This window comes from Clarias gariepinus, chromosome 3 (genome assembly GCF_024256425.1).
Source record: "Clarias gariepinus isolate MV-2021 ecotype Netherlands chromosome 3, CGAR_prim_01v2, whole genome shotgun sequence".
In the NCBI taxonomy this organism is placed as follows: Eukaryota; Metazoa; Chordata; class Actinopteri; order Siluriformes; family Clariidae; genus Clarias; species Clarias gariepinus.
In genome coordinates, this window is record NC_071102.1 from 43,775,965 (window position 1) to 43,890,000 (window position 114,036).

General features: G+C 40.1%; 2 protein-coding genes and 1 long non-coding RNA gene across 5 annotated transcripts in view; 1 reads left to right on the forward strand and 2 right to left on the reverse strand.

Annotated features, from left to right (window-relative positions):
• Positions 1–13,617: 13,617 nt before the first annotated feature.
• LOC128518721 (adhesion G-protein coupled receptor G7-like) lies at positions 13,618–76,517 on the forward strand. The gene is made up of 17 exons (XM_053491961.1): positions 13,618–14,885; positions 58,476–58,666; positions 58,986–59,333; positions 60,484–60,588; positions 61,312–61,415; positions 61,660–61,815; positions 62,789–62,874; positions 64,257–64,384; positions 66,538–66,690; positions 66,792–66,958; positions 67,068–67,217; positions 67,462–67,574; positions 69,992–70,317; positions 70,444–70,525; positions 72,365–72,523; positions 72,652–72,811; positions 76,323–76,517. Exons 1-17 carry the CDS (start codon positions 13,618–13,620, stop codon positions 76,515–76,517), a joined length of 3,891 nt encoding a protein of 1,296 aa, XP_053347936.1.
• A 146-nt stretch (positions 76,518–76,663) lies between these two features.
• On the reverse strand, positions 76,664–94,768 carry sun2 (Sad1 and UNC84 domain containing 2). 2 transcript variants are annotated; one of them, XM_053492585.1, is made up of 18 exons: positions 94,609–94,768; positions 87,736–87,853; positions 87,542–87,645; positions 87,247–87,447; positions 86,855–86,968; positions 86,624–86,717; positions 86,470–86,531; positions 86,265–86,374; positions 86,061–86,174; positions 85,830–85,883; positions 85,203–85,246; positions 84,953–85,103; positions 84,635–84,859; positions 84,347–84,431; positions 80,256–80,371; positions 79,977–80,144; positions 79,748–79,840; positions 76,664–79,661 (listed from the first exon to the last, which is right to left on the reverse strand). In XM_053492585.1, exons 1-18 carry the CDS (start codon positions 94,637–94,639, stop codon positions 79,536–79,538), a joined length of 2,010 nt encoding a protein of 669 aa, XP_053348560.1. In that variant the 5' UTR covers positions 94,640–94,768; the 3' UTR covers positions 76,664–79,535. The 2 variants fall into 2 exon arrangements, with proteins under 2 accessions (XP_053348560.1, XP_053348559.1); XM_053492584.1 differs by having other exon boundaries at positions 86,828–86,968.
• Positions 94,769–109,961: 15,193 nt separating this feature from the next.
• LOC128519384 (uncharacterized) overlaps positions 109,962–114,036 on the reverse strand; it is a 5,632-nt gene continuing 1,557 nt past the window's right edge. The window contains exons 1-4 of one of the 2 annotated variants that reach the window (XR_008357848.1): positions 113,329–113,417; positions 112,940–113,115; positions 112,569–112,666; positions 109,962–111,065 (exon numbers count right to left, since the gene is read on the reverse strand). This is a non-coding gene — a long non-coding RNA (uncharacterized LOC128519384). Of the gene's footprint in view, positions 111,066–112,568; positions 112,667–112,939; positions 113,116–113,328; positions 113,418–114,036 lie in introns of those variants that run through there. The other variant, XR_008357846.1, reaches the window with a different exon arrangement.

Genomic DNA, 114,036 nt, shown 5'->3' on the forward strand with positions numbered 1-114,036 from the left:
TATACAGTCTAAGAAACTTACTATGAATTTTAAAGCACGAATTTGGGCATCTCATTACATCCTTATGAAAATAATGTGAAGCACATATACACACAGTCATCATGAAAGATCTACTGTAAAACAAAAAAAAAAATCATGTTTGCTTTACTAATTACAGTATACACAATTCATTGTTGTAGTTGGTCCGGCTTTTAGATAAAGTCCTTCCATGCGCCATCTGGCGGATATTCAGTGAAGCACAAAACATTTATTTAAATTCCCAAATGTTGCTCGTGGCCAGTCGCGGCACGCCGCACGCTAAATTGCAGCATCTCGGGGGAAAAACATGCGCAGTCTTAATGGCGACATCTGTATTTGCTCCTAAGAGACACAGAAGCAATAAACAAAAAATTATTAATAAAAACACTCCTCAGAAGGGGGATAGGAAGAAATGGAACAGAGACTGACAGGACAAAGCAGGCCGGCTGCAGCTCAGAAAATCGTCTAAAACCCACACAAATTCACATACAATAAAATGCCATGCATTCACTTCAAGAAAGGATTGTGTTGGTACACCTGCACTCCGTGAAGTACACACCCAAACGCATGCAGCCAGCCTCCCCTGTCCTGCACCATGCCTGGCTCCTGATCAAAACACTAAAGAAAGAAAGAGAAAAGAACACAACATGCACACACACACACACACACACACACACACACACACAGTAATCACACAAAATCTACACAATCTACACTGAACAATAATCACATCGAAGATAAACAGACAATCACAAACTCAGTAGTATATAGAGCAAGGCACCAAGTCGTCTGCCAGTCCTATATACGACCAAGACCGGTGCCTAAACGCACCAAATTAACATACAGTAACCAAAAAGAGACAACAACAACACAAACACTCGCGCTGTCACAACATAATACACAAAGCAAACATGCAAAACAATTAATCAGTAAAAGACAATTTCATTCACACAAAACAAAAGCTAAACAGAAAAGCAAATTAAGAATAATAAAAAAAAAAGAATCAATCCGCATGCACACCGTAGCTACAGCACAACGGCCTACAAAGCAGCCGAGTCGCAAGCAAGCAGTCTTCCTACTCATAAGCAAAACAGCAATGACGTCGCCGCTAGCATTATCAACTAGGAATAAGGCGAGGAAATAATATTCCACCTTACTCCTTACATGAGGAAAATAAACACATTAACCTCAATCTACTGACCACATGGAAAGAAAAGACACAAAACATATACTTACTCGGGTTAAACAATCGCCCGCGTGAAGCTGCATGAGTACTCACCGCTGATGCCGCAGCTCAATCTACCGGCCAGCATTCTCATCCTGCAAGCGCCGCTGACACTATAACAATACACTAAATATGCTTACTGCCAAAGTGATAACAAAATTTATTGTAAATACCGGCATACCTAAAACCACGCTTCACCATGAATAATCCACACGTCCATGCCGCCATCTCCACTAAAATTAAACTGTAAATAGTATCGATTAGCATTTAGCATACCTAGTTATTAAGGTAAGACTACCTTAATAACTAGGAACCAGAAACGAAAAGGAACACGCCAGGTTGAAAAGGACCCAGACACCACAAACAGGTCACCACTGGTCAAAATTAGGGTCCTTAAATAGACTGGTTCCCTTTGTTAATCTAATAACAACACCCCCAACAAATCACAAATCAAAACAAACACTTACCCTGCCACATTCTACCCCCTTTTCTACCGATTTTTTTAATAGGCGTCCCGACGATGACTGAATGACCCATACCCTTAGACTACTCCGTATCCATGTCCCATGGCCTAAATAAAACAGAAACCTTATTTGAGACTGGCCTTGGTGTTATAGCAGTCCTCATGCCTTCAGCTGCAGCACGTGGTAACCGATGCAGATTGAATGATGGCCCGCGGTAGTCCGCCCTGTTCCCCACAGAGAAGTACACTAACCACTTAACTGACTCCCTGACAAGTGCACAGGCCCCGATAATACACTTACTACAGAGTTAGGAGCCTTAAGGCCCCCAATGACAGTGGTGCCCTCATTAGCATATACAGACCTAATTGGTGACCTAATAATATCCCGGGAAACCTGTACCTGGGGGACTTGTACTGGAGGAATTTCTGGCACCACCAAAAACATCAGTTTCTTCCCCTAAACCTTCTGCTGTCGGCACCTTGTTCTGTTAAGGGGTACCCCCAGTGGTGTATCATGGACATAAGCATCGTGTTGTGCCTTACGGCAGACTGCCGCAGCTTCCAGTCGTCCCCATCCCCCTCAGATGCTACCCAAAGCCAAGCCTGGTGCTCCCTCATCCAGCCAGATGGTAAGGAGTGGTACGTGATTTGTCCACCTTAGACAGTGCACAAAGCTGCTGTACCAAGAAGGACTCAAAATTTTAGCCCTGATCAGAATGGATTCAACAGGGGACACCAAACTTATAGAACCCCCCCCCCACACACACACACACACCAAAACCTGGGCCACTGTGTCTGCCCGTTGGTCTCGTGTAGGTATCGCCAAGGTATATTTTGTAAAAACATTCGTTATTACCAGCACGTTTTCCAATCCTGACCTGGTGGGTTTAACACAGTAAAATCAAGAGTCAATATTTCATTCGGCCTCGAGGCCAACAAATGGCCCATAAAGCTTTTGGAAAGATGTTGTGTATCTTTTGAAGCCTGACACCTCTCACATTTTCGACACCATTGTACCACATCGGCTGTCAGGCCGAGCCAAAAACAACGCTGTCGCATCAACTCAGTGGTGCGTTCCACCCCCTGGTGCACGTGCTCCTGATGTAACAATGTCAGTACCTCATTATGCAATAGTGCTGGTAACACCACTTGCAACACCTCTTCTCCCTCATCTGAACGAAACACTCGGCGGTACAATACCCCGTCCTGCTCACACAGCTGACCCCATTGTCGCAAAAGGGTCACCACAGCCTTGGGTAACTGTCGATGTTCCTCTAAATTAGGTGGGTCTCCCCACCTCCAAAACCGTAACACTTCACCTATAACAGTGTCCTCATCCTGTAATGACCTCATATCCACAGCCAAACCAGGCAGCACAGTGACTGCTGCTTGACAACCCATCCCCATTTCACCAGCCTGCTGTACCACAGTGGGAAGCACTGTACCAGGTAGTACCTCCGCCAACTTACCCTGACTGGTAGGACCCTGTCGCGAAAGAGCATCCGCATTTCGGTTGCTCCTCCCAGAACTATACCTTAGTTTAAAATCAAAAGAGGCCAACTGCGCTGCCCACCGCTGCTCTGTGGCCCCGAGCTTGAGACTCGTGGCTGAGGGGGTTATTATCAGTAAAGATGACACACCTCTGTCCCAGCAAATATTCTCTAAACTTCTCAGTCATGACCCACTTAAGTGCCAAAAATTCCGCTTAATTTAAGGCAGCAGATGCCAAATGTCCGGCAGGCAGCCCTGTTTCATAAAGGAGGTTCAAAAAGCAGTTTCCCCAGCAAAATGCCCAGAACAGGTAGCAGTCACCACTTTCATAGTGCCGCCTGGAATGCGACAGCCATTATGACCCCGCAATCGCACCTTTCCATTATGGCTTTCCTGAGGGGTCGCATTTACCTCATGACAATGTTGTAATGCTTGGACCACCAACTGAGAGGCCCCTGACACAGATAGTGGTTCAAAAAGGGCAACACCGACTTAAAACATTCATCCCCAAAATCCCAGGGACTCGAGCACCATTGCTCTTAGGAGGATCTCTAACAACCAATACGCCACACCCTGGAATTACCTGGCCGCAAAGCTCAACGTCCAACTCAACATAACCAACGTACGGAATTAACGACCCATTGGCCGCCTGAAGCTGCAACCAATGACATGCCCTGAGACGATCCTGGCCCAATGGTACAAATAGTTCCACAAAACAACTTTCCGTAATCGTAGATACCATAGAACCAGTATCGAACAGGGCACCTGTACACCTTCCATACAAACAACAAGGTGCGGAGATGATGCCATTAAATGTGGCAAGGAAGCTAACGTCATTGAGTCATGATCTTTCCCTACCGAATGGTGACTCAGCAGCTGTCTGTCCAAGCATTCGTCGAAGAAGGTGACTCACGAGCTAGGGATCGGGAATGAACACGTTCCCCATCACATTCACGGGCAAAGTGACCTGGTTTTTGACATCGGTGCAAAGTAACACTTCAGCACAGGAGGGCCGGCGAGCCCGCTGAAGAAACCGCATATCTGCAACACTCCGAGTAAGTCGATCCAACTGCTGCTGCTGCAATTTCAACATCTCCCGCAACTCCCTCAGCTCTCGCTCCCCACTGGGACGGTGTCTAATCTCCTCCTGGGCTTCACCTTCCAAGTGGTCAAAGAGGAAAAATGCCTTATTAGCTTTAGACAAACAACAAACCTGCATACATGCTTCAGCCTCTTCCGTCCACTCCTCAATGCCCATGCCCGATTTGCCACTGAATTTTGGACACTGCCGATCTTTAGGCACAAAAACAAACCGTTCCGGTACAACTAAATCAACCTCCGCTGGCTGGGACAGTATTGAAACCGGAAAATGCTTATGACGCAAACGGTCATTGTCCGTCCTCAACTGGGCCACTAGTTCTCGCAACTCCTGCATCTCATCCTCCATACTTGCCAATGAAGTCTAAACGCACACTGCTGTTTTGCTTATGAAAAAGACAAGAAAAAAAACAAAAAAACAAACAAAATCACTACGAATATATATACCCATGCCTCAAAAAGAAATTCCTTGCCTTACCAGGTGGATCCTGCCGACTACACCAAAATGTGGCAACCGTAATATCCCCAGTGGCGGGAATTTGCAAAATTAACTTAGTCCGACTACGCCACCCTGGTGGGCGCCAGGGGAATACTCCCAATAAAGACACACAGGTAAGCTCTACCTATCAAAGGCAAGAATAAAGATCAACTGAGACGTGGGTAGAAATACAACAGGGATGTTTTTATTTATTTAAAAAAAAAAAAGAAAAAACTATTCGCTCCCAAGAGACACAGAAGCAATAAACAAAAATTCATTAATAAAAACACTCCTCAGGAGAGGGAAAGGGAAAAGGGAACAGAGACTGACAGGACAATGCAGGGCAGCTGCAGCTTAGAAAATCGTCTAAAACCCACCCAAATTTACATCAAATTAAATGCCATCAAAATAAAAAAGGATTGTGTTGGTACACTTGCAATTGGTGAAGCACACACCCCAAATGCATGCAGCCAGCCTCCCCTGTCCTGCACCGTTAATTTTACAAGTAAAATAAACACATTAACCTAAATCTATTGACCACATGAAAAGAAAAGACACAAAACATATACTTACTTGGATTAAACAATCGCCTGCGTGAAGCTGGATGATTACTCACCGCCAATGCCGCAGCTCAATCTACTGGCCGGCATTCTCATCTTGCTAGTGCCACTGACACTGTAATGATATACGAAATATGCTTACTGCCGAAGTGATAACGAAATTTATTGTAAATACCGGCATACCTAAAAGCGTGCTCTGCCACGAATAATCCACATGTCCATGAAGCCACCTCCACTAGAATTAAACTGTTAATAGTATCGATTAGCATTAAGCTATTCACCTAGCTACACAGTCAACAGAGTCCAAGCCTACCTTAATAACAAGGAACCAGGAACGAAAAGGGACACGCCAGGTTGAAGAGGACCCAGACACCAAAAACACGTCACCACAGCCCAAAAACAGATTTTCTTTCCTGTCTCTGATTTTGTCCTAGTCAATACATGCTCTTTTGTAGTGTGGACGTTCTTGATTTTGACGTCTTAGGCGGCAACTTAAGCACAAAACTCAGAAATCTCTCATAATGTTCTTTTATTTTAACATCAGCAGGTACCAAACAAGATTTCAGCAGATTTACTTTCCAGTTGAATTAGAGCAGGGTCACTTAATATGAGGACAAAAGTAACAGACAATTGGCTTCTAACCCAACAGAAACGTTTGCCTTCCAAAAAAAAAAGAAAAAAAGAAAAAAACAATCTCCCCCGTTTGACTCAACAATGTAAGCTATATAGTTGAGGCCCCTCCTCTCCAATTCAAATAGGCCAATAACAGCCAATCTTACTTTTGATTGACAACTCAATTATACATAAATTTTCACTCAATAATTTACATGATCTTCATCATCATTATACAAACATTACATTATGCATTTTTTTTACCAAATTCCCTTTTCAGAAAGATAATACAGAGAAATTCAAAAGACAAACTTTTTAAATACATTTTTTAAATTCTCAGAGACTAGACTCCACCCCTCACATAAATGATATATATAGAGCTTCCTGTTTGCGGGCCAGCCCCCCTATTTGACAGGAAAAGGTAAGACAAAGAAAACCATAAATATCAAACAAAAATACTATTTTAACTAACAATGCCTTTTACCAACACTTTACAGGAACAAAAGAAAAACAGTCACACTACGAATGTATAACATTTCTCCCTACTACCCCTTCTGGACATTGTTAGTCATTTAAATGAGATGAGTAATTTTGAGATGTAAAGATAAGATTGATGATCCATTTGCAGAGTGAATTCCCTTCCAAGCAGATAGTATCTTAGAGTGTCCAAAGCCATTTAATTGCCAAACCTTCTTTTTCCAACGTTGAATATCGTCTCTCTTTTAAACAGTTTCCTGCTTAGAAACAACACTGGTTGCTCATTCCCCAACTCTCCTTGGGCCAATACTGCTCCCAGTCCAACTGTACAAGAAATCATGGCCAAGATGGCGCCGGTGAAATTGGCTGCCGTCATGACTGCTCCGACCACCTTTTCTTTGTTTTTTTTTTAAGTTAGTTTTCAGCATTTTTAAATCGGCAAAATCATCACCATTGAGTACATTAGGTATGATAGAGACACTCTTGTTTCTATTGGTATACAATGTACTCACAATTCAACGTTTTTAACTCCTGGTCCAAGTTGGCCAAGTGAGATCCTGAGGGAGAACAAAGGACATGATGCAAAGCGGCGGCCCCGAGGGAAACGAGCCGGCGTCAGGAACAGGCTGAGAGCTTGTGCACACCTCTGCCTAGCATCCTGCTCGCCAACGTCCAGTCACTGGAGAACAAGCTTGATGACCTCAGGGCCAGGATAAAGTTCCAGAGAGACATTCAGTACTGCAATCTTCTCTGCTACACCGAGACATGGCTGAACCCAGTGGTGGCGGACCACGCCATCCAGCCGGCCGAGTTCTTCTTAGTTCACCGCATGGACAGGACGCGGGACTCAGGGAAGTCAAGGGAAGGCGGCGTGTGTTTAATGGTGACCAGCAGCTGGTGCAACAGCGCAAGCGTTGTTCCTCACACACGCTCCTGCACACCAAATCTGGAACTACTGTCCATCATGTGTCGTCCTTTTTATCTACCTAGGGAGTTTACATCAGTCATAATAAGTGCCGTTTATATTCCACCACAAGCGGACACGGACACTGCCTTATGGAGCTGCATGAGGCTCTCACACAACACCAGACACCGCATGGGGACGCTGCGCTTATTGTGGCGGGGGACTTTAATAGTGCCAACCTCAAACGCGCAGTGCCGAACTTTCATCAACATATCACCTGCCCTACCAGGGGCGAAAGGACACTGGACCACTGCTATACAACGGTCAAGGACGGCTACAAGGTACAATCTTGCCCTCCGTTAGGTAAATTCGACCACGCCGCCATCTTCCTCATGCCAAAATACAAACAAAGGCTGAAACAGGAAGTTCCGGTTCAGATGGAGGTCGCGCGCTGGACAGACCAATTGGTGGCCGCGTTACAGGACGCACTTTATGACACAGACTGGGACATGTTCAGGAACAGCTCCGATGACGTCAGCGTGTTTACGGAAGCAGTTGTGGGATTCATCGGGAAACTAGCGGATGATACTGTGGAGAAAAAGACTATTAGAACGTTTCCCAACCAGAAGCCGTGGGTTAATAAAACCATCCTCGACGCTCTGAGATCTCGCACCGCTGCCTACAACACAGGACTCGCGACGGGGGACATGGACCCGTACAAGGCTGGAAGGCGGGAAAAGAGGCGAAGCAGTGCAACGGGGAAAAACTAGAGTCACAACTCCAACAAAATGACTCTAGGAGCCTGTGGCAGGGACTAAAGACAATTACGAACTATAAAACACCAACATCCGGTATGACAAACGCGGACGTGACTCTGGCAGACGAGCTGAACACTTTCTATGCTCGCTTCGAGGCTGCAGCTAAAGACGTTAGCGATGCTAATGTTAGCGGCGCTAATGGCTGCAGACAGGAAGACACTGCCAGCACCGGAAACGCGCTCATCATTACCGAGCACGACGTGAGGAGAGCCTTCAAGAGAGTGAACACCAGGAAAGCAGCAGGACCAGATGGCATCTCAGGCCGTATTCTCAGAGCCTGCGCAGACCAGCTAGCACCTGTGTTCACTGAGATATTCAACCTCTTTATCTCAGTCGGTGATCCCCACATGCTTCAAAGAGTCCATCATTGTTCCTGTCCCGAAGAAACCCCACCCTGCTTCTCTTAATGACTATTGCCCTGTAGCCCTCACCTCAGTAGTGATGAAGTGCTTTGAACGCCTGGTCAGAGACTTCATCATTTCTTTACTACCCGACACACTGGACCCTCTACAGTTTGCTTACCGTCCAAATCTTTCCACAGACGATGCCATCTCTCATCTCCTCCACACATCACTTACTCACTTGGACACTAGAAGGGGGAATTATGTTAAAATGCTTTTCATCGACTACAGCTCTGCATGTCCTAACTGGAAGACCACAGGCAGTAAGGGTGGGCGGACATGTCTCAGCCTTCATCACTCTCAGCATTGGAGCCCCCCAGGGGTGTGTTCTGAGCCCCTGCTGTATTCTTTGTACACATATGACTACACAACTTCTGATATATTGAACTTTCACCTGCACAACACACTTGATGTTATTTCTATCTGTTATCACCCAGATGAGGATGGGTTCCCTGTTGAGTCTGGTTCCTCTCAAGGTTTCTTCCTATTGCCATCTCAGGGAGTTTTTCCTTGCCACTGTCGCCGTCACCCTTGGCTTGCTCATCAGAGACATTTCATTCATCATTCATTCATTTAATTATTATCTAGACACATTTTTCTCACACATACACACTTCCAAATATTTTCTTTTCTTTTCTTTCTTAAAAAAAAAAAAAAAAAAAAAAAATCTTAAATTTTTTTTCTTGTGAAGCTGCTTTGGGACAATGACCATTGTTAAAAGCGCTATATAAATAAAATTGAATTGAATTGAATTGAATATGACTGTGTGGCCACTACCAGCTCCACCACCATTATTAAGTTTGCTGACGACACCGTCGTGGTGGGCTTGATCTCTGATAACAACGAGACGGTCTACCTGAAGGAGATTAGGAATCTAGAGAACTGGTGCCAGAGGAACAACCTCCTTCTAAACGTCAGTAAGACAAAGGAGTTGATAGTGGACTTCAGCACTAAGCACGAGAGGAACTACCAGACCCCCTTCATCAACAAGAGCCCAGTGGAGAGAGTGGACAGCTTCAAATACGTCGGTGTTCACATCACGCAGGACCTGTCATCAACACCGTGGTGAAAAAGGCCAGACAGCCTCTCTACCACCTCAGACGCTTGAGAGACTTCCGACTGCCCTCCAAGGTGCTCAGGAACTTTTACTCCTGCACCATAGAGAGCATCCTGATGGGAAACATCTCAACCTGGTTTGGGAACAGCACCATGCAGGACAGACGAGCTCTACAGAGGGTTGTGCGATCAGCTGAGCGCACCATCCGCACCGAGCTCCCTGACTTGCACTTAATCTACAGCAGGCGGTGCTGGACCAAGGCCAGGAAGATCGTGAAGGACCTCAGCCATCCCAACAATGGACTGTTCTCTCTGTTGAGGTCAGGAAAGCGATTCCGCTCCCTGAAGGCCAACACAGAGAGACTGAGGAGGAGCTTTTTCCCGCAGGCAATACGGTCTTCTCAATCACACCACCACACAGTATTGACCCACACATATGGTTTTTACACACACACTGGACATTCTGGACATTCGTTTACACTAGTGGCCACTGCACAACTACACTTGGTCATCAAATCACTCCATTACAAGTCACTTTAAATAAATCACTTTAAGCATATTTGCACTGCATAAGTCACTTTAAATATGTGGATTGCACAACCCTGGACATTACCATTCTTTTATTACCATTTATTCTAACTCCATTCCACACAAAAATTACATAAATATGTACCTACTCGTACAGCTGCTCTTATTGTTCTATATTTCTTCATATATTCCTTATTCTTCATATATTTCCTTATATATAGTTCTTCATATATTTTCTATATTGTGTATTTATGTTGTACAGTTATTTTATTTTTAACTTTAATTTTTATATTTTATTTTACTTTTTCCTAGTTAAATTAACCCTTTATTTTAATTTTCATATTTATTTCCTATTCCTATTCATAGTCTTTTATTTTTAGGTCACGAGCAGTTGTCTAAGCATTTCACTGCATATCGTACTGTGTATGCAAATAAAATTTTAATTTGAAATCCACCTGTACAAGAAATCTGTTAGAGAAATCAGGGGTTTGAAGAATTGGTTTTTGACACAACAACTGCTTCAGGGCTTCAAAAGCATCTTGACATTTCCTTGTCCAGTGAAATTTAGAGGGACTCTTTTTGGTCAACTCTGTTAATGGGAAGGCCAGAGATGAAAAGTGGGGAATAAATCGATGGTACCAGCCGAATAACCCAAAAATGATCTTACTTGCCTTTTTGTTTGTGGCTGTAGGATATTTTGAATGGCTTTAAGCTTTTCCACTTGGGGTTTGACTTTGCTACGACACAGAAGATACCCCAAATACTTCACTTCCACCTGTGCCCATGAACATTTCGAGGAATTAATAGTGAGCCCAGCTTTTTAAAGTTTCTTCAGTATGTCAGAAAGATGTTTGAGGTGTTCTTGCCATGACTGACTATACATGATCACATCATCCAAATATGCTGCAGCATATTGATCACATCCAGACAATATCCCATCCATCAGTCTTTAAAAGGTTGCTGGGGCTCCATGTAACCCAAAAGGCATTACAGTATACTGGTATAACCCATTAGGGGTCCGGAAAGCAGTGTAGGGTCTGCAAGATGGTTCAAGTGGTACTTGCCAGTATCCCTTGCATAAGTCAAGTTTGGTCATGTAATGTGCTTTACCGAGTCTTTCAATGAGTTCATCTATACGTGGCATTGGATAAGAAGCAAGACAGACACTGCACTGGGCTGGTTCCTCTACTTTTAACTTCTGAAAGTCTGTGCAAAACCTCACTTTCCCATCCTTCTTAGGTACCAGGAGAATAGGACTTGACCATTCAGACTGAGAGGGCTCTACGATACCCATCTCCAACATCATCCTCACCTTGGTCTTCAACTTCTCAACCATCTTTTCAGACACTCTAAGTTTTCTGTCGGATTGGGGTAAAATCTTTCAAGATGATGTTATGGGTGAGAACTTGTGTCAGCCCTGGTTTTTCTTGAAACAGTGATGAGAAGGATTGACGTACCTTCATTACTGTAGCTGTTGTTGTTGCTGATCACTTAAGTGAGTATAGTCACCAGGAATGTCCTCTAAATGTCGTACTGGTTCCATTTCCTCGTCTTCTGTTTCCTCCACGACAGCCTGGACCATCATCACCATGCGATTCTCGTTCTTGACAGATTCTCGATCTTTAAACTCCCTCAACAAGTTAACATGTAAGATCTGCGTGGGATGTTTTCTTTTTGGACACAAAATCTCATAAGTTACAGAGCCCAACTTTCGCTTGACCAGATAGGGCCCTTGCCATTTGGCCAACAACTTGCAAGTGCCTGAAGATAAAAGTACCAGTACTTTTTGCCTGGGTTGCAATTCTCTTTCTCTAGCATGTTTGTCGTACCATACCTTCTGCTTCTTTTGAGCCTCCTGCAGATTTTCTTAAGCCATGCTCCAGAAGTTCTCCAATTTATCCCTCATCTGCAGGTGTATGAAGTAACACTGCACTGGGCTGGTTCCTCTACTGTCCATCCCTTTTTGAACATGTCCAGGGGACCTCAAAACATGCCTACCATACAATAACTCAAAAGGAGAAAAAACAGTTGAACATTGAGGTACTTCTCGATATGCAAACAAAAGAAAAGGAATCCACTTATCCCAATCTTACCAGTTTTATCGACAAATTTCTTAAGCATGTTTTTTAAAGTACCATTAAAACGTTCAACTAAACCATCTGTTTAAAGGGTGGAAAGGAGTGGTCCTAATACCGCTTATTCCCAGTTGCTTATAAAGCAATTTAATCAATTTGGCCACACATCTCAAGATGGCGCCGAGTATGGCTGCCTCGTCGCGAGCTCCCTCAAGCAATAGTGGTTTTTGGTATCTAATTCTATTTTTATTTTATTTTATTACTAGTAACACGTTATGTCTTTTTGTTTACGACCGCCAAACATTACTGGATATAAGAGCAGGACTTTCTTACCGTTTTCCGGAGTTCAAGTTTTGGAACACAGATCCTTGATTCACAAATCCCCCATTCATCTCGTCCGAGACGCCTTTGTCCTGGATCCCTGGAACCTGCAAACGCCGGCGTAGAGGTAGAAGATCTGGCGTTTTGGTTCGACTGAGACGGCGCAGTAACAGACCACCGCTCCCCAGCTTATTACTAGCAAACGTACAGTCTCTGGAGAACAAGCTTTGTGAACTTCGGGCACGAATCTCCTTCCAGCGGGAGACGCGGGACTGCTGCGTGATCTGCCTTACAGAAACCTGGTTGTCGGACAAGATACCGGACTCCGCGATTCAGCTACCAGGATTCTCCGTGCACCGCGCAGACAGGTCGCAGGAGCTAACTGGGAAAAGCAAAGGTGGCGGCGTGTGCTTCATGATCAACAACTCCTGGTGTGATTATGCAAACGTGCACCCGATAAAGTCTTTTTGCTCACCGGACCTGGAGTTTCTGATGCTTATGTGCCGTCCATTCTGGCTACCGAGGGAATTTTCAGCAGTCATTATTACGGCTGTTTATATTCCCCCACAAGCCGACACTGACCGTGCACACGGGGAACTGTACAGCGCGATCAGCAGTCAGGAAACCGCGCACCCAGAGGCAGTGTTTATTACGACTGGAGACTTTAACAAAGCCAACTTAAGGAAAGTTTTACCAAAACTCCATCAACACATTCAGTTCAACACACGAGGAGAGCGGCTGCTCGACCACTGTTACACTTCCTTCCGGAATGCGTACAAAGCCCTTCCCCGCGCCCCTTTCGGCCAATCAGATCATCGCTCTATTCTGCTTCTGCCTGCCTATAGGCAGAAGCTGAAACAGGAAGCTCCAACCCTAAGGGCGGTGCACTGTTGGTCGGACCAATCAGATTCGATGTTACAGGACTGTTTTGATCACGTGGACTGGGAAATGTTTCGAATGGCTGCAGACAGCATTGATGAATACGCAGACTCAGTCTGTGGATTTATCAGGAAATGTGTAGATGACGTTGTTCCATCCAAAACAGTAAAAATTTATCCAAACCAGAAACCATGGATAAACAGTGATGTTCGCATGGCACTGGCAGCACGGAACTCTGCCTTTGCCTCTGCTAACATATTGGAATATAAACACGCCACCTATCAACTTCGGAAGACTATTAAGTCTGCGAAACGTGAGTACAGGGACAAAGTGGAACAACAATTTGATGATCCTAGAAGAATGTGGCAGGGACTGAATACAATTACGGACTTCAGAGAGAAAACCAGCACACCGCAGACCACGGCCTCTATGTGTGAGGATCTAAACGTATTTTACGCTAGATTCGACACAGGAAACAACACGAGACTGCCCAGCGAACGCATCATGGATGACGTAAGTGCGCACACAGTGTCTGAAGAGGATGTAAGGAAGTGCTTCAGACAGGTAAACGCACGCAAAGCCGCTGGTCCTGACGGAATCCCCTGCCGTGTTCTTAAATCATGCGCGGCTCAGCTGGCTGGAGTGTTCATGAACATCTTCAACCTCTCCCTCTCTCTGTCTGTAGTCCCAGCCTGCTTCAAAATGGCCACCATCGTCCCTGTACCCAAATCCTCCACCATCACATCCCTGAACGACTGGCGACCAGTAGCCCTGACCCCCATCGTGAGCAAATGCTTGGAAAGGCTGGTCAGGAACTTCATCTGCTCTGCGCTGCCGGACTCACTGGACCCTCTACAATTTGCATACCGCCACAACAGGTCCACTGATGACGCCATAGCCCTGACTCTACATACTACCCTCACCCACCTGGAGAAAAAAGATATGTATGTGAGAATGCTGCTAGTAGATTATAGCTCTGCATTCAACACCATCATTCCCTCAAAGCTGGACAGGAAACTACAAGATCTAGGATTGAGCAGCTCTCTCTGCAGCTGGGTTCTCAACTTCCTGTCCGACAGACGCCAGATGGTCAGACTGGGCAGTATCACCTCATCCCCTGTCACAATGAACACGGGTGCTTCACAAGGGTGTGTACTGAGTCCTCTACTGTACTCACTCTACACATACGACTGCACGGCCACTAGCAGCTCCAACATCGTTGTGAAGTTTGCAGACGACACAACAGTGGTAGGTCTTATCACCAACGGTGATGAGACGGCATACAGGGATGAGGTCAGTGCCCTGACACATTGGTGCCAGGAGAATCATCTCTCCCTCAATGTCGGAAAGACCAAAGAGTTGATAGTGGACTTCCGAAGGTGTAGGGGTGCACATTCCCCCATCATCATCAACGGCGCTGCTGTGGAGAAAGTGAGCAGCTTCCGCTTCCTGGGTGTCCAAATAGCAGAGGATCTCACATGGTCAGTTCATACTGACAAAACAGTGAAGAAGGCGCAGCAGCGACTCTTCTTTCTCAGGAGACTAAAAAGATTTGGCATGAGCCCCCGCATACTTAGGTCCTTCTACCGCTGTGCCATCGAGAGCATCCTCGCTGGATCCATCACGACCTGGTACGGCAACAGCACCGCCTACAACCGCAAAGCTCTGCAGAGAGTGGTGCGGTGTTCCGAAAGGATAATTGGAGGTGAGCTTCCCTCCCTCCAGGACATCTACAGGAAGCGGTGCCTGAGGAAAGCGAGGAGGATCATCAAAGACTCCAGTCACCCCAGTAACCACCTATTTAAACTGCTCCCGTCAGGCAGGAGGTATGGAAGCATCCGGTCCCGAACCAGCAGGCTGAGGGACAGCTTCTATCATCAGGCCATCAGACTACTGAACACTGACCAATAGGTCTCCACTTGTCACTTTCACAATGTCACTTTACAGTCACCAAGCCACTTTATGCACTCCACACTGCACATAATTGCCTTTTTGCACAATAATCATTGCGATCATTCCTTATACATTATACACAAGTAAACACTCCCACAATCGTGTGTGTATGGGTATATACATGTATGCATATGTGTGTATGTGCATATGTAGATATATGTATACATATGTATGTGTATATATATACATAGACGTGTATATGTGTGTATATTCTGTATGTGTAGATGTGTATACTTATGCTCACTTTTTTTTTTTTTTTTTTTTTAATAACACTTGCACTATATTTTACTTCTGTATTATCCATATGTATATTTATTCTTATAATTGTACACCACTATTGCTTGTGTAGCTTGCACATAAGAATTTCACTCACGTGTACGGTACCAGTGTACCAGTACGTGATGTGACAATAAAAGCGACTTGACTTGACTTGACTTGACTTGAAATTGGTTCCCTGATCAGTGATAATTTCAGAAGGAACACCCACCCTTGAAATTAGATTTATCAAACACTTCACAATGTTTTTAACCTGAACAGATCGCAAAGGGTACACTTCAGGATATCTAGTTGCGTAATCACAGATTACCAACGCAAACTGATTACCTGAGCTACTCTTCACTAAAGGTCTTATTATGTCTATTCCTATGCGATCAAATGGGGTACCAATAATCATTAGGGGTTTAAGGTAACTTCTGTCGACTTTGTGAACTGGAGCTACCATCTGGCATTGAGAACAGGTCCTACAATATTCTTGTACATCCTGATACAATTTAGGCCAATAAAAGCGTTGACTGATTCGGTCATCTGTTTTCTGCTGACCTAAGTGTCCTGACCATGGGATAATATGACCTAAATGCAAGACTATTTAACGGAGTTCACCAGGTACAACCGATCTGGGATTCCCAGTATCTACTAAATACAGAAGATTGTCTTTAATAATGTACATATCCCCAGATAGTTTTGATACACCTACAATTTTCCCATCAATTTCACAAACTTTTTGAAACATTGGCTGCCTTGATGTCATCGTAGTTGCCAGCTCTTAGCTCATCCATCCCAGCGTACGCCTCCAAGGCCTTTCCCGTCAGTAAGGTAACAACTCGAGCAGCCCACTCATCCACTGGCCAGCCCCACGTTCTTGAAATCCTCTTAAAGCAAACAAAAAAAACTCTCCCTCTACTGCACCTGACTGTTTACCTGCATACCTCCAACTGGATGGACTGAAGGGTCTGTTTGGGCAGGGTACGCAAATAGTGCAGGAGGTGTAGAAGATGGATGCAAAAAAGTTCTTGGTGAGGGTAAAAGGTGGTGGGTATGCTGACTTGCCTGGTCCTCCAATTCCTCTTCACTTCTGGGCTTTGGAAAAATAGAAGCCTTCAAGTGATGCAATTCTTTAAAAAGGATTTTCCCTTTTCTCTGTTGCTGCTGCATAAACTGTCTCATTTCATCAAAAAAATCTTGCTCCAACCCCACACATCCTCCTTTTCCATGAGGGGTACTAACCTTCACCGTGCATCACATCTTTGATTTCCGATTTAAATTTATTGTCTTTACCAGCTTCAGCCACGCCGAATGATTATTCATTTTGGCAAGCTCAGGGTGCCTACCTTGCTTCTGATGGTTTATGGAATTGTGCTGATAGTCGTTTGTGCCTGCCGTCTCATTGTCTTTCATTCCTCGGGGTTAAGGAAGATATGAAAAAACTCTTTTGCATAGCCAACATGCTTGGAAAAACCTAGGGTTTTGGTAAACACGAAAGTCTTTCATTACCTACTACCCCATTTGCAGAATGGCAAATTGATTTTACGCATATGCCTGCATGTGGACCATTCTGATTTTGGTCGACAAGTTTTCTAGGTGGGTGAAAGCTTTCCCAGGTGCTCGAGAGAATGCAAAGGTCAGTCTTAGCGAAAGAAATAATACTTCGTGCCTCGAACGAAATAATACTTTATGGCGTGCCTCATGCTATTGACTCAGATAAAGGAACACCTTTACATCACAGGTAACACTGAATTTGTGTAAATATCTTTTACTGTCCTGGCATGTTCACATTCCTTATCATTTAGTCATCAGGTATAGTAGAAAGAACATATAGGACACTAAAAGAAAAATTGACTAAAGCAATGCAAACCATGGGGAGTAAAAACTGGGTTGATCACAGTTACATGCTGTTCTAGCTGAAATGAGAATGACACCAAGAAAAGACGTGCACGTCACCACATGAAATTATACTTGGCAGACCCTTTCCCGTGCCATGGAGGAAAGGCAAACCTGTGACGGGAATAACTGATTTTGATGTACATATTGCTGAATATTCTGCTGCTCTAATAGATACTCTAACTAAACATTATAAACAAATTGCTGATGTGACTCTTATATCCTCAACAAAACTCACACATCCTTTTAATGTGGGAGATATTGTTCTGGTAAAATCTTTGACCCCCAGAAAACTGGGAGACTGTAAATCACTTGTATTGCTATCCTAACTGATCTTTTTCCACAGTGGATTTATGATATTAGGCTGAAGAGATGTCCTGTTGGTGTGAAATCGAAAGATGATTAAATGTTTGTGTATTATTATCTTTCTTTCTCTGTGATTTTTTGTTTTGTTTCCTAGACTAAAGATGTGCTGCAGAGATGACCAACTCGTGACGTGACACAGAGGGAGTGACATGACACACAGGAAGTGACGTGACACAGAGGGAGTGAGGTGATACAGAGGAAGTGACGTGACACAGAGGGAACATCTGGGATTGCCACAGGACGACTTCACTTCTGCTATTAGTGTACCATTCCTGATGGTGTCTTAGCGCCGTGTGAAGTGGGACAAGTGCAGATTGGGCGTGCCCGCACTCTGATCACTGTAGCGTCAAGAAAGGCAATAGTTATTTATGAGTCCGACATTGTAAATGATATTTTTCACACACATGAGTTTTTACCCAACCTGTTATATTTCTGTGTATTCTTTTTGGTCACATTCTTCACTGTGTGCAAAATCTTTTGTATAAGTATGTTTCAGGTTATGTTCCTGCCTTGCGTCCGATGACCTATTATCCGCCGGCAACTTCTGGAAAGCTATGAGTTTTATTCAACAATGTTTCTTATGAATAAAAGGGGAGAAATGTAGGGAATATTTAATTTCTTGTTTGTCTATCTATTCTGTGCATAAGAACAGTCTTTTACCTCGACACGCTGCACTATCAAGAAACACATTCCCTGGCCAGGCGGGACAAGCAGAATACGGGCTGAGCACTGAGTAGACAAAAAGGAGTCTACCAAAATTCAGGAAATCCTTACATTTTCTGTCTCAGGTCCATGGCCCTAAGTAGGAAATTTTGAGGTGTCTCTTTGCTATTCTGAACCTCAGAAGTAAGTTGTTTGTACAGTTCTGTTGCACCTCTCTCCTGGTAGTGAGATCAGAGAATTCTATGGAAAGCAGGCTGTGTTAGGGATTCTTTTCCTTCTAGAGAGCTATGTAACTGCATGCCTAGGGTGATGGCACGGATCACTGCATCAACAATCTCTGAATCTGGATAACCCTTGCTTAGTCCCTTTCAATTTGTCTAGCCAGGCTGGAGAAGGTTAGCCTATCCTTCTGTCCCGGCTCGCCTATCTGGCCTGCTATCTTGAAATCTTTTCGCCACACTGAGTTATCGGGTGCTGCTGTGGTCATATTTTTTGTGGAACCGCCCAAACTTTTAGGGGAATTTAAGCTTTTGCTCATCAGCTCAAGTGGTGCATTCTCCTTTTTCTATAACGACACCCATAGTGCCCCTAGCTCTTTTCGAAGAGTTTCCTGTTCATCAGTTTGAGTCATAACCTCACATGCACTCAGATCTTTGGCCATTTGAATTTGGCCTAGGTCCTCTAGGTCGGCCATTTCTTCACATTTAAGATGTCTAATGACATGCGAAATTAACTGACTACGTGTTTTACCAGTCACATATTCCTTTATTGGTCCTGAAATCTGTGGCATATTGCATGCTTGAATCAGTTGTTCTAGAGTCAACGTGTACAATGTTCCTGTAATCTCCAATCTCAACTTCTCTACTTTAGAGTCCATTATATCAAATGTTGGGCAAAAGCAGACAAATTGGGGTTTTACCTTACTCAACTGAGTGTTGCTGATCCCTAGTGGTAACTGTGTTTACCTCGAGAAACAGGCTACCAGAATTCATCTAAAGATGACTTTGACTACCTTGACAAACTCCTTTCTCTGATGCCTGGGTAATTTGAAGGGGTGGTCAACAAGAGGATTCCAGTTACAACTTATGAATGATCCTCTAGCTAAGCTTCCCAGTGGTGCCTCCAAAATGTTGTTCCATTAAATAAGCACAAATAGTGAGGGGAGAAAGATAGAAAAATGACTAGGATGCTGCTCTCACCGTCAGGGAAAGTAGCACGGGCTCCCCCTACAGTAAATATATATATAACTAAATATATATAACTGCCACATTCTATCTGTCACAATTGCATGCAATTGAAATGTCAGGTATTCCTACGTTTGAGTGCTACAAAGACTCTTGGGCCAAGATGGACTCAATCAGGGTTCCCTGATTGAGTCTGGTTCCTCTCAAGGTTTCTTCCTATTGCCATCTCAGGGAGTTTTTCCTTGCCACCGTCATCGTCACCCTTGGCTTGCTCATCAGAGACATTTCATTCATCATTCATTAATCTAATTATTATCTAGACACATTTTTCTCACACATACACATTTCCAAATATTTTCTTTTCTTTTCTAAAGAAAAAAAAAAAAAAATTCTTAAATTTTTTGAGAAGCTGCTTTAAGACAATGACCATTGTTAAAAGCGCTATATAAATAAAATTGAATTGAATTTAAAAGATGGACAAAATGGCTGACATCATTTAAACTTTACGCAGATGGAAAAGGGCTTAATTGAAGAAGGTTTCGCTGCGTCAGTTGGTCAATGACACAAGGCGCTTCTTTTGCATAGCGCCGGACCTGATGTCCAAGATGTATTCTTTACGCTGCCAAATACAGGCAATGCTGATGATTATTTTACAGCCGTTGCAGCCTTGAATGCATTTTTCGTACCGCGAGTGAATGCTGCATATGCACGGCATCCGTTTATAAACTTTTCCGAAACTCCGGTAAGACACTTAAACAGTTTGCAACACATCTTAGGCCATGTCCACACGTAGCCGGGTAGTTAACAGAGATTTTTATCTGCGGTTTTAGCCCTTTGTCTACACAAATGCAGTTTTGGATGTTGAAAATGGTGCTTTTGGAAAACTTTTGTCATGTTGTCATGTTGTGTGCTGATGATGTCATTGTATGTGTGCCATACAGACAGACTCCTTCGTCTATCTATCGTGGACAGTATATCGGATAGTGAGGCTCAACCGAAACACCATCGGATTTGACTGTTAAGGTCCGTATTGCGCTAATCATTCAGCCACAAGTGTGTTGCGGCTGTCAGTGATGTTGTGCTCTCGCATCTAGCCATGTCTTTCACTGTTTGCAAAGCTCCTTTACCTGCTTTGCTTAGAGTTTTAACACTGGGCTTATTATTTGACTGCGTTATTGTTATGGCACTCAGTTACTTGTTATCTCAACTATGAAGCCTGAAATCACACCCTCGCCTCGACGCATCTACATACAGGCTCTCCAAGGAACTTGGGATTACTAGACGGCCACGCTACGTTCATTGCTCCGGTCGCCACTACCTCTCATTGCGCTGTGTGACATCCTCGTCTATTCCTTCTATTTGGTCTAACCGTTTGGACATACGTTATTCTATGCTGCCGGCCAACCACCGTGGTATCAATCGTACTGCCTTAATTACTGTATCTCCATCTCCATCTGCTCTACAGACACGCAATGATTGTGCGCTTAATCCTGCATTAGCGCTGTTCAACTATTGGTCACTTACTAACAAGGCTTCTGTGCTTTCCGCGCTGTTAACTGATAGAGACCTGGATTTTTTGCTGCTTACTGAAACATGGCAAATACCAAATGACTATTTCCACCTAAATCTTCTCACCCCCTCTGGATACAGCTACCTGACCAAACCCCGTCTGACATCGAGGGGCGGCGGTCTGGCTGCCATCTATCGTAGTAACATTCCTGTTAAAACCATTGACTTTCATGCAACTTCAACCTTTGAATACCTGGTTCTCAAAATCTCTGGTACATTTCCTATGATTGCAGTTCTCTTGTATTGTCCACCCAAATCAATGTCAAATTTCTTCACTGAACTACATGAACTATTAACCCTTACTTGTGCGATGTCTTCTTCTATAATCTTACTTGGTGATTTCAATATACATGTTAACAAAGATTGTGCAGACTCCCGTGAACTCATGTCAGTTTTTGAATGTTTTAATCTCGTACAGCACATTAATTTTCCTACACATCTAAAAAATCACACACTGGATTTAATTTGTACAACTGGTTTACGTAATGTTTCTGTGTATGGATCTCAGATTGAACTTTCTGATCACTCTCATTGAACTCAGTTGTGAAATGCCTCTCCCCTGCCTCAGAGTAAAATCAACCATTACTTTTCGTAAAATTACTTTTGTTGATCATTCACTGTTTACTGATTCTGTACAGACAAATTTTTCAGATATAACTGAACACAGCTCTGCTCTTGATATTCTTGCTAAATATAATAACGCTCTTCCTACCGCCCTTAATATTCACGCCCCACTCAAATGCAGAATCGTACCTTCTACGCATACATCACCCTGGTTTACCCCCTCACTTCGCGAATTAAAAACCATTGGTCGTCGCCTGGAACGCCATTATAGGAAAACTAGCTTGATCGTGCATCTTATTGCATACAAGGATCATATTCAGCTATATAAATTGGCTTTAAATAACGCACGCTCCAGCTATTATTCTACTCTTATCACAAATGCATCTTCCTGTCCTAAAACACTGTTTTCGTTAGTTAACAAACTCACTAGCCGTTCTGTCCCTGTTATGACCAACTCTGTAGATCTCTGTGAGTCATTCTTAAATTACTTCCAAAAAAAAAAAAAAAATTCGTATATATTTTTTCTTTTCAACAGTGTACTCCCCTATCCAATCAAATGACTTCCCTACAGACTTTGCAACTGGTATTTTTACTGAGTTCGATCCTCCAACTCCTGCTTTTATTTCTGAGTTACTCAGTAAAGTCAATCCTGCCCCTACGTCCCTGCTTAAACACTCGGCACCTGTTATTTCACGGCCTATGTTATTTCACGGCCTATGTCATCTTATAATCTTTATGAATGTTTCCAATCCGGTTTTCGCCTTCAGCACAGTACAGAGACAGCACTTCTTAAGGTTGTCAATGACCTTCTTATGGCCTCTGATGCTGGCTCTGTTAGCATTTTGATTCTGTTAGATCTTTCTTCTGCATTTGATACTATTTCTCACAGTATTCTCATTTCACGACTCCCTGCTCTTGGTATTTCTGGAACTGCCTTATCCTGGTTCGCTTCTTATCTGTCTGACCGTCAACACTATATTACTATCCACCAGTCTAAATCCTCTACCGCTCCTGTTTCTCATGGTGTTCCGCAGGGTTCTGTTCTTGGCCTACTACTGTTTATCATCTACATGCTTCCTCTAGGTAAAATAATCCGCCGTCATGGTTTCAATTTCCACTGTTATGCAGATGACACTCAACTTTATATCAGTTTTCGACACTACCATCCCTTTCCCACTAACTCTGTTTCTGCTTGTGTTGATAACATATATGCCTGGATGACCAGTAACCTTCTCAAGCTCAAGACTGATAAAAACAGATTTTTTACTTGTTGGTTCACCGAAAAACGTTGTTTCTCTCTGTACTGATACTGTTAAAATTTCCGGGACCTTGGTTAGACCTTCCACCACTGTAAAAAAAAATCTGGGTATAATTTTTGACTCCCATCTTTCCTTTCTACCTCACATTTCTTCACTTACTAAATCTGCCTTCTATCACCTCCGTAATATAGCTCGTCTACGTCCCTTTTTAGACATTAAGGATGCTGAGACACTGGTTCACGCTTTCATTATTTCTCGACTTGACTACTGTAATTCTCTTTTTTATGGTCTACCAAATACAACATTAAATAAGCTCCAATACATTCAGAACTCTGCTGCTAGGGTCCTCACTTATTCAAAGAAATCCTCACACATCACTCCCATCCTATACAAACTACATTGGCTACCTGTTCGCTCCCGCATTCAATACAAGATTCTCCTTATCACCTTCAAAGCACTCCATGGTCTTGCCCCCCCCCATATTTCGGATCTTATTCATACTTACTCCCCTGTTCGCACACTCCGATCTGCAGATGATGGTCTACTGTTAATTTCTCGCCATAGACTAGCATCATTTGGAGGACGAGCATTTAGTATTTTTGCCCCTACACTCTGGAATTCTATTCCCGAACACATCCGTGATCTTTCTTCACTACAGGATTTCAAAACCCACCCTAAAACATATCTTTTCTCTTCCTCTTTTCCCAGTCCTTGAATATGTGTTTAGATCAATCCTACCGGTTTTCATGTTTATCTGTATTTTGTTTTGTTGTCCTTCAGATGTCTTTTTCTATGTGTAAACATTTTTGTTATTGTAAAGCGGCCTTGAGTCTCCTGAAAGGTGCTATATAAAATTAACTTATTATTATTATTATTATTATTAAAACTAAACTAGCTCACTAAGAGGCTAGCGGAGACAAGACAGTTTGACCTGACAACATAAATTAACAACATAAATTAACAAAAACTAACTAGCTAACTTAGAGAGGAAGACTATCCATGTTTTTTTTACAGACAACATAAAGTCCATGTACAAATGTGCAAACAAGAAAAACAACGTGTGACAAAGGACATAACATAACATAATACTCTGTCGTGTTGAGGTGATAAGTTGAGGTACTGGAGAAACAGTAAACATTCCTTAACGTAGCAGCAAGAATTAAGAAGTTAGTGCAAAAATTAATCCAGTAATGAATATTGTGCAAAAAAGCATTTACAGGTTGGTGTGTACAATAGTTTGGTATTGTAGATCAGTATGTTTGCGCTTGTGTTGATTAGTCAATCCAGTCTCAATGTTTTGAGGAGTTTAACTGAGTGATAATGTTTGTGTGTGTGTGTGTGTGTGTGTATCAGTTTAGTCCCTTTTTGTTGAAGAGACGGATGGCTTGTGGAAAAAATCTGTTGCACAGTCTGGATGTGTGTGCTCGAATGCTTTAATACCTTTTTCCAGATGGCAGGAGTGTGTGTGACAGGGGTGCGTCCGATTCAATTCAATTCAATTCAATTTTATTTGTATAGCACTTTTAGCAATTTTCATTGCCGCAAAGCAGCTTTACACAGTCAAAAGAATTATTTAAGTTAGTATGAAATGTGAATTTGTATGGATCAAAATGGTCAGTTTGTCCCTGGTGAGCAAGCCGAGGGCGACAGTGGCAAGGAAAAACTCCCTGAGATGGTAATAGAAAGAAACCTTGAGAGGAACCAGACTTAACAGGGAACCCATCCTCATTTGGGTGAAACAGAAAGCAGTAAATGGTCTGCATTTATACAGTGTGTAGGTTGGGAGGCAGTTCAGCTATAATAGGTAGTAGGTAATAATATAAAAGGCCAGAACCATTTTCTAGGCCCGATCAGCCACAATGCTGCTGGCTTTGCAGATGCAGCGTTTGGTGTAGATATAAAGGTGTCTGTGGTGTCTTCAATAAAGAGGAAAGAGACACCGATGATTTTCTCTCTACTGTCCTTTGTAGGGTCTTGCAGTCCGATATGGCACAATTCCCAAACCAGACAGTGATGCAGCCACTCAGGATGCTCTCGATAGTTCCTCTATAGAAGATGGTCAGGATCGGTGGTGAGGGCCTTCCTCAGTCTTCTCACAAAGAAGAGACGCTGTTGGGCTTTCTTATGCAGGGAGCTGGTGTTGAGGGACCAGGTGAGGTCCTTCTCCAGGTGGACACACAGGAATTTGGTGCTTTCAACGATCTCCACAGAGGAGCCGTTGATGCCTAGCGGAGAATGGTCGCTTCGTGTCCTCCTAAAGTCAACAACCATCTCCTTTGTCTTATCAACATTCAAAGACAGGTTGTTGTCTTTACACCAGTTCGTTAGCCTCTGCATTTCCTCTCTGTACGCTGATTTGTCAGTACTTGATGATACAGATGGAGCCACGCCAAATAGCCGCGACCATGTGAATGGCGTGCGAATGGCGTACGGCTGCCCTATGCACGCCGTAGTCCCCCCTTCTTTTTCTTCGAGAAAGGCGTGTCAAGATTTCACGGTAAACACGCCCATTCAAGCCCCATTTATGCATTTACCTGGTTCCACCACTAGATGGCGCTTCGTTCTCAAGGACACGTTAACACAAGCCAGCAATTTAGCTGCGCTGAGTTGCAATCACGTGATTTTAACAACCCGCTCCCACCCCCGCCGACGCTGACACTACCAAACTGCACTACAGAGATGAAGATGGCGGCTTAATGGACTATTCGCGGTAAGTGGTGTTTTAATTTATAAAATTTGTTTGGATTTAGTTTACAGTTTATTTCCCAGTTTAGTTTTTTATTGGCCATTTTGAAAATCACTGGCAGCACCAGCAGCGTGCGATGTAACTTTAGATAACTTAATGATCTGTTTACCAAGTCTGGAGTTAACATTACAGCTTACTGTCAGTGTCACAAACTCACAATGTCACTCCTCTTTAACTAAAAAAGACACTAAAGCTTCGAAAATACTATTAATGTCCCTATTACAAAAGCTGCACTACCCGAGGAAGAGTGTTTGTGCTTTATAAAAATGCCTTCAGAATCTGACCACGTGTTGTCTGGATAAATTCAGCATTTATTTATTCTTTGGGTAAGAGTTAATCTGCAGGTTATTTCTGTGAATATAATGTGATGCAGTTCATGAAGGACACAAGCTGAGGATAGATGTACAGGAGCTCGCGAGCTAAACGCTCATAACCAGGTTTATATTTTTCTCATTTTGTCCGTGACTTTGCGCGGTAGCGCAAGCGCTTAGTTACCGAGCTGAATAAAAACTCTGAGGTGTTTATCAGTTAAGGAGGGGGGGTGGTGTGTTGAGGAGGTGTGGGGGGCTTCAGTACTTGGGAAGTTATAGTTTGGCTTCAGAGATGAACTAATGTATACGAGTGTTATATCGCTTAACTTATTTGTATGAAAAGCGCATTAAGTAAATTCTCGGTTAATTTAATGCAGATGATAATACAGACAGTCAGTGGTTAACGTTAACAAAGTTTACTGGTTAAAGTTATCCCAGTTTATTTACATTCCAGAATTCCCCAAAACAGTATTTTACACACTCTGTGGTGTAGGTTTACTAATATATTTTATATTTATTACAACTAGATGTTCTGTAAAGTTTATTTATCTTTGTCTTCACTAAATTCTCCTGTTGTCTTTAATCAGAGCTCCGCTGTCGAGGATTGGGGGGTCAGACGGATGACGGTTGGTCTTTTGGAGATACTGGAGGAGACTGAACAAGCTGTTGAGGGAGCTGTAGGAGGAATGATGTCACAGTGCAACAGCTTTAGAATGATGTTTAGTCAGGTCTACTGTATATTTTGAACACAGAATTGCAAAACATCTGATACTTTAGGGGGGAAACAAAGAATTAAACGGTTCCATCTTTAATATATTTTTTAAATGATATTTTAATATAAAAGATCCAGATAGGGACTGATATGCAGCTGGTGTTATCCGGGTATTTTAATGACCTTTAAGCAAAAATTAAACATGTATTCAACTGTTTTATACAAATTACTGTTTTGCCTTTGACTAGTTTTGGAAGAATAAATTTTATTTTTAAAGTCATGTGTGCGTGTTTTTAATTGTTGGGGGATTGTTTGGGTATTTAAAAATACATTAACTTGAACCAAGAACTTTAATGTTCTTGGTTCAAGGGCCAGGGGTAGCTCAGTGGTTAAGGCATTGGACTACAGTTCGGAAGATCCCAGGTTCAAACCCCACAACCACCAACTTGCCACTGTTGGGCCCTTGACAAGGCCCTTAACCCTCAACTGCTCAGATGTGTAATGAGATAAAAATGTAAGTCGCTCTGGATAAGAGCGTTTGCCAAATGCCTAAATGTAAATGTAAATGTAATGTGCAAAAAATGGGAACCGACGTTATTTTAAATAGCCAAAGAGTTGGGCTAATAATAATGATAATAATAATAATTATTATTATTATTACTGGTTATAGAAACAAATTAAAACAACAGTTAAACACTTTATGTATCTGTGCTAGTTTGTGTTTGTGATTATGTGACCCATAATCATTTTTTCTCAGTATAAAATTTTTTGGGGGGTTTTAAGAATTCCATCAAAAGAGCAAAGACAAACTTAGAAGGAGTGGAAGGTAAGAAACCTCAGTGGAGAATACTGACTATGACATGGTGCTAATTGCTCTGTGTGTGTGTGTGTGTTTTTTGGCGGCGGGAGGGGTTCTTTAGACTTACTTGTCTGTGCGCAAATGTTTGTGTTAAACAAACAAAGAAATGCAGGAGCGCGCGCACACACACCTCTCATCCACAAACGCTTTAACAGTTTTCTTGTAAATCGTTGATTAAACCTATGAACACAGCTGTTCAGCATCAGTCCTAAACACAAGCGCAGGGTCTGTTTTGTCCTTAATTTAAAGACCAATATGTTAATAATTTACACAATGATAACATGTTGTTTATGTTTAATGTTTTTTTTCGGGAAAAGGTAATAAGCAATATTTAAAATAAAACAAGCCAGGAAGTAAGTGTTTCATACATTAAAGTGCTTTGTATAACCAAGTGCCCCAACAAACATAGCAACAGTGTAGAGAGTGTGTGCGCTGTGGGGGATTGGAAGGTAAACGAAAATAATCATTTACAAGACAAAAGACGTTCAGAGGTGTGTTATGCCCTAAAACGCCCCCCCTGCCACGGATTGCCCCCATTACACAATCGCTATCTTCAAAGAAAAGCTGCCGCCCCTTTTCATTTAAACGCGTTAGAGAGTGTTTTTCTTTCCCTCCGCTCGGTTTTGTGAACACAGTTGCGTTCAGTAACACAATGGAACCAATTACCTAAACAGCAGCAACAACAACCATTATGATCACACTTTGTTGAATTTATATTGCTTAAATATTTCGCAGCTCGTGTTTATTTACTTCCTTTTCGCATCTCACGTATAATGCACTCTAAAATCGACACTATCAAACTTGGAAATGATATAACATTCAATCAAAAATCACGTTATTAAAAGTAACGAATTTGTCACTACTCTTCTCTTATGCAGCACGGCTAAAAAGATAATAAAAGTTACACCAAAGTGCTGCAGGTTTGGTGTCTGTAAGCTTTTCCTAATCAGAGTTAGACAGGGGGCATTTTGTGGCTGCTCCAGTTACACTGTACTTAGATATTGCACAGAGGGGAGTTCACTTCTGTTCTCTTTATCCTAGCTTAATTTCATCTCAAGAAATAATAGCAAGTTTTGGAAAGTCTGAGTTCATCTTCCCAGCCAGTGTTGTGTATGGACAGGGTAGCGTCATGGCAGGATTGGTGTAATTTTTATTTTCTTTTTAGCCTTGCTGCGTAAAAGAAGAGTAGTGACAAATTCGTTACTTTCATTATTAGACATGGTCTATTTTGTCCGCATGTGAAATACATCGATACGTTAATAATTTACACCATGATAACATTACTGCAGAAGGATCTAGAGACGTGACTTTGAGACGTTCACAGTATATTCGAACCGTAGACAGTGTTTATTTTGCAGAACATTACAAAACAGCCATGTCCAATAAAACAGTGCATCTTTAATAAGCCACATTGGTTTCGAGTTAGAAGTAAAATTAACGAAAGACTGAAAAGCCCCGTAAACTTGACCCTGAAAATAATAGTTGATTGTTTTATGTATATATATATTTTTTTATATATATTTTTTAAATGTTCAAATGAACATTTCAGAGTATATACAGTAATTTGTCGTGTCATCTGTTTACAGCGTTGGCTGATTTTGTGATTGAGACCCATGGGTTACATTTAAATAATTTTTTATTTGTAGTAGTAAGCCAGGCTTTAGTAACCTTGGATTAATCACAATATAAGCCCTCTCTCTCGCACGCGCTCTCTCGCACGCACTTTCTCTCACTCTCTCTCACACACACACGTACACACACAAACAAATAACACATGAAATCGTGTAAAACCAGATGAAACTATGGCAAAAATATACAAGCAGTGAAAAATACAGTAGTATCCTGTAGGTGATCCCTGTCCTGATAACAGGCACTGACCCTCTGGAACTGTTTAGTTCTGTTAGTATTGTTTCCAAGTGTGAATGTTTATGGGGATTTAATCTGTCTCTGCTGCCGCATCTATTCACCGTAGTGATAAGTGATTAATGTCCCATCAGATCTTTGATGGGCGGCGTTATGCTGGTTAAATGACTAAAGACATACTGATCCGTATGGACAGATATTTGTTCCAGATATTATGCGCCATTAATCGATTTGTCATGCCAATTTTTGACTATCAGCGAAAAAAAAACATCAGCGAAAACATCAAAAAATATAACGAAAACAAACTCAAGCAGAACTTAAATTTTAAGCTTTACTTTGCAGCAAAATATTATCTACCAGTGTATTAAACAGAAATAGATAAAATACACCGTAATGTAAAATACTGTACATAGCCCGCATTTGTATTCCGTACCTACAACGAGCGGTATAGATAAATTACAAATTTTACAGTGTCTTTAAGTATTATTAAGGATGTCGTGAAAAATATTGCAATAAGTAGTTTTATTATTTAATAAATTAAAAGTAGCATAAGCATCATGTGTTGTGTATTGAGTGATTTAAATCTGTTTTATTAATCGTCTTTTCCCTCTTTTTTACCACATCATCTATTTATGAAACTATGTTGACGTAAGTTATGTTATATATATATTAAAAATAGTAACCGGCTGCTTGGACACTGCAGTTAACTGAAGCAGACAATGCTCCATCTGGCGGGATTATACAGCATTGCAACCATGCTTTTAGAAAGGGCATGGGGGCGTTTATGGGGCGGGGCATCGTTAACTACATCATCGCGGGGGATCATATTCCGTGCACGGATCGATCATGGTCCTGTCATGGTCCTGTCATGGACCTATCATGCTCCAGGCGGCTGTTTGACGTGGCTCCCACTGTATGATTCGAACTGTGTGTCACTACATAGTCATGAGTCAGCAGTGTGAACAGCAGGGGACTGAGCACACAGCCTTGTGGGGCCCCATTCCATAATGAGGTGGTACTGAAGGTGCAGTTCCCGATCCGTACTGAGTGAGGCCTAAGTTCAACGGGACGGTAGTCATTGAGACAGGCAACAGAATACTTTTTCGGCGCAAGGACGATGGTGGTGGCCTTGAAGTATGTGGGAATGACGGCGCTGCTCAGAGAGATGTTGAAGATGTCGGTGAAACCATCTGCCAGCTGTTCTGCACATTCTCTGAGCACTGTGTTGTCTGGTCCAGCAGCTTTACGTGGATTGACTCTGCGTAGAGTTTTCCTCACATCAGTTGTAGTGAGCATCTGGTTGTTCGGAGGAGGGGGGGTCTTCCTCGCCGTCACGTCATTCTGCCTGTCAAACCAAGCATAGAAGTTGTTTAGCGCATCTGGAAGGTTTTTACCTGCTTTAGAACCGGTTTTGAACGCATGGCGAGTGGTCTGTATGCTGGAATTAGCATAACAGAGATGTGGTCTGAGTAGCCGAGGTGGGGGCAGGGCTCTGCCAATATGCGCCGGGGATGTTTGTGTAAACAAGATCCAGCGTGTTTTCACCTCTCATTGCAAATTTCACATATTGATAAAATCTAGGAAGCACTGACTTGAGATTTGCATAGTTGAAATCTCTAGTAACAATAAACAGTCTATCCGGGTGTGTATTTTGCAGTTCACTGATCCTTGCATACAGTCCACAGAGCGCCTCCTTAGCATTAGCGCTAAATACACTAATGTACCTAATGTGTGGTAAATTCCTGTGGTAAGGGTCTGCATCCAATAGTCACAAACTCCACCAGCAATGAGCTATAACTGGAAACTAGCACAGAGTTCTTGTACCATTTCGTGTTGATGTAAACTCACAAGCCACCGCCGCGAGTCTTACCGCACAGAGCTGCATTTCTGTCGGCGCAAACGAGACTATTGTCCTGATAACAGGCGCTGACCCTCTGGAACTGTTTAGTTCTGTTAGTATTGTTTTCAAGTGTGAATGTTTATGGGGATTTAATCTGTCTCTGCTGCCGCATCTATTCACCGTAGTAATAAGTGATTAATGTCCCATCAGATCTTTGATGGGCGGCGTTATGCTGGTTAAATGACTAAAGACATACTGATCTGTATGGACAGATATTTGTTCCAGATATTATGCGCCATTAATCGATTTGTCATGCCAATTTTTGACTATCAGCGAAAAAAAAACATCAGCGAAAACATCAAAAAATATAACGAAAACAAACTCAAGCAGAACTTAAATTTTAAGCTTTACTTTGCAGTAAAATATTATCTACCAGTGTATTAAACAGAAATAGATAAAATACACCGTAATGTAAAATACTGTACATAGCCCGCATTTGTATTCCGTACCTACAACGAGCGGTATAGATAAATTACAAATTTTACAGTGTCTTTAAGTATTATTAAGGATGTCGTGAAAAATATTGCAATAAGTAGTTTTATTATTTAATAAATTAAAAGTAGCATAAGCATCATGTGTTGTGTATTGAGTGATTTAAATCTGTTTTATTAATCGTCTTTTCCCTCTTTTTTACCACATCATCTATTTATGAAACTATGTTGACGTAAGTTATGTTATATATATATTAAAAATAGTAACTGGCTGCTTGGACACTGCAGTTAACTGAAGCAGTCAATGCTCCATCTGGCGGAATTATACAGCATTGCAACCATGCTTTTAGAAAGCGCATGGGGGCGTTTATGGGGCGGGGCATCGTTAACTACATCATCGCGGGGGATCATATTCCGTGCACGGATCGATCATGGTCCTGTCACGGTCCTGTCATGGACCTATCATGCTCCAGGCGGCTGTTTGACGTGGCTCCCACTGTATGATTCGAACTGTGTGTCACTACATAGTCATGAGTCAGCAGTGTGAACAGCAGGGGACTGAGCACACAGCCTTGTGGGGCCCCATTCCATAGTGAGGTGGTACTGAAGGTGCAGTTCCCGATCCGTACTGACTGAGGCCTAAGTTCAACGGGACGGTAGTCATTGAGACAGGCAACAGAATACTTTTGCGGCGCAAGGACGATGGTGGTGGCCTTGAAGTATGTGGGAATGACGGCGCTGCTCAGAGAGATGTTAAAGATGTCGGTGAAACCATCTGCCAGCTGTTCTGCACATTCTCTGAGCACTGTGTTGTCTGGTCCAGCAGCTTTACGTGGATTGACTCTGCGTAGAGTTTTCCTCACATCAGTTGTAGTGAGCATCTGGTTGTTCGGAGGAGGGGGGGTCTTCCTCGCCGTCACGTCATTCTGCCTGTCAAACCAAGCATAGAAGTTGTTTAGCGCATCTGGAAGGTTTTTACCTGCTTTAGAACCGGTTTTGAACGCATGGCGAGTGGTCTGTATGCTGGAATTAGCATAACAGAGATGTGGTCTGAGTAGCCGAGGTGGGGGCAGGGCTCTGCCAATATGCGCCGGGGATGTTTGTGTAAACAAGATCCAGCGTGTTTTCACCTCTCATTGCAAATTTCACATATTGATAAAATCTAGGAAGCACTGACTTGAGATTTGCATAGTTGAAATCTCTAGTAACAATAAACAGTCTATCCGGGTGTGTATTTTGCAGTTCACTGATCCTTGCATACAGTCCACAGAGCGCCTCCTTAGCATTAGCGCTAAATACACTAATGTACCTAATGTGTGGTAAATTCCTGTGGTAAGGGTCTGCATCCAATAGTCACAAACTCCACCAGCAATGAGCTATAACTGGAAACTAGCACAGAGTTCTTGTACCATTTCGTGTTGATGTAAACTCACAAGCCACCGCCGCGAGTCTTACCGCACAGAGCTGCATTTCTGTCGGCGCAAACGAGACTAGCCCGTCTAGCCTAATGGCGGCGTCTGGTACTCTGTCGCTGAGCCATGTCTCTGTGAAAACAAAGAGACAGCAGTCTCTAACCTCACGCTGTGTAGCCTGCTGGAGTCAGATGTAGGCCCGGTTATTTTTCAGGGTGCAGACGTTGGATAAGATGATGGGGTTTCTTTTTAGCCTAGCACAGACTCCTGCCCGTTCGCCGCGCCTCCATTTTCTCGCGCACCCCTTCCGATTTCCCCTTCTTCGGCATCAGGCAACGCCGAGGCTTTGAGGCCTGGTTCACGCAGCAAGCCGAGGTCGCGTCGTTGTTCCCACAGCTCATCGTGGATGTCGTTGACCAGGTTATTTAGATACAAAAGTGTCTGGCGGTGGTATGTATGGACACCAGTTGCGCCGATGTCCATACATGGTGTAAAATAAATGCACTACACGCAAAAATTAGGCACCATTTTGGCTCTGGAGCTGACGCTGCGTGCTACTGCCACGCTGCCATCTTGGATTCCCCAAAAACGGCAAACGTAGATGTTACGTTTGTACATACGATATGTGTAAAACGCGTTGACAGAATTGTTTTAAAAAACGAAGTAGAAAAAAATTCTTTTTAAAAAATACCTGGCTACATGGGGACATGGCCTTAGAGAGGCAGCGAGAGACAGTGCATTTGCAGATGACATGAATAATCAAATTCGGGTTGCCATAGTAGGCAAATGCTTAACAACATATGTTCGCCGAAAACCTATGGAGGAAGAACTTAATTTCACACTTGATAACGCATTGGAGGTTGTTGCTTTCTGTGAATGGATAGAGAAACAAGTGCCTGCATCTTCAGTGAGTGATCAAAGCCTGACACAAAGTCTGTGAATTAAGTCTGGAAAAAAGAAGGAAAGCATATTAAAGTAAAATGTAAAATAAAACAAATGCATGGCTCCCCTTTGCCTAAAGAAGGAAAGCAAATTAAACATGTATTTAAATAAAAAGACTGTTCTGGATAAGACGGCAAACTCTAACATTATTCAAATCACAACCACAGATTTGACTGTTACATTGCATGTGTAAAGATTATCACTATTATCTCACTTCCACATTTCGATTCAAACAATGCCGATACTAGCTACATCCTTGTAGTCACACAATGTTACTGTTATATAGGTGTAGGACTTCTAGCTGGGACCCAGAACAGCACTTCAGAGTGATGGAGCTTTGTGTGTTAATTCTTGCTTCAGGTACGTATTGTTCCTTAGTTACATCAGCTTCATAGTGTAATTTGTATTTAAGGTTGTGTTAAAAGGCAGTCACAATTGTTAATCTTGACAAGCATGTTCGCTTGTAAAAAGGCTATACAAATAAAATTTAATTGAATTGAACTTTATGGTCTTTCTGATGTTGTCCATATTAAAATTGCTGTTAAAATGACTTTATACTTTTATAAAGATACAGATTTTTAAAAAACATTTAGAATGTGACATTACTTTATATTTATATATTATATATCTTAAAATGCAAATATTGTGCAAAGAATGTAATCCTATTAAATCTTGTATTTCTCTGTTAAGATTATCAAGCCGAATATACTAAATATAAATACTACATTTACATTACTACATTTACATTTAGGCATTTGGCAGATGCTCTTATCCAGAGCGACTTACAAAAAGTGCTTTAATGTTTACATCATTGGATACATACTTACACTGGGTTAACTAGGTTAATAACTAAGTGCCATTAGTCCAACACAACTGGGAAGAGTTTTTTTGTTTTTTTTTTGGGGGGGGGGGGGGGGGAGGAGAGTTAGTCCAAGTACTGGAGAAACAGATGCGTCTTGAGTCGTCGTTTAAAGATCGTCAAAGTCTTGTCTGCTGTACGGACATCTAGAGAAAGTTCATTCCACCACCTACATGTGCGTGGTGTAATTAGCGCAGAGAGGTAAGTGGGTGCTGGGCCATTTTTAGCTTTGTAGGCAAGCATCAGTGTTTTGAATTTAATGCGGGCAGCTACAGGAAGCCAGTGCAGGGAGTGGAGGAGTGGGGTAGTGTGGGAAACCTTGGGAAGGTTAAAAACAAGACTTCCTGCTGCATTCTGGATCAGTTGCAGATAACGAATCATGGATAGAGGCAGGCCTGCCAGGAGTGAGTTGCAGTAGTCCAGTCTTGAAATAACAAGAGACTGAACAAGCACCTGAGAAGCCTGTGAAGAAAGAAATGGGCGAATTATTCCGATATTGTAAAGAAGAAATCGACAAGAGCGAGTAAGGTTAGCGATGTGTGGGGAAAATGACAAATGATTGTCCACAGTTACCCCAAGATTGCGGGCGGTGGCTGAAGGAGTGATTTGGTTGTTGTCTAGGGATATCACAAGGTCTTGACCTGGGGATGAGTCACAAGGGATAAACAACAGTTCGGTTTTACTTAGATTGAGCTTCAGCTGATGAGCAGCCATCCAGAATGAGATGTCTGCCAGACATGCTGAGATCCGGGTGGAAACCTGAGTGTCAGAGGAAGGAAAGGAGAGAACAAGTTGGGTGTCATCTGCATAACAATGGTATGAAAATCCATGCGATGATATGACCTTACCAAGAGACAGGGTATAGAGGGAGAACAGAAGAGGACCAAGTACTGAGCCCTGCGGGACACCAGTAAAGAGTCTACGTGGGGCAGATGTAGATCTCCTCCATGTTACCTCATATGACCTATCTTCTAGGTAAGAAGCAAACCATTGCCACGCTGTTCCACAAATTCCAAGGCTTGTAAGAATAGATAATAGAATCTTGTGGTTTACCGTGTCAAATGCAGCTGACAGGTCCAGGAAAATGAGGACAGATGACAGTTTAGCAGATCTAGCAGCATGGAGCTTCTTAGTGACTGACAGAAGGGCAGTCTCTGTGGAATGTAACACTTTGAATCCAGAATGGTTGGGATCATTAAGGTTGTTCTGTGAGAGATAAAGAGACATTTAATTATAAACAGCCCTTTCAAGAATTTTGGAAATAAAAGAGCAGTGATACCGGGCTATAGTTGTTAACTTCTGATGGGTCCAGGCAGGGTTTCTTAAGGATGGGAATAACCCTCGCCTTCTTAAAAGCAACTTCTTAAAAGCAGGAACATGACCAGATGATATGGAATGGTTGATGACTGCTGTGGTGAAGGGAAGGAGGTCTCGTGAGATGGCCTGGAGCATTGTGGAAGGGATTGGGTCTAATGAACAGGTGGTGGGGTTAGATGATGAGATGATCTGTTGAATCTCATCAGATGACAGGTTGGAGAATTCTGCTATGGGAGGGAAGGGAAGGTCCTGAGGTTCTGCCGTAGGAGTCTGGTTGGGAGCGAAGGACTGGCGGATTGCTGCAATCTTCCCAATCGTCAGCAGTCAGGGAGGAAGGGGCAGGAGGAGTCGGTGGGTTGATATTGATTGTAACATATGTTACAATCTTGTACATTACATGTAATTTTGTATATTTTGCTTTACTTCAGTACAATGTATAGCTACAGTATACTATTCATGATTGTGGTTGCTTTTTATAAGCATTCTTATTAAAATTCCTAATGTTCAGGCGGCTATTTAAATTACAGGAATCACTGACGAAAATTCAAAATATTGTTATATTTTGAGACTTCAATGTAAGCATGTTTTGTAGCTCCATGAACAATGCAGATGCAAAGTTAGGGCTAATTTGCCTAACCTGGAACTAGAACGTTTCCATTTTGTTGAAGGTCATCATCCAGTTAAACTGGTATTTGACCAGCAACTTTTTATACTAAATACTAAATAGAAAATAATGTAATTTGCAAATATACTTGAATTGAAGAAGTGATTGTGTAAGTATTCACACAATTGGCTTCAAAACCCCTCAAATTATGTCTGATGTAACCAGTTTTATCTGAAAAATCTGTGTTATGTAATTAGTACATTAAGCACTATGTTATTAATAAAGTTCTTTATGCTTTTTTTATATAAAGAGCACGGTTAGAAAAACATGAATAATGAAATCATCTAAGTAAATGCATTGAGAAACAATTAGATTTCACTCTAGACATAAACTTTTTTAAATAATCTAAATTAACTATCAGAAGAGTATGGCCATTTCAAGCTGAAATGAGCAAAAATATTTAGTATTTATATTTAGTATACAGAATACAGTAACAGAGAAATAAAAGATTTAATAGGATTACATTCTTTGCAAAATATTTGCATTTTAAGATATATAATATATAAATATAAAGTAATGTCACATTTTAAATGATTTAAAAAAACCTGTACTGAAAATACATACTAAAAATGCTTTGTATGCCGATGCAAATTTCTTGCAAAATTTATATTCTTCACGTGAAAATTACTAAGCCAAGTTACATATGTTACAATCTTGTACCTTTCATGTAATTTTGTATATTTTGCTTTACTTCAGTACAATGTATAGCTACAGTATACTATTCTTGATTGTGGTTGCTTTTTATAAGCATTCTTATTTTTCTTGAAAATTCCTAATGTTCAGGCAGCTATTTAAATTACAGGAATCACTGACGAAAATTTTAAATATTGTTATATTTTGAGACTTCAATGTAAGCATGTTTTGTAGCTCCATAAATAATGCAGATGCAAAGTTAGGGCTAATTTGCCTAACCTGGAACTAGAACGTTTCCATTTTGTTGAAGGTCATCATCCAGTTAAACTGGTATTTGATCAGCAACTTTTTTTAAATTATGGAAAAAGTGACTTGCTGAAAATGATGCGTATACTGTATTTGTCCAACTGCTCTAGTTTTCAAGATAAATTCGGTCTTTTGACATATTGATTCTTGCCTCGTTAGATTACCATAACTGTATATCACTCTTTTTGCAAATAAGCAAAATGTTTTGTTAGCTCTAGAACAAAAAAGTAAAAGATTTGTATTGAATATGTGCCTCTTTGTGTGTATCATACAAGTGATAATATTCACTTTTTATTTATAAGAATATTAATATACTTATCAGTTTCTAATTATCACTGCATTATACAGTATTATATATTATAAAATATACAAAATTACATGATCAGCTAAAACTTTAACACCACTGCCAGGTGAACTGAACAAGATTAATCTATATAAACAATTATACACCAGTAAACTGGTGACAGGATCATGGGTACCCAATGGTTACCCATGCCTGTGGAGGCCAAAGGCCAGCCAGTTTGGTTCAATATCACAGAAAAGCTGATGCAGCACAAACTGACATAAAAGGTTAATGACAGCCATGATAGAAAGACACCAGAGCACCAGTGCAGCACAGCCCACCACACATTGGGGCCCAGCAGGCAAAAGCACAAGACCGCTGACCCAACCTCCAAACTCCCCAGATCCCATGAAATGTGCTGGACAAACAAGCCAGATCCAAGTACTCAAAGGATCTGCTGCTAATGTCCTTGTGCCAGACACCACAGCACGACGCCCCTAGGGCCCAGAGCTGTCCTGGATACACAAGGGGAATCCAAAAAGTAGCTGGTTTTAATGACAGTGGTTATGACTGATTAGTAAATATGGGCATAAAATGAAAACCCAAACATTATAGCCAATCAATAGTTTTAGTTGTCCTGTTTTAATTCAGATCATCTAAGAAATAAAAAAAACCTGTTGTCCAGTGTTATCAAATTATCAAACCTTTTTTTAAATATTATCTCTAAGGCTTTGTAAAAAAAGAATATGCAAACATGGTTTAGTAGTAAGTGCTTAGTTTGCTAAAGGACTTGCTACTGTTTCAGGTTTCCTAAACAGAAATTGGAAAAGACAACCTGAATTCATTGAAAGTTTAATGAGATTTTGATTCACTTGAATATCATATTTCATACACCTTAACACTTTGTAAAAACCCAAAAGTGAGTTGCAACACACAGGCAGGTCACATGTGTAACAAAAGGTCTGTTCCTGAAATGTAGTGAAATGCTTATGCCCATATATATATATATACACACACACAGTGGAACCTTGGATTACGAACATAATTCATTCCGGAAGCGGGCTCGTATTGCGAAACAATGATAAACCAAATCAAATCGTCCCCTAAGAAAAAATAAACTCGAATTATTCGTTCTACAGCCCAAAAAATAAATACATAAAGATAATTAACACAAAATGTTCTGTAATTTTTTTTTTTAATAACTTGCACTTTACCTTAAAAAAAAAAGTAAAAATAAATCCTGACAAATAAGATAAGACTGATCCATTTATGCGGACAGGCGCTGTGTGTGTTTGCGTGTGTGTGTGAATCTAAATTAAGCGGAGAGGAGGAATCAGCCCCTCCCATATCCCCCTTCTCATCATACACAGTAAAACTTTCTCCTCTCTTATTCGAATTTCACACACAGACACACACACACACACACACTAATGGAAAGACTGCTTTGTCGGAAAAATTAGCAAGAAACATTGCTAATGGACCAACACCAGGAGATGACATGGCTCCCCAAATCAACAAAGACTGTGGAGACTTCACACTGGACTGGACTGGACAAGCATTTTGCAGTATGTGCCTCTACTTTCTTCCTCCAGACTCTGGGTCCTTTGCTTTTAACTAAGATGCAAAAGTTGCTCTTATCAGAAAAGAGGACTTTGAACCACTGAGCAACGAACCAGTTCGTTTTTTCTTTAGCCCAGGTAAGACGCTTTTGATGTTGTTTGTTGTTCAGGAGCAGATTGAAAAGAGGAATACAACATTCGAAGCCCATGTTCAGGATCCGTCTGTGTCTGGTGGCTCTTGTGGCCCAAGTGTTCCAAGATGGTGCCGGTGAGGTCGGCTGCCGTCACGACTGCTCTGACCACCTTTTCTTCGTTTTTGTTTTTTAAGTTAGTTTTCAGCGTTTTTAAATCGGCAAAATTACCACCATGAAGTACATTAGTTATGATAGAGACACTCTTGTTTCTATTGGTATACAATGTACTCACAATTCGAAGTTTTTAACTCCGGATCCGAGCTGGCCGAGTGAGATCCTGAGGGACAACAAAGGACACGACGTGAAGCGGCGGGCCCCGAGGGAAACGTGCCGGCGTCAGGAACAGGCTGAGAGCCCATGCACACCGCACACCTCTGCCTAGCATCCTGCTCGCCAACGTCCAGTCACTGGAGAACAAACTCGATGACCCCAGGGCCAGGGTAAAGTTCCAGAGAGACATACGGGACTGCAATCTCCTCTGCTTCACCGAGACATGGCTGAACCCAGCGGTGCTGGACCACGCCATCCAGCCGGCCGAGTTCTTCTCGGTTCACCGCATGGACAGGACACGGGACTCGGGGAAGTCAAGGGGAGGCGACGTGTGTTTAATGGTAAACAGCAGCTGGTGCAACAGCGCGAGCGTTGTTCCTCTCACACGCTCCTGCACACCAAATCTGGAACTACTGTCCATCATGTGTCGTCCTTTTTATCTACCTCGGGAGTTCACATCGGTCATAATCAGTGCCGTTTATATTCCACCACAAGCGGACAGGGACACTGCCTTATGCGAGCTGCATGAGGGACTTACACAACAACAATCACAGCACCGGGACGCTGTGCTTATTGTGGCAGGGGACTTTAACAGTGCCAACCTCAAACGCGCAGCGCCGAACTTTTATCAGCACATCACCTGCCCCACCAGGGGTAAAAGGACACTGGACCGTTGCTACACTACAGTCAAGGACGGCTACAGGGTACAATCTCGCCCTCCATTTGGTAAATTCGACCACGCCGCCATCTTCCTCATGCCAAAATACAAACAAAGGCTGAAACAGGAAGTTCCGGTTCAGAGGGAGGTCGCGCGCTGGACGGACCAATCGGTGGCTGCGTTACCGGTCGCACTCAATGACGCAGACTGGGACATATTCCGAAACAGCTCCGATGATGACGTCAGCGTGTTTACGGAAGCGGTTGTGGGATTCATCGGGAAACTAGCGGATGATACCGTGGAGAAAAAGACTATCAGAACGTTTCCCACCCAGAAGCCGTGGGTGAATAAAACCATCCGCGACGCTCTGAGATCTCGCACCGCTGCCTACAGACAGGAAGACACTGCCAGCACCGGAAACGCATTCATCATCACTGAGCATGACGTGAGGAGAGCCTTCAAGAGAGTAAACAACAGAAAAGCAGCAGGACAAGACGCCATCCCAGGCCGTATTCTCAGAGCCTGCGCAGACCAGCTAGCACCTGTGTTCACTGAGATATTCAACATCTCTTTATCTCAGTCGGTGATCCCCACATGCTTCAAAGAGTCCATCATTGTTCCTGTCCTGAAGAAACCTCATCCTGCTTCTCTCAATGACTATCGCCCTGTAGCCCTCACCTCAGTAGTGATGAAGTGCTTTGAACGCCTGGTCAGAGACTTCATCATTTCTTTACTACCCGACACACTGGACCCACTACAGTTCGCTTACCGTCTAAATCGTTCCACAGAGGATGCCATCTCTCATCTACTCCACACATCACTTACTCACTTAGACACTAGAAGGGGGAATTATGTTAAAATGCTTTTCATCGACTACAGCTCTGCATTCAATACCATAATTCCCTCCACACTCACCACCAAGCTGGAGCACCTGGGACTCAGCTCATCTATGTGTCAGTGGATATCCAACTTCCTAACTGGCAGACAACAGGCAGTAAGGATGGGCGGACATGTCTCAGCCTCCATCACTCTCAGCACTGGACCCCCCAGGGGTGTGTTCTGAGCCCCCTGCTGTACTCTTTGTACACATATGACTGTGTGGCCACTACCAGCTCCACCACCATCTTTAAGTTTGCTGACGACACCATCGTGGTGGGCCTGATCTCTGATAACAACGAGATGGCCTACCTGAAGGAGATTAGGAATCTGAAGAACTGGTGCCAGAGGAACAACCTCCTTCTAAACATCAGTAAGACAAAGGAGCAGATAGTGGACTTCAGCACTAAGCAGGAGAGGAACTACCAGACCCCAGTCATTAACGAGAGCCCAGTGGAGAGAGTGGACAGCTTCAAATACCTCGGTGTTCACATCACGCAGGACCTGTCATGGTCCTGTCATATCAACACCGTGGTGAAAAAGGCCAGACAGCGTCTCTACCACCTCAGACGCTTGAGAGACTTTCGACTGCCCAACTGCCCTGAGGAACTTTTACTCCTGCACCATAGAGAGCATCCTGACGGGAAACATCTCAACCTGGTTCGGGAACAGCACCATGCAGAACAGACAAGCTCTACAAAGGGTGGTGCGATCAGCTGAGCGCATCATCCGCACCGAGCTCCCTGACCTGCACTCAATCTACAGCAGGCGGTGCTGGACCAAAGCCAGGACAATTGTGAAGGGCCTCAGCCATCCCAACAATGGACTGTTCTCTTTGTTGTGGTCAGGAAAGCGATTCCGCTCCCTGAAGGCCAACACAAAAAGACTGAGGAGGAGCTTCTTCCCACAGGCGATACGGGCTCTCAATCACACCACCACACAGTATTGACCCACACATATGGTTTTTACACACACACTGAACATTCTGGACATTCGTTTACACTAGTGGCCACTGCACAAGTACACCTGGTGGTCATCATATCACTTTGTCACGAGTCACTTTAAATAAATCACTTTTTAAGCATATTTTGCACCGCACTAGACACTTTAAATATGTGGATTGCACAAACGTTGGACATTACCATTCTTTCATCACTATTTATTCTAACACCATTCCACACAAAAATTACATAAATATATACCTACCCGTTCAGCTGCTATTATTGTTTTATATTTCTTTATACATTCTTTAAATATTTTCTATATAGTGTATTTTTGATGTACAGTTATTTATTTTTTTTACTTTAGTTTTTATATTTTATTTTATTCTTTCCTAGTTTTTATTTACCCTTTATTTTAATTTTCATATTTATTTCCTTATACTATTCATAGTCTTCTATTTTAGGTCACGAGCAGTTGTCTAAGCATTTCACTGCATATCGTACTGTGTATGACTGTGTATGTGACAAATAAAAATTTGAATTTGAATTTAATTTGATTTGATGCACTGACTCCAGCCTCAGTCCACTCCTTGTGAAAGTCCCAAACACTTTTGAATGGCCTATTCCTGACAATCCTCTTCAGGCTGTGGGCATCCCTGGTGCTTGTGCACCTTTTTCTTCGACACTTGTCCTTTCCACATAACTTTCTATTAATGTGCTTTAATACAGCACTTTGGGAACATCAAACTTCTTTTGCAATTACCTTTGAGGTTTTTTTTTCTTATGGAGGATGTCAATGATTGTTTTCTGCACAACTGTCAAGTCAGCAGTCTTTCCCATGATTGTGCTTCCCACTGAACCAGACTAAGAGACCATTTAAAGGTTTAGGAACCTTTTGCAGGTGTTATGGCTTAATTAGCTAAATAGAGTGGGACACTTCAAGCCTAGAATATTGAATCTTTTTACAATATTAAAATTTTCTGAGATTGTGGATTTGGCCATTGAAGCTGTAAGCCATAATCATTTCAATTAAGACAAATCACGGCTTGAACTAAAGTAAATAAATGAACTTTTATATATACTGTGTGTGTATATATATATATTGTAGCGTTTTTCCCGCTTAGAAGGAACTTGGAGAGACGAGTGAGCTTCCTGGCTGCCCAATGCAAATGGCTGGGAGTACTTTATTGAGCACCAGCACAAAACAGCACATTCCACAGTCAATAACACCCCACATTCACAGTTACTAAAACAGACATCTAACACACACACACAACCTGGCCGAAGCCACTACCCCAAACACCTTTCCCCAACACGGTGAACACATCATAACCCCTCCCGCAAAGCAGGATGGTTGTCTCTCAAACCCCACCCACGCCACACTATATATATATATATATATATATATATATATATATATATATATATATATATATATAGGGGGCACTGATGGCTTAGTGGTAGCGCTTGCCATGCGAAATGCCCGGTTTCGATTCCCAGTCAGTGCCCGAACCCCAGCCACTGGATGCAGTGCTGGTCCCAAGCCCGGATAAAATAAGAGGGTTGCGTCAGAAAGGGCATCTGGCGTAAAACCTGTGGCAAGTTGTAGTGCGGACTGGGTATTCCGCTGTGACAACCCCTTGCTGGGAGCAGCTGAAAAAACAACTATATGTATATACAGTATATTATAAACTATTCATTAAATTCACCTTATTGCCAAAAGCATTCGCTCGTGTATTACCTTGGGTACCATCCAAATTTTTAATCTAAGGGTTTAATATAATGTTGGCCCCACCCCCTTTGCAGCTATAACAGCTTTATCTTTTCTGGGAAGTAGTAACTCGGTTCTTTGAATCTCATTCATTAAAATAATCTTTTTTGAGTCATTTAGTTCATTTATTTCATTTGATCAGAAATAAAATAAAATGTTGAATTTTCAATAAAAAAGACCCCCAATATGTCTACATACACACATTTTGGCTATAGTTCCAGTAATTAAAATATTACAATGCAGCGAAGGACATATTATAATAAACAGAATGAGTAGCTCACCTCTCATATCTTCCAGTCTGAGTCCCCCGTTCTTTTGAATCTATTGCACCACATAGCGTCTATGGGAGTCACGTGACAAAGAAATGAACGACTCGGGATTTCAAGATTCCTTAAGAAAGAATTGCTTAATTCTGTTTCCTGTACATAACCTACGAAGGTTCTGCGATAATTCGCCCATGCGTGCCCAGTAGAAAAGGAATGAATCACTCTTCGAGACTACTCGTTCTGCTGAGTCACGTTAAAGATTATTTCAAAAGAAACAAATCGTTCATAAACGACCCATCACTACGGTTTAGGTGTGGAAAGCCTTTCCAGAGTGTGTTTATGGGAATTTTTGCCCATTCTTTCAGAAACGCGTTTGTAAGGTCAGACACTGATGCTGGACGAGAAGACCTGGCTCACAGTCTCCGCTCTAATTTTTCCCAAAAGTGTGGAGATCAGGACGTCAAATTTTGTGGAAAGTCTTTCCAGAAGAGTTGAAGCTGTTAAAGCTGCAAAGGGTGGGCAACATCATAGTAAATGGATTTAGACTTGGACCTTACTGAAGTTTATATCCATGTGAAAGCAAGCAAGCGAATACTTTTGGCAACATACTGTAGTGTGAATATATATTTAATTCAATTAAATTTGTTGGACTTGTAAGAAATTCCAGTTCTGAACTATCGAGTAACTGCAGTCACAAATCCTCAGAGAACAGAAGTTAGCATTAGCCGAGGCCATGATCGTCTTTAGTGGAACCATTCCCAGACACCACATGCATCCCAGGTAGACCACAAGAGGCATCAATGCGATGAGATCTCCAACCAGAAGCAGGGCACCAGGACAAGTCAAACAGGTCCAGAGGGGGTCTGGAATCCCGGGAAGAAGGGGTGGGGGTGAGAGAGAGAGAAGAAGAGAGCAAAGGAGAAGGTGTATATGTAGTGCAGAGTGCAATCTGTGACTCCAGCAGGACTACCTATGGCAGCATAACTTAAAGGGAGAGCCAAAAGGAAACACAGACATGAGGGCTCCCTGAGATATAAAGCGACCAATCACTTCTCTGTCAACAAACCAGAGTAATCAATGCGAGTGGGTAAGACTCCTTAAGCAAATCTATATACAAAAATGCTTGACTAATTAAAAAGGGTTTTTAGCCTAGACATAAACACTGAAACTGTGTCTGAGTCCCGAACATTAATTGGAAGACTATTATATAACTATGGGGCTTTGTAAGAAAAAGATCTGCCCCCTGCTGTAGTTTTAGTTCCCCTTTATAGGTGTGCAATGTCTCCAGAACAGTGAATGAAAATAGGAAGCCGGCCGGGTAGAGTAACGCGCCCTGCCCATTTTGCGCTGTCCTTGGAAGAGGTGTACGGTGCCCTGTTACAAGGTTTAAAGAAAAAAAACAGCATGTACTGCGTGGGTTAGTGTCCTTTGCCTTTACAATCCACTGTAGGGCTGCATAATCTGTAACCAGTAAAAATTCTCTGCTAAATAGTACCGCAACTCATCCACTGCCCATTTAATCGCTAGAGCCTCCTGCTCTACTGCTGCATATTTGCGCTCTGCCTTATTGAGTTTTCTACTTACATATAAGACTGGGTGCTCCTTGCTGTCAAACAGCTGGGACAGCACTGCTCCGAGTCTGGGGATGGGGATGAATTGTTTCTCGAAATCAGGGTTGCGGAGAATTGAAGAGCTGATTAGGAGAGTTTTCAACTAATTGAATGTGTATTCGGTTACCTCTGTCCATTTTATCTTCTCTGGTTGTCCCTTTCACAGCAGATCAAAAAGAGGAGCTGAAAGGGAGGAGAAGTTAGGGACAAAACACCAATAGTAGCCTGCAAGACCCAAGAACGCACATACCTGTTTCATTGTTTGCGGTTGTGGGTAATTATAAACAGCTTTTACTTTTTTTCCCCTGTGGTTTCAACCAACCTCTTGTGGCATTTTTTTTGGGTTTGGCAGTGAGACCGGCTTTCCTCAGTTCCGCCAGCACCTGTTGGAGATGAAAAATATGGTCATTTCAGCTACTCGAGTGGATAATAACATCATCTAAGTAAGCGGTGGCGTATGACTGGTGGTTGCATAATATGATGTCCATTAGCCTTTGGCATGTAGTAGGCGCGCCATGTAATCCAAAAAGAAGAACTTAATTCTGCCAGTGACCACGCTTGGTGCTGTACGCAGTTTTTTCTTGGGCTTAAGGAGTAAGGGCCAACTGCCAGTATCTTTTTGTCAAGTTCAGGGTTTATTTGAAGCGGGCTCTTCCTAGCCGCTCGATGAGCTCATCCACGCGTGGCAGCGTGTACGCATCGAATTCTGACAACTGATTCAGTCGGCAGGAGTCATTATAAAGGCGTAGGCTATCGCCGAGCTTCCGGTACTCAGTACAGGCGCTAGTGGATGATGCTGCCTGGTGGTGTTTTAAAGTGCCCCTATGATGCCATTTTAAAGGTTGCTAATATTGCTTAATGAGTCTCTTAAAACAGGTTTACATGTATGCAAGGTCAAAAAACACTTTAGTTTTCTCCAAAAGATTTAATTTTACCCCATTTCCAAATGATTCGTAAACGACTCGTGTGAAGCAGTTCGAAGATTCAGTCTGTCTAAACCCCTCTGGTAAAAAACCCAGCGTGTGTCGGAAAAACGAAACGCCCATTACCATAACTGAACGACGGCTCTGGAGACCGGTCAATACATAGAAAAGATGGCATCGGTTTTACCATGTAACGACCAGCTATTTTTATATTAACTGTGGCTACATAAATCGAGAGGTCTTTTATCTTTGTGTCGGTGTTGCGTTAAAAGGCTGGTAAGCAAAAAGGACAAACACAAACAAGTAGATAAAGCAAACGTGTCTTATACAAAACTAAATAAAGTAAACAAAAAAGGTGCACCACAAACAAAGATATAAACGAGCCAGGGGTAGCTCAGTGGTTAAGGCATTGGACTACTGGAAGATCCCAGGTTCAAACCCCACAACCACCAAGTTGCCACTGTTGGGCCCTTGAGCAAGGCCCTTAACCCTCAACTGCTCAGATGTGTAATGAGATAAAAATGTAAGTCGCTCTGGATAAGAGCGTCTGCCAAATGCCTAAATGTAAATATAAACAATATTTACAAACTACATATAATAAACGGTATGTGTGTGTGAACTCGAGTGAGTGGAAAGTGTCCGAGGTCCGTGTTTATTGTATGTGTGTTATCCGAGTATACCGAGTATGGTTCGGTCTCACCGGGGTTAATGAAGTCCGAGAGGCCAATGACGGAGGGTGAGTCAAAGATAATCCGGTTAAAAAATCTTCTAAAGAAAATGATCCACAGCAATCAAATTTCAAATCAAATTCAATCTCTCCTTCTCTTGTCCAAACAAATAACGCCAGCGTTGGTCCACCATTACTACTCATGCAAGGAGCATGGGGCATGTGCACTTCGCGAGTGTGATGCATTTTTGCTGTTAGGGCATGGAGCATGCGCACTTCGCGTGTGTTTTTCCCCTTGGGGCGCTTTAGAAGGGCATGGGGCATGCACACTTTACGAGCGTGTGGCCGTTAGGGCATGGAGCATGCGCACTTTGCGTGTGTGTTTTTCCCCTCAGGGTTTGCCGTAGAAGATGGGGCATGCGCACTTCACGAGTGTTAGAGTTCAGTTTTGGTGAATGGTGGAGAATAAACAGTTAAAAAGGATTTCATGTGCTCTCGTTTTTTATAGTTTTTTTATATTACAAAGTGTTTAAGAGAACCTGGCATGAATGCTCTGTTACGATATTGTATTTATTTGTTACGATATTGGATTTATTTTTGTGTGTCTGGTGATGCTTGCTTTATCTCTGCTATGTCTCTGCTTGTGGAGGGGGATTGGGCTTGTGTCTTCCTCGTCTTTGCAGGTTCCGCCCACTTCTGCCATTGCCAGAAATCTATTGGCTGTTGCTCTGCCTGTCCTTTGTTGATCCCGCCTCCTCCCAGATGATTGGTCCTCCAGGCAACCCAGAGGACTACTTAAGGCCTTCAGACCACCATGCTACAGACTTTGTTTTTGCTTACTGTTTATCCAATACTTTATCCTGAATGTTATTCTGTGTATGACCCCTTTGCTACGTTTCTGACTACTCTTAGACTTTCCCCTTTTGATGGTTGCTTGGTTTTGTTCGCCTATTCCGTGCATGACCCTTTTGCTTGTTTTGACTACGCTTTTGTGTTTGCCCTCTTTGTTTTGTTTGTTTAGTTTGTAAATACTTTTGTATATATTTCTATTTATTTCTTTATTGAGTGGCTTAGTAAGAAATCGACGCCATTTTGTTTGCCCCTTGTTTTTTTCTTGGTTTGTGGTTAGTTAGGGAGTAAGGGAAGAGTCTTGTGTTTCTGTTTCTTTATTTTTGGTGCAGGCAAGTTGTCACTTTTGGTACTAGGTAGAGGAAATTTTGTTTATTGTTTTGGCCTTGTCGGCCTCTGAAGCTCACAGCCACCTTTTGGAAATTTGCTTATTCACCTTTTTGTAAAATAAACACTAAGCAAACGCACTTTTGGTTTCACCCCTTTTTTTTCTTTTTACTTCTGTTATGGCCTGACCTAGACCGGGGCGTAACAGCTCGGTCACAATAACAAGAGTGTGGTAACATTAAATGTAAGATGGCGGGCAAGTTGTTCGTGACGTGGAACGTGCGCGAACATTATGCAAATACAGAGTGATGTGGATCCGTAACAGAGAAAAATTAGATTTGCTAACGACTCGTTTAGGCGAATGTGAGCCGACTCTTTTTTTTTTAATAGACAACAACTTTATGTATCGTGCACTGTCAGTATCGGATATAGTGCAGATAGTTTACATTCACATACAGCCACATGACACAGTGCAAGTAAGATAATATTTAAAAAAGCATAATAGGACCTCTTTAATATAATTAGAATATGTTTTGATATTGGTCGATTAGCCCCTTTATTGTTTGAATCTGGGCTGGGGTCAGATCCTCTCTGCATTGTACTTGATCGCGTGCCTGTTCTGGAGAAGACACAGCAGCCATAGCTGAGACATGTGGTGTTAGTTCCATTTTTTTAGTAAATTAACGTTATTTAATTCAGTATTCAATACAGTTGGCACTGGGAACCAAGTCGAGCACACAGTCGCCAGGCCGGAACCCGCTGGGGTGTGCTGGACGGTCGTAAGCATGCTCCGCTTGTGCCTTTTCCATATGCCGCCCCACTATGGGTAGCACACTTTAAATTTTCTCTTGCATATTTTGTACATACTCTATAATTGACCGGAACGGAATTTGCAGCAGGAGCGCTTCGGAATACCTTGTTGCATAATCCACAATCACCAATATATATTCATGTTCGTGAGTGGACTTTGTGGGCCCACGAGATCCATTCCGATCCATTAGAAATGAACACCTACTGTATAATTGGGAGTGGGATGAGTGGGGCAGAGGCCGTTTTTTGGGGGGAGGTTTTTTGACACTTGGGACATCTCTGGCTGAAGTTTTTCACCTTCCAACCCTGGCCAGTAAAAACTATCTTTTATTTTTTTAATGATGTTAATAACTCCCAGGTGCATTACTGTATCTATTTTACCTTGCGGAAACACTAGAAGGTCCTGGGGTACTCCGCGAATGTTTGCATGATAGTACAGTAACCCCTTGCAGATTAGAAAATAGGTAGCGGGATTTATGCTGCCATCACCCTTTGCCCTCCACTTTGCGTACTTCAACAGTGTTTTAAACGCATCTCCTCTTTTTGCATATGCGAAAAACTGTTCTGATTTCTTATTCTTTTGCATGTTTTTCACACTTAAATGTTTCTGCTCATCAAAAACCGTTAACTATTAGTCAAATGCAGTTTTTAAATGAAGGTTTACGTTATTAAGGGAGAAAAAAAACTCCAAATCTACATGGCCCTGTGTGAAAAAGTGATTGCCCCCCTTGTTAAAAAATAACTTAACTGTGGTTTATCACACCTGAGTTAAATTTCTGTAGTCACCCCTAGGCCTGATTACTGCCACACCTGTTTCAATCAAGAAATCACTTAAATAGGAGCTACCTGACACATAGAAGTAGACCAAAAGCACCTCAAAAGCTAGACATCATGCCAAGATCCAAAGAAATTCAGAAACAAATGAGAACAAAAGTAATTGAGATCTATCAGTCTGGTAAAGGTTATAACGCCATTTCTAAAGCTTCGGGACTCCAGCGAACCACAGTGAGAGCCATTATCCACAAATGGCAAAAACATGGAACAGTGGTGAACCTTTCCAGGAGTAGCCGGCCGACCAAAATTACCCCAAGAGCGCAGGGACAACTCATCCGAGAGGCCACAAAAGACCCCAAGACAACATCTAAAGAACTGCAGGCCTCACTTGCCTCAATTAAGGTCAGTGTTCACGACTCCACCATACGAAAGAGACTGGGCAAAAATGGCCTGCATGGCAGATTTCCAAGGCGAAAACCACTTTTAAGCAAAAAGAACATTAAGGCTCGTCTTAATTTTGCTAAAAAACATCTCAATGATTGCCAAGACTTTTGGGAAAATACCTTGTGGACCGATGAGACAAATGTTGAATTTTTTGGAAGGTGCGTGTCCCGTTACATCTGGCGTAAAAGTAACACAGCATTTCAGAAAAAGAACATCATACCAACAGTAAAATATGGTGGTGGTAGTGTGATGGCCTGGGGTTCTTTTGCTGCTTCAGGACCTGGAAGGCTTGCTGTGATAGATGGAACCATGAATTCTACTGTCTACCAAAAAATCCTGAAGGAGAATGTCCGGCCATCTGTTCGTCAACTCAAGCTGAAGCGATCTTGGGTGCTGCAGCAGGACAATTACCCAAAACACACCAGCAAATCCCCCTCTGAATGGCTGAAGAAAAACAAAATGAAAACTTTGGAGTGGCCTAGTCAAAGTCCTGACCTGAATCCTATTGAGATGTTGTGGCATGACCTTAAAAAGGCGGTTCATGCTAGAAAAACCTCAAATAAAGCTCAATTACAACAATTCTGCAAAGATAAGTGGGCCAAAATTCCTCCAGAGCGCTGTAAAAGACTCGTTGCAAGTTATCGCAAACGTTTGATTGCAGTTATTGCTGCTAAGGGTGGCCCAACCAGTTATTAGGTTCAGGGGGCAATTACTTGTTCACACAGGGCCATGTAGGTTTGGATTTTTTTTCTCCCTAAATAATAAAAACCATCATTTAAAAACTGCTATTTATGTTTACTTGTGTTATCTTTGACTAATAGTTAAATGTGTTTGATGATCAGAAACATTTTTTGTGACAAACATGCGAAAGAATAAGAAATCAGGAAGGGGGCAAATAGTTTTTTAAACCACTGTATATATATATACTACTTAATTTCAATTCAATTCAATTTTATTTCTATAGCGCTTTTAGCAATTTTCATTGCCGCAAAGCAGCTTTACACAGTCAAAAGAATTATTTAAGTTTGTATGAAATGTGAATTTGTATGAATCAAAATGGTCAGTTTGTCCCTGGTGAGCAAGCCGAGGGCGACAGTGGCAAGGAAAAACTTCCTGAGATGGTAATAGGAAGAAACCTTGAGAGGAACCAGACTCAACAGGGAACCCATCCTCATTTGGGTGAAACAGAAAGCAGTAAATGATCTGCATTTATACAGTGTGTAGGGTGGGAGGCAGTTCAGCTATAATAGCTGATGTTAATTAATGTTAATATGGAGTCCAGGTGGTTATTGAAGACCCAGGTAGACTTGTAAGAAGTTCCAGTCCTGAACTATCGAACTGTCAAGTCCCCAGAGAAACAGTTGCCAACACCAGTCAAGGCCAGAACCATTTTCTAGGTAGAGGGAATCATTCCCGGACACCAGACGCATCCCAGAGAGACACACGGGGCATCCATGTGACGAGATCTTCAGCCAGAAGCGGGGCACCAGGATTCAATTCAATTCAATTCAATTTTATTTGTATAGCGCTTTTAGCAATTTTCATTGCCGCAAAGCAGCTTTACATAGTCAAAAGAATTATTTAAGTTTGTATGAAATGTGAATTTGTATGAATCAAAATGGTCAGTTTGTCCCTGGTGAGCAAGCCGAGGGCGACAGTGGCAAGGAAAAACTCCCTGAGATGGTAATAGGAAGAAACCTTGAGAGGAACCAGACTCAACAGGGAACCCATCCTCATTTGGGTGAAACAGAAAGCAGTAAATGATCTGCATTTATACAGTGTGTAGGGTGGGAGGCAGTTCAGCTATAATAGCTGATGTTAATTGATGTTAATATGGAGTCCAGGTAGTTATTGAAGACCCAGGTAGACTTGTAAGAAGTTTCAGTCCTGAACTATCGAACTGTCAAGTCCCCAGAGAAACAGTTGCCAACACCAGTCAAGGCCAGAACCATTTTCTAGGTAGAGAGAATCATTCCCAGACACCAGACGCATCCCAGAGAGACACACGGGGCATCCATGTGACGAGATCTTCAGCCAGAAGCGGGGCACCAGGATGGGTCAGACAGGTCCGGAGGGCAGAGGGAGTCTGGATCACTGGCAGCTCAGGAACGACATGTGTAGCTCGACAGAGAGAGAGAGAAAGAGTAAAAGGGGGGGACAGGAGGAGAGAGGAAAAAGAAAGAGGGGGGGAAAGAGAAGAAGAAGAGAGATGGCAGTTAGGTACGGTCACAGTCACACAATGTATAATGTGAATGTATATTAACTGTAGAGTGCAAGCAGAGACTCCGGCAGGACTAACTATGACAGCATAACAAAAAAGGGAGAGCCAGAAGGAAACACAAACATGAGGGCTTCCTGACATGTAAAGCAAACAATCACCTCACCGTCAGCAAACCTGAGTGATCAATGAGAGTGAGGAAGACAGCATCCAAACATACCAGTTCACCATAATACTCTACGTCAATGAGTCCCCCAGATCTGCTCCTTTACCTATGGCAAATCTATTTATAAAAATGCTTGGCTAAATAAATAGGTTTTTAGCCTGGACTTAAACACTGAGACTGTGTCTGAGTCCCGAAGACTATTTGGAAGACTATTCCATAACTTTGGGGCTTTGTAAGAAAAAGCTCTGCCCCCAGCTGTATTTTTCATAATACGCGGTACTGACAAGCAGCCTGCATCCTTTGATCGAAGTAGGCGTGGCGGATCGTAAGACACTAGCAGTTCGCTCAGGTACTGCGGCGCGAGACCATTTAATGCTTTATATGTCAAGAGTAGTATTTTAAAATCAATGCGAAATTTCACAGGGAGCCAATGGAGTGAAGATAAGATAGGGGTGATGTGCTCATATCTTCTGGTTCTGGTGAGGACTCTTGCTGCTGCATTCTGGACTAGCTAAAGCTTATTTATGCATCTAGCTGAACAACCAGACAGTAAGGCATTACAATAGTCCAACCTAGAGGTGATAAAAGCATGAACTAGTTTTTCTGCGTCGTTTAGCGACAATAAATTTCTTATTCTGGCAATATTTCTGAGGTGAAAGAATGCTATCCTGGTAATATTATCTACATGTGCTTCAAATGAAAGGCTGGAATCAATAATCACACCAAGGTCTTTCACTGTTGCATTTGATGGAACAGAAAGGCCATCTAAAGTTACGGTGTGATCTAAAATTTTACTCCTAGCTGTATGCGGTCCTATGACTAGATCTTCTGTCTTATCCGGATTTAGCAGAAGGAAGTTAATTAGCATCCAATTTCTTATGTCCTGCACACATTGCTCAATTTTAGTAAGCTGTTTTTTCTCATCAGGTTTTGCTGAGACATATAACTGTGTATCGTCAGCATAACAATGAAAACTAATACCATGCTTACGGATTATGTTGCCCAGAGGAAGCATGTAAAGGGAAAAAAGCAGTGGACCTAAAACTGAACCCTGCGGAACGCCAAACTCCACTAGAGAACATGCAGAAAAATCACCATTTAAGTCTACATACTGATAACGATGGGTCAGACAGGTCCGGAGGGCAAAGGGAGTCTGGATCACTGGCAGCTCAGGAACGACATGTGTAGCTCCACAGAGAGAGAGAAAGAGTGAAAGGGGGATACAGGAGGAGAGAGGAAAGAAAAAGAGGGGGGGAAAGAGAAGAAGAGGAGAGATGGCAGTTAGGTATGGTCACAGTCACACAATGTATAATGTGAATGTATATTAATTGTAGATATACTACAGTTTAAAAGTTTGGGATCACTTTCTAACTTTATGATTGTTTCTGATTTTTATTTTTTTCTACATTGTAAAGGAATGCTAAAGGCCTCCAAATAACATTTAATGGTGAGATGTGTCTGTTACTTACAGTATGCTCTGTAAAGACTTCATAACGCCTCTAATCTGAGGTGCTGTTAATTGATCATTTTTCAGGCTGATAACTCTAAATGAACTTCTCGTCTGCAGCAGAGATAGGTTTTGGTCTCGCCCTCCTGGGATGGCCTTCATAAGAGCCGGTTTCTTTATGGTGCTTGACGGATTTTGCAAATGCACTTGACAATACGGTTCTTGCAAGAACTATTACAGAAAGGCTGATGTCTGTCAACAACCAGTGCATCCCTTTTATTCCAATTTACTTTAGCAGCAGATATGCGTTGAAACTCTTTAATAGTTTTTACCATATTATTTATATCATTTTGTCTATTAATCATAATCATAATGTCATCGGCATAAGCTGATAACTGTATCTGATGTTGCAAATTATTACGAGGTAAAAAATAAACCTTCCACTTTAAAACGTAACTTATTTAACAAGGGTTCACTTGCTAAAGTGTACAACATTCCTGAAAGGGCACATCCTTGTCTAATACCTCTTTTAACTTTAAAAGGGGGGGCTCAAACCACCATTGATTTTTAGCATACTTTCAATGTCTCCATACAACACCTTAATTGCTTCAATAAAACCTGGTCCAAAACTGAGAGCGTTCAGAGTTGCCCAAAGATACTGGTGCTCCACTCTGTCAGAAGCTTTTTCTTGATTTCATTTTCAATGGAAATGAGCCCTAAATTGATACCCAAAATGTCAGAGACCTCTATTATGTCCCGAATAAGAGCAATATTATCTGAAATTAACCTACCAGGCACACAATATGTCTGGTCAGGGTGTATGACCTGCCCCATCACCTCCCTAAATCTGTTGACCAGAGACTTAGAAAAAAAGTTAAAATCAAAGCACAACAAGCTCACCAGTCTCCAATTTTAAATTCTTATAGGTCACCTTTCTTTGACAGAAGAGTAATAACAGCTCTCCTGCAGCTCAGGGGTAGAGATCCCTCAGCTATGCTCTCGTTGAGAACATCCAAGAGATCCTCACACAGCACCTCCCAGAAGGCTCTGTAAAACTCAACTGGTATCCCATCATGCCAGGAGCTTTTCCGCCCTCCATGTTCTGCAATGCATTTCAAAGCTCTCACTCACACAATGGCCTCTCCAGCACTGCTTTTAACTTTTCCGATAGCCTTGGTAAGCCTGCATAAAATCTAGAGAACAACTTCTCATCTTCCTTATATTCACTCTCATAAAGTTCTATATAGAACGTTACAGCACACCGTCTTATTTCAGGCAGCGCTGCTAGTTCTTGCTCACTTCCTGAGCGCAGTGAATGTATCGGATCTGGCCATTTTTCCTTTCCAAATTGAAAAAGACCTTGGATTTTGATAGCACGACCTGACCAAAGCTCCCTTTGCCTTTGTGCCTAGCAGGTCCACAAAAATTAACTTTTTAGACTTTAGGGCATCAATTCCATTCTGTCCTCCAGTAGCCTTTATAAGTGTCTGTAGCTCTACAATTTCAGCTTCAAGTTTTTATTTTTTATTTTTGTGTAGTATTTTTAGAGACATTGAAAGTATATTGCTGACATAAGAGTTTAATTTCAACTTTTCCATAGTCCTTCCACTGACGCAGATTAGCAAAACAATCTTTCTTTAATTTAAATTCTTTCCAGAAAAACTTAAAACCTCTTTAAACTTTAAATCACCCAACAGTAAGGTATTAAAATGCCAATAGGCACTCTTTGACTTTATGTTTGCTATGAAAACTGTACATATAACAAAAGCATGATCAGAAAAGCCTGAAGGACTAATTACACAGTCTTTTACAATATTAAGATGATGCTTAAAGCAGTATTGTCTATCTAGTCTAGCCAAAGAAATAAAATTTCCTCTAGTGTGTGTCCACGTATATTGTTTAACATTCTTATGCAAGTGTTTCCATATATCGCACAATTTGTGGGTCTTAATCAATGTGCAGATAGCACGGCTTGAAGCAGCATGGGTCTCAGTGTGGTTCTGGTCTATCACATAGTTCTCAGTACAATTAAAATTACCACCTAGAAACACATACTGGTCTGAATTATAACTCTGTAGAAATTCATTAAGCTTATTTAAAAAACTCTCTCAGCACCATTGGTAGGAGCATATACATTAATAAAATATAATAATAATAATAATAATAATTTTTATTTATATAGCGCCTTTCCAGAGCTCAAGGACACTTTATAATGAGTAGAAAAACAGTCAACAAACAGACAAAAAAAAAACATGCAGAGGACAGGTGGATTCAGGTGTACCATTCGGAAAACAAGTGAGTTTTGAGTAAAGATTTAAACATGGAGATGTTGTTAACAGAACGGAGAAAGTGTTATATGAGCAGAACGTTTGGTATGAGTGAGTATTCTAGCTGCAGAGTTTTGAATATTTTTCCATGCCTGGACAACTCAGTAATCAGCATTTCATCTTTTATAAACGAGGAACCATTGGACACAATTATCTTTTTTGCCGGTTGAACAAGGGGCATAACAGGAGTAAAAGTATCTTGTATGACGACTCCTTTCTGTACCACACTATTAATTTTCTCAATATTATCCAAAAAAAGCACTACAGCGCTATTCATACGGAAAGCCAACATTATACCTTTGTGCCTGACAATATTTCCGACCGCCAAACTGCACTCTTCCACTGAACAATTCATTACAGGTGCGATTTTGCTACCATGCCTGCGTGAAAGCCGCTCATAGCTTGTGCGTTCTAAAGACGCCATCATCAACCAGCACGTGCTGGAAGAATGCACAGTTTATCCTCAAACTTGATCACAAACACAAAAAAATATATAGAACACTAAGAAGGCGATAGAGAGAAAGGGGGAAAGAAAAAAGAGAGGAGAACTCACTCATACCATAGAACTCTCACACACAACTTTGCCCTCTCACTCCCGCATGCGCACAGAGAGAGAGAGAGAGAGAGAGAGAAAATGTTTTTAATGGTCATAGAAATATAATTATTTGGCTTTAGAGGGTTAACACCAGATTTATACACCACAGTGTGCAAGTACACTGGCCAAATGTTTAACCCCATGTTTATTCTTTTGTAAATGCAGTAATGGCAATGAGCGTGACATCAACTAATATCACAAACAACAGCACAACAGCAAACACCCTGGGGACAACCAGCACAACAGTAGACCCCACTGTGACAAACAACACATCTGCAAACACCCCAGTGACAACCAGCACAACAGCGATCCCCACGGTGACAACCAGCACAACAACAAATCTGCCGGTTACAACCAGCACAACAGCAAACACCCTGGTGACAACCAACACAACAGCTAACACCTTGGTGACATTCATTACAACAGCAAACACCCCTATGACAACCAGCACAACAGCAAACACCCCAGTGACAACCAGCACATCAGCAAACCCTATGGTGACAACCAGCACAACAGCGAACCTGCCGGTGACAACCAGCACAACAGCGAACACCCCTATGACAACCAGCACAACAGCAAACACCCCAGTGACAACCAGCACAACAGCAAACACCCTGGTGACAGCCAGCACAACAGCTAACACCTTGGTGACATCCATTACAACAGCGAACACCCCTGTGACAACCAGCACAACAGCAAACACCCTTGGGACAACCAGCACAACAGTAAACCCCCCGGTGACAACCAGCACAACAACAAACACCCCATTGACAACCAGCACAACAGCAAACACCCCATTGACAACCAGCACAACAGCAAACACCCCATTGACAACCAGCACAACAGCAAACACCCCATTGACAACCAGCACAACAGCGAACACCCCGGGGACAACCAGCACAACAATAAACCCCCCGGTGACAAACAGCACAACAGCAAACACCCCATTGACAAACAGCACAACAGCAAACACCCCATTGACAAACAGCACAACAGCAAACACCCCATTGACAACCAGCACAACAGCGAACACCCCTATGACAACCAGCACAACAGCAAACACCCCAGTGACAACCAGCACAACAGTGAACACCCTGGGGACAACCAGCACAACAGCAAACACCCTGGGGACAACCAGCACAACAGCAAACACCCCGGTGACAACCAGCACAACAGTGAACGCCCCGGTGACAAACTCCACGGTGAACTGCCAGAACCGTGGTTATGAAATTAATGGGTTCTGCATCTGCCCCGATGATTTCACTGGAATCTCTTGCGAGTTGTGTATGTCCTCATTCATATAATATTTATTATATATATAGTTTTTTTTTTGTGGAATTTAAATGTTAAAAAAAAGATCACTAATTCAGATAGTGATAGTGATAATTTGGAAACTGAGTGCGGTTTAGCGACCAGCCTGAGGCTTACATCTTGTTGCAGTATAAACACAAACAGGAAAATGGTTGCTGTTTTGTATTCAAAGGCTTTCCAACAGCTTCATGGTTTGGCAATACTGAACATTATCAAACCTATAAATATACACACAGTTTAATTTGTTGTTTATTCTGGTGTTTACTTATTATAAGGGGTGTTTAAGTCAAACCGGGAAGAAGAAAAAGTGATTAACATTTACAGAAGACGTAAAGCAGAGTACGCTGATAAGCCTCTTAGCCTCAGTAAAACATTTAAATGTTCAAACGTTTTTAAAAGAAGCCTGTACATCCATGAAATGGCGATCCTGGCATAAGTGGCCATTGCATCCAGCAATGGAATGCCTGATCCTTGAAAATCAGCAGTTAAATTGCCATCAACTTGAGGAAGAGTCTGTGGGAACTGTACACACTATTATTCACCAACACCGCTTGCATGTTACAGGAACACGGTTAGAAATTATTGCCGCATCCCCCGTACAGCCTAATCTCGCACAAAGCCATTTATACTGTACATGTTTGGGCCATTAAAAGAGTTCCAGGAAGGCCGGCATTTTAGACATGAAACAGGCACTACGATCATGTCTCTGGTGTACTGAGAAAACTTTATACCTTTATGGTATCCAAGCACTAGTTAAACGCTTGGATAAGTGTATTAGTGTAACAGGGGATTATACGTATAGAGAAATAATGGGCAATTATTATTATTATTATTTTACTTTTAGATTGTTATTCTGTTATTCAGCACAATTAAAATCCTGCTCTGACTTAAACTTTTGGTTTATTATAATATAAATTATAAATTCTATTTCCTTATGAAGAAATTCCATCCTGAAGCTACATTCTTTCAGATTACAACTAACAGTGACTTTATACCCATGCTGTTGTGTATCATGTTTTTCTGTTTTTCCTTCTAGTTTCAGTTGCACTTATTAAATTGTTTTCTTTTTAATTAATCTTTGTGCCATGCTGTATAGTGTGTTACAGTTTGTCTTTACTTACAGCAAACGTCTGTCCTGAAACTACTATTAATAGCCTCACGTTTCCAAAGACGGTTTTCGGACAAGCAGGGTATTCAACGCAGGTGTGTCCTCAAGGAAGCTTTAATGGTAAATATCTTAGTTGTCAGGCACTTAATATAACATGTACATATGGAAAAGTCTTAGGCATATGCAAATAATTGCTGTAGAACAGACAGTAAATAATGGAAAAAAATCAATCATTAGTGTGTAGATCTTTGCCTAAAATATAGTCTCAGGAACAATTAGTGCAGCTTCATAAAGAAATGAGCTGCGTAGTTTCACTAAACATCCCGTAGAACCAGCTACAGACCTTCTGAGGAGTTTGTCTCACCAGTTTTTTTTTTTATGCAGCAAAACCCAAAAGCTTTTTTTAATTTATTTATAAAGTATTTTACAATACATGCTGCTTTCTTTTTTGGCTTACAGATATTTTTCACAGAACACAGAAATGTGTTTTTTACTGACTTATTAATAAAGACAAAAAATAAACATGTATAACAAAATTTGTACAAAAAAATAATATTGCACAGTAATGTAGATATAAAAACAGTGTCTAAACAGAACATTTCTGATTAGCTATTTCTTTGATGTACTGGTATAAAATTTATCTCCATGTGAACACATGCTGATGGTCTTGATGGCTTCAGGACTTCCCTTGTTAGCTGAACGCCAAATCATGCTTGGCTTTGCTAATTAATGATTACAGTCAATAAAATATTAATTAATTAATAATATTCTTTTATTTTAGCTGATACATATCAGATTTTCTGATGTTTTTTTTCTTTCTGTGTCTGACCCACTGTACTGTAGCTGGACTTCCAAAAGCCACTGCTCGGTGTATAAATAAAAATCTCACTTTTGCTGCATCTCAGGAGCTGAACTGTGATATGACCCTTGATATCATCGATATAGATGTGAGTAAATTACAGCTTTTATTTATTTTTTTGCTTGCTCTTTAATATTTTTTTAGTTCTTCCTATTAACGCTGATTGATAAGGTGTAAGGTATGAGCGATATCATGTCTAGAGATTTATTACGAATATACTACATGCTGTACTGTACAGATTGCAAAGGTTTTCTTTTTTGTTTTTGTGCCTTTTTTCCAATTGTTTCCAAATGGTTTACAGTATATAATTTGATCTTGGATCACGGTTTTAGCTCTCCAATGCCAGTCTTGAACAAAGGCAGAGTTTGGCCTCCAACACCCAAATCCTCACTTCCAGACCAGAGAAACTGACCTCAGAAAACATCAGCACTGCTGCAACGATAGTCAGCCGTCTGCTCATGGTCAAAAACAGCAGTCAGGTACAGTTTGTTTGATTTATTTATACTTCAGTAAGTTAACACAACATGATAATTAGAAACTATCATAAATTTTACATGACTTTGTACTATGCTAATTGGTCTATGTAAGGTAAGATTCTAAAGGTGAAATTTCATATTGCAAGAAACAATTTCTATAGGAAATAATGTAAATGCGGATAATCCGTTTCAGCCTCCCAAATATATTGCTAGTTTCCAACACTAAAATCATATTTTTGCATTTAAAACAATTGAAACATTTAGAAAAGATATGTAAATTAAGTTAAATGAGAAATATACAGACATTAAACTCCACTTAATTTTATTTTATGATTCCTCTTGGTACCAGTTGCTTTAAAAACCAAACAGAATGTATCAAGTCTTGCACAAAATGAAAAAAAAAAAAAACACCCAAAACATCCCCACATGTTTCACTTGGCTTTCTACCAATGCAAACAAGTTTTGAACGGCTCCCAAGTACATGCAACTGGAAGTACTAATATGACAAAAATTCATCACATTTCTTGCAAAATTTTAGATCTTAAGGGAAAAATTGCAAGGTGAATCTTCAAAAAAAAAAAAAAAGAGAAATAAAAAAATGCTTAAATCGTTAAAAAAAAACTAATATACACTGGAATCATATTTGTTGCATTGTTTGTGCATTTGTTGCAAAAAAAATACACAAAATATCTTTAACTAGCATCTGTATAGATGTAATGAGGTCATTAAATTTTTTTGAAACTATTTATTTAATTAAAAATACATACTTTCAACTTTGTATAACAGTCCTGTTATTCATAAGTTAACATCACTGAAAAAACTTGGAATAAATTTAAATGCTTTTTTTTTCTCAAAGAAAAAAATTCTTCTTTTCAAGTTTATCAACTTCCTGCTAAACATGTGACTTGAAAGAAAAAAGCAGCTCATTTTGTTTAAAAGATATAAATGAAAAATAGTCATAGTTTTATCTCTTTTCCTGTGTTAGGAGGTCTCCCTTGCAGCCATCACCACAGTCAGTCAGCTTCTTAACGCTAGCACGGAGAAATTCTTCCCTTCTGATTCCATCATCAAGTACTGAATTAATTCATTTTTTAGTAAAATATATAATTATAAATATATAAATATAATTATATTTACCATCTGCTGCACAGCACTACTGAGGCTACACAGTGATAAACTAGTTAGCTTGTCCTGGTTAGCTGTCTTCAGTAGTTGTTTTGTTATATTATGATGGTGTTATAATGCTGTAATGTTAATGCTAATGTGAATAGTTGATATTGTAATGTATTTTAAACATTAATGTAATGTATAGGTAACATAACAAGCTCTGTTTCTGTCCTATTAACCTTAAAATGTAGAAACATTTAGACAAGTTAGTAAATTAGCAAATTCTAAACATTTAAGAAACCTCTCCATGTCTAACAAAGACATGGCAGTTGGAACCAAAAATCTCCCATATGAGAGGACAGTTTTCCACTGATATAATGTCCATTCCCTGTGTTTCTTGCTGCCGTGTCTTCTCTGCTTGTCATTTTTCCAAAGTAATGGTTTCTTTGTTGCAATTCCACCTTTAAGGCCTGACTCACACAGTCTGCTCTGAACAGTGGATGTTGAAATACTGTATGTCTGCCGCTTAAACTCTGAGAAACATTTATGCAGGCTCTAATTTAAGATGCTGTAAATTAGCAGATTCTGAGGCTGATCATTGTATAAAATGTCCAAAGGTTGGTATATTGTATGTGTGTGCATGTGGGGATGTGGGAGAAAAGAACCGGCCTCACCGGTTTCAACGAACCAGTCCAGGAGAATGATGATAGAAAATAGCTGTCCAGTAAAGCTGTCCTGATGGTGAATAATCCTAATTTTGGAAAATCATTAAGGAGACAGACTTCACAGTCCAATACAGCTCTGAGACAAAATGGTGCCTGTTCAAGTACGCAGTGAACACCATGTAGTGTTATCTTCCCCTTAACGTCTTCCTGGGTTCCCTTTAAATGAGGTCAGCTGACCCGCTACGTCACCAAGATCCCCCTTGTGATTTGGAGGCAAAGTCTCGTGAAAGTGTAATGTGGAACCCAACCACAAAACCTTAACCATACAGTACTTTACATTGTATTTTTGTGTCAAAGTAGTAAAAGACTTACTTTGTTGGACTTATGAACAAATCCGACTTACTGTACGTATGCGCTCTCAGAACAGAACTTGTTCATAGGTCAGGGGCTTACTGTAATGTTCAATTTTGGAAATAATAAAAATTTACTTTTGACTAATACTGAACATGGATTAAAAAAAATAGCACAACATAGGGTGTTTGAACATAGGAAAGGGGACAGAAACGGAGCTCAGATAGTGCCATAAATAGACATCCTAGTGTTGTCTCAGAAAGTGTAATCCTGAACTAATCTGAGTTTGACTATTTATGTGTTTGTGGTTATTCTTTATGATTTTCACAGTCTCACCAAAACGTTGCAGGACTTTGCCTTGCAGATTGAAAATGGATCAGCGTTTGTACAGCCAAACATCGCCATACAGACATTTAACGTGTCCCAAAGTTCAAAAATCCAAATAACTGATTTTTCAGGTTTGTGAAGCTGGAGGACTATAAAAACTATTTTTGTTTTTTTGCCAAAGCAAATTTTATTCTTGTTTTGTCAAATCACAGATATAAGAGCAGGGGCAGAAGCACGCAGGTGGGCACTCTTGTGTCAACCTTGTAATCTGAAAGAGATCAGTGTCTGCAAAGTAGAAGAATGTTGTGTAGTTTTCAAGGAGGAACTTAGACAGATTCTGGGTGGTCTGACTGAGGGAACTGAAAGAGAATAAAAAGTAGAAAAAGGTAACTGTTGTGAAGCAGGAAGTAGCAAAAATAGTAAGAGTGAGGTGAGAAGGGCGTTGAAGAGGATGAAGAGTGGGAGGCAGTTGGTCCTGATGACATACCTGTGGAGGTATGGAAGTGCTTAGGAGAAGTGGCAGTAGAGTTTCTGACTAGTCTGGTTAACAAAATTTTGGAGAGTGAGAGAATCCCAGAGGAATGGAGGAGGAGTGTATTAGAGAGATGTGCAGAGCTGTGGCAACTACAGAGGTATGAAGCTGATGGGCCAAACAATGGAGCTTTGGGAAAAAATGGTGGAAGCTAGGTTTAGGGCAGAGGTGCTGAGGAGAAGTACAGAGAAAGTAACATGGAGTTGCATTGGGTTTTTGTAGATTTAGATAAAGAGTATGACATGGTGCCAAGAGAGGAGCTGTGGTATTGTATGAGAAAGTGTGGATTGGGAGAGAAGTACAGTACAGGCCAAAAGTTTGTACATACCTCTTTCTTTATTTTCATGACCATTTACATTGGTAGATTCTCACTGAAGGCATCAAAACTATGAATGAACACATGTGGAGTTATGTACTAATATACAAAAAAAAAAAAAAAGGTGAAATAACTGAAAACTTGTCTTATATTCTAGTTTCTTCAAAATAGCCACACTTTGCTCTGATTACTGCTTGCACACTCTTGGCATTCTCTTGATGAGCTTCAAGAGCTAGTCACTTGAAATGGTTTTCCATCAGTCTTAAAGGAGTTCCCAGAGGTCTTTAGCACTTGTTGGCCCCTTTGCTTTCACTCTGCGGTCCAGCTCACCCCAACCTTTTTTTGTTAAATACATAACTCCATATGTGTTCATTCATAGTTTTGATGCCTTCAGTGAGAATCTACCAATGTAAATGGTCATAAAAATAAAGAAAACACATTGACAGATGGATGAGAAGGTTTGTCCAAACTTTTGGCCTGTACTGTATGTTAGAGTGGTGCAGGACATGTATGAGAACTGTAAGACTGTGGTGGGATGTGCTGTTGTGACAGGTGGAACTGCCAGGGAGGAGGTCTAGAGAAAGACCAAGGAGGACATTTGTGGATGCAGTGAGAGATGACATGAAGTTGATATGAGAGAGGAGGATGTGGAGGATAGGGTAGGATGGAGACAGATGATTCGCTGTGGCAACTCCTGAAAGGAAACAGCCGAAAGGCAAAAAAGAAGAAGGAACAAATTTACAATACAGATTTACAATCTTGCGCCATGCTGCAATTGATATTCAGAGAATAACAGAACTAAGCCTCTTTCTGACCATAGCTTCTAGAGCATTTTAAAACATTTGTGTTAATTGATAGTAGTGTAATTCTGCTGAAAAAAATAGCTAAATGATGTCATGTGTTAATTTTCATATCAGTTGTGTCATGACAGTGTTTGCATAGCAAATAATAGCAGACCGGGAAGATGGTGTGCATACAGCAACTGACATCAGGTCATTTCTATATGGTGTTGAAGTTATTGGGTGGAGCCTGACACAATACAGGCATACTTACAACAAACAGCTTCTTTTTTGTTGTTCTTAAAGCTCGAGTATTTAAAGAAATAAGCCTTCAGTTTAGCAGCAATGTTCTTATTTGATCTTATATCTTATTGTTTCCTCCTTTTTACCATTGTTATTATTTTTTATTTGATAAAATAGCTATATATTTCATATAACTGAATCAATTTAAATTTATGGTAAATTTATATTTTATATTGTATTATGTTTGATTCATGTAAAAAAATCAACTAATTAAATTAAATACAGTAAATAAAAACAAAAAGGAGTTTTCTAAGCAAACAGGGATTTGTTAGTCACTCAGTTGGCAACACTGACAACACCTCATACAAATCATTTCATTATATTTTCAATAATTTAATTAAATACTCTCAACAGCTTTATCAAATAATGGATCCTCACATGATAATCCTAAAGATTCTTCAGACACTTTCTCAGCCAACAGAATAAAGATAAATGACGAACACAAAAACATTACTGACCAGTTTGCCATCGATCTCCAGATGAACATCAAGCTTAAAGAAGGTACCATGTTACAGCACTGTTGGAAGAGCCTCCGGAGTTTAATGAAAAATTGCACTTATACACTTACAGTGTGACAGTACGACTACTCTTTTCTCTCCTCTGTCCCGACACAGAGAATAAAACCACCAAAATTGGCTTTGTGCTGTACAACAACGATCAGTTCTTCAGATCTCAGATCTTCCGTCCTTCACTGAACATCAAGAGAAGAGTGATCGCTGGAAGGCTGGAAACAAAAGATGAACCTGACCATGTTGAGTTCTCAATAAGGGTCCAGGTACGAGGCATCTAAACTGCTTATTCAGTCTTATGCAGAATTATGCCCCCATATCAGCTTCTCATGTTCCTGAATCTTACCAGACTGCATGGCGTTGTGTGTTTTGCAGAATGTGTCTTCTAAGCGCCTCTACGATTTTGCATGTGTGTTTTGGGATTATGACAGGAAAGATTGGAGCACAAGAGGCTGTAAGAAAAAGCACAGTTCAGTTTATCAGACCTGTAGATGTGAAGGCATGGCCAACTTTGCCATGTTGATGGTGAGATTAAAATGCTAGTATATTATTTTTTTAAACTTATTGATGAATTAAAATGTAAAGCATATTATACTTTACTGTTAAACACAGTGTAGGAGTTTTTGCTTTAGTTACAGTGTTTGCATCCTAACATTTTAACGTAACTATTGGAGACAATGATTGTGTTATTTGCATATGTTTTGAATAAAATCATACGTGTATAATGTGTGTAATGTTTGTTATGTAAAGTGTGTGTGGTCCTTTGCAGAGTTTCAGCTCAAACCCTGAAATAATCCAGGATTTAAATCTGATCAGCATGATCGGCTGTGCTCTATCTGTCGTGGGTTTGATCATCACGGTGATATTTCAGATTCGAACCAGGTGAGAATGTAATTAAGGCATGCAGACTTTTAGTAGTTTACATTGTTTTGGTTTATTTGTTTGGACCATAAAAATTATGTCAATTGTTCGTAAAGAATTAACGGTAGTTCTAGAATCTTTGAAAAAGCTAGATTACCTTGTTGTGCTTGAAGATGTTTATAATTATTTCCTTAAATGCACCCAGTGCACTTTACCTGGTTATGGCGGGTACTACTAGCGTTAGTACTCGCCATAACCAGGTAAGGTATTTGTTAAAAATTATCTGATGAGCTTTAATGTAATCAGTGATATTATTATTATTATTATTTTAGGTTGAAGCCCACGTACTGTACATGTCTGTCTGTCTTCATGTACAGCAGAACTCTCTGTCTAATTTATTAATACAAAGAAATCACATTCTGTAAGGTTGAGTAACTTACGCCATGTTTAAGATGAGTTATACTTCTTTCATTCTTAACCTTCAGATTATTACATCTGGCACATAACATCACTTTTACTTAACATTTTGATTTGAGCGGCTAACACCCTCAGTGCAGATATTTTACACGTCCTTACCTCGGATTGCAGTGGATATGTTTGCTCTAATGACCCGTGGTTTATTTCACAGTGGTGTTTTACAGTACTGATTGTTATTAGCACCACGGTTTTGGAACATATAACAAACTGGTTTTAAACTACTGCCTGGAATAATAAACATACATTGATCTGTTCACGCATCTTTGAAGATTCAGTTTTTTAAATTGACCTTTTTTGCAGTAAACCATCCTGTGTCACACATTTGTTTGTGTTTCGTGAAGATTTGGGTGTTCTGTAGGGGCATTGTGGTCATTTCATGGCATAAACTATCATGTTCATTGCCTCTGTTGAGTGATGTCTATAGCTACTCCCACTTTGAGGGCAAAAGCGCTATATTCATCCAAAGAGTCATGGCTGCTTTTGTACAAAACTGCTCATTACCTCCGTTCTACTCAACATTTTGATTTCATTTATGGCGCAGACATACCTTTGCGCAAATACAGAAGGACTGGCAAGGTTTCATTAAATCTGTACTGTGAACCACTGGCTTATTAGTTGAGCACCATTTGACTGAATCTGAACAGAAAGTAGAGCTCTATTTACATTAGAACTCATCCCACTCCCTCAATCAGCAGTCACATCATCAATAAACACCAGTGAGCCAGTTCCATTAGGAGCCATTACACACCCATTTGTTAACTCTCCACCATGTCTAACAGGTGATGTGGTACACTTTGGAACTTGAGCCCTTTCTTTCTTTCTTTCTTTCTTTCTTTCTTTCTCCATATTCGTCTCTTCCAATCATTCTGCTACAAGTTCATCTTATTTGGAAATTGTTCAGGATTTCTACAATGCCGTTGTTTTTCTGTACTTGAGTGTTTCCAGTGCACTAATTAGCCACAATCCCATCAATTGTGCAACCTGTCCCATCTACTTACCTTACTCTTGCTTTCTTCCAGAACGGTGCTTGACCACGCCTTAGCCACCACACCTCTTTATTTACTGTGATAATTGTGTTTCTTGATTGTAGACTTTGACAATAGTAATCCGATCTCCTCCAGAGTGTTCTTGAGACTGAAGGATCAGGAAGAGAATTTTGTGATCAATATGTTTAACAAATATGTTTTAATCTTTCGTGCTCTTCCAGGGATTTTTGGTTTTACTATGAATGTCCTACATTTTCTCTGCTCTTAAAGTTTCTGCTGTTAATTTTTTCAGCCCAATTATGTCCTTTTTCATTTGCTTTAGCCCCTCTTTGAAGAGCATTTGGAGAGTTCCCTTGAACGGCTCCTTAACGGAAATTCAACACTTGGATTCAACTCCAAAGATTTTATTTAATTAACTTTTTACAAAATTATTAATAATTAATTATATCTTATCCACACCTGGCCATAAAACTGATTATTAGGCTGTTGTCTAATTACACTTAATCCTGAGAAAATAAAGGGACTTTGTTAAAAAAATAAATCCCTGTAAAAAGGTTAACAGTATTTTTGTACCCATTAAATTGAAAGTAAAAGTCAGTTGAAATAGATCCATTGTGGTAGTGTACAAAGGCAAAAATATTGAAACATTGTGTCCATGTTTGAAAACTTATGGACCTGACCTGACCTAGCAGTGAGATTTTATATTTTAGCACATTGTTTGTTAAATCTATAGGATGAGATACCTTTTGTGAATATAATACCATAATAAATAAATTTTAATAATAAAATAATAGTTATCATTTTTATTATTAGTAGTAGTAGTAGTAGTATCATAGATATCTGCGTTAAATCAAATGAAATTTTATTAAACATTAAACACATTAAAGCTAATTAAATCTTTCCGTATTTAAATGTCCTGACCTACAGGTGTTACCTTTAACTGCTTACTAATTACCCGAACAATCCTCTGTGCAGGAAGTCAAGAAGACCCAGTCCTACCATCCTGATGATTAGCATCTGCATCTGTATGACCATCGGCTACCTCATCTTCATCTTTGGAATTAAAAACTCAATCCCTGACTCGAGGATTGACGCTTTAGACAATGCCATTCCTTCATCCGATGTCCATCAAGACCCAGACAATGGGGCATGTACTGCTTTAACCGCACTCCTTCAATACTTCCTGTTAGCAACGTTCACTTGGAGCTCGCTGTACGCTGTGCACATCTTCCTCCTGATCAAAAACACCTTCTCTGGGCTTCCTCGATACTTCAGTGTTTTATCCATTGTAGTGGGCTGGGGTGAGAGATAGGAATTTGTCTTGTCTTACCAACAGAAATGTGCTTATATTGGTTAAAAAAAAAACTGAATTCTGTGGCTACAAGAAGGCTGGACTTTACAATGTAATTCTTTATCTCCATCTCTAGGCCTTCCAGCGGTAGTGGTTGGAATCTCTTTAGGAATTACGTACCGCAACAGTAACCCATTAAACTACAGACAGGAGGCAATGTAAGTGATATGCTTAATTCCCTGGTTCATTTAGATTAGAAGATGATAGGTGTTTTCTATACAGGGTGTCCTAAAAGCCTCCATACACAGAATCAACAGTTTCTGGGTTCTTGGCTTGGTCAGTGTGGCTCCATGGAGTGCCCCCTGATATCCCCAGATATAAGCCTACTTCACTTTGTCGGGGCAAACTTTTGATGCCTTGAAGTGGTTCTGTGGTTATGTAAGGGGCGTTCAAGTTAAACTGAGCTGAAAGACATAAAAGTGATTTACAGAAGACTTGGACATTTACAGAAGATTTCAAGCACAGTACGGTGATGACACTCTTAGCTGCAATAAAACATTCGCACAGTGCAAATCTTTTAAAGAAGGCTGTACGACTGTGAATGACAATCTCCGAGGTGGCTCGGAGCCCACTGCAGTCATTCCTGTGAACATTCAGAGAGTTAAACGCTTGCTCCTTGAAAATCGATAAATAACTTGTCACAAACTTGTGCAAGAGACACATCTTTTTGCATGAACTGTACAGTACAGGACCTTGGCTGGGAGTTATTGCCACATCCCCCGTACGGTTCAAGCCATTTCCATATGTGGTGGGGTTTGTTTTTCTCTATGTCGGGAAATTAAATTCCCCTTAATCAACCTTAAAAAACTGACAACAGATACCGATTACGCCACCCAGGATTGGTTACCCCGAAAAAGATTAAGACACACAGGTTCGAGTCTCTCGGCAAGGACACAGGGACATGAATACCAAGAACAAATATAATTCGTAAAACAATGTTCCATATTTAGACACTATCAATGCAACAGTTTAAAACAAATCACTAAAATAGCCCAGGCAAAGAAAACAAACAAAAAAAGATTGGAGCTGGGGGATCAACCCTAGAGAGGCAGGCTAGGTACAAGACTACACTACTGCCTGGCAGTAAATACTCAAATGTGCACCAAATCACTCACACACACACTAGTGAAAATGTAGTACCACTCCACACTTTGTTAACAGAGACACGCCACTCTACAAGCAGCTAGCCTGCCTTCTCTCCGTCCCCAACTCCTAGAGGAAAAAGAAAAATAACAAAGTCAATAAACAGAAACAAAATAAATTAATAATGATAAAGATAATAATAATAAAAAAGGAAATTTTGCTGAAATGCAACCTCCACACTTGGAGGACAAATAAAACTAAAACATCAACCCAACAAAGCTCGTGTTGAAGCCGTAGCAAAAAAAAACAAAAAAACAATGGCCGACAAAATCAAGCAAAGCAACACAAACAAAATAAACAAACCAGCCCAAACAGCAGTACAAGCAAGGCTGCAGTAAAGGCAAAACAAGAAAAAGAACTAATTAAAACACACACACAAAAAAAATGCAGAGACAAAACGAAACTAAAACAAAATACAGGAAGAAAACAATAAAACACTAAACTAAAGCAAAACACTAGGCTACATTGTAAGACAAACACTGGAGCAAAAACACTATGCTAAAGCAATGATGTGATGATGTATGTTAAAGTCACACATATGTTAAAAAAGTTCCTGGAAGGCTGGCGTTTCAGTAATGAGAAAACTTTCTACCTTGATGGTGTCCAAGCACTAGTTTATTAATTGTTATTGGAACTAGTAAAACAATGTTTTTAACTACTGTAACATGGACTTATCTGGCCAGTGCTGTCCAAAAGATTAATAAGAAACAGGTAAAAAAAAAAAATACTGTATACAGTAATTGTTGCTAGGGTGCAAGTCAGAAAATTTAAGGCCAAAGATTTTAGCCTGTGATTTGAATATCTGTGTGTGTGTGTGTGTGTGTGTGTGTGTGTGTGTGTGTGTGTGTGTGTAGCTGTTGGCTGGCTGCACTGGACGAGAATAACACATTTGATATGATGAAGCCAATGCTTTGGGGTTTTCTTCTCCCTGTCGCTGTAATGCTCCTCATCAACATCGCAGTACTCTTTTACTTCTCATACACCATCTGCAGAACCAACCCCGACCTCAACAGGTGGGTGTGTGAAACAATATCAAACAACAATGACCAATATATTCCCTCTTAGTCCAATAATGATTGTCAGATTTCATATGCAGAAGTTTAAAAATAAGCTTTAGAGTTAACATTAGCCTTGTCCATAGTTCACAGGTCACACCTTTACGAAATAAAATGTTGGGCTGCATTTCCATGTCAGTGATTCTCGGTGTGACCTGGGTTATCGGCTACTTCCTGCTCCTGGAGAAGAATGAAATCAAGAGCACTGTGCTCAGCTTTGCCTTCTGTCTGTGTAACACCACTCAGGTATGCACGTCTGCTCGTAAGATTTGTTTCATTTTACTGCCTCCTATCTTTTATGTGAAATTATGCTCTGCTTGTTTTTCATAGGCCAGATTAAACACTGAAGCTATGCAAAATGAAAAAAGGTCACAAAAATCTTTATTTAAGCCATCCATCCATTCTAAGTCAATGGAGACCATTGTATTTATTCACATTTTTATGGCCGGGGTGGGACCTTCAGTAAACATTCACAGGCGAGGTTTTTCTGAATACGCCGTTTTAACTGGGGTGGGGATAAGAAACACTGTACCAGCAGAACTAGACTAATGATTATGAATGCGTCGGGGAAAACAGCAAGGAAACTGACTGGCCAAACAAGCACTAACAACAGCTCAAGGGCTTCTAAAAAATATTATTTAGACTAGCTAATTAAGTTCACTAGCTAACGATTTTATTTGTACAAAGAATGAACTGTTATATAGCTTCTGTTTGTATCGGCTTATTGTTATTATAAAAAAATTACATTTAAAGACATCAAAATGTAAATATATAAAAAACTGGGAAAATAGACCTACAGAATAGAACATTAAAATAACTTAAATATACACTTCTATCATTTGTATAATATGGTTATAGTATAGTATATCGCGGCTGGAATTTTGTTGTACTAAATAATATTTATGCAGTATAATCAGGGCCTCTTATTTCTATTTACTTTAGGTTGTTGTTCTTGCAGTGTTACTGACTGTGCTTTGCAATGTCAGACACATTAAAATGCAAATAATACACCCTCCCCAGGTGTGAATCGGCTGTTCTCACCTTTACACTCGGAGAAACTAAAATGCACCCCTCCACACTGTGCATGGTTTCAGCAAAGTGGAGGATCTTAGATCTTGCTTCAGACCTCTATCTAAATTTGTGTAAATTTAAAATCTTCTGGATTCTACATTCTAAAATTGACATTGTTACCGTTTTTAATCCCTGGAATGAGATTTTTCTTATCATAACATGCATGTTATTAATCACTCTACACTGTTTTTAATTACTCTACAATGTTTTAATTTTAGATTTTATTTAAAAAATAAATAAATAAACCTAATAAAATTATTCCATTTGTATTTTTTCCTTTGTAAAAAAGCATAAAAAATCACGGGTTGTGTATCGAGCGATTAAAAACAATACAAGGCATGTTATGATGAAGAAACTTTCTATCTCTTCCATTCCAGTGATTAAAAAACGGTAAAAATGTCAATTTTGGAATCCACAGACGCTAAGTGGTCCGAGCACAACGTAATAATCTTTGTATGATAAAATGACTCGTGGCCTGAATTTACACGGAGCGATTGAGTTTCAAATAATCATTCAATAACATCATAATAATAAAAAATACAATAATATTGTTCTTTTTGCTGTTTATGTCCACCATTTAATAATTATATAATTATCAATAATTCAAGCTGCTCTCATCGCGCGCGCTTTCACTTGCAAAAAAATGCAGTGGTTAATCAAGTATATGTCGCCTCTCTTTATGAAACGAAGCTGCTCGTGTCGGCTCATATCGGGAGCATTCTGATCAAAGGGGAGATTAGAAGGGGAAAAGTAAAAGTGTCTACAAACAACAGAGAACAGTGCATGTGTGTAAATGGCCGAAATGTGCTTGTGAATTAATCTTTTAGTGAAAGTAAAATGTTTGCGTGAACCCGCGGCGCGCGCGCTCTTTCACTTTGCCGAGTTTTGATGTCAGATGAACACGCGCACCGATATGAGAGATTTATAAGATATTTCTCTTTCCCAGAAATATAGCAAACACAAATTTTATACATGTTAAATAACGCTGTTTCGAAAAGACATCAATGAATTATTAAAATGCAAAAGCATATTTGTATATTATTACTGAGAAAGGAAGGCGGCTCACATCGGCGTGCATTTCGCACAGCGCCGCAAAGACAGCGCTGTGCGAAACGCACGCCGATGTGAAACGCACGCCGATGTGAGCCGCCTTCCTTTCTCAGTCATAATATACAAATATGCTTTTGCATTTTAATAATTCATTGATGTCTTTTCGTTTTGGCTGTGAGTGGATGCGCTGTAGTAATCCACGTTTCATACGAATTACATAAGCTGATTTTTCCCCATTAGTTTATATAAAAGCAGACATTTTGCTTTCTGTAAGTATATATTTTTCACGTCTGTGAAGTGAGTATACACGGAGTTTCGGCTCAAGTTCACAGAAACCGATACAGAATAGCGCTGTATCCCTGTTTGCTTTCATTATTTTACATCATAAAGTTTTGTCGTCATTGTGCGTGCACTTAAATAAAAGTAAAGTCTTATTAAGTCTATGTAGCTTATATAGGTTTATTATATAGTTTTTGCCCATTAATCTGACAACACCTGTGACTCACCCACGTTTTCTGATACACACAGCCAGAGTTTTCTGGCTACGCGAGTGTTACACATGATGAAATATAAAGTCTCACTGTGTTAACATTTACTTTGCTTAAATTCGATGGAACTAAGAAACCCCTATATTTAAGTTCTAAATTTGTACTGTAATTTTAGTACTATGATGATAAATTCATTTTATGTTTCACTTGTATTTTATAAGGTTTTTGCCGGCGGTAATACAGCGCAACGGGGGTGCTGGGATGTGAAAATATAATTTGTTAAAACGTTTTTATTATTTATTAAAGAACATTATGAGGATCATAACAGCCTACTACATTTAATTCTTATAATAACACAAAAACACATCGACATCTGCTGACGCAGTAGCACAATTTTGATGGTAATTTATTTTCGTTTATTTCAGTTAATAAATCTACTACAAATTTAAAGAACACAAAATATAAGATGACGAAAAACATACATGCGTAGCTTTTCTAATTACACATGATAAAATCTAAAGGCTCACTCTGTTAACGTTTACTTTGCTTAAATTCGATTCTAATAAGATTTAATTCAATTTAAATTCCACATTTGTACTGTAATTTTAATACTGTGATTATGAATTCGTTCAACTACTATGTTTCACTTGATTTTATCCGCTACAATGTGCAGATCTAACGGCGCGCGGCTCAGTAATCCTTGAGAGAATGAACTGATGCCCGATGCGTCAGTCTATAGTTATATAGCGCCACTCAGCGGTAGAAGCCAGCAAACGCACAAACCCAAATGCCTCCACCGTGAGGCGTGGCGGTAAAACCAGAATACTGCATGAGTAACATCTGTACACACAACAGGCAATTTGAAAACACCTTTTAGCCTAACCTGCATGTTGTTGTACTGTTTGAGCTTGGGCTAAATTCATGCTTCCAAACTATCCATGGTCATTGTGTGTGTGTGTGTGTTTATGTGTGCATGTGCCTTGCGATAGATTGGCACCTCGTCCAGGGTGTACCCCGTGCACTGAGTCCTCTAGAATAGGCTCCAGGCCCCCAGTGAGCCTGTACAGCATGAGCGCTATAAAGAATAATTAAGGGCGTTAAATAAACCTGATATACAGTTTAACAAACCTATGTTCTCTCTGCTAAAGGGCATCCAGATCTTCGTGTTGTTTACGTTAAGAACTTCAGCCTTTAAGAAGAAAGCTCTGGCTGTTTTCAAGCTCATCCCACCTCCTGTTATGGCGAATCACAGAAAGACGTTCAATGTGGCGGACACAGCAGAACCTGAGCCTGAGGAGAGCTACAGATCCATCAACTTTGACCTTTACTATCTGCATCACTGAAAGAACTGAATGAAATTGGTGTAAATATGAGTTGTATAAACTTAGTTGCTGGTGTCAGATCTCCACAAAAAAAAAACAAGAAGGAAAAAGACAGAGTAAAATGTCCACACTCATTCAAGCAAATACATACAACAGTATGAGGTGAATCAACTTGGTATTTTATTTCAAAACAGCCATCCAAAATGTCCATATAACTTTTTATTTTATAACTTTTTTTAAATGAATAAAAAAATGTTAGTGAGTTATGCTTTCAAGCTCTTTCATGTAATTCTTGCTTATTTCCTTTTCTAACTGAAAGAAAAAGTCTGGTTGGTGTCTGGATTGTAAATAAGAAATACTGCAAAGATCAATATAATAATAATTTAAAAAATAACACCCAGAAATTACACATTGACTGCTATCGCAGCAAATTCTTCTTGGCATGAAAGCAATATTTTCAAGTACGATGCTTGAGCTTGTTGTTTAGGGTGTTTTTAAACAGAATAACAAAGGTGAACAGTTGGTTGAAATAAAAAAGTAATTACACGATCGTTTAACGATCCATTATGTTGTTTAGTGAAAATGGTTCATTATTGTACAATTCAGAAATTTTGAAAGAAGAAAATTGATCTCCTTTAATAAAGAAAGCATGAACAAACATAAATCTATTCCGACTGCTTAATTATGTGTAACATAAAGAGCACTTTGGGTATAAACAATTAACACAAATATTAAAATGTTGCCCTGTCCCAGCAGGGGAGTTTAGAAGAACAAAGTAATGAAATTTATTACACAATCCAGCACAGTGCATGTCCTTTAACTACACCCACATACAGAACTTCATAAATCAAATTTCAAATTGATCAATTCAGCAGAAATTAATTTTAAATCCGATCCTAATACAATAAATAAAAATACGAAAATAGATTTTAATACGATCAAAAACAATACATCAGTTATGAAGTAAAATAGATGCTCATGTTTTAAACATAAACTTGATACTGTTACACTACTTCTAGCTTAAAATAAGCAAAACGTTTAAATCAGCACATACAAGTACAGCGCATTTGGGGAACAATTTGACTATAAATAAAATAAATTTTGTGTAATATTGTTACTTTTTCTCTTAATGGTACAGGTATGAAAATCTAAAAGTTAACACTTTTAGGCAATGCAAATGACCATAATATACAGAAAATTCAGCTTTTTAAAATAAAAACAACAATAAAACTAAGTCTGAAAGTTTACACCTTTGAGCAACAACCCAAAAATTTAAATATTTTCTCTACGTCAAAAATTAAATTTTTTTCATTTTTAGCTCATATACAGAAAGTTGACAGTTTAATGTTACAAGAATATTTCAGATTTAAATATTAAAATGTTTCTACACAATTGATCAAGATTTTATTACTTTTAAAACATATTATTTCCCATTTAAAAACATTTCTAATCTACAAAAACAGATAAACAGCTTAGTCTAGTAAGGCGCTTTTTAACAAAAAAATTAATAAATAACTGAAATGCTAAACTAAACAAGTACTGTAGCTTGCATTGTAAATATGAAGAAAAAAATATGATCTTTTAATCATTGCATGTAAATGTACCTCAAAATCAAAACTTGATATGATAATATGGAACAGAAAATGTATACAGTAAACTACACCACTAAATAAAAAAAAAAAATGTAAAGCTACTACTAAGAAAATCTAGCCAGTGATCTGCTTTTATGAAGATATTGTGTTAAACTGAGCTTAACATAATTAAGTAATTTGTTGAAAGCAATTAGATGAGTTTAAAACTGCATAATGGCTGAATTTTGAGAAATCACAAGCATAAAAAGATTTCTGTAGATTTCAACCTAAAGTTTTTTCTTTGTTATACAGAAGCAGTAAACACTGGTTGCACACAAGATTTATGTTGCATTATGGGTAACAATAACATAGTGTACGATCCAGGGAACATATTTTATATATCGAGATTTGGGACACTACAGATCTAAAAAGAGGGACATTTACAGAGAATTATCTGAAATTTAATAAATGTTTCATTATTTAATTTAAATTGGCCCTCTATTTTGTTTCAAAGTTATGATAAATAGATAAAAAGCGCAATTTGTCTTTGTTAATAGGTGAACATTTGTTGACAAATTCCTGTGGTGAAAGAGGACATTTCTGCTCATGGTTAGGATGATTCCACTTTATCACGCCACAACATTTTTGATTATTTTACAAAATATAATTACAATTGATTATTTTTGGGAACAACGCAGAGTGTTTTATTCCTCACCTGTAGAGCTAAGTATGGATGTCTAACAATTTTATCTTGACCTTTGTAACCATACTGTATGTGTAATTACAAATTGTAGAAAATTTGCAGTAAATAATTAAAATAAACACAAATAACACATTTGAAACAAATACAGTATATACAAACGAGCTATGAAACTTTTTAACCGCTAACTAGATTTAGCTGAATTCACCCTCTCTCCAGCAAGAGAACTCAGAAATGCTAATACTGTTAATAACTAAACCCTTTGATTAGCATTGTGCTAATGAGTCGGTGTTAAAATGTATGTATGTATTAATAAATATTTGTCTACCTTCTTTTTAAAAAAAATCATACCAATAGAAAAGTAAATTATAAAAAAAATTAAAGGTACATTCGTTAGGAGTTGGTTAGCAAATAGTGCAAACGGAGGATTGTTTTTGTTTTTCTTCTTTTCTTTTTTTACATAAATGTATACGTTATACTGTATATTAGCGTAAGATAACGTACTGTAACCCTGTGTTTGTTTCTTCTGCGCTTGTCAGGTGTGTAAAGTGTGATGGAGAAAAACAAACTTGATATGATCTTGAGGTCATGAACATCTTGATATATCGCCATCACACTCTTTTTTTTCTTTTTCTAGCTTTCACTCTCTTGTTTTGGATGTTTAGCGTTCATTGAGGAGCATTAGCAACTTTAAGTGCATTGCTAAACATTTTAATGTTTTTTTTTTTTTTTTTTTTTGCATAGATAGCTTAAACTCTGTCCTTCCCTTCAGTGCTCTTTAGGCAGCCGCGGCTGGCCGTGGACCCTAAAGCGATACACACAGGTGTACTCAGGGTGACCCCAATTACTGAGGATCCTCAGCTCCACCAGGCCGTACACCTCACTCTGAGGATGCTGAAAAACACAACGTGCAAAATCACTCCATGTTATCCTCAACCACATTTGTTTATTGATCTTTTATTATTATTATCATTTCTCACCTGAACTACGAAGGTCTGGATGGATTCTCCGTCCTGGTCATAAGTGAACGTTCCGAGAAGTTTCCCTTCCTCTTTCTCCTCACTGATCATTCCCTAAAACACCAGGCCGACAAGAACTTTACCAATCAGACAAACTGGGATTGTTTTGACGCCAGCACACGCGTAATTCACAACTTTACGTTAGCATTTGATTAGCGTCGTTATTGCTATTGCGTTTGTTTGGACTCACATAAACAGCGAAGTCCTTGGGGGCGCTGTCGATGCGTCCAGTGGGTGAGAGAATCCGGGGCAGGTGCTCCAGGGTGACTTGAGTGATTTGGACAGGGTGAGACAAAGCGATGACCAGAAAGCCTTCGGAACCACGGAACGGCCAGCACTTACCGGGGTGGAGCTCGGGCTGTCGTCATACACACACATGAAAAACATGATTTACTGTTCTGAAGTTTTTTCTCGTGTCTATTTTATATGTGTGTGTGTGTGTGTGAGAGAGAGAGAGTGTGTGTGTTACCTGTATAACAGTGCGAGGGCTTTCTGAGGGATACCACAGAGGAAATCCAAACAGACTGATACAGGCTGATCTGGTGTGATATGTTTCTGAGCAACGAGTGTTTACCACACTGGCACCTACACACACACACACACACACACACACACACAATATATAAATCTTCATTAAAGTAATACACTGAGATAAAATCAGCAATTCAGCCAAAACAAATCATCATTTAAAAAAATGCTGTCATATATTTAGTGTTAAACATCTGAAACATTTTTCTTTTGCTTCGTTTCACTTTTTTTTTTTTGTTTACTCTGAGTTTTTACTTTGTACAAAGCATCTATTGCGAGCTCAAACATTTTACCAACTTTCATTAAAAATACACATTGGTTAGTTCCGACTAACCAGGACAGGACAATTATCTACATGTATGAGTGGGCGTGTCCCAGGTGTTGTCCAGTGGTTAATGACACTAACTGTGTGTCTCAGCGTGGGTGAGAGTAGGTCTGTACGGTCCGCAGTACTGAGGAGAGAGCAGCTGCCTGACAAAACCCACATTCACACCCAGTCACAGAAGCACTTTCAGTAAGAACACACATCTGATAACGTTATGGCGTCTTAAACAACACGCCGTCTCTGCACTAATCACTTCTGAACACAAGGTTAAGGTCCCAATCCGTCTCCAACCCCTGATCAAGCACACTACTTGGTGCATAGAATGAGGACTAGTACACCCTACATAGCTCACTAGTCTTTAATTTAACACAAATTAAGAGTGTAAAAAGGAGACAACGTGTTTTTGATGATGACATAACATCATCAGCTGCGTTTTCTTGCTGAAAGTGCTACAGTGACTCGCCCTGAATGCCGGTTTTGGCACCGATATCGATTAAATAAAGTCAGAAGTGGGTGGGACTTGCATGGTAGAAAAGGGGTAAACGGTCTCCAGATAACTGGTCCCATTTGTAGCTGTTGCAGAGGCGCCTTTACTGCCTTTATCCGTAGGATTTTTTCTGAATTAATTGGTAAATTCCTCAGTAAAATAAGTATTTGGTCACCTTTTGGTCAAGTATTGTCACAAACAAGCAAAATTTCTGGCTCTCACAGAACTGTAACTTCTTTTTTAAGAGGCTTCTCTGTCATCCACTCGTTACCTGTTTTAATGGCATCTGTTTGATCTCACCCCGTATGGTCAAAATAATCATAAGAACTGTGAGGAAAAATCCCAGAAACACACGGGGGGACCTAGTGAATGACCTGCAGAGAGCTGGGACCAAAGTAACAAAGGCTACCATCAGTAACACACTGCGCCGCCAGGGACTCAAATTCCTGCAGTGCCAGACGTGTCCCCCTGTTTAAGCCAGTACATGTCCAGGCCCGTCTGAAGTTTGCTAGAGAGCCTTTGGATGATCCAGAAGAGGATTGGGAGAAATTTATATGTTCAGATAAAACCAAAATAGAACATTTTGGTAAAAACTCAACTTGTCGTGTTTGGAGGAGAAAGAATACTGAGTTGCATCCAAAGAACACCATACCTACTGTGAAGCATGGGGGTGGAAACATCATGCTTTGGGGCTGTTTTTCTGCAAAGGGACCAGGACGACTGATCCGTGTAAAGGAAAGAACGAATGGGTCCATGCATCATGAGATTTTGAGTTAAAACCTCCTTCCATCAGCAAGCACATTGAAAATGAAACGTGGCTGGGTCTTTCAGCATGACAATGATCCCAAACACACCGCCTGGGCAACGAAGGAGTGGCTTCGTAAGAAGCATTTCAAGGTCCTGGAGTGGTGTAGCCAGTCTCCAGATCTTAACCCCACAGAAAATATTTGGAAGGAGTTGAAGTTCCGTGTTGCTCAGCGACAGCCCCAAAACATCACTGCTCTAGAGGGGATCTGCTTGGAGGAACGGGCCAAAATACCAGCAACAGTGTGTGAAAACCTTGTGAAGATTTACAGAAAAGCCACTGTCATTGGCTTTGACCTCTGTCATTGCCAACAAAGGGTATATAACAAAGTATTGAGATTAGGGCCGAAACGATTCCTCAAGTAACTCGAGTAATTTAATTACAAAAAATGTCCAAGGCAAAATTTAATTTTAAAAGCTTGCGTTATTTTTTTGCGCAATTATTTGTTTGGCGAGACACAACACGCTTCCGAATGCAAACCGTATGCAAGTCGAATGCAGTAGTTTTTTTTTGGAAAAGTTTGAAAAGCTAAAAATCTGTAGTGTCCATGTCAAATTCATGTTGCAATATCTTAACAATTTTGGATTTGAGAATAATACACTTTTTCAGGTTTATGTCTTTTCATGTGAAATCTAAATTGGCCAAGTTTCATCTGAATGACAGTTAAGATCGTTGAAAGATTTGAATTCAGAAAAAGTTCCGGACACTAAAACATAAAAGGGAATAAAATTGTATTTAGCAAATGTGTTTTTTTTATCTGATAAAAATATAAATGTGTATGCATATTTACAAAAAACAAAGTATAAATCGAGGATAAGAAGCACTAAGTATTATGAAAAATGGTGTTACGTGATCCGATCTGAACATGAACTTGTTCACCGATACCAAATCAAAAACACAGATACCAAATCAAAAACATTATTTATTTCTAAATGCGTGGCAATGAAAACTTATTTAAAGCACACACAGAACCAACATGTGACACGAGGAACTTTCCGACTGAAAATTTGACTTTAAAATCTTTAACTCTGTATTAATGGCTCATGGTGTACCAGTACTACCAGTACTAGCACAGTACCAGTACTAAAAACTACCGCAGTACTAAAAATTTTTATAACGGTCCTATACCAGCATTTTAAAATAATATTTTACTTTAACAATACTTTTACTATGCGAGCACACCAGATTTCAGTGACGCTCTTGTGTGTGTTTGTGTGTGTGTGTGTGTAAGATGAAAAAAACCTGACTGAGCAGGAAGCTTTTAAAGAATCACGAGCAGCATTAGAGAAAGCGAAGCGTTTTCTCGTTCTATTCAGAGACTCGACTCTAAGAGATGGCCGCAGTAATGAGGGGAAGTGAAATATGGAGATACGTCGGTTAAAAAGTGGGTAAAAAAGACGAGCTTTTAAACGCGGCGGTGCCGCTGTGCATGCGCTGTTATAAAGTGTGCTAAAGCTGGTTTTATATTCATTATACGCTCAGTGCACATTCAAGATTCTCTTTTCTGTTCCTTAAAAAAAAATAAGCACAAAAAGGACAAAATGTGTACTTTTTACTCTGGAGAGGACAGCTAAATATATTTTTGGATTTAATCTCTTAGAAATGCAGAACACTAGTATGTTCAAGTCACACCGGAAAAATCTAGAGCCGTCGTAAAACATTTGAAGGGTGCGAACGTTTTATCCCAGCCGAGGTGGCTCGGAGAACACTGCAGTCGTTCCTGTGAACATTCAGCGAGTGGAACGTCTGATCCAACTTACATTTACATTTAGGCATTTGGCAGACGCTCGACTTACTTTTTTTTTTTTATCTCATTACACATCTGAGCAGTTGAGGGTTAAGGGCCTTGCTCAAGGGCCCAACAGTGGCAACTTGGTGGTTGTGGGGTTTGAACCTGGGATCTTCCGAACCATAGTCCAATGCCTTAACCACTGAGCTACCCCTGGCCCTTACTTACAGAAGAGACGCGTTTGTCTGTGAGAACCTTACACACAATCATTCACCAGCATCACTTTCACGTTACAGGAACTCGGCCGGGAGTTATTGCCACATCCCCCGTACAGTCCTGATGTCGCTCCATGGCATTTTCAGCTGTTTGGAAAAGCCATTAAAGGAGTTCCTGGGAGGCCGGTGTTTCAGACGTGAAGCAGTTAAAAAACTTTCTGCCTTGATGGTATCCGAGTCAGTTAAGGATCGTCTAAAAACTGCATGACCTCGACCACTTTGTAAGATTTTTCAAACTAATGAAGAAACTACAATCTAATGTAGTGCAGTCTTAAAACACAGCATGGGTACAGGACCTATCTACTTTTATAGTATTAAAAATTAACCTTTATGATCCACATTATTGGTTATTGTTTCAGATTTTCAAACACCAGGTCATGTTTAACCTCAACACAGGGTTTAATGGGCTACCTGAAGACTCCAGCGCGTAGTCGGCCAGGCCGATCCCATCAGCCTTGTGGAGGCTCAGCGCCCTTTGCACGATGCGTTCAACATCCTGTGACATCATAAATTAGGACAACATTTATCATGTCAGGAAAGTGGCAATGTAAACAGGACAGTGTGTACGTTACACAGAGGACAAATTTAGGTAATAAAAACAATGTATATTTATTGTGGGAAACTATATGTGTAAGCACTTATTCAGTATGTATGTATACACACACATATATGCAGACACACACACACACACACACGCACCGTTATGCTGACTGCTCCCACTCCTTCCTCCTGCAGCGTCTCTCCCACTGTCCTCCACACATCTCTCCTCTCCTCTCCCCTCCGCTCCTGTTCCAATCTGTCCAGTAGTTTCTTTTCCAGGTCCTCCAGCGCCCTCTGCAGCTCAGGGCGCATTACTACATCTCCCTCAGATTTGACTGAACCAGACAGCTGGTTCAGCAGCCAATCAGAGAGCTCCGTCTTTAACTAAAGAAAGAAAATAATTAGTATTTTTACATCTACTTTCGATACGGTAAAAACAAGGTGCTAATATTGAAACAACAACATACAAGAACGTACCTTTCTGTTTTGAGCTTCCTGGGCATCCAGTCTGCGATTTTGGTACTCGGAGGCTGAGTGAAGTTTAGACACGTCCAGTTTCAGCTCAGAAATCTGATTCTGCATCCCAAGGGTTTCCTCTTTAATCAGGCCGTTATGCTCCGAGTCGACACTAGGTGGAGACAAATACATGTTTTTTTTGTTTGTTTGTTTTATAATAAGAACCTGGCTTACAGGACAGTGGTTAAGTAATGCAGGTGCATACACTTACTTCCTCACTCGAATTTTTAGGTCATGCACATCCATTTGCAAAACCTACACACACACACACACACACACACACACACACAAAACAGAGAAATACATAAGATGCAGGGAATTTACAGTTTTTACAAATTTTTACCCCCTTTTTCCGATTTTCTCCCCTAATTTAGTGGTGTCCAATTCCTCCCAGTCACTGGAGGCTTCCACATCAAGCTTCCACCTGCCAATCAGTCGGGAGGGCCTCAGACCGACCCACGTATTTCCTCCGATCCACGTGACGTCACCGACCATCTTTTTAAACTGCTTGCTCACGCACCGTTGGGGGCGACGTAACACACTCGGAGGAACAGCGCGAGCTCACAGACGCCCCTGATTGGCTGGTAAAGCCGTCATTAATGTGGAAGCACTGAGTACCTCTCATCCCTCCCCCCTGAGAGAGCTCGGCCAATCAGCTCTTTCTAGGCCTCCGGCTGTCCGGTTACAGCATCACCCGGGGATCGAACCAGCGATCTCCGGATGATAGGGCAAGCGCTTTACCACTGCACCACTCGGAGGCGAATTTCCTGTTTTGTATGTGATTGCCGTGGAGAAGTACAAAAGAACGCTAAAAATGTGTGTGGACGTTTTTTCTCACCTCATGCATGCGCTTCTGTTTTTCTCCGTCTTCCTTCAGTAACTTGATCGCTTTCTAAGATGGTAGCGAGAAGGTCCAGAGAAAGTCAGAGTTGTGATACACATGTTAAAAAACGGTAAATGGAATGCGTCAGGGTTACGTGTAAAACCTACGATCGCGTTGCAGGAAACAATAAGTAAAAAAACAGACGGTTTAATTTTATCAGACGGATGCCCCTGTTCATTTTCTCACCAGCATATCTTCCAAACCCCTGTCCCTGTCCTCGAGCCATTTGTTCTCTCGTTCCCGCAGATCGGCGTAGAGTTCGTCTCTTAGAGCTGCAAAACTTGCGTAAGTCTCACGGTTCTGAGATGGAGAGAAGGAGTTGATGGATTGCCAGCACTGAAGAACAAGTCAGTTCTTTCACATAAGTGTGGAGGACGTGACATAACTTACATCCACGCGAGGCTGAATTGGCGCTTGAGTCGTGGCATGGGGCTGAATCGGAGTAGTTCGAGTTGAACGGGGAAACAGTGCAATAACCCACGGGTACCAGTACCACATACCTGCGATGATGTACTGCGTTATATTTTCTGATACGGTGACTTAACACTCTTTACAAGGCAGCTCATAGAGGTGTTTATGTACTGTACAGACTCACAAAAAAGCAGCAGGAGGAAAAGGATGAAGAGGAGAACGGACTTCCTTACACCCGCAGTGCACCTGAAGGGAGACGGATAAAGAGTGTGGTAATGCAGAACAACCACCCACACACACAAACTACCCCTCCGCTCCCCAACACAGACAGAGCTTACTTGCTGAGCAGAGAAACATTAAGCAGAGACATTCCAGACGTTATACTGTACCACGCCACGCCCAGCCAAACGTACACCACCGCCAGGGCACGGGCTGAACAAGCAAGGAAATAAACCGTGTTAGAGGTTTACCGAAGTGTGAGTGGTGAATTGGACGGCTTTCTAAGAGGAGTGGTGTGTAGGAGGCCTGTATGTATCTCACACCTGGCGCAGTCAGGATGTTTCTCACAACTGGCGCAGTCAGGATGTTTCTCACAACTGGCGCAGTCAGGATGTTTCTCACAACTGGCGCAGTCAGGATGTCTCTGTGTCCCATCCATCCCTTTGACTGAGTATAAGCAGGGTCTGGAAACAAAACAGGCAGACTAAAGCTGAAGGATGAATACTGAACATTTGAACGTTTTAGTGATGGGACACGTTTACATCATCCTCATTCTCAACCCTGAGCCGCACACGAGTGAGCAAGGGGAAGTGAACAGACTGCCAGACAGGAAACAGGAAGACGCTGAGGTTAAGCTGAAAAAATAACCTAACACATGCTATATACACTCTATACTGGTCCAAGTTCTTCATTCATTTTTTCATTTTAGCCTGTTTTATAAAAAATAAAAAAAAACACTTACTGGTGTTGGTGGTGGTGGCGGCGGTGGTGTTGTTGGTGGGGGCACTGTGTGTGGCGCTGCTTTTCCGCCCGTATCCTTCCTCTGCTGAGGAATATCCCGAGGAGAACCCTGATGGATCCACCTGAGCCGAAGTGCTCGGGGCTGAAGAGGTCACAGAGGTCACGGTGCTGCGAGGAGCCTGAAAAGTAAAAGTCTTCCTGGCTGGAGACACAAAAACAACCCAATCAAACTGCATGTTCAAATAATAATAATACTAATAAAAGTAATAACGTCATGTGATATCATCAGAACTGACGCGTGAGGAACTCGGTCGGGCTTGGAGTCTGGGAATTGGTCACTTTGCTGCCGTGGGAAGCCCCGCCCCCTTTGCGAGGTCCCACTTTCCTCCTGCTGAAAGCCCTGAAAAAAATACAACACAGGCAGTCAAAGCAAGTTGCTTCCTGAGACAATATACAGTATGCTGGTTGTGCTTTTGGGATGCACACTTACCTGACGGGACTCTCTTTATAAGAGATTAGTCCCGCGGATCCGGTGGAGCTGTTGCTCGCTGTGTCATCGTCATGCAGGTAGTATTTGCTTGACACCAACCGCGCACTTCGCCTTGAATCTACAGCACGAGAGAGCGAGGTTAATTCATAAACCTCGTCAGCTACGTGCACATATTAAACTTTCTACAAAACAACATCTGAAATATTTGACCGAATATTCAAACTAAACCAACATTTTCTTCTTCTTCTCTTTTTGAATTAAGGCCACGGGACTACACACACATCTCTATTGTATAATATAACAGCTTTCGCAGTATAACTTACAACAGGAATGTTTCTGTCCATCACACACATGTCATTAATTAGCTTTATGTCTGAGTGTTCCCTACAAAACAGAATTTTAGTAACTGTAATGTATTGTAAAAGAAAGAGCTGGGTGTTATCATCATCAGTTAATATTCCTGGCCAGCAGATGCAATAATAACTCAATGGGGGTAAAAGAGAGCCTCAGAGCTGCATGGCATCTAATGTGGTAGGCAAATCAAAGCCATCATCTTGTATCTCTTAAACAGAAATTAAAATTACAGTAAGCAGATGTGCTGATTATACCCAGGGGTGGAAATTAACCAAGTACATTTACTTCATTACTGTACTTAAGTTCATATTTAATGTAATTAGTGGATACTTTTTACTTTTACTCCACTACGTTCTACAAAAATATATGTACTTTGTACATCACTACATTTCTAGTAACATAACCACATGGGTGTGTAGTGTTTGGAGCGTTAATACTGCCACCTGGTGACTATTCTGCATAACTGCATGTGTCATTAGAGAGGTTTAAGATCCTTTTTCTCTCTCTCTGTGTCAGCCTGCACTGACTCCGTTATGTGTGTGTGCGCGAGTCATGGTATACCATGCCCTTCCCCCCTCCTCTCACCATCATACACACACACACACACACACACACACACACACTCTAACGGAAACACAGCTCTGTCGCAATTTGTTTCAAAGGTAAAGTGCAGGTTAATACGTTTTATTTTTACTTTAGTAAAACTAGTGTGCGCGCATTCTAGCGTCATTAGAGAAATTTTCCAAATAAAACAGTGTTTCCATTAGTGTGTCTGTGTGTGTGAGAAAGTTGTCCCACGCAATAGTCTTCCCCCTCTTAAATAAGAGAAGAGGGAGAGGCACACGCACACACACACACACACACACACACACACACACACACACACACACACACAGGCATACACTAACAGAAGAATTGATCTGTCTGGATTTATTTTTAATTTTTGGTAAAGTGCAGGTTAATTTGTTTTATTTTTCTGTTTTTATTCTCTTGGGTTGTGGAATGAATAAAGGGAAAAAAGCTGTTTATACCTGCCTGGCCCTACTGTAAAAAAGAATTGCCCCTAAACTTAATAACTGGTTGCAATCAAGCATTTGCATCACCTGGCAATGAGTCTTTTACATCGCTTTGGAGGATCTTGGGCCGAACATTCTTGCAAAATTGCTTTAATGCAGCCACACTAGAGGGTTGTCAAGCATGAACGGATGTTTATGGACCTCAATTGGATTCAAGTCTAAACTTTAACTATGCCATTCCAAAACCTTAATTTAGGATTTTGTGAGCCATTCAGAGGTAGACTTGCTGGTGTGTTCCAGATCACTGTCCTGCTACAGTACATAACCCAAGTGCGCTTGAGGTTACCAACACATGGGCGGACTTTCTCCTGTATTTGTTCTTGAATTCCTTTAGACTGTGTAGCTTTTATAGATCATTTAGCATGTTTTACTTTATCAGACAGGTTTAAGTGGTTTCTTAATTTAACATGTAAGCAGGCCTTGGTGTGGCTAGTGAAATTTAACTCTGCTTTCCAGTTACTCATTCACATAAGGCAAGGTAGGTTTGGGCATAATTTTTTCCCTCTTCAACAAATAAAATCTGCATTTTGTATTTACTCGGGTTACCACTGTGTAATATTTAAATTTGTCTTGATGATCTCTTTTAAAAAACAAACAAAAAAGCACTGCACATTCTATCTTAGCTAATAAAAAATTATGTTAGTCTTACAATAAGACTAGTGTAAGCCGAATGTTCTACATGTCTATTACATTTTAAGCACAATTTTCTAATTTCAGGAATAGTTACTTATTATTTGTTAGAATTGCACCTCAGGTCACACCCATGATTTCCTCAAAATTTATGATGGAATTTTATATATATATATATATATATATATATATATATATATATATATAGATAGATAGATAGATAGATAGATAGATAGATAGATAGATATAAAAATCATCAAACCACCACAACAAACCACACTTTAAAAAAAAAAAATGTTGATCTGCTAGGCTAATTTTCTTACTAAAATAAGTACGATCTGGTAATAGATCAGTTTCCACCACCATGACTATGTAACTGTGCTAAAAATAAAAAAGGATAATATTTATTTTACCGTACACATTATATGCAATGTGTCTGCAGTGATAGCGAGATAATCTTTAACCACTGTATATTTCCAGAGAAGGTAACCACACACACACACACACACACACACACACACACACACAGAACGGAAATAGAGTCAGCATACTAAAATATACATTAGCGTCCCACACTTGCACACACGCACACACACAATGTTTTGTTGCTAGGGACAATGCTAAGTTATACAAAACAACCCGAGGGGCAGGATGCCAACCGCCGTAAAACACCAAAAACCCAAGGGGATTTTTTTTTTTGCTAGCACCAAACAAACAAGTAGATTAATAACTAACAAAAAAAATTTTTTATTCAAATTAAATAATTAAAATACTGTCAGTAATCTTTCTTAAGACTGTCTAAAGCATAATCCTAGAGTAAGTCCTAATCATCCTACCTCTGGCTAGTCAGAACTCTAGTCATTTTTTGCTAGCAACAGATTAGCTGGTAGAAAAATAAGTAAAATAACAAAAATGATTTTTAATTTTTGGAAAAAACAAATCCATTGGACATTATATGTTACATTTCAGATATAATCTGTAATGCATCATAAAGTATCGTATAAGTATAATTTTACTACATAAAATACATTATAATAGATTATATTATGTAAGATATTTGAGTTAGCATGTTGCTATTTTAACATCCTGTCAACCATTTTATTTTCCATAATGGTCCATTTCAAATGCTGTTGAGGTTCAATTTTGAGGCCTCTTTTAAAGAAACGCAAAGCATTAACATGGAACAAAACTAACTGAATAAAAATAATCCTGACTGAATTCCTGATCTCGCTAATAGGCTAAAGCAGGAACAGTACCAGATCTATTTGCTAATAGGGCGATTAACATTATCCAGCACACTGTGGTAGTGTGTGTGTGTGTGTGTGTGTGTGTGTGTGTGTGATAAGCTGTTTAAAACAAGGTCACGCTTCAGCTAAACTCATCCAGGCACAGCATTTCCAAAGACTCATTTAAGCATTTAAAGACAAAATTAATCTTTCTTTCTTTTTTTATTTTAAATCATGCTCTTGTCCAACATCTGTGCTTTATGCTAAATAAGTAAGTTAATAAGTAATATCATGCCCATTTTTATAACATTATCATGATTTTCCCTTTTCTTCCTTACGTCTGTGTGCATGACTCTCTGCTTCGCTTTAAAAGCTGTTTTCTTTCGTTTCCGTTCATTAAGTTCAGGTGTGTCTGGTTTATTAATCTTTTTTTTTGTTTCCTAGTTACAGCTTGTGTTTTCAGTTATCATTTGTCTCTTGTCTTTTGCATCCTTTTTCTTTTTTTCAGCCGTCTGACGGTCATGTAACTGCGAGGATGGGGCTCGTGGTTTCATTGTTTGTGTTTGGTTTGTTGTTTGCGCTCTAAAAATATTTCAGTTTCACAATACTTACAAAGGGGTATAAACTTAATAACCCATGACAGAATGAAAGACTGACCATTTCTGGTTGCAGCAGGTGAATATAAGGAGCGTGACACTTGCTAATGTGCTGGTGTTTGCCACTACTAGTCCTTGCTCAGACTGCGGGCAAATCCGTTTTGTTTCACAAATCTGACCTTTAGGACTGAGTGTACACACCGTTGTTTGAAAGTAAGGAGATCAGACTTGTCTCTGTTCAGACTGGCAGCCCAAATCCGACACATTTTCAATCTATCTGCATTGGTTTCTGTGGTAAAAATGCAGGAGGCTTGCATACAGCATGACATTTCCCCATACATCACCCTGTTTCGGTACAATTCCTCTAGGGTTACCCAGGCTTGAGTGTTGCTGAGCCATGAGGTTCTGTGCCTAGGATTGATGATTTAGTTTGGAAACAGACTGTTTTCATGCAGTCCGAATAGTGAACTCATTCTTGTTCATCCAGTCTGAACCACATCCAGATAAATGACCAGATTAAATCAGATTCCTAAAGATGCATCACAGTCTGGATGCTCAAATCAGATTTCAAACTTTCAATTACATCATTTGCGTGACATGGAAGTTTAAAGTTTACAAATGAAAAACATTTATGTTGAAAAGTATATAAAAGCCGCACCCTTGCATTTTCCATGTAGCCAAATTACCTTCAGTTCAATTCAACTTCAACTGTGTTTTCAGGAAGAGCATCTTTCTTAACTGAAGTGTGGAAACGGAGAACAATAGACCCTGTACAGAGGATGAAGTGAAATGTCTGATAGCACCTTGAGAGGATGCATCAGTACAGGCAAAGCTAGCATGAGCTTATTCAGCACATTTTACAAGTCAAAGGGTATGTGCTGCCCCAAGAATATTTTAGCTGGAGAGTTAAACCCAGCGTGATGGTGAATGAGTTGGCTCCTGGCACCACGCTCAAAAGGCCGACCATACAGGGTGGTTGAGTGGTCAGAGTGGAGCTGACAGGGTGGCTTCCGGCACCTGGGTTTATGCAGGACCCCTCCACACATCTCTTAATCTCTATTTAGACACACAAACCTCTGGCTTCGACCTACCAAAGGGTTTTATTTCTCTTATAACACAAAAATCTTTAAACTTATCTTTTTTTTTATTAAACACCGTTAAAAAAATTTAACTAGAGATTTACCCAGGGCTGAGCCTGTATGCTTCGACCTAATTATGGATCTGGCAATAAAATGAAGATATATATATATATATATATATATATATATATATATATATATATATATATATATATACACTGTAAGTACCTTACAGTATGACATAAAAGTTGATGATGTTGCTGCCTACTGTTACTTTTACAAAAGAATTCCTGTGACACACCTGTGATGAACTACATGTGCACATGTGTGCCGAAAAAAAAACACCCAAAGACTGGGCAAACAGAATTTCTAGTTGGCAAAAGAAGCAACCAAAAAAGTGTATGTTGAGGTCAAATTCAAATTATTAGTAAGTTTAAATTTAAAATAGGTTTGTAACGAAAATGTTATAGTGTGAAAAAAGGCAAAACAACAATGGCAGCATGAGTGGGATAATGAACTATAAGCGAGACATTAAATGTCTGGAAAATCACATGTAATAAGCCAGGACGATGAGGGAAAAGGAGACCCACAGGTAGCGGTAATGTAACCTACTGGATTCCAACCACCGTTAAAAAACATCGAAGAAGAAAAAGAAGAACAGATTTTCTTTTTTTTTTTAAACACACATGAATTTAACATTATGGAAAGTTATGTTCCTTTTCTTCCTTAAAGGCTCTCTGTGCTCATTATACCACACACACACACACACACACACACACACACACACACACACACACACATTAAACTGCGTTATAATGTTTGTACCATAATATTAGTGGAAGCTACACAACTGAAAAGTCTTTAGTCTCTTATATATGACGATATTTAACTGGAGGACAAGACAAAAAAAATGACCCTAAGAGAGAAAGAGTGTACAAGAACAGAGATAGAGCAAGATAAAGAATGAGAGTGATGAAAACAGACGGAGAGAGAAAGAGAGATGTAGGGAGATAAAGAAAGCCAGGCAGCTAAGCAGACAGACACAGACAATGGGAGGGAGGGAGAGAAAGAACAGAGACAGACAGAGAGAGACAAACTATGTGTCAGAGTGTGAGAGCCTGAGAGACAGTGAAACGTGCCGTACTGTACACACACCCTGAATATCCCTAACTAAGTACTATTTAATATCACTACTGTTCAGATAGTTGTTGTTATTGTTGTTATATATATATATATATATATATATATATATATATATTTTTTTTTTTTTTGTCATGTACCTACTATGATATTCTTTTATATTTAATGTTTATAATGTTTATAAATTCAAGTTGATGTTATTTATAATGTAATCAATTACAAATCATAAATATACTTAATAAATTATAAATATACTTACTATAAATATACATATAAATTATATTTATACTTATAACTACTTTGGTAACAATGTAATGCTTTGGTTTACATTCATGTCAATGAAGCTCTTCTGAGCTGAACAGAGAGAGACACACACACACACACACACACACAGAGCTGCTGCTGCTGCTGCTATGAAACTCCATCTTCATGCCCACTTCCTCACGTGCCTTTTACAAAAACTTTTGATTAAGAACAAAATAAAATCCTAATTTAAAAAAACAACAACAACTAATCATTAAAACTAATTAATATGAGTCAATTATCCCAATAATCAAGTATAAAGTTTTTTTTTTAATGTGCAAATGACTAATGAATCCCCACTTTATTTTGTCTGTATAACACTATATATATATATAAGTATAACGTGTCCGCTGGTCCCCTGGGGCGCCCGCAGTGCTGCCCCGGAGACCCCGCGCACGAGACAGACAGACGCAGAGCCGTTATTCTGTACAATAAGCGGGACATTTCCTGCAGTGCTGCTGGTACTCACCTCCCTGCTGCTGTTCTGATAGCGAGGACATCGAGCTGGATAATTACAGCGCACTGGGGGAAAGGACACACTCCAAACACACACACACACACACACTGTGATCCCAAATAAGACTAATAACGGAGGTAGACGGTAACCGCGGCCGGGAGGAAACGCTGACAGTTACACCAGGAAGCAGAGGCAGTTGACACTTTTAAGCTCCGCCTACACGTTATTTTCAAAATGAACGGCAAGGTCAGCGATTTCCTGCGAAATGTCTACACCTGGTGGTAAGACTGGTGAACTACACCAAGCCCTCAGCACTCATCATACAGCCGTAGCCAAAGGTTGTTTGTTTTGTGCTGCTTGAGTAGTCAGATGTCCCTGTAGTATACTGAAGTGTCATTACAAGAATTTCATAAGTGTCAAAAAGTTTTCATAAACTCTTAATTACATCAAGTGTAATTATTTAAGTGTAGTTTCTATACTTTTATACTTGGTATATATATATATATATATATATATATATATATTATATTATATTATATATATATATATATTTTTTTTTTTCCTTTTTTATAGATATCTTGTTCTTATTTGTAAAGTTTGTACAGTACATTTGCACTAGTTAATCTTATTTTCTAACGTATTTCTTTTATTACAGTATATTTTACTTTGTACAGAATATTTTACTAGTTAATTTTATTTTTTTTAAGTATTTCTTTCATTCCTATTATTTCTTATGTATAAGCTTTTACTATTCTTTTCCTTTAAGGTCACTAGCAGTCGTATAAGCATTTCACTGCATATCGTACTGTGTATGACTGTGTATGTGACAAATAAAATTTGAATTTGATTTGATTTGAAGTGTTGATCCTACTTTTTTGAGACGTCTGCTATTTGTCCTGTCAATCAATCAACTTCTGGGCCACAACCTGACCGATAGCGCAGCCCGTTAACTTACATAATCAGTGCGTTGAGTTTGTCAGAATTTGTTGGTTTGTGTTCGTCCACCTACCTCTTGAGGATTGACCACAAGTTCTCAATACGATTATGGTCTGAAAAGGTTCGTAGCCATGGACACAAAATTTCTATGTTTTGTTCTCCAAGCCACTTAGTTATGACTTTTGCCTCGTGTGCCATCATGCTATAAAAGGTATTGTTTGTCACCATTTTTTTTTTTTTGGATGGCTGTGAGAAGTTGCTCTCTGAGGATGTTTTTGTACCATCCTTTATTCATGGGTTCATTCATTCTTTATTCGTCCATCCAGGAACCTCTGTAGTCCAACTAGGGACAGTAAAGTGCTAATGGTGATTACCGTTGCATTTATTTCCATTTTACAACCATGGTAGGAACTCTGGTTAACATTCACATGCAACTTGGAACCGCCAGTTAGCCTAAGCTGCATGTCTTTGGACTGTGGGAGGAAACCGGAGCACCCAGAGGAAACCAACAAAGCACTGGGAGAACATGCAAACTCCACACACACTGATCCAGAAGCAGGAATTGAACCCTGCAAGAAAGTGTATATATACAGATGTTACTCATGCGGTATTCTGGTTTTACCGTCACGCCTCACGGTGGCGGCATTTAGGAGTGGCGCTATATAACTATAGACTGACGCCTCGGGCATCAGTTCATTCTCTCAAGAATTAATGAGCCGCGCGCCGTTAGAGCTGCACATAGTAGCGGAGAAAAAAAAGTGAAACGTTGTAGTTTAACGAATTCATAATCACAGTATTAAAATTACAGTACAAATGTAGAATTTAAATTAAATTAAATCTTATTAGGATCGAATTTAAGCAAAGTAAACGTTAACACAGTGAGCCTTTAGATTTTATCATGTGTAATTATAAAAGCTACGCATGTATGTTTTTCGTTATCTTTTATTTTGTGTTCTTTAAATTTGTAGTAGATTTATTAACTGAAAAAAAAACGAAAATTAATTACCATAAAAATAAAACATTGTCAGGCCGTGCTACTGCGTCAGCAGATGTCGATGTGTTTTTGCGTTATTATAAGAATTAAATGCAGTAGGCTGTTATGATCATCATAATGTTGTAATAAATAATAAAAACGTTTTAACAAATTACATTTTCACATCCCAGCACCCCGTTGCGCTCTACCACCACCGGCAAAAACCTTATAAAATACAAGTGAAACATTAAATGAATTTATCATCACAGTACTAAAATTACAGTTCAGATTTAGAACTTAAATATAGGCTTTTTCTAGTTTCATCGAATTTAAGCAAAGTAAATGTTAACACAGTGAGCCATTATATTTTATCATGTGTAACACTCGCGTAGCCAGAAAACTCCGGCTGTCTGTATCAGAAAACATGGGTGAGTCACAGGTGTTGTCAGATTAATGGGCAAAAACTATATAATAAACCTCTATAAGCTACATAGCCTTTATAAGACTTTACTTTTATTTAAGTGCACGCACAATGACGACAAAATGTTATGATGTTGAATAATAATGAAAGCAAACAGGGATACAGCGCTATTCTCTATCGGCACAGACGTGAAAAATATATACTTACAGAAAGCAAAATATCTTTTATATAAACTAATGGGGGAAAAAATCAGCTTATGTAATTCGTATGAAACGTGGATTACTACAGCGCATCCACTCACAGCCGAAACAAAAAGACATCAACTTATCAATGAATTATTAAAATGGCCAGTCAGTTTCACTCTCAGTAAATACAGAAAATTCAAATAAAATAAAAATATTTGCCCTAAACAGACTCATTTTATTTCATGTGCCACACGTATAGAACCCAAATTCAGGCCGAGTAAAGCTATTGCATAATTAACCATAAATAACAGCAAAGAACAAATAAATTAAAACAGATTGTATGTAGCAGCATGGTGGACTTGACTTTTGTTTCCAACCTACACTACCGTTCAAAAGTTTTAGAACACTTGCAAATTTCTACATTCTACATTCTACAACAATACTGCAAATTTCAAAACTATAAAATAACACATATGGAATTAGGTAATTACGTAACAACAAGCAAAACAACAGTTAGTTGTTATTTTAAGACACAGAGGTCGGCCTTTCTGTAATAGTTCTTGCAAGAACAGTATTGTCAAGTGCAGTTGCAAAATCCATCAAGCACCATAATGAAACTGGCTCTCATGAAGGCCGTCCCAGGAGGGCGAGACCAAAACCTACCTCTGTCTCAGACGAGAAGTTCATCAGCCTGAAAAATGACCAATTAACAGCACCGCAGATTAGAGGCGTTATAAAGTCTTTACAGAGCAGAAGTAGCAGAAACATCTCACCATTAACTGTTCAAAGTAGATTAATGCATTTTTTGGACGCCTTCAGCATTCCTTTACAATGTAGAAAGAAATAAAAATCAGGAACCATCATGGAGTTAGAAAGTGTTCTAAAACTTTTGAACGGTAGTGTACATCTCATCTTTTTTATTTCCTCATTGTGTGTGTGTGTGCTTAACTCTGAGTTTCGTCAGTGAGAAATCATGCAAGAAATCAGGCTTGCATGATTTCTCACTGACGAAAGTCAGAAAATCTGGCCCTCTAAGTTAGATCTGGATTTCATTTGAATAACTTGGCCTCTTACTAAATATTTCCCCATGGCTGGCCGAACAGACCTGAACTTTTCAGAAGATCCACCATTTGATTTATTTAATAATCGTATGTCTAAAGCACCACAGACATGAGGAAGGCTAAAGGCTGGCATGAAAGCTGCTCTGTCGAAGGCTGCACAAACCACCACCAAACATTACAGTACATCACTTTTCTTGGTCAGAGGACTGCATAGGGCTGTTAAGACAGTATGAGGAAGTAGATGAGGTGACTGATCCATTAGACAGCTCATTAACTACACAGAATTGTATAAGTTTGTTGAAAATGGGTGTAATATGTTGCCTTTAAATGGGTGGATTTGCATGAAAAACTCAGAGGTGATTTCTATTTCACAGCAACAACGTTTACATGCATAGGCATTAGAGATACAGACATGATGTTGAAGTGTGAGCACTCAGGGACAGGTTAGTAAAAAGGGGAGTTTCCTGGCAAAATTGGTAAAGTTGGAAGGTATAACTGTTCCTGAGTGAAATAGCAAGGAACCGTTCTATTGTCAGCATTATTATAGTTCAGTTTAAAGAGTAGGGTAAAGTGTCAGGAGACTCCATGACCTGGCTGACCTTGGCCTTCGTAAATATGTACTGTATTTATACTTTTTAAAAATAAGAGGCCTTTGAGATTTTTTAAGTCAGGGCAAAATGGTGGCATAGTGGTTAGCACATCCAGACTCGGGGTTCAATTACGTTTCAGGTCTGTGTGCTTGCAATTTGCATGTTCTCCCTGTGCTTTCTGGTTTCCTCCTACACTCCAAAATTATCCTAGCTGGCGTTCCCAAATTGCCCATGGTGTGTGAATGAGTATAAGTATGTGTGTGTGCCCTGTGATGGATTGGCACCCTCTCCAGGGGTTACCCCAGGGTGCTCGAGCCCTAGGTCATCTGGGATAGGCTTCAATACAGGATGAAGTGGTATAGATAAAGGGTGAATGGGTGCATTTGACTGTGGCAACCACACGGGGGAGCCATTAAACTGTGTTACAGATTTAATATTTCAACTGGTGGATAATATTCACCTCCTTTCTTTAAAATTTTCCATACTTTCTTTTAGCTTATATTAATATTTATATATTTAGATTTTAGTTCAACAACCTTCCAAGTATATAATGTGTATATAGATAAGCCAAATCTGAAGAGTTTCATTTGATAGGTGAAACACTGGACACTAATCCTTTACCTGTGGCTTTTACCATTCTAAAAGTGAATGAAAATGATATACTGTATGAATTTAAACAGACCTGAAGATAAAGTGCTGTGTGTGTCAGGATTTAATGAATAAATTGAAGAAGGAAGAAAATAAATCTATAATAATATGCCATCCATTCATCCATCCACGAACCTTTGTAGTCCAACTATGGACTGTGGAGGCCAATGGTGACCATTTATTCCTATTTCCACAAGCGTGGTAGGGCCTCCGGTCAACATTCACACAAGTATGTACACACTACTGGCAATTTAGGAATGCCAATTAACCTAATCTGCTTGTGGGAGAAAACCATAGTACCCGGTGGAAAACACAGGAAGAACATGCAAGCTCCAAGCACACAGACCCCAGAGTGGGAATCGAACCCAGACCCTGTAGGTGCAAGGCGACAGTGCTAACCACTAACTCACTTTGCCACCTACCTTTATACTATTCAATTTAATTTTATTTATATAGCGCTTTTAACAATGGTCATTGTCTCAAAGCAGCTTCACAAAGATGAAAGAAATTCATTAAATAATAATAATAATAATAAAAATAATAATAATAATAATAAATTGTGTATGTGTGAGAAAAATGCATCTAGATATTAATGAGATGAATGAATGAAGCGTCTCTGATGAGCAAGCCAAGGGTGACGGCGACAGTGGCAAGGAAAAACTCCCTGAGATGGCAATAGGAAGAAACCTTGAGAGGAACCAGACTCAACAGCATATTTTATGTCTTATGTTTTTTTGTTCTGATATGCCGTTGTCGTCGCACTGTCACCTTGTTGTTGCTCGTTTTGCACATTTGCACGTGCACTTTATGTTGTTGTCTGTTGTCTGGGAAGAAGAAACCTGTAGATAGTCTTTTAGTTAGTTTTTTTTTTTTTTTTTTTTTTTGTTAATTTAATTTATGTTGTAATTTATGTTAGGAATATCTGTCTTGTCTCTGCTAGCCAGCTAACTAGGCCTCCTAGCTAGCTAGTTTAGCTTCTTTGTTAATTTATGTTGTAAGTTTATGTTGCATGTGGCACCTTGGTCCTGGAGGAACGTTGTTTCGTTTCACTGTGTACTAACTGTATATGGTTGAAGTGACAATAAAGCCTACTTGAACTTGAACTTGAACTTGAACAGGGAACCCATCCTCATCTGGGTGATAACAGATAGAGATGATATAACACTGTGTGTGTTATGCAGCTGAGAGTACAATATAACAGAAATTCTTAAATTAACATGAAGTCCAGTTCAACATAGGGATGAGTCAGTAGGTGCAGAGGGCAGATGGGGTCTGGATCACTGGGAGCACAGGAGCAGGATGTGAAGCTCCAACCATCATAAAGCAGAATTCAGCTGGAGCTGGTCCTTCTCTGGATGCCTCAGGATCCTCGCAGGGTTGGCCTTTGTCTACTGAAGCTGGTACAATCTCCAGATGCCTCGGGATGGGTAGAAAAGTACTACACAGTACTAAACTGGCTAAGCCTGTACAACCCTTGGAAAACAATGGAAACAGTTTATTTGAAATTTGTCTGACGTATTTGACATTTAAAAAGTCAATTTCTAAAAATCTCACATCCACTTTTCACGCTTAGATGCTCAGAATGAGTATGCGAACTGTAAGAACTATCTATATTAAAATATACAAACATATACAGTACAGTAAAAACAGTATATATAAAACGCATAGCTGCAATACTTTTCTTTTGACTATGTAAAGCTGCTTTGCGGCAATGAAAATAGCTAAAAGCGCTATACAAATAAAATTGAATTGAATTGAATTGAATACCATGTACGTAGAAGTCCACATATTCCAACAGATTGCATCCAGCACGGTTTGTAAGGTTATTTTAGCATGCTAGTCAGCTCAGAGAGACTAGCGCTAGCAGTGTTCCACAAATAGCCTCTAGTTGTATATTTACCTGTTTCCCTTTCCATTTCTTTTTTTTTTTTCTAAATCAAAATGGTTTTTCTTTCTTTCTTGTTTTTTTTTTTTTTTAGGTTGAAAGAAAATAAAAAGCGTAAAACACTTTCAGGGCTCTTCAGGGATTTGGGGATTAATGGATGTGTAAGTATGTAAGTAACCCCTGCAGGTTCGTCGCTCAATACCTCGCAGTGCTGTATGGAATACTTCTGCTGTGATCTTTATCTCATTTAAATGCCGTTGTTGCTATGATTCCTAACACACCACGAGCCAAAAGTGTGCTCACACACATGCGCACACACACACCTGAAACCAGACAGACCAATTTTTATAATTAGGACTACATTTGATGTGTGTAAGATAGGATTGTTCTTACACACTGTTTTTTTGCTTATCTTATTTTTCTTAAATTTACTTATCTTTTCTTATTATCGTAAACCATGATTATAGTCCTGCCTTTTCATTTTCAAACTCCATGTTCATCCAAAACCTCTTCTCATTCGTCATAAAGTTCAACACATGCTTCATCCAAGACATATCTCTTCGTACTGTGCGAGGAAAAGTGCTGTCCGCCCTCTTCCACATACACAGCCTCAGAGTCGCCAGTGATTGGCTGGTGTTGCTGAGATTGACAAGGAAGATAATGCATGCCCCTCCCACCCAGACAGGGACACATCTGTTGGATTGCGTGTCTGGCTGTGGCATCATCAGGATCCAAGCTTACACTCTACCTAGGATAAGGTGAACAGACGTCTATTGTAATATTGTGATATTTTCATGACTTCATTTGTCTTGCTCGATGATCAGAGCAAAACCTTCTAATTAATCTCAAATGGCTCTTTGTCAACCTGGTGCCTTAACAAGTAGTGAGGCAACTCTGTGGTTGTCTTGAATTATCTACTTTCCTACAGATTAATGTATTGGCACCCTTGGCTTAGGTTCGACCTGCAGACGTGACGGGAAGCCAGCATACAGTCAGTCTGAGTTTTGATACGGAAAGGGGGAACAGAGATTTGTACCGTTTCCTACCTGAACCTACTAATTTTTCTTGCTGGTTTGAACAGGAAGTGGCATTCAACCCTATTGCATTCTGGGTAAGTCCTGTTCCTGATGTTGATTCGATCCCTCAGACCTTAAGTTCATGACGTGGAGGAAATGGCGAGAAAGAGTTTGAAACAGGACTGAAAAAGCTGTACACTGGTGTGTAATTCCGCCCACAACCTGGATACACACTCACACACCCGGACCAGGCAACACAAAATGTTCGGAGAGACTGGTTCAGGACATACACAACTATAAGGAGGTGTGGCAAAAATAAATGTGAAAACACCTTTTTTGGCGTGTATGATGTGTACTGAAGGAGAGAAAGAAGACACAGGCTTAACAAGATAAAGAGAGATAAATTATAGAAAGAAAAAAGAAAGAGAGTTAGAGTCAGATACACAGAGAGAGAGAGAGAGAGAGAGAGATCTGGATTTGTCCCCGAATGTGTCCCAGTGGTCAGTTCTCTTTTTGGGAGGGTCCATTCCGCTACAGAATAGACCATTGTTAACTTCACAAAATTTCCACACACACACACACACACACACACACACACACACACACACAGCTGTTGTGTCTGGTGGTGGTTATGCCAATAGAGGGACAATCATTTTCCACCATGATTGTTCTACTCAGCTGTGTGTGTGTATGTAGGGGGGCATTAGGGTGTGTCTTTTGCTAATCATACAGACAGTAATTATGAGCAATTGGTGCTAAGCTGTGTATCCTGTGTGTGTGTGTTTGATCTCTAACTAATCTGAGCATGTGTGTATGGGTGTGTGTGTGTGTGTGTGTGTGTGTGTGAATGTCTGTGTGTTTGCCTGTGTGTGTAAGTGTGAGTGAGCGTGTGTCAACTTAACCCTTCATCAAAGCTGCCTTTGTCTCTATGGACCTGAACCTGCACCCAGCTGTATCACACACACACACACACACACACACACACACACACTTTGCAAACTTTGCTTCATTACACTTATCTCATCTTGAGGATTTATAACTGTGTGATTGATGTGAGCGCTTTAACGTAAACAAACCTTGTATAGTATTGAGGGAATGTTTTTAAGTTTTCCAGATCTTGTTATGTTTCACACTCATCTTAAAATGGATTTATATCCTTTTTTCCCTTATCATGCTACACACAAGACTCAACACTTACAAAGTGATAACAAGAGTTTATAGTTTTTTGTTAATTTATTAAAAAAATCAAGACTGAAACATCCCGTTTACATAAGTAAAGTTCAAACCCATCACTTAGTGCTGTGAATGATGCTTGCCTTGACCTTTCTTTCGGAAGTTTCTTCCATTCTTCTTGGGAGAATCGTGCAAGCTGAACCAGGTTGAATGGGCAGGGTCAGGGCGCAGACGTTCTCAGGTGCTCTATTGGGTTCAGGTCTGGACTCTGGATGGTCTGCTCCAGGACTTGGAGGTCTGCACTCCAGCTGCCACCACTGTGTCTGACTGTAGGGATGGTTTTATAATAAAGTGATCTGCAGTGCCTGATTTCCTGATTCCAAAGGAATCCAGTGTAATTTGTTTCTCATGGTCTGAGAAGCCTTCAGGTGTTTTTGGGTAAACTCCCAGCCGGCTTACAGTACATGTGCTTTTTAGTGAGGAATTGCTTTTGTCTGCCCACTATACCATACAGGCCTAATTGGCGAAGTTCTGCAGTGACGGTTGTCCTTCTGTAAGTCCCTCCCATCTCCACATGGGAACTCAGGATCTTATTTAAAGTGACCCTTAGCTACTTGGTTACCTCTGTGACCAAGGCACTTTATTCGTGATTACTCAGTTTGGTTGGGCAGCCAGATCTGAAAAGACTGTTCCAAATCTTTTCCATTTGAGAATGATGGAGGCTCTCGTAGGTGCTTTCAAAGCTTAAAAAAGTTCTCGTATCCTCCCCAGATCTGTGTCTTGACACAATCTTGTCTCGAAATCATAGCTTAGTTTTTACTCTGATACACATCATCTACTGTGAGACCGTTGTGTGCCTTTCCTAATTACAGTATGTTAAAAGAAGTCAGTTAGGCACATGTAGATTTCAGTCACGTCGTAGAAGCATCTTCAGGACCACTATTATCCCTTGTCTGTAAGGCGGTTGCAGACCTAGTTCGGAGCCGTGGATCAATTTTTAACCAGTTCTTTGATGGCCAAAGCACCGACCCTCAGACAGTTAGATTGTCACCAGTTGTCACAGAACAGAGAGTGGCATATGTCAGGGACTGGGGGGTGGGATTATCATTACCAGCCTGGTTTGTGACTGCCTTTAAAAAAAAAAATGGACTCATTATGCAATGAGCAATTCAAATGCTTTCTAGTAATGATGAAGCCAGAAGAAGTGCATGCTGAAGTTCGGCTTTGTTGTTGTTGTGCTTACTGCTAGCATTGCTGGGAAAGTAGAGATGTAGATGGATATATACAGGGAGGGTTAGGACTCTCTAACCCATGGAAAAACAAAGCCAGATTTTAGTAGGTTCGCTATGCAACCGACTCTGAACTGGCACTAGGACCAGACATGAACTAGCACCTGGTTCACTTTGGTGGAAAAGGGGCTTGATCGGAGCAGGATGCACCAAAGCTCAATTGCAAGTGTCATAGCAAAGGGTCTAAATACTTAACTAAATTGTATAATTCAGTCTTTATTTTTAGGTAAATTAACAAACAACTATAAACTCCTGTATATTATGTAGAATGATGAGGAAAAAGTGAAAAACTTAAAAGGGTCTGAAAACTTTCCATCAGCACGGTATCTCTCCTCCATCTCGAACCCGTCTGCAGTTTCTATATCCATCCATGAAACTATCTATCTGTTTCTCCCTCTATCCTTAACCAATCCTGAGAATTATCCATTTCCTGTCAGAAGCTCATGTACTTTAAAGTTTTACTAAAGTTACTAAAGTCTGACCATGCTAACACTTACGATGACCAGAGCACTGTTTCTGACTTCTCATTAACTCATCCACTTAGCTAGGATGCTAGCTGTGTTTAGCTAAAATATTTAAAAAAAAGTTAAATGCTACTGTTAATAAAGTCTACTTGATCTCTGTAGCATGAAAGCATCCGCTTAGCAGTTTGACGGATAACGTTAATGTGGCTAAATGATTAGACGGGGCTGCACTGGGGAACTGAGACCACAGTTAACCGTCACATTCTGTTAGCTTTTGCTCAACATTAGCCATATTAGCATGCAGGATCGACCTCCTCATTTAAAACGAGAGGATGGTAAGGCGTTATCCTCTGTTAGTCGCGGTTTATCATTAGCCTTATTAGCATACAGGCTTCGGACAAAACCGACTAGGCAGCGACATCCGACTGTGGGAACTCTACCTATTCTAATGGCGAACCGCAGAAACCTATAAGGAATGTTAGAATTTTGGGATTTCCCATAATTTTAAAACTGGTATCCTGACAGATGTGTTGATTCACGTGGCTGACGTCAGGCGCTTTGTGCTGCATTCCCAGTCTCCTCTGGTATTTCCACTTTGTTCCATATTTGTCTAATAAAGACTTTCCTGTGTATGTGTGTGTGTGTGTGTGTAGGCATGTTGGTTATCACAAGAACAGGGTCTTGGCACTTCTATTTAACCGCTGACCTCTTGAAGCTAAACTAGTCCTGTGTGAGGGTGTGCGCATGTGTGTGTGTGTGTGTGTGTGTTTATGGCAGCCTATTGTCCTGCAACTTGTTATCATTGGACTGCAGTTTCCTCTGTTGGAAGAAAAAGAGAGAGAGAGAGAGAGAGAGAGAGAGAGAGAAACTTAATGCTGATAAAGGTCTAATTTAAGATATCAAGGCTCACACACACACACACACACACACAAACACACACACACAAACACATGCACACTATGCAAATATTCATTCAATTTGAAGATACTTTACATATTTTTATTATTTCAAACCTTTCAGAGCATATGTCTGAACCTGTGTGTCTCCCAAACCAGACAAGCACAGCGAACAAACACACACACACCACACACACACACACACACACCCCACACACACACACACATGGGCTACATAAATAATCACTGAATTCGGAGATGCTTTTCATTTTTTAATTAATATTTCCACCTTCCAGTGCATGTGTCTGAACCTGTGTGTCTCCAAAGCCAGACGAGTACGGCGAACTAACACACACACCACATGATCTCAGACAAGAGGAATGCAGTCGAAAATAGAGTGAGAGGCAAAAGACAGGGAGGGAGGAAAGGCATGAAGTGAGAGTGCAAGGGGAAAGAGGGAGAGGGAGAGGCATACTCAAGTACTACACAATGTATGTATGTATACACACACACACACACACACACACAAACTCAGCGTGCATCCCCACATTAACTCCTGTGTTCCAATAGTATTGCCAACTCTTTCTGTGACTTCCCCACAGCTGCGGTCTTTATGTGGGTGCCATTACTTTCAAGCTCAAATGCTTATGTTTAGGGGCCTCGCATTTCATGACGTAAGTTTAACTCAACACGTTATAAGTTAGCACTTTTGTTATTGCGTTTGCTAGCAAACATAGCCGCTGTTACAAACCTTAGCGTAAAACGTTTCATGTCCGAATGCGGATATAACTACATGATAATGCAGCTTTCGCTAACTAGCTTACCAGTGAACTAGCATGCTGGTTTAGACCGCTTCATCAAAATTGTGTCATATTATTAAGCTTGCTAGCAAACTTCAAATTAACCAGTAATATAGAGTACTTAAGTAATGTTAGCTAGCTTTCTAGCAAATTTGCCAGCAACACGCTATCAGCTACTGTAACTTTAGACTGTAAATTTAGCAACATGACCTATTTAACTGTCTTAATGTATGCTAACACAGCACTGTGTTTGACTAGGCTAGGGATTAAGAAAAAGTAAAGATGTGAAAATTTAAGGTGTGTCTGTAAGAGCGTAGTAAAACTACCTTAGTTTGTTTTTCCCGTCTGAACTGCATCTATTGTTTTTAAAAAAGTTTATGTGAAAGATTTGTTGTCTAGAAAACAGCGAAGACTGAAAATCTTTCTATCTTTCTATCTTTAGTTATGACTAACTAACTTATTAGTACTGTGTATAACGTCAGCTGTAATACAATAAGGTAAGTCCCCTACATATGAACAGTAAAGGTACGAACTTTTGAAGATATAAACATGCGTTCAAGCAGGTTTAATCTCAGATGTGTTAACTCGTTCAATGTCCGGCGTACATTGTTACGTTTGTGCAGCATGCATCCCAGGATGTCCAGAAGCTAGCATAAAAGCAGCGGCGATAAAGCTGGTACTGCTAAAAAGTGGCAAGCAATAACGATGGAGACAAAAGTGAAACTAATTGAGAGAATGAAGCGAGGTGAAAAGATCGACAACGTTGCTCATTCTTTTATTCGAAATCCTTTATGTTAGTTTTATACTGTGTATAGCCAATTTGTTAGTATCCTATTACCTAGACGATGTTTGTTGGACTTACGAACAAATTGGTTTTACAAACAAGCCCTTAGCACGAAACTTGTTTGTATGGTGGAGACTTTTTCAATGTGTTTTTCGTTCAAGTTCACATTTGTAAACAACTTAATGTAGCACTTTTGCCTCCTGGGAAAGGTCTGCTCTTTAAACTGACACTGACATTGATTCATTCCCTTAGGCTTGTAAGGGCTAATCTGAGAAACATCCACTTGAGCCAGTAAAGTTGTGTAAGATGTTGATGGGGATTCCCTTCGAGGGGGAATAGCGAAAGATGAGGGTGTGTTAAAAATAGTGTTGGTACGTAAACCCCCCCCCCACACCCCACACCCCTCCCCACACCTTCTCTTTTTATGAGCAGTCTGGGTCCATCGCTAGAGCTAGACATGGCTCTCTGATGTCAGCTGCTGTGAATCACCGGCATCCCCAAGCTTATCGGGGATCTAAGACAGACCACTTAGTCACCGGGTTTATGACCGAGTGTGTATGCATGTTTGTTTTTATCATATATTAACCTGACTACAATCCTGTGACCAGAAGCAGGAATTCCTTATCAGTGACATTACCAGACTGCAGGTGTGTGTGTGTGTGTGTGTGTGTGTGTGTCAGGATGTTTTTGAGCCTTAGTTACTACTTGTAAAATATTCAAGCTACGTGACAGAATGTGCTTGAAGCTTTAAGACATAAATTAAAACAATTAAGAGTGTGCATGGTCTTGGTCTGATTGAACAGCCCTCATACGCGTTCAAGTCAATCTAGGACTAAGTGTTCACTTAATGTTTTTAAGCAGTATACTTTACATTCAAAGTTCAAGTTCAGATATCTTAACTGTTAAATATTACATTTGTTGAATGTTTTTCTTACATTAATTATAGTTTAAAGCTATGGCTTATTAATTGTACATATCAGAATATCCATCATCATAAAAAGTATTTCAAATGCTTTTACATTTTTTACACAATACAGCGTATGAGCACAGTATGATGTAATAGTACTTTTTCTTTTTTAGCATGTTTATTATTATGGTAGCTTTGCATGGGTTAGAGTAGACCAATTAGACAATTTATATCTATTTTTGACTTTCACTAACATCTGGGTTAAAAAAAAAAAAAACTCAACTTGGAATTCCACACATTCTCAACTTGACAGTCCCTAGTGGCAGATGAAGGTCCTGCAGGTAAGAGTCTCCTTATAATAAATTAAAAACAAAAAAAATAAGCTTTCCATTTTGAAATTGAGTTTAAACTTAAATTTCTAGGAAATAATTGATTGATTACTATAAATAAAAATTAAATATCAATATTTAACCTGAACTTAGAAAGCCAAGCCATTGATGTATATTATGTACGTTGAGTTTTACTAAAAAGTTTGTGTGGGCTGCTGAACATTTTCAGATTTTAAATTGGGCTTTACCCTTAGGATTGCCTGATCTCACAAATATGCCGCCAGGCTTTTTTTTTTTTTTTTTTTGCCTCTGTTTTTCTATTTAGTTAAATAGTAATAATAATAATTCAATTCAGTTCAAATACATTTTATTTATATAGCGCTTTTAACAATGGTCATTGTCTCAAAGCAGCTTCACAAAGATGAAAGAAATTCATTTAAAAATAATATATATATATATATATATAAATATAAATAATATAATAATAATAATAATAATAATAAATAAATTGTGTATGTGTGAGAAAAATGTGTCTAGATATTAACGAGATGAATGAATGAAATGTCTCTGATGAGCAAGCCAAGGGTGACGGCGACAGTGGCAAGGAAAAACTCCCTGAGATGGCAATAGGAAGAAACCTTGAGAGGAACCAGACTCAACAGGGAACCCATCCTCATCTGGGTGATAACAGATAGAGATGATATAACACCATGTGTGTTATGCAGCTGAAAGTACAATATAACAGAAATTCTTTAAATTAACATGAAGTCCAGTTCAGCATAGGGATGAGTCAGTAGGTGCATAGGGCAGATGGGATCTGGATCACTGGGAGCACAGGAGCAGGATGTGTAGCTCCAACCATAATAAGGCAGAATTCAGCTGGAGCTGGTCCTTCTCTGGATGCCTCAGGATCCTCGCAGGGTTGGCCTTTGTCTACTGAAGCTGGTACAATCTCCAGATGCCTCGGGATGGGTAGAAAAGTACAATGGTTAATAATAATAATAATAATAATAATAATAATAATAATAATAATACATTTCTTGTTCAATCAAAATTTACCTATAAAACATAATCATAGAACTGGTAACCAGATTCAGGGATCTTCTGCACGCTACAGCAGAAGAATATAATTCCTCTCATTACTGTATACTATTTCTCATTACTGTGCTTGCTATAAACCATGTACTTCACAGTAAATGGTTTATTGCAGAGATGCTTGAAAATATAAGACCGATAGGACTGAGATTAAGGGCCTAAAATCAATAACCGCTAAAGAGAATAATGACATCATTGAAGATACAGGTAAAAAGTATTAATATTTTATTTGTGTATGTGTGTGTAGGTGTGAAGATTTTATTTCAACCCTGTGAATGACATAGTCTCTTCCATCATGTCACTGCATGACACATTTGTGTGTGTGTGTGTGTGTGCGTGTGTGTGTGCATGCATATAGGAAAATATGCCTTCATCTAACATCTGTGAGATTCTGAGCCATGTTTTCCTTTTGTTGTTCTCACAATCTGACCACACACACACACACACACACACACACACTCAGAAATAGAGGGAGAGATACACAATTTCCATAAAATAGACAAAGGCTTTGTTTGACACTGTATGTGTGTATCAGTATGTGTGTGTGTGTGTGTGTGTGTGTGTGTGTGTGTGTGTGTGTGTGTGTGTGTGTGTGGAGAGAGAATGTAGTTAGGGCCAGTCGCAGCCCAGCAACGACCCCAAGCACACTCAGAGCCTCAATGCTGGCATTGATAAGTGGAAGGGATAGAGAGAAGAAGAAGAAGAAGAAGAGAGAGAGAGAGAGAGAGAGAGAGAGAGATTAGAGAGAGAAAAGGATGAACAGAATTATTAAAGTTTATCAGACATGAAGTCATGGGCGGCTGTAATGAGTCACCATCAATACAGCACCATGACTTGTCCTCCTGTTTTGTGTGTGTGCGTGTGTGTGTGTGTGTGTGTGTGTGTGTGTGTGTGTCATTGCGCCCCTTTCAACAGTCAGTTACCCAAGAACGTTCCTGATATATCCTCGGTAAAACGTGAAGATACACACCTTAAAGTAGGGCAGCCAACACTAACACATCCACTGTTTTCTGTTCCCTGTAAAACACAGTCAATCAGTCGAGTCAGTACATGTAGAGTTTAACAATCCGGATTCCTGCTCTGATTTATTGTGGGGACTGAGCTGTCAATCAAGTATGTTCTTTAAATATCATGACCGCACCCGCTCTGGACAGCTCGTGTGTAGCCAGGTCCTCGATGGAATCGGGGACTCACGAGTGGACAAAATGATAACTTCATTAGCTAGCAGGAAATCTTGCTAGTATACAACATGTTAGCCGTCGTCACATACGGTGAGCTGAATAATCAACTAAAAGAAGCTTAATGTGCATGTAATCATTATTCCAAAGTCATTCAATTCAAGTTTTATCTGTCACATGCACAACTACTGTATGCAGTGAAATGCATCATGATTGCACATTTAAACGAAGTCAGAAAGACTTTGGTTAACATTCTGTAACATTCATATTATGCTAGATGTAAGATAAAAAAAAAAAAGTACTTTTGCAAATCTTAATTGAACACTTTTGATCCAAAAGATCTTATTAGATTGGATTAGATTAAATTAGATTAGATTAGATTAGATTAAATTAGATTAGATTAGATTAGATTAGATTAGATTAGATTAGATTGGATTAGATTAGATTAGATTAGATTGGATTAGATTAGATTAGATTGAATTAGATTAGATTAAATTAGATTAGATTAGATTAGATTAAATTAGATTAGATTGGATTAAATTAGATTAGATTAGATTAGATTAGATTAGATTAGATTAGATTAAATTAGATTAGATTAGATTAGATTAGATTAAATTAGATTAGATTAAATTAGATTAGATTAAATTAGATTAGATTGGATTAAATTAGATTGGATTAGATTAGATTAGATTAGATTGGATTGGATTGGATTAGATTAGATTAGATTAGATTAGATTAGATCAGATTTAACCTTATTGTGCAAATTAGATGTACCAGCCCAATGAAATTCAGTTCAGCATCTAACCATAAGTGCATAACTGGCCTATTTACAATAAATAACAATATGTTATAAACAAACAGAAGATGCAGAAGGTAATAAAGTTATGCATCATTTGTTTGTTACACACTTTGTCGTTTATTGTAAATAGGCCATTTATTCACTTCTGTTTGGATGCCAACTGCAAAAACGGTGGTTAATGAGGACAGGGAGGCGCTTTAAGGAGACGTGTGAACATATGTATCTAATTTCCATATCAGAATCTGATTGGTCCTGAGAATTGGAGTATCTTCTATTATATCACAAACTGTTTCTGTTGTTCTGTTCACAAAGCTGACCTAAGCACAAACCTGTACAATCATAAATCAGCATTCATTAGAGGTTAAACACCTAAACACCTACCAGGTTACATTTACAGTAATAGAACACATCAAATTTAGCAATGTATATGAACGTTTATTCATGCAACACCGTCCATCATGAGATCCCAGTCATTTAAGTAATTTAATTATCATGAGTAATATTCCCTTCAATACATCGTTCAAACATAAAAGTGTTCATGACCTTGCCATGACCCTTCCCGCAGGTCTGAACGTATCGGTCCTTATCGCTCGCTCCTTCATCTCTCTCCATTGACTCTTTGATTGCTACATTCACTCTCACTGTAAGAGAAAGCACTTATCAGAGCGCGGCGTGTTACAGCAAAGCGCACACACATACATGTAGAAACACACTAGTCCTTGTGTTGTTATCATCATGGGGACCGAATGGACCGGACTCACAGGTGATGAAGGTTTATGAAATCTCTCATACACACATCAGAGTTTTATTTCAAGCCTTTTTCTATGGACTGCAATTTTAACTCCATAATGATATTCCTGTAACCTGTGAGTTCGGTTTACGACGTAATATAGAATATAAGCTTAAATGCTCACACAGATGGTGCAGAGGATCCAAACCGCACCTGCTTGAGGTCACGCGTGAGTAACCGTAACCAGAAAAGGGTACAAGAGATATCAAAAGTGTCATAGGCAGTGTTGTCGTAGGCAGGCAACTTGAGCTTGTACTGCGAAACCTCGGTTTACGAACCAAATTCATTCCAAAGTTCTATCTGTAACCACAGGAATACATGTACAGTAAATAGAATGAATCTGTTCTGCATCACTATTAACTTTATTTAATTATTGATTTGTTGTGTTTATATCATAAAATATAAGATACTGTGTGAAAAAGCCTTAATTGAAAAAAAAATATATACAGCACTTATAGTTCAGAGAGCGAACTCTTTATTTTTGCATCCACTGTACATGTACTGTTTACACACCTGCTGGCATGAAGGAATGGAGGAGAGGAAGATGGCTTTGTTCATCTGATAGCAGCAGCTTGGGATGGTGATTTCTGGTTCGGGTTCCTAGGAGGAGTTTGTGAATTTTTTCATTAACCGATCGGTTTATACTCTGGGGCATTCGTGAACTGAGTGTCCACTGTACTTGTTTGTGACTTTTCCAATGCTTAGTTTTTTTAATCTGAAAATGTTACAGTTGGCGAAGTAAACAAAGCTATCAAAAGAAGCTTGTTTATAACGTGATTTGCTTAATTTCATCGGTCATTTATTATCTTACCTTTAACCGTTTAGCTAAATTCTCACTGGAGTTTATTTGATGAGTCAGCTGCTCCTTGTGGTTAAAACCAGTATTGCAACAATTTGGTGTCATATTGGGAAATTATATAATATAATTGGTGTAATAATTATTAAATGAAACCATTAGCTCAAATTAGCGAATGAGATGTCATTCGAATGATGAGCCAGTAGCATATTAGTACTCTTGTGCTACTTTCACTTAAAGAGGTTAAGCACTGATATGGGTCAGGTTGCGTCATCATTTCGGAAGCTCCTAACATCAAAAATCAGCAGCATCAGCACGTTTACATTCAGCTTTTCCCTGAGCATATTTGAAATGATTTATCTCAGCTGTACTCGGTTGGGAACCTTTCACTCTGGTATCCACCCCACTTTTGTGTTCTAACATGA

What these genes read in the sequence shown, in the direction of transcription:
- sun2 (XM_053492584.1), bottom strand. Translation starts at nt 94,639, where the DNA reads ATGTCCTCGCTATCAGAACAGCAGCAGGGAG. An exon ending in CGCCACCACCACCAACACCA is followed by an intron (nt 86,969 to 87,246) that starts GTAAGTGTTTTT and finishes TTTTGTTTCCAG; the next exon opens with ACCCTGCTTATACTCAGTCA. An exon ending in TCCAGACCTTCGTAGTTCAG is followed by an intron (nt 79,662 to 79,747) that starts GTGAGAAATGAT and finishes TGTGTTTTTCAG; the next exon opens with CATCCTCAGAGTGAGGTGTA.
- LOC128518721 (XM_053491961.1), top strand. Translation starts at nt 13,618, where the DNA reads ATGGCACTGGCAGCACGGAACTCTGCCTTTGCCTCTGCTAACATATTG. An exon ending in TCCTCAAGGAAGCTTTAATG is followed by an intron (nt 60,589 to 61,311) that starts GTAAATATCTTA and finishes ACTGTACTGTAG; the next exon opens with CTGGACTTCCAAAAGCCACT. An exon ending in AACTACAGACAGGAGGCAAT is followed by an intron (nt 70,526 to 72,364) that starts GTAAGTGATATG and finishes GTGTGTGTGTAG; the next exon opens with CTGTTGGCTGGCTGCACTGG.